The 141823-nt window shown below is 34.2% G+C and overlaps 16 protein-coding genes and 1 non-coding gene across 30 annotated transcripts in view; 10 read left to right on the top strand and 7 right to left on the bottom strand.

Annotated features, from left to right (window-relative positions):
* The window catches only part of PCNA2 (proliferating cell nuclear antigen 2), a 2358-nt gene extending 514 nt beyond the window's left edge, over positions 1-1844 (bottom strand). The window contains exons 1-3 of the mRNA XM_011091106.3: positions 1329-1844; positions 291-443; positions 109-206 (exon numbers count right to left, since the gene is read on the bottom strand). Of these exons, the coding sequence (XP_011089408.1) occupies positions 109-206; positions 291-443; positions 1329-1647 (570 nt within the window). The 5' untranslated portion in view covers positions 1648-1844. The remainder of the gene's footprint in view (positions 1-108; positions 207-290; positions 444-1328) is intronic.
* Positions 1845-15203: 13359 nt separating this feature from the next.
* LOC105170368 (3-ketoacyl-CoA synthase 12) lies at positions 15204-17112 on the top strand. Its single transcript, XM_011091105.3, has one exon. It carries the CDS (start codon positions 15379-15381, stop codon positions 16789-16791), a length of 1413 nt encoding a protein of 470 aa, XP_011089407.1. The 5' UTR covers positions 15204-15378; the 3' UTR covers positions 16792-17112.
* Positions 17113-23522: 6410 nt separating this feature from the next.
* Positions 23523-29882, top strand: NUDT9 (nudix hydrolase homolog 9). Of its 5 annotated transcripts, none has more exons than XM_020696961.2 (10): positions 23523-23763; positions 23893-23967; positions 24142-24198; positions 24593-24675; positions 25185-25243; positions 26999-27090; positions 27375-27515; positions 28494-28652; positions 28766-28837; positions 28919-29385. In XM_020696961.2, the coding sequence occupies exons 1-10, from the start codon at positions 23665-23667 to the stop codon at positions 28994-28996; spliced, it is 915 nt and encodes a 304-aa protein (XP_020552620.2). In that variant the 5' UTR covers positions 23523-23664; the 3' UTR covers positions 28997-29385. The 5 variants fall into 5 exon arrangements, with proteins under 5 accessions (XP_020552620.2, XP_088741419.1, XP_011089405.1 ...); XM_088885293.1 differs by having other exon boundaries at positions 26942-27090; XM_011091103.3 differs by lacking the exons at positions 28766-28837; positions 28919-29385 and adding an exon at positions 29392-29882 and having other exon boundaries at positions 26942-27090.
* Positions 29883-31282: 1400 nt separating this feature from the next.
* LOC105170366 (ankyrin repeat-containing protein At5g02620) lies at positions 31283-34774 on the top strand. 2 transcript variants are annotated; one of them, XM_088884557.1, is made up of 5 exons: positions 31283-32385; positions 32530-33000; positions 33076-33485; positions 33782-34211; positions 34326-34774. In XM_088884557.1, the coding sequence occupies exons 2-5, from the start codon at positions 32661-32663 to the stop codon at positions 34655-34657; spliced, it is 1512 nt and encodes a 503-aa protein (XP_088740683.1). In that variant the 5' UTR covers positions 31283-32385; positions 32530-32660; the 3' UTR covers positions 34658-34774. The 2 variants fall into 2 exon arrangements, with proteins under 2 accessions (XP_088740683.1, XP_011089404.1); XM_011091102.3 differs by having other exon boundaries at positions 31284-32385; positions 33782-34772.
* Positions 34775-35848: 1074 nt separating this feature from the next.
* Positions 35849-45013, top strand: LOC105170365 (E3 UFM1-protein ligase-like protein). Its single transcript, XM_011091100.3, has 20 exons — positions 35849-36142; positions 36241-36552; positions 36636-36902; positions 37185-37232; positions 37719-37784; positions 37943-38046; positions 39375-39468; positions 39551-39607; positions 40860-41304; positions 41383-41537; positions 41839-41904; positions 41987-42055; positions 42144-42236; positions 42321-42386; positions 42462-42508; positions 42586-42649; positions 43617-43694; positions 43787-43849; positions 44526-44618; positions 44740-45013. Exons 1-20 carry the CDS (start codon positions 35969-35971, stop codon positions 44836-44838), a joined length of 2460 nt encoding a protein of 819 aa, XP_011089402.1. The 5' UTR covers positions 35849-35968; the 3' UTR covers positions 44839-45013.
* A 2963-nt stretch (positions 45014-47976) lies between these two features.
* On the bottom strand, positions 47977-56108 carry LOC105170364 (putative NOT transcription complex subunit VIP2). Of its 2 annotated transcripts, XM_011091098.3 has the most exons (14): positions 55821-56108; positions 54741-54881; positions 53419-53527; positions 53167-53345; positions 52552-52933; positions 51568-51777; positions 51364-51459; positions 50242-50330; positions 49975-50160; positions 49022-49447; positions 48887-48939; positions 48760-48801; positions 48430-48574; positions 47977-48325 (listed from the first exon to the last, which is right to left on the bottom strand). In XM_011091098.3, the coding sequence occupies exons 2-14, from the start codon at positions 54756-54758 to the stop codon at positions 48266-48268; spliced, it is 1995 nt and encodes a 664-aa protein (XP_011089400.1). In that variant the 5' UTR covers positions 54759-54881; positions 55821-56108; the 3' UTR covers positions 47977-48265. The 2 variants fall into 2 exon arrangements, with proteins under 2 accessions (XP_011089400.1, XP_020552189.1); XM_020696530.2 differs by lacking the exons at positions 53419-53527; positions 54741-54881; positions 55821-56108 and having other exon boundaries at positions 52552-52902; positions 53167-53303.
* On the top strand, positions 53419-53499 carry LOC148786820 (small nucleolar RNA snoR35). Its single transcript, XR_016067617.1, has one exon. It is a non-coding gene; the product is annotated as a small nucleolar RNA snoR35 (small nucleolar RNA).
* A 2980-nt stretch (positions 56109-59088) lies between the features above and the next one.
* On the top strand, positions 59089-62440 carry HERK1 (hercules receptor kinase 1). Its single transcript, XM_011091096.3, has one exon. It carries the CDS (start codon positions 59625-59627, stop codon positions 62130-62132), a length of 2508 nt encoding a protein of 835 aa, XP_011089398.1. The 5' UTR covers positions 59089-59624; the 3' UTR covers positions 62133-62440.
* A 1708-nt stretch (positions 62441-64148) lies between these two features.
* LOC105170830 (uncharacterized) lies at positions 64149-64511 on the bottom strand. Its single transcript, XM_011091751.1, has one exon. It carries the CDS (start codon positions 64509-64511, stop codon positions 64149-64151), a length of 363 nt encoding a protein of 120 aa, XP_011090053.1.
* Positions 64512-70028: 5517 nt separating this feature from the next.
* Positions 70029-76140, top strand: LOC105170362 (calcium-transporting ATPase 4, endoplasmic reticulum-type). Of its 2 annotated transcripts, none has more exons than XM_020696809.2 (9): positions 70029-70277; positions 70487-71967; positions 72332-72404; positions 72491-72612; positions 72945-73226; positions 73327-73710; positions 73836-73945; positions 74962-75190; positions 75280-76140. In XM_020696809.2, the coding sequence occupies exons 2-9, from the start codon at positions 70537-70539 to the stop codon at positions 75859-75861; spliced, it is 3213 nt and encodes a 1070-aa protein (XP_020552468.1). In that variant the 5' UTR covers positions 70029-70277; positions 70487-70536; the 3' UTR covers positions 75862-76140. The 2 variants fall into 2 exon arrangements, with proteins under 2 accessions (XP_020552468.1, XP_011089397.1); XM_011091095.3 differs by having other exon boundaries at positions 70029-70280.
* A 1989-nt stretch (positions 76141-78129) lies between these two features.
* On the top strand, positions 78130-84666 carry LOC105170360 (calcium-transporting ATPase 4, endoplasmic reticulum-type). Of its 2 annotated transcripts, none has more exons than XM_011091094.3 (9): positions 78130-78343; positions 78573-80008; positions 80845-80917; positions 81005-81126; positions 81507-81788; positions 81894-82277; positions 82556-82665; positions 83323-83551; positions 83638-84666. In XM_011091094.3, the coding sequence occupies exons 2-9, from the start codon at positions 78581-78583 to the stop codon at positions 84217-84219; spliced, it is 3210 nt and encodes a 1069-aa protein (XP_011089396.1). In that variant the 5' UTR covers positions 78130-78343; positions 78573-78580; the 3' UTR covers positions 84220-84666. The 2 variants fall into 2 exon arrangements, with proteins under 2 accessions (XP_011089396.1, XP_011089395.1); XM_011091093.3 differs by having other exon boundaries at positions 78131-78343; positions 78531-80008.
* Positions 84667-84833: 167 nt separating this feature from the next.
* LOC105170359 (histone H4) lies at positions 84834-85724 on the bottom strand. The gene has a single exon (XM_011091092.3). It carries the CDS (start codon positions 85396-85398, stop codon positions 85087-85089), a length of 312 nt encoding a protein of 103 aa, XP_011089394.1. The 5' UTR covers positions 85399-85724; the 3' UTR covers positions 84834-85086.
* An 822-nt stretch (positions 85725-86546) lies between these two features.
* GAF1 (Polymerase/histidinol phosphatase-like protein) lies at positions 86547-92139 on the top strand. Of its 3 annotated transcripts, XM_011091090.3 has the most exons (7): positions 86547-87154; positions 87229-87306; positions 89497-89577; positions 90011-90165; positions 90256-91355; positions 91440-91532; positions 91782-92139. In XM_011091090.3, the coding sequence occupies exons 1-7, from the start codon at positions 86723-86725 to the stop codon at positions 91880-91882; spliced, it is 2040 nt and encodes a 679-aa protein (XP_011089392.1). In that variant the 5' UTR covers positions 86547-86722; the 3' UTR covers positions 91883-92139. The 3 variants fall into 3 exon arrangements, with proteins under 3 accessions (XP_011089392.1, XP_011089391.1, XP_088740802.1); XM_011091089.3 differs by having other exon boundaries at positions 86548-87154; positions 90256-91532; XM_088884676.1 differs by having other exon boundaries at positions 87014-87154; positions 87233-87306; positions 90256-91532.
* Positions 92140-95206: 3067 nt separating this feature from the next.
* LOC105170829 (uncharacterized) lies at positions 95207-96743 on the bottom strand. Its single transcript, XM_011091750.3, has 3 exons — positions 96116-96743; positions 95854-96024; positions 95207-95532 (listed from the first exon to the last, which is right to left on the bottom strand). Exons 1-3 carry the CDS (start codon positions 96521-96523, stop codon positions 95347-95349), a joined length of 765 nt encoding a protein of 254 aa, XP_011090052.1. The 5' UTR covers positions 96524-96743; the 3' UTR covers positions 95207-95346.
* Positions 96744-116564: 19821 nt separating this feature from the next.
* LOC105170356 (kinesin-like protein KIN-5D) lies at positions 116565-123570 on the top strand. The gene is made up of 23 exons (XM_011091087.3): positions 116565-116760; positions 117093-117356; positions 117472-117601; positions 117887-118042; positions 118143-118619; positions 118797-118894; positions 118978-119134; positions 119227-119296; positions 119440-119516; positions 119617-119670; positions 119761-119841; positions 119935-120046; positions 120270-120356; positions 120454-120629; positions 120708-120869; positions 120950-121057; positions 121164-121322; positions 121404-121487; positions 122262-122467; positions 122555-122656; positions 122738-122847; positions 122927-123078; positions 123149-123570. Exons 2-23 carry the CDS (start codon positions 117187-117189, stop codon positions 123353-123355), a joined length of 3135 nt encoding a protein of 1044 aa, XP_011089389.1. The 5' UTR covers positions 116565-116760; positions 117093-117186; the 3' UTR covers positions 123356-123570.
* A 240-nt stretch (positions 123571-123810) lies between these two features.
* LOC105170357 (nuclear factor kappa-B-binding-like protein) lies at positions 123811-129606 on the bottom strand. Of its 4 annotated transcripts, none has more exons than XM_088884608.1 (4): positions 129394-129606; positions 128987-129041; positions 124801-128871; positions 123811-124078 (listed from the first exon to the last, which is right to left on the bottom strand). In XM_088884608.1, the coding sequence occupies exon 3, from the start codon at positions 128856-128858 to the stop codon at positions 124827-124829; it is 4032 nt and encodes a 1343-aa protein (XP_088740734.1). In that variant the 5' UTR covers positions 128859-128871; positions 128987-129041; positions 129394-129606; the 3' UTR covers positions 123811-124078; positions 124801-124826. The 4 variants fall into 4 exon arrangements, with proteins under 4 accessions (XP_088740734.1, XP_088740736.1, XP_088740735.1 ...); XM_088884610.1 differs by having other exon boundaries at positions 124801-128909; positions 129394-129605; XM_088884609.1 differs by having other exon boundaries at positions 124801-128905; positions 129394-129605.
* Positions 129607-134939: 5333 nt separating this feature from the next.
* LOC105170355 (WUSCHEL-related homeobox 3) lies at positions 134940-137158 on the bottom strand. The gene is made up of 2 exons (XM_011091086.2): positions 136602-137158; positions 134940-135427 (listed from the first exon to the last, which is right to left on the bottom strand). Exons 1-2 carry the CDS (start codon positions 136998-137000, stop codon positions 135203-135205), a joined length of 624 nt encoding a protein of 207 aa, XP_011089388.1. The 5' UTR covers positions 137001-137158; the 3' UTR covers positions 134940-135202.
* Between the last annotated feature and the right edge of the window lie 4665 nt (positions 137159-141823).

Genomic DNA, 141823 nt, shown 5'->3' with positions numbered 1-141823 from the left:
ATCTGTGATCTACCAAAAAGGGAAATCATACTTTTGTACTTGTCATTGGATAGAATAGAATGATCGAGAATTGACATAATATGCTTGATAGAGGCCAGAAGAATGAACCTTGTCAACAGTGGTATTTTGCCTGCAAACAACATTTGCAGTTCCAATATCTCCTCTTGTTGAGAATTTTACACCCTCCTTAGTAACAGAGATCACAACTGCAAGCACCAATTACTCATCATTACACTAAGTAAAAATCTTATATAATGCACAAAGTATATTACAAGTATTTATAATTTCACCTGTATCACCAATGCTGCTAAGATCTTTACAAATTCTTGCAAACTCTGAAGATGGCATCCTAACTATAGCATGGTACTCAGCTTCTGGAATTCCAAGATGCTCACTGTCAATATCCATCAGCTTCATTTCAAAATCTGCAATCTTATCTTGAGCTGCAATAAATAAACAAATAATTCAGCATGTACATATGGATTAGAACATAAACTTGGAACATGTATTTAACTATATACTGAATAAAAGAGTTAAGACATACATCACATAAGAACCATGTTACAAACTGAATCTTGCCAGACAACCCTTCCCAATTTTCAGGTACACTGGACATTTGATATGTCATTTTATCAAATACCTAGGTGTAAGTATGTGTGGCCAAACGCTTTTCACGAAAAAATACCAATTCAAGTATGAAAATGTAAAGGAAATCTTGAACAATATTTGCTCATTTTGTTAAACGCTCTTTCATCTCTTAAACTCTTAAAAAGTTTGCAATGCACAAATTCAAGGTATAATTAATCAAACTTGGTGTTGGAGGTCTTCAAGGAATGTCCTCCAGCATGTAGCATTTACCGTACCCAGATTCTAAGCTATCAACATTTAACATATTATTTCTCTTAGACTCCTCTACCATATCAACATTCTATCAATTTTCGCACTATGTTCATCTTCATTGAGAAACAAAGATTTCTTGTATGTAAATAGGAGATAATTTACCACACAATTAAAAGAGTAAAATAACAAACAAAATGAACTTTCAGCAGATTTGCAAAAAATCATATAGGAAGAATTCGACATTCTTCACATATATGCTCAAACTTTTTTCCGCACAACAGAGTTCAAAGAACTTCTTAGCACAAAAGATATGTCAGGAAAGTGTAAGAGATAATGAAAACAGTAAGAGCAAACAGATACTTTTCACAATAATAATAGACAACATAACCCCAAACATAAACTATAGACAAAATCAGCTGCAAAATAAATAAATAATAATAATGATGATAATCAGAAAAATCATAAGCACAGAGAATAAACGAACATACTCGGGCTCTCGAACATGAAGGTGACAGTATCGCTGCCATCATCAGCCTTGAGTGTGATAATGTCATCATTCCCGGCGCACTTCAGCATCTTGGCCATGTTATTGAGGTTCATCCCCATGGAAATGTTGCGGTCGCAGCGGTAGTGCTCGAAGCCTTCCGATCTAAGCAGCAGGGCCACCAGCGCCACGTGACTCGAATCCATGGCCTGCAGGGAGAATCCTGTGGCGGAGCAATCAAAATTAGCATCATTCACCAGATCTTTAACCGCTTCCAACACCTTCTTCAGAAGGCTCCCCTGCACCAACCTCAGCTCCAACATCTTCACTCAATCAAAAATCAAATGCCCTCTGTTTCCCCGCCGTGCTGGAAACAATCCAAAAGCACGGAATGGACTTTTGGAGGGAAATATAGGCGCGGGATTTGAAAATTCGAGGGTGAGTGGGGGGAAGAGTGCCGGGAAATCTAGATTAGGGTTTTATATAGAAGGCAGGTGAAGAGTACTGGGAAATCTAGGGCTGTTGATTGGCGGGAGCTGGGGTCAAAGAAATACCTTTCAATTCCCGCCACAATTTTGGAATAAAATAGGGTACTGGACTTGGCCCAATTGAATTGAAGCCCAATGGATCCAAACATTCTTAAAATCACAGTTATAATTAAGAGAAAATGGGCTTATCCCATTCAATTGGTCCTCATGCTGAGAGAAGCCCAGTATTTTAGTTGAAAACTTGAAATTCAAATTGGAGTATGGGCCTCTTTTTTCAGCAATATTTATATTATTATATTTATATATTAGTAAATTCCTAATATACATGTTTGTTAACAATAATAAATACGTTATAGAATCACGACGTGTTTGGTATTATTTATAAATTTCGTTACTTGGAAAATCTAGAGGGTGTGTTGCTGAGTTTATTCGGAAGACTGTATAAATGTATATACTTTATACGATGTTAAATCCTACTTTTAAATACTTAAATAAAATAATAGTTTGAAATTTCTAACATAATAATTTTTGAAGTATAATTAACATGACACAAAATAAAGAAACATACTACATCATATAAATAAGTTTCAAGCTCCTTGCTTTTTCTCGAATGAATTTACAAGGTCCTGATATTTTTCTCGAAAGAGTTTACAATATTTATAAACTTTCATATATTTTAAAAAATTTATAAGCTCATTCTAATACTCGAAAGTTTAAAAGAGAATCTGAAAACACATCCCGAATTGACTTCGATAAGTATTTTTGTAAGAGTATCATATACCGTGTTGTTAATTTTAATTGAACTTTTCAAAATACACTATATTTTCACAAGTCCATTTTCAAGAATTGACTATAATTTCTAAAGCATGTAAATTGCATTTCCCACCAAATGCACGAACATTTATTAAAAGAAATGTGATTTTTTATTATGACTATTCTTAGTGAATAATAATTAAGCATGATCTCTCATTGGCTACCGCTCGTTATTTCAAAACAAAAGGCAAAAAAGATTAGTCGTAAATAAAAAGCATGGTTTAAACTTATGTTTTCATATTAATTTATTTATTTATAGTTGAAAACATCAATTTATCATAATTTTTGAGTCACTATCATTTGTAATGTAAAAATGTTTTATTTTCCTACGGTGATGTTTGCAAAAATCAGTGACATCAATTGTTTATTTGGTTGACATCCTTCTTGTTAATTTTTATATATTAACAATAGGTTTATGATTTACATCTTTACATTGAAAATTTAGACAAAATATTTTCCTACAAATGAAAATAATAAAATTTAAAAAACGTGTTCATCAGTGTTTGGCAGCAATTTATGTAACCCTAGACTCATAGACGTGGTACCGGTACAAGAACAATGTGCTGCTCTGAATGGTCTGTCTATAGAGTGTCGCACATTTATTTTATTTTGGAGGTGAGAACTGGCACAAATATACCCAATAAAAATCTCCTTGCACAATTTTAGAGAATGGATATATAAATGACAGTGATCGTACATAGTATTATGAAAATTCCTTCCAACTATGGAAAGCAAAAGTAACTGGGGTTTTAATATATATATATATATATATATTATTTGTGGATATTATGGTTAATTATAATAGCATTTTTGTTATTGATATAATTCATCATCCCGTTCAATGCTATTCAAACATCAAAAATTAAAAATCCAACAACCGATAATCATTACACAGTCATAGTATGTTACTATTATCATAATTTTTTATCTTTAAATGATAATTAACTAGTACAAAAAAATTATATTTTCTTCTAGAGTATATTTATAATTCAAATCGAAGAATACATTTAAATAAAATAAATTAGTATAATAATAGACGTACGATCACATTCACTCAAGGGTCTTTTCAGCCTTTTTCATATTTGGACCCTCATCTTAGATTATTTGGCAGAAATATATGAACTGCTAGTTTATACAATAAATTAGTCAGTTTGTACTAGAACGTTCATATCATTTAATTTAATTCGGTAGTTAAAGTGTTTGTATCGTTTTATTATTTGTATTCATAAATCTGAAACTTAGATGGTGCGTTCAGAATAGGTAAAATTATGTTTTTAGTCTCATAGAATATGATCAACACTTTTGATCATATGCTTTACGAAAATTTTAAAATAGTTCCAAAATTAAAATAAAAATTTGACATATTTAATCATCTATTTTATGGGATTTATGATACTAATGTGTCCATTCATTCCATTATTAGGGTCATTTTTTCAAATTATGTAAAGTATAGGACTAAATGTGTCGAGTTTTTCTAATTTTTTTATCCATTTCAAAAATTTCCTAAAGTAGAAAACTAAAAATGTTGAACCCTCTATTCTATAGTAGTAAACGTGTAATTTCACATTTGATATATATATATATATCAACGCCATCTAGAAATAAATAAATAAAATAAAGCTGTTAGTTAAACTCCGTAGATAACCCATACAATTGTATGTATTATTACAACGAAACAAATATGATTTTTGTTTTTTCCTTTAAAAAAGATAAAAAATATTCAAAAAGATTATTAAAGTAGTTACATAATTACTATTAAAATAGAAATATATATATTAATAAAAGTTAAACTCATAAATTTATAATTTACGAGAGGTCTTCTTCATCAACTAAGTTACGCATCGTCTCGTTCATTAATATACGGAAATGTTGATCAGTTGAAAAAGACAAGCATGCATGCGTAGCCACAGTAATGTGGTTGTGAATTGTGATAAAGATCGTCGTATTTATGAGAATGCCCATATTTTCCTATTATTTATATTTTAAGCCCACTTGGGATTAATTTTTTCTCCTGTTATTAAATGCGAACCTTGACAATTTGCTCCTTCCACGAGTTGTTAATTGCTTCCAGATTTTGTGGATATTTTTCTTTTGGCAGATGCCATCAATCATCCCATCAAATAAATCAATATATAACATATTAAAAATTAATTTAATACACCAATAAATTCGAAAAGATATAAAGAATGGCAACAAACGTACATTGACTAAAAAATTACCAAAAAGATAAAAAAAAAGTATCTACATTATATAGAACCCGAACTCAAACTCAATACCTTCTATCAAAATAAAGAGTAAAATTATATTTTTAGTCCCATAAAATAAGATGTTCAACATTTTTAATCCTCTATTTTATGAGATTTTTAAAATGATTCCAAAAGTTAAAAAAATAATCAGCACATTTAATTCTCTACTTTATGAAATTTTTAAAATAGTCCCAGAATTTAGAAAATCAACACATTCATTCCTCTACTTTATGCAATTTATGGAACTAAATCTGTCGATTTTTTTTTTATTTATTTTGACAATATTTTAAAATTTCTATAAAGCATATGACTAAACGTGTCGAATTTTTTAACTATGGGATTATTTAAAAATCTCATAAGCAAATAACCAAAAAAGAATTGGGGATCCTACATCCTGACAGCTCTATGATTAATCTAAACAATGAAATTAATTATTTGCATAAATTGAAAATATTTATTCCGAATCAAGTTTTATTCGACTTGAACTAATTGTATTAATTAATTAAAAATATATCATATTTATTATAAGCATAATTTAAAAAAAATAATCAATTACAGATATATGAATTATGTGATTAGTGTTGTATGCCAAACTTGATTTGAATAACATTTTTCTCTTAATTTGGTTGTCATTAGTTTAGTTCGGCACCATCTCTTTGCTCTTGGCTGTATCAACCCCAATACAACTATACAAGTAGTATTAATTATAAAATAATTCGCAACTAAGATAAATAAATTAAATTAAAAATTAATCCAGATTCGAGATCGTTCCGACTATAAGGATGGTCCAGTCCAAATAAGCATTCACACATGAGAAAATAAATATATGTTAAATTTGTTTGGAGGTTCCTAATTAATACTTTTCAATTCTTAAGTTCGTTCGAGTCCGAGATCGAGAAAAGAAAAAAATAAAGATATTATCCCAATCAATGGCATATCTTGATTCAAAATAGTTTTGGAGTATTTACAAAGTCAAATGTTCGTACTCGTATAAATTCACATATGAGGTCTTCTCTTTTCTAGTATGAAATGATCGAAATAATAATAATGAGTTGTCGAATAAAAATAAGTGGATTTTTAATTCTATTTAGATATTTAAAATCCTATTAAGGGTATTTCATCTTTTAAATAGGATATTTGCTAGGCGCCATGCAAAACAAAGATAAATTTAAATTAAATTGGCAAGAGGCGACGCAATGATGCTCAATGACGAACAATTTGAAAGCTGCGGATTATGCTTTGATTATATATATATATATATAATGAAGTAGAGAGCGGACGACATAAACACGCATTAATTTGGGAGGAGCAAATTAAAGTTGTATACATTACTAAAATACTTATAGCCGGAAACCCCATGAATAATTGCCGCCGTTGACTTTTCTAATTAATTCTCCAACCACTTTTTCACTCAATTATATAACTTAAGAGTGCCTATTTAGGCTTAAATTTATCTAATATATATGTCTTACAAATTAAATGATTGCTAGAGCTATATTAGTGTGAGTACTTAAATATTACATCAACACAGTTTTCACATCGGCAAAGAAAGTTGAACTTACAACATTCAATTATAAGTGGTTTTTTCTTACTAATTGACCCGACTAATACTGACTGAACAAGACTTAATTTCAAAAGTTTATAAGATGACATGTTGTTAAAAAGAAAAAATAAATGGTTGAATTCCTTGGAATATTTAAAAATTTTTGAGACATCACATAGGATATTTTATTCTTGAAGGTTGTAGCTGGGTACAGAGTCTATGTTTTATTCTTGAAGGTTGTAGCTGGGTACAGGCTATGCATATAGCTAGGGTTCTAAGCAAAACAGGAAAACCCCCAACTGACTTCTGTGTTTTGTAAAATAATGAGATCCCATTGGGTTTGCATCAATCATTTTGAACTACCACTGTACGCATTTCATAAATATGGGGGCGCCCCACTTCAAAACGCGATTCATAAAAGTTGCTGTCAGGGGTCATAAGTAACGGAGATACATTGTCATGTGTTGTACGCACAGCCCTCCTTCTCTAACAAATATGTGACTGCAAATTATGTTGCCACTGCTGCTGTCTAAGAACAGATGTGACGAAGAAAGAAAACGGTTCACGTTGTTTACTGGAAATAAATAATGAAATTGACAAAATACGTAAAAGATATATAAGACAGCGTGTGATAGGCCAATTTTCTTTTATTCAAATTTGGTGTAAAATACATTTAATCCTATTGTATGATGGATTTTTATACAACCTCACGATTAGTACTTTTCAGAACAGTTCATTTATCCAATGGATAATATACAACAGATGCAAACTCAATCAACAATTATACATGTATATATATATATATGTATATTTTGAATAAGAATGATAAATTAATATTAATTAAAATAAATTAATTATAGTTATTCATGTCGGATATTAAAATCTAACAAACTTTTACAATAGTTATACTATAATCAATAATATCAGATAACTAGATCAAATAAACGCCTACTATTATAGCAGAAACACCACAATTCAATAGAAACATTACACCTACTATTCAATAAAAACATCTCACGTATAAAGCGGATTATACATGTATATTAATATGTATATCCACAGATATTCTTAATATTAGATAATAGAGATACAGACCTAATTATTTACATGGTTTGTTGGGTGGTAATCAGACGCTCCTATCTCAACTATTACAAGCGATTGGAGTACGAAACTCCTTAATAAATTACAGACCGAATATTACAGAGTAATAGTAGAAGTAAGAACAGAAATCAACAGTGAAGTAACAAAGCAAAATGATAGAGATAATCGGCTCAGAATAACCTGATCCAACAAATAAGGGGTAATCGGACACTGAAGTTCCGTACCCGAGAGAGACCGACCCACGGTAACACCAAGGAACCACTCACGACCCGACCACAGCACCCACAATCACTCGGTGTCTCTATCTCACAGTCACGAAGACGTTCAAGCCTTTTCTGTTCTCACAAAGGGACAAGCACACCACTCCTTTTTCCGGTATTTTTCTGTTCGGTGAAGAAGGAGAGGAGACGGCGTCTCATTTATAGGGTCGGACGTGATGGAGGAGAAGGAAGGCTTCGGTCACCTTCCTAAAACCATCACGTTGGTTAAGGAAGGGAGCCATGAATCGCGGCGAGTAGAAGGAAACAGTATCACAGAGAAAAGGGAGGAAGAAGACGACAGTCGGCGCAAGTGAGAGAGAGAGAAAGACAAGAGTGATTAGGGTTTCAGCCGAAAACCTTTAAGTAGTGGGTTCGTGGGTCGGGTTCTTGGGTCGGGTTCTTGGGCTGGGTTCTTGGGCTGCCGAAGTGGGCCGGCTCTGTTACTTGGGCCACCGAGGATTACTTACACACTCCACCTTGGACCAAGTCTTATTCCAAGAACGAGGTCAGGAGTTTGTTGGATCGGTTTTGTCATCATAGCCTTTTGGGGGTCCACCCCCTTGTACCTGCGAGAAAGGTAAAACAGATTAGTCTGGGGCTAAGTTTAAAATTTTTAAGCATTTAACAAATTTCTCAGCAGGAAGACTTTTAGTACCCATATCAGCTGGGTTTTCTTCAGATTTTACCTTTTCCAATTTAATGATATCCTTACTCACGATATCTCGAATAAAATGGAATCTGACATCGATGTGTTTGGTCCTATCATGAAAAACTGGGTTTTTGCAAAGTTGTATAGAGGATTGACTATCGGAAAAAACAGTAAGCCGGTTTTTAAGAAACCAATTTCCTTTACAAGACCCTCGAGCCAAATAGCTTCTTTGAAAGCTTCGGTAGTAGCAATGTATTCGGCTTCAGTGGTAGAAAGTGCTACAATGTGTTGGAGTTGGGATTTCCAACTAATGCATGATCCACACAAAGTAAAAATGTAGGAGGTTGTGGACTTTCTACTATCCCTCTCATTTGCATAATTTGAGTCCACATATCCAATAAGATCAACAGAATCAGAAAATTTTGAGAAGTTAATACCTATGTCATCGGTACCACGTAGATACCTTAGAAGCCATTTTAAGGCTTCCCAATGAGAGGGTCCCGGATTTGACATGTACCTGCTCAAACAACTTATAGCATATGCAATATCGGGTCTAGTACATACCATGAGAAACATTATAGAACCAATCACATTTGAGTAAGGAACCTTACTCATTTTGTCTTTTTCGAAAGTGGTTTTAGGACACTGATCTTTGGAAAGTTGAAAATGGGCGGCTAGGGGAACTGAAGTGGGCTTTGAATTTTTCATAGAAAATCTTTCCAAAACAGAATGGATGTAAGATTTCTGATTCAAGAGGATAATAAAACGTTTTCTATTCCTATGAATATCCATGCCAAGAATTTTCTTTGCATCACCAAGATTTTTCATTTCAAAGTTTTTGGAAAGGTCTCTTTGCAGGGATTCGATGAGTTTTATGCAAGGACTCGTAATGAGCATGTCATCGACGTATAGCACAAGAAAAATAGGCATTTCATCAGAAAACTTAAAATACAGGCAATGGTCGTATTCACTCCTTTTAAACTTAAGTGAGAGCATGAACATATCAAACTTCTTATTCCATTGTCTCGGAGATTGTTTCAAACCATATAAAGATTTCTTTAAAAGGCAAACATGATCAGGTTTGTTTTTCTCAATAAATCCAACAGGTTGTCGCATGTATATGCATTCATCAAGATCACCATGCAAGAAAACAGTTTTAACATCCATTTGTTTCAATTCCCAATCAAAATGAGCAGTAAGGGCAAGAATAATACGAACAGTAGTGTATTTCACAACAGGCGAAAATATTTCATTGTAATCTATCCCTTCTTTTTGAGTAAACCCTTTAGCTACTAGTCTGGCTTTATATTTCAAAGGGTTTTCTTGTTTTATTTTAAAGATCCATTTGCAATCAACTAGGGAGCAGTTTTTAGGCTTAGGTACTAGATCCCAAATATGGTTGTCTTTAAGAGACTTCATTTCCTCATTCATGGCACTAAGCCATTCTTTTGATTTCAGTGCTTCATCTACGCTCGAGGGTTCTATGTTTTCTATGTTCAAAGCTACTTGGAAATCATTTAACCTACTAGGGATCTTCCGTTCTCGCCTACTCCTATCTCGGGCTAGTTGATAGTTTTCTAGGGGGTTTCTTAAGGGATCTTCTTCAAGTTCTAAGTTTTGTTCATCATTGTTGGTCTCAACTATATTCTCTCCCCCTTCTTGGTTATCCTCCACCTTATTAAAGGTCAGGTTTTCTGGTTCTACTTCAGTTTTAAATAGGCAGGGCATCTCATTTTCATTGAACGTTACATCTCTACTAATGATGACTTTAAAACCTGGTTTGCTTCTAACCCACAGCCTATACCCTTTGACCCCATTAGGATAACCAATAAAGACACATTTCAAGGAGCGAGGTTCAAGTTTATCAGTAGTTTGATGAACAAAAGCAGAACAGCCAAAAGTGCGCAATAAAGAAATATCAGGCTTCTTACCACTCCAAACAGTTTCAGGTGACTTCCCAAGTAAAGGCACAGATGGAGATAAATTTATCAAATACGCAGCAGTTAGCACAGCTTCACCCCAAAACATTTTTTGTAAACCTGAACTAATTAGCAAGCATCTTACTTTTTCAAGTAAAGTTCGATTCATTCGTTCAGCAACACCATTTTGCTGTGGGGTGTAGGGAGTTGTTTTGTGCCTCTTAATACCAAACTTTTCACAAAGATCATCAAATTGTTTGTTACAAAACTCAAGGCCGTTATCGGTACGAAGAGATTTAAGATTTTTTCCAGTTTGATTTTCAACAAGGGTTTTCCAATTCTCAAACTTTTCAAAAACCTCAGATTTGTGTTTAAGCAAGAAAACAAATACTTTTCGGGAAAAGTTATCAACAATAGACAGAAAGTATCGATTTCCCCCATGGGTAGGTTCTTTAGAAGGACCCCACACATCAGCATGAACATAATCAAGAATGCAAGATGACATAGAAGGGTTTGGGGATGGTGTAGCAGGAAAGTGTACACGATGTTGTTTTCCCATAACACAATCATCACAAAATGGCAGTTTATCAATATTATCACTCAAAATGCCTTCTTTGTTTAAAAACTCAAGTCCTTTTTGGCTGATATGCCCAAAACGTTTATGCCAAAGAACAGTTTTGTCATGCATGGTCACAGAGGCAGCCAAGGAATCATATGTCACAGAGCACAAGTATAAATTTCGTCTTTTTTCAGCTTTAAAAACGACAAGGGAGCCTTTCATGATTTTTATAATGCCCTTTCCCCATCTACCCTCTAGCCCATCATCTTCTAAAGCAGCACAAGAGATAAGATTATGACTGAGTTCAGGAACATATCTAACATGCTTGAGAGTCATTCTATAGCCATTTTCAAAAACCAAGAAAATGTCACCAATGCCTTTAATATCACAGCGTTTTTCGTTTGCCATAGACACAGAGCCAAATTCACCAAGTTTAAGATTAGAAAAGATGCTTTCAAAAGGACTTATATGGAAAGTACAGCCAGAGTCAACAAGCCATTCATGCATACTTAAAGGGAGCACGGAGTTCACATCAGAAACCACAAAGACTTCTCCAGTTTCATCAACAACATTGTTCACAAGTTCTTTTTCTTCTCCATTGTTATCCCTATTGTCCCGTCTAGGTTTTCTACAGTCCTTGATATAGTGACCTTTCAAGCCGCAGTTATAGCATCTTCTCTCTCTAAGTTTATCATCTTTATTAGAATAATTTCTGTTCCTGGATTTACTCCTATTTTTATTCCGACTCTTGCTCCTATTATTGTACTTGTTGTTCCTAAAATTAGACCTACCTCTTACCGAGTTCACTTCATGATGATTATTACTAGGCCTATTTGTTTTTAGATCGATTTCTTTGCTTTTTAGGCCATTAACAACAATATCAAGACTAACGCTATCCCTACCATATTTAATAGCGGCTTTCACATCAGCATAGGTATCAGGTATGGCATTCAAGAGCACAATGGGAGAATACTCATCAATATTTTTATCACCAGTCAACTTTATATCTTGCACTAACTTAGTGAAATCATCAAGGTTTTCATCAATGGTTTTGGATAAATCGAGTTTGTATTTGAAAAACTTTTCAAGCAAGAACAATTTACTCGGAAGCGAAACATCAGTGAACAGATCTTCAAGTTTTTTCCATAAATCCCTAGCTGAGTCTTGTTTACCAACTTTTCTTAACACATTATCAGACAAGTTCAGAATTATAGAAGAATACGCATATTCGTCATTTTCTAGAGCCTTTTCTTCAGAAATGGAATCAGAGTACTTACCATCAATGGACTTAAAAACCTTTTGTTGAATGAGAATTCCCTTCATTTTTTGTTGCCAAATTGAAAAATCACTTTTACCATCAAATGGTTGCAAATTGTATCCGGCCATTTGAGAAAAGATATTTTCAGAAAAAATGGATTAAAGAAAAGGTTTTTCAAAAAATTTTGCAGCGGTTTGTGAACAGGCAACACAGCAACAGTCCAAGCAGATATGGATAGCACAGATTTCACAGATTATAAAAAAAAAAAAAAAAAAAAAAAACCCCAAAGTATTTAGTCTCAGAAAATAGGAACAGAGTATAGAAAGCAAGAGTCAACAGTGAGTCAAGGCACGAGGCAGAAGTAATATAATTTCACAATGTGTAGAGAATTACAGTTCACCAAGAACAGGCACACAGCAGTAGTTCAAACCCGAGATCAAGAAATTCACAGAAATTCCAGCACCAAGCAGAAATAACCAATATCAAGATTTCACAAAGCAGTAAATAATAATGAGATAAACGCAGCAGTTAATATTGAAAGCAAAAATAGAAACCGAGGCCTCTCCAGCCTGACACCCAGTCCAGATACCCGACGACCTCAGGGGTCCGGCCAGGAGGGTAATCAGGGGGAACAAGCACCTCGTATACGGATAATAAGAGAGACAGTATAACAGAAAAATAAAAATTGCGGAAACTAAAAAAGGAGGGGTTTCAGCAAGTTTACCACCACCGGAGCGTTTGACGGATCGGAAGAGTGGCTCTGATACCACTGTTGGGTGGTAATCAGACGCTCCTATCTCAACTATTACAAGCGATTGGAGTACGAAACTCCTTAATAAATTACAGACCGAATATTACAGAGTAATAGTAGAAGTAAGAACAGAAATCAACAGTGAAATAACAAAGCAAAATGATAGAGATAATCGGCTCAGAATAACCTGATCCAACAAATAAGGGGTAATCGGACACTGAAGTTCCGTACCCGAGAGAGACCGACCCACGGTAACACCAAGGAACCACTCACGACCCGACCACAGCACCCACAATCACTCGGTGTCTCTATCTCACAGTCACGAAGACGTTCAAGCCTTTTCTGTTCTCACAAAGGGACAAGCACACCACTCCTTTTTCCGGTATTTTTCTGTTCGGTGAAGAAGGAGAGGAGACGGCGTCTCATTTATAGGGTCGGACGTGATGGAGGAGAAGGAAGGCTTCGGTCACCTTCCTAAAACCATCACGTTGGTTAAGGAAGGGAGCCATGAATCGCGGCGAGTAGAAGGAAACAGTATCACAGAGAAAAGGGAGGAAGAAGACGACAGTCGGCGCAAGTGAGAGAGAGAGAAAGACAAGAGTGATTAGGGTTTCAGCCGAAAACCTTTAAGTAGTGGGTTCGTGGGTCGGGTTCTTGGGTCGGGTTCTTGGGCTGGGTTCTTGGGCTGTCGAAGTGGGCCGGCTCTGTTACTTGGGCCACCGAGGATTACTTACATGGTTTTTCTTTTTTACATAGTTTAAGTAGATTTAATGTTGTTGTAAGAATTACAAAAGGAGAATATAGTGATCATGGTTTCATCGAAGTGTATTCCAAAATTATTCCCTGAAAGATATACGGAGATTTTTAATTTACATAGCCAAAGGACATAAATTATTCTCTCTCTCTCTCTCTCTCTCTCTCTATATATATATATATATATATATAGACTACAAAATCAGTAAAGGTCGATAACATTAACATTTATTTTAAATTCTGTTACATTTTTTTATTTCATTTAACTTACATTATCTTTTCTATTTAGAAATTTTTTCTATACACATTATATATATCATAAATAAGAAAATATAATATAATTCAAACTAAAAAATTTAGAATCAACTCCACCTGACTTTCTCTGCTTTATGTTGGTTGATTAATCAAATTACCAATTTTATGAATTTAATTCTTTATATACCAGTAATTAAGCTTAGTTCAGTTGGTGAAATTGAGGATCTATGATCTTAGAGGTCATGGTGTGAACCATATCAGAATATTAATATCAACAAGAATGATTGTACCTATAATTAATTTATTGTAATTAATAAAAATTCATCGCTTTTTTCTTTAAGAGAAATCCTTACATACCACTTACGTGGTCCCGAAATTGTAACGGGGCACTCATTGTCCTGATTCAATTCTCTTAAACAATATGAGAACACATACATTAGAGTAGCTGAGAACGACTCTAAATTAGTCAATGAGTTGCAAAGTAAGATTACAAAAAAATAAGATAAATATGACTTAAAATATACTAGAGTTAATTATCCCATCATATATATGGTCATCTCCTAAAGCTTTTGGAATCATGCTGCCTGTCCTCAATCCATGGTGAGGGTTTTGGGTTGCCGAGTCGGTCATGTTGGATTGACCCCAATCCAACCACGAAAACATGTGAATGCTAGGGTTTTCTAGACACCCTTAATTCATAGTGAGGGTTTCGGGCTAGCGAGTGGATTAGGTCGGATCGACTCCAATCCAAAAACAAAAACACACGAATTCAAGAATTTTTCAAGTATTTTGTGCCACTTCTGGGGGGCTTTATAGCCATTTCATATTAGCCCTTATCTCATACATATGTTGACTTAGTGCATTAATGCTATGAAGTAATCGAACAAAGGACGAAATGTTCTCTTAAGCGATAAGACTTTAGATGATTTGACATGCAACTATATTGTTTGACTTTATTTGGACAAAAAAAATTTAATATAATGCAAGAACATTAACATTCATGACATACTTATAAATTAAACGACATGTAAATAAAATATTCTATTAAGATTAACTAAAAAATGAAGATCCCGTGTGATGTAATGGATCTAAAAATTATTGATAGGAGGGATTAATGGTGTTTGTGGGGTTTGTCCTCGAACTCAGACAGCTAAAGTCGTGGATGCGTCTTTGTTTGATAGTATATTAAAGACTGTTAGGAAAAGTCACGAACCAATCAGTTGGTGGGAGTTGAGAGATGACAATTAGTTGTTTTAAAGACCATATATATGGTCACATGTGGCAACTTGCCCAACTCCCTGAATTATAATACCATCTCTCTGGTTTAAATTTCTCGTCCATCAATCACCAAAATCGCATATTGCTTGAGAGAACAATACCCTATTTTCTACTCTCGTTTCTCTCCCTCTTTCTTCCTTTACCCATATCAAAAGAAAAAAAAAAAAAAAAGGAGGAGGGGATGGATCTCTTTCTCATGTTTTTCTACTGTCTTCCTTTGCTTCCTCTAGTTTACATGGCATGGAGAGTTCTTGATCAGAGGAGGCATCAAAATTGTTACATATTGGACTATGAATGCTATATGCCGACCGACGATAGGAAGCTGAGCACGAAATTTTGTGGCGAAGTGATTAGGAGGAACAAGCATCTTGGCTTGAATGAGTACAAGTTCCTCTTGAAGGCCATAGTCAGCTCGGGCATTGGCGAGGAGACGTACGCTCCGAGGATGGTGTTCGATGGGCGGGAAGCGTCGCCTACTCTCGCTGACGGGCTCCTGGAAATGGACGAGTTTTTCTTGGACTCCATCAACAGGCTGTTCAAGAGAACTGGCATCTCTCCTTCAGAAATCGATGTCCTGGTCGTGAACATATCCATGCTCGCCACGCTTCCTTCATTGTCGTCCAGGATAATCAACTTCTACAAAATGAGAGAGGATGTCAAGGTCTATAACCTGACGGGGATGGGCTGCAGCGCCAGCTTAGTCTCCATCAACATCGTCCAGAGCATATTCAAGAGTGAAAAGAACTTGCAGGCACTTGTGGTGACGTCCGAGTCACTCAGCTTGGGTTGGTACTCGGGCAACAACAGATCCATGATACTCGCGAACTGCCTGTTCAGAGCAGGAGGGTGCGCTATGATTGTCACGAACAAACCATCCTTGAAAGACAGAGCAATGTTCAAGCTGAAAACCCTGGTGAGAACCCACCACGGCGCCAAGGATGAGTCCTACGAGTGCTGCATACAGAAAGAAGACGAGAAAGGGTTCGTCGGGTTCCACCTGGGGAAGAACCTGCCTAAGGCTGCCACACGAGCATTCGTCGACAATCTGAAGGAAATAGCGCCCAAGATCCTCCCCGTGCGCGAGCTTCTCCGCTTCTCCGCGCTGCTTTTCGTCCGAAAACTACGACAGAAGTGGAGCAAAGCAGCAGCCGGGGCGACTGCCAGACCGATGATCAACTTCAGCACTGGAGTGGATCATTTCTGCCTGCACACGGGAGGGAAAGCGGTGATCGATGCTATAGCACAGAATCTGGGTCTGAGTGAGTACGACGTGGAACCAGCACGCATGACGCTGCACCGATTCGGGAACACGTCGGCTGCCAGTCTCTGGTACGTGCTGGCGTACATGGAGGCGAAGAAGAGGCTGAAGAAAGGTGATAAAGTGTTCATGATCAGCTTCGGGGCAGGATTCAAGTGCAACAGCTGCTTGTGGGAGGTGATGAGAGATTTGGATGGGAAGAATGTGTGGGCAGACTTCATCGACAGCTACCCGCCGAAGAATTTGGCGAACCCTTTCCTGGAGAAGTATGGATGGATTCAGAACGAGGATCCAGATACATTCTATGTTCCTGATGATTACGAGATACCCGATTAAATATTTTTTTAATTTTATTTTTTGGGAAAATACTTTGGGTTCAAATGATGTTTTTACTGTGTGTTTGATTTTTTATTTTATTATTTTCCAAATCTTTTTCTTTTCTTTTTTGGTTTGGTGTAAGATTAAAATATAGGTCTTACTATTGATGATCCATACAGGTGATTGATTCATACCAAGTTAAAGGTGGAGGATACATTGGTTTAAGGACCTAAAGTTTATTAATCAATTAGTTTGAATTTTCTGTTGTAATTTTGTGTTTTATTTTGTATCTTACTTTAACATTGAAAGTTAAAGTATATAAAAATATTTTTTTAAATATATGTTATAAATTCATTTAGGTCGACGTAGATATTTTATTGTATTTTTGTGACATCACACCATCAATTAATTGACACATATTTTTTGTATTTTTAATTAAAACATATATAATTCATTTATATTATAACCCGATGCAATATGAAATATCTTTTATCCACTTAATCTTCTAGATTCGTTTACACACATGCATTACGGTGCATGGTTACTAGTACTCAAGTAGGATCCAATAATCATTTCTTTCTATCACGAATCCAACATTTTTTTAATTTAATATATATATATATATGCACAATAAAAAATTTAAGCCGTGTATACATTAAAGTGGAACATATTGCAATAAAATTTTAAATTAAAACTTCTAATCTACTAAAAAAATCGTCTATAATATCATATATAGTTAAAGCAAACAAATTAACACGCACACAGACAGAGACAGAAAAAACGCGTAATTCAATTAAGACATGAGAGATGATGAGTGTGTATGGTAGTAAATTGAGAAGTACGTACGTAGCATAGTAATAATGAAGTGGTTAAAGATTCTCCCGTGAAGTTGTTGGGTCGTAGCCATGGAAAATGAATGCAGGAAAATTAGAGGACGGGCCGGGGCCAACTGTTGAAGCAGTGGAGCCATAGCTGCCTCACCCCTCTTTGCCTATGTATGTGTATATGCAGCAATTGCTCCATGTGAACACTTTAAGTATCAGAAAACGACCTCCTTTATTCAAAATAGCAATATACAATATATGTTTTTTTTTTTTTTTTGTCTTCATAATATCGTCTACATGTTCTTCTGCATTAATCACAATATATTGTATTGAAATAATTATAATATTGAATTAAATAAAATGAGTTGTCAAAATGTTATGAGTTTGAATCTCATCATCACCCGTTTATGAAAGGGAGGTTCAAGCGTTAGGTTTTGCGTGTACGTACATTGGATGAATTAATTGGATATATGCATGTGTAGCTCTCTCATTTACTTTATACGATGACTAAGAGGGTGTTAGCTTCTCTTGTTATGACGATGAGAATAAGTTGTAGAGTAAAGTTTAAGTTTAGCTGAAAGTTGAAATATTTTTTACTTGAACCAAGATTTGCGGTATTTGAAAATAAAAGTGAAAAATAAAAACAAAAACAAAAAAAGGAGCTAAAGTTGTAGTTTTAGTCTCATTTGATAGGAGGTTCGTCACTTTTAGTCATTTACTTATAAAACTTTAAAAAAAGATTTCAAAATTGAAAAAATTATACACATTTAATCTTATACTTTATGAAATTTTCAAAATAGTCCCAAATTTTGAAAAACTCAATACATCTACTCTTACAAATTATGTAAATCAGACAATTAAATATGTTGATTTCTCAATTTTGTGACTATTTAAAAAATACCGTAAAGCATAAGACTAAATATGTCTAATTTCTCAATTTTAAGACCATTTTGAAAATTTCATAAAATATATATAAGACTAAATGTGTTGAATCGCATATCTTATGGGACTTAAAACTATAATTTTACACAGAACCTGTGAATTAAATTAACCTAAATTTAAACAGTCGAAACATATAAACAGTAAATCTAAAACACTCTTTCCAACTTTTTCTAAAAAAACAAAAATGATACACACTTAAGCTATAGGACAAGAAGTCCCTTAACTGCTTTGTAGGCCTGCGCTCGCGCCCAATAAATGTATGACAGACATGTTTCGCCTTCCACATGACAACAATAACTGATCATTAGGTGTAGCCAGCTAAAATTCCACCTCCAATAAATATGTGCAAAACACACACACACACATATATATATAATTTTAGTCCAATGATCGGACTCAATCGATGATATATTTATTATGTGATTATTTACTTTATTTAAAATATACACCAATGACATGACACTAATATTATTCTTATTATATAACTAATTTAAGTTAATTTGACAGTCAATTCAGTTTAAGCTAGAAATTTCCTTTATATTCAAATATAACTTTCAGCGCATGTATGTATTAACCAAAAGTTGTTAACTATACTGATAAGTATACATGGAAATATAGGAGAAATGCCTATAATAACCTTAATGAAGGGCATTTCAGTCTTTTTGCCCTTGGATCCGCATCCCTTCTACCGGACGGGTCGGAGCAGGCTTGTCCCGGACCCCCCTAACTACTTGAAAACCCAAACAACGACAACCGTCCGATCATGAACGTAAGCTAGTCGGATAAGGCCACGTGACCTATTCAACGGTATCCAGCTAAGCTCTATAAATATCTAAAGACGCTACATTTCGAGGTAATGAATACTGAGCCTTTTCGATCTACACCCTTAATCGCATACTTTTATCTCGATCAACTTAATTTGAGCGTCGGAAGGTTGTTGTCGGGACGTGTCCGAGCTCACTGTACTTGTCTTATTCTCAGGAATCCAACACTAGGTCTTGGTGGAGTTTGCTAACTGTGAGGAGGTCGCTCATCCATGTCGCTGAATTCGAACAAAATCATATACTAAAAAAATTAATGATCCGAGTGTTTCAACCTTAATTAGATTAATTAATCTTGTGCCTAATAGTGTACCTGAGTAACGATTTTAGCTTCATGTCCGCATCAAGTGGTAGAGAATTGAGAAGCAGATTATGGTTGAGAGAGCGGGTACGGTACGTAAGTGTATATAGTATATATAATTAAATAAGATGGCAATAAATGTTAATTAATTATATTAAACCCGACCGTACATAAATTAATTAATTTATTGGACCTTTTTTTTTTTTTTTTTTAAACACGAGATATTAGTTTTGAAGTAAAAAATATGAAAGAATTTACATAAATTAATAAAGAGGGTGTCCGAGTAAGCTTATTCGAAATATTTTATAAGTTTCTACATCTTATAAGATATTTTAAAAGTTTTAAAATATTAAGACTTATTTTAAAATAGGGTAAATTACAAGGACCTCCCCTGAGATTTGACATAATTATGAATACCCCCTCGTTGTTTGAAAAATTACCAATACCCCTATGATTTTAACGGTCGTCTAACAATCCCAATCCATTACTTTTCCATCTATTTTTATGGTGAACTGACCAAAATGCTCTTGTGGATTAAAATTATAATTTTTGTTTTTTTTTTATGGATTAAGTGGATAATTTTTTAAATTTTTTCATCCATCTCGTTCGATTTCTTTTATAAGTTTTTAATTTTTTTAAAAAATAAATAAAATATAATAAGAGTAAAGTTGACAATTTCATATCTCCATCCAAGGATTACATAATTTCATCAAATATTATGGGATATTTGTAATAAAAAGGTACTCGTAATTATGTCAAACCTCATGAGAAATCATTCAAATTTACCCTTTAAAATATATACTTGTAATATGTTTAGATAAAATAAGATATTAGAACCACTATGAAAAATGATATTGAAAGCAACAGCATATATTTTTTTGTAAAATAGTGGAATTCGCTTTTAAATCTATATTAACAGTGAATTCAATAAAAATTTTATTTATTAATTAACTCGAAGTTAATCTTAATATCAATTTTTTTTGTAGATTTTGGACCATTTTCTGGTAGTGAACTTACACAATTCTAAAGTGTTTAGCATAATAAACTTTTTATATTGTAATAATGACCAAAATAAAGCCATTATATTGTCGGAATTTAGTATCGTGTGACAAATATTTTTATTTGGAAAAAAAAAAGAATTATATGAAGGATAAAAAGTGAATACTAATAAATAAATGAGGGTGTTTTGATCTTGTTAAGACTTAAAATTAAATAACTTAAAAAAATCTTATTTAAAAATATGGGTTGAAATTATTAATAAATGGATTTATATGTTAATAATAATGAATTGAAGATTATTATTTTAAGTAGTTAAGCTTAAAATATTAATATAAAAAAGAAATGCACTATACACTTATAAATAATGATTACTAACGTCATACCATTTTTTTTTAATTTGACAATTATACCCTTAATTACATAGTTATTATAATAATTTTTTTTATATAAAACTAATCCACGTCATTTCAATATTACTATACTAATTCTATTGTTATGTCGATAATATTTTAATTTTTTTTAAATATGATATGTTGGTTTATATACTTTATTTTTATTTATAATATATTTTAAAATATAAAATATTATTTACTATATACATGTAAAAATAACTTATTATGACAACTAATTTTTTAAAAAAAAAACCCAGGTTATTTGCATTTACCTCTCACGAGGTATAGAATTTTGACATCCACCTTTTTGAAGTTTGAATTTTTTGCAAGAGCTCCCTTCTACCATTATGTTGTCGTAATTCAAATAAAATCTTCTTTAGAAACAATAATACCCCTCTCCCTATATTTTTGAGAAAATCCAAATACTTTGAAAAAACTAATGAATAGTTATTTATTACAATGCACAATTTTTGGGAACAAAAAATGAATTAATAAGGTACACAAAGCGAAATTAATTTTAAAAGTAGTTCTTACTTTTATATATAATTATATATGGTTTATATAAAAACATATTTTTTGAAATTACGGACCCTCAGCTTAGTTACAAACTTCATCTGTAATATGTACGATCTATATATACGTTATTAAATTTCATAATTTTTTTTAAAGTCACATATTTTCTTCAATCTATGCGTTTTAATGTTCGTGGAATTATAAGATGTTTATTGCATTTTGATAAATACAACTTACACTTTTGAGGAAGAAAAGAAAAACATTTTATATGAATAATTAAGTTGTTTAAAGAAGTATTGCCCATATAAACTTAGTATATTTATATTTTTATAAATAAGTTAAATGCAATTTGCCCCTCTATGATATGTGAAAAAAAGTAAAAAAGTTCCTGTAAAAAAAGAATCAACAAATTACCGTATGTGTTTTGCAAAATGAACCAAATTACCTCTTAATTTATAAAAATATTTTAAAATCTATAAAACTCAGTAGGTTATGAGTTTTGGTAACATTTTATTGTAAGATATTCGAGTTCACAATATTTTTTAAATACGTTGGGGCAAACACCCTCGTGATCATAAAATCCATTTACACAAACGTAATTTTCAAACATGCGACTTCTATATTCTCTGACTTAGAATTGGCAGCCACGGCCATAGTTGAAGACATTTGAGTCGTTGAACATAATGAGCAAGCTAGCTAGAACGACTAATGATGTATATATGAAATGGAGGACAGGTTGTAGGCAGATTGAGCTTTCATGCATTAAGATGGTGGTTCCGACAAGACGACAACTTCAACGCCCTGCAATAAAAGCTAACGCTGTGAGGTCTCAATCTACAGGGATGCATGCAGAATATATGCATTCTCCATCAGAACAAGATTGATTGTTTGTGTATGTGTGTGTGTGTGTTGAATTTCCCTAAATCCTGAGTTGCCGGTTTCAATTTCAAGTGATGATTCAAATGTCACAATGTATGGGTGTAGTGATAGAGACAAAGCACTAATTGAATTTTCGTTACAATGTGAAGTCTGTTCAAATATTATCTTCAAATTCAGCAATTACGAATTTAACTCCGTGCTGAGTTGGTGAAAGTTGAATGGACTGGTCCCTGAATCTTTTTTCCCTTTCTTGGATATAACTATAATTTTACGATATTCTATAAGTAGCCTAATACAAATAGTTGATGCACGACATTTATTATAATTCACCTGAAATAGTCATAGTGAAGCTAATTTGGAGTAACTATGGTCGTAGATCTTTTATCCAAACTAAGTAAATTTTGGATCTTACAATTATTTTTATTTTCATATCTTCTGCAAACGCTCCCACCAGTCAATACTTTATATTGATATTTTGCTATCGCATTTCTTTTTTCAAAATTATGATACTAAATTATTTATCTATAGGAGTTACATAATAAGCAGTGTTTTAAAGAAAAATATAAATATACGATGATTGTGACGTTGACAATATCAATAGTGGTATAAAAATGTGTTTTGTTTACAACTTATATTTCTGAACCATTTAAATTAAACTCACATTTCCCTGTCAAGTTTTCAATTAATTTGTACAATTGTGTATATTAATTGTTTTCACGAAATACTCCAACTCCAATATTTTTCCCCTTTTACTTTGTGATTTTTGGTATAGTTAGAATTACATGTATTTTTAAAATTTATTTTTACTATAAAAGTAAAAGTTATTGTAGCTACATATTTAATGCACTAAAAAAAGGAGAAAAAGGAATTTTGAATCAAGTTCTTATGTTGCTAATGATTGGGCCAAGGCCCAATTTTCGGAGTTGGAAGCCTTTAAGTATGATTGCCGCTCTCGGCCCATTTTAAGATTTCGGGAACAGTGTCCTGCTTGTAATTATGGCCCATGGTATCTCTGTATGGGCCCATCAATTATTCTGTGCTTAATAATTAAGCGAAAAGGTATCGGCATTTTGATGCCAATAACACTACACAGCATCACTTCTTCCTCTGACGGGATTCTGTTCGCCAAAAATCTTCGCTTGTGAATATCATACCCCATCTCACCTGCGAGGCCGTGATTTCGTCGAGCAGTTGGCGCCCGCTCAAGTGTTTCAGCAGTAATGGAAACGACGGACCGCCTTTCTGAGATCGCAGTTGGCCACGATCATCCCGCATTTAAACTTCTTCTCTCGTGTCCCTCTGGCCTTTCTCCTTCTGAGGTTCTATCTTTACCTGAATGCTTCTTTGTACAGGCAACTGTTGGTTTTGGTCTGTTCTTCGCTTTTTCGACTTGATTACCTACTTAACGCGGGAAATTGTAGAATTTTAAATGCTGTTTGTGGAATCAGGTGTCGGCGGTGTTTGATCAGACATATGATAGGATTCCTCATCCGGATGTCACTTTGGAGAATTCTATTTCGGAGGTTTATTTCTACTTTCTGGATTTATTTTTCTTGGTTAGTTTTGGGGTTCTGTGGACGTTGAAATTGGAATTCGTGGAACTTGTGATTGAACGAAAGGACGAGTTTCGGTTATGTAATTGCAGTTCGTTTATTTTGAAAGCTAATGTGTGATTGAAGTTTTTGTTTACTTGTTAGATATGGGACAAGCGAGTTCAAAAAAATCCATCTTTATACAATGGACTAAAGTTCAGGGTATGTTGATGCTTTTCTCAAGGCCTTACTTTATATGTGTTCAATTAATTTAGGTATGGTGGCATTTATGTTTCATTGTTTGAATATATTGCTATATCTGCGAGTCTTATTTGGATTGGGAAAAATCTTTTGCTTCTGGCGCTTTCCAGCATCCGAGGCTCTTCCATTTCAGCAATATGTCTCGCTTGTGGGCTGAATCTTGTTTTCTAAGTGGAGTTTGTAGCTGTTGCATTAAAACAATTGTACTAGATAATAGTTTCGTCGTTTTTAAGTCTCTGTTGGAAAGGCCAAAAGCATGGTTTATGGAAGTTTCCATAAATTCATGGATACTAGAAACTATCTTGTGCAATTGATAAATAATGTTTCTGTTATTTATTAGTTGATAACTTGACAGTACGGTGGGCACACTTTGAGTGGCAGGGCTGATTCCTTTCGGAAGACTGATGTTTGCCTTCACCTTGGCTTGACAGATTATAGGTTCGTCCCCCCTCCCCCTTCTTTTACCTGAACAAAGCAGCTAGCTTCCGTTAAAATTACACCTTGCCCCAGTGATTTGTCTTATGGTCAGCCCCTGACCAACATCCAAACTGTTAAAGCAATCCCAATACCACCTGCAACTCTTTTCACACGTGGATTAAACTAGAAGCTAGTCTTTACATTATGTTTTACCTTCTGGACATTGAAGAGCATCTTTGCTTTCTATGCATTTCTCCTTTTTCTTTTTTTTCGTTATTTCTGATTTACACTTTTTGGAATTTATTTTCTCTATCGTATTTCTGTTTAGAACTTTTGGAGTATATTTAGTTTATGAATGAATGGTGATCAAATTAAATGAAAATACTCTTGTTATATGTGGAAACAATTTCACCTGCATAAACTGCAAATGAACTTCTCTGTTCTCATTGTGGCCTTAATACTAGTTGCTAGCTTTTAGTGCCACAACAATAGAGTGTGCATGCTTCAACTTTGTTCTTATTCTTGCTCAGGACATTTGTGGGAACAAACTTGAATCCTCTGTGGGAAAGATTCCTTATTCCATCTGAAGGTAAATTTACTTAATTATAATGTCACATAGAGGTGAAACAGTCTAAAAGACTAAAACTTAATTAATAAGATTTAACGTCATGTATGCACGTCATATAGAGGTGAAACAAAAAGGTAGTGAAAATATTGACATTTCGAAATTTTAAACGTTGGGTAAAACAAAATCCACAATCATTTCATTTTTGGTGATCCGTTTCTTCTTTTTTTTTTTGGGCTAACGAAGAAGGGGCAACTAAATCTTTTCCCTCTTCCCAGCTGCTTTTTGAGTGACAGGGCCCCTTTCAGTATGATTATTCAAAGACAAGGTGGTTTCTGTATTTGACCATTGTGCAGGGGTTGTCAAATGTAACTATCCCCATTCCTAAGCAATGCACTCCTCATGGTTGATCAGTATACTTTGTGAAGGTTGTCCATAACCTCCACTACTTGAACCTGTTGTCATGTTTTTATTTCTTGAACCAGAACATTAAATGCAGCTCTTCAGATTTCTTATATGGTTAGTCACTTCCCAGAATCATGCTCTCCACACTTTGAAAGTGCATGTAGTGGGATCCTGTAGCAATGAGTCAACATATTCCGCAAAGTGAAGATTAATATCAACCAGCTTCATGCTGAGCTCATTGCATCTGAGTCTCACTTGTGGGCCTATTCTGTGTGGAATAGAGCATAATGTAAGGGTACTGGAAGCAACCTGAGGATACTATCGGACCGCAAGGCCTGACTGGATGTGTATTGGAAGCTATTTTGGATTGTGGAAGGAACACGTCACCTGTCCAATGGGGGTCCTTTTTGTAGTGACGAATCTTGTATGTGTTCTTAAGAAAAGGAATTTGTCCATTTTTCGGGGTCTCAAAGGGGCGTGGAAACACATAAGAACTCTTGAATGGAAATGGAAAAGGGATGTAACTCCAGTTCCTTTGGAATCGCTAGTCAATCCTATTTCCGATAGGGGCAGTTGACAATTGAATCCGATTTTGACCATTATTTTCGTATCCGTAATAGTGCGAAAAGAAGACCCGACTCTAAGTTGTTCAAGAATAGTGGCGTTGAGTCTCTCGACCCTTTGACTTAGGATTAGTCAGTTCTATTTCTCGATGATTGTAATATATATCATCGAACGGAGGAAGTTTGAAATGATTTATGAGGTGGTATAATAGGCTCCAGCAATTTGGGTTAACCATTTTTACTGAATAAGGACAAGTGCACAGTTTCACTGCCGCAAAATCTCATTTGCAGGCCTCCACCCTGAAGGCTTTCACAATATCAAAAGATCAGACATGATCGATAGTTAATTAATTTATACAACCATCTAACCTCAGATGGAAGATTCTTTATCTTGATTAAGTATTCTTCTTGTTTTTGGACTCTATTCAGCCAAATATTTGAAAAATGTGTTTGTGCAAATGTTTTTTGCTGTTAGCAAAAAGTGCTGCAAACACCTGCCTTCTTTTCCTTTTAATTATCTAAGACCATAAAATTTGCTTTAGAATTTAATCATGTGTATGAGGACTGAAATGACGTACTTGGCCAGTTTAATTGTCTATTTTTAGTTCAATTTCCTCTAAGAAAGATTGCAACAACACTTGGTACAAGAAAGAGAGTAGTGAAGTAGGAGTATAAGTGATGATAGTGCTATCTGAAATTTGAAATTGCTACTTAATGAACTACCATGAGAATTATTATGAAATTTTACTTGCAGATGATTGGAGAAGGTGCCAACATACCTCTAATCCTCTTGGCAATGGTGCAATTGTAGAGACATCTGACCAAGAAATTGTGGTGCTCCAAAGAAGTACCAATGTTGGCGAATTTCCTCGACACTTTGTTTTCCCTGGAGGGCATCCCGAGGTACCAATTAAATGAAGCCCTTTCCTCTTTCTAACCATATTGTTGTATTTTAATGGGCATCCTCTTGCTGTTTATGTGAAATGCAATTTTGTTACTCTAATGTACCTAAGAGGCAGTTGAATATGCCTTTCAATGTGACAGCATGCAAGTTCTATTCACTTTAGTCATATATAACACTATCAGTATAATGTGTTTTTAATGGTTTGTCATTTAATTTTAAGGTCAGTACTTGCTCTCATCCTCCCTAAAAAGGAATACCTACTGTGTGCTTTAACTTTTGATAGCCCCAAGAAGTTGGCATAACAAGCCATCACACTAGTGGAGAATTAACCCATCAGATGGTCAACAGAAAGGTTTCTCAGGAAATGTTTGACAGTATTATTCGTGAAGTAGTTGAAGAAATTGGAGTTCCTGCTACTGCCCTAGTAAGTGTAATCCATTTAGTTTATATGTTGGTAGAAAGTGTTTGAAACTGAGCTGAATTTTCACATCAAATTATTCAAATTGATGTTGTCTCTAGGTTTCCGTTGTCATTTCAACTCTATCATAGCTACTTTTCACTTTATGGTTTTATTTCTTTATTAAATTGTTCCATGCAAATTGTTATTCTTCTCATGGCTGCTTGTGGTAGATCTAAATATTTATCCTCCATAATAGGCTGAGATATCTTCCTGCAATTTATGCGTTTTGTCCTAAATCCTACTTAAGTCGTTTACTTTTGCATATTTTTCGGCAGCACAATCATGCTGAAAGGGTTTGAAGGATGGGTTGAAATGTGTTTCTATGCTTTGAGTAGACTGGATGTCTGCTCGTTAACATTTAACCAACTAATCAACACATTTATTGAGAAAATTGGGTGTTGTCTCAGTTCAGTTTGATGGTTGATGGAGATAAAACGGTGCAGCCTTTTTTATTAACGGAGATGCTTTGGATACTTCAGATACAAACTAATCTGCAAATTGCTCACTACATAAAGGGATAATTTCTTGTGCGAGTTGTGTTGTTTCATACTCTAGTCATCCAACAAGATGTTTTCTGTTTTGGCGACGGCCGGCAGGAAACCCCGTCAAGCTAAAAGAAAATTGGAACTGATACAAATGCATGATTGCAAATAGAGTGATATTTAAATGTGCAGCGACTGGTGATTAGTATCCCAGCTCTTGTTCCTTCCATCCCCACCCCTATCACGATTCTGATGCCGACTGTCTTTACTGAAGCTTGCTTCTGAAGTAGTTGTATACCATGTGGAACCAAGCATGCCACAAGACAAACTAGGACAAACTTAAGTTCTAGATATTGGTCATTTGTTGTTAATGTTGAATTTGGTCTCATCAAAGGTTATAATGACAGTGTTCTGTGATACAATAAGACGGATTCTTTTGACATTTGTTGTTAAAACGCAGAGCAAGCCCGTCTTTATTGGTATATCCCAGAGGGTGTTGAATGTTAGGCCAACAGCGTTCTTCTTCATCAAATGCAGTCTTCAGTCAAAGGAGATCCAACAGCTCTATGGCAGTGCTCAAGATGGCTATGAATCAACCCAGCTTTATACTATGTCAATGGTCAGTTATATATATATATATATACATATGTATGTACATTCATATGCGTGGTGTACTTTTGAGAGCAGCTATTTATTTAAAAATCGGTGAAACATTTCAACGTTCCATTAAAGGTGTGCGTGCAGATTACAGTAGATCTGATAAATTGGGTAAAGAAAAGCAACTCAGGCCAACTCCTGATCCGGGTAAAAGCTTTGAGTTGCTGAGATTTTAAGTTTAGCATTTTATTTAAATAACAGGACTCCTGACTACCTGCCATTGCATAGTGTTTGGCCCTGGAACTCCTTTTGCTGGAAATCACCATCTTTCAAGGTCAGAACCAGGAGCTTTACCTTAGGGACTAAACCAAAAGCCCAATCCATAATATATTTGCTATCTAAAAAGTGTTTAATGGATTCAAGCATCATATATGAGATATAATACCACCATGATTAAGATGCACAGGATTACAGGAAGAGAAGATCTCTTGCATAATTATTGTTATCTAGAAATCAAGAGCTACAGAGAAAAAAGAAAGGACTTCAAAATGTTCTTTAGGTCTACTCAACACCTCATTAAGTAAAAAATATCCGTGAAAGAACTTAACACTAATTATTTCTACATTTCTGTTTCATTCGTCGCTCCTTTGGAAAAGGTGAGTTTCGCCCAGCTTTCACAGTATTCGGTGGAATTGCTTTTATGCTGTCGCCTTTGGACCATTTGCCGAATTAATTGTTACTTCCCAATGGTTTATTATCAGAGTGACGTGGCTGTGGCTACATCTAAAATGCCTGGATGTCACCAAGGAGGATTTGCACTCTATAAGTTGATGGTAGACGCTATGAATGAAGACTGAGATAGACGCTATGAATGAAGACTGAGAGATTCAGCGCTGCCAAATCAAGATTCCTGCACTTTGTTTTGGGCACGGTTGGTTCAGTTTCTTCCACATTGTGCCAGGTAATGACAATGTTTTTCACATTAATGAAGAAGCTGACTACTCATGTTGGATTCACCTGCTTGGCCCTACTATTGCCTTTTTAACATCCTTACATCGACCTATTAAGGTATTGCGTGGCTGTAAGTGACAATTTGAGGTACTTCCCTTTTTCTGGGTTGTATTAGTCATATAATCAGCTATTCTTAATTTCTCAAAATTAAGGACTGTATTAACTCTGGCTGGCTGTTAGTGAGTAAAAGTGAGGCCTTTGATGTTCAATCCAAGGGCTCAGATTCGTTTATTTCCTCAAATGATTTTGTGTGGGGGTATCAGATTTTAATACCCAACATCATAATCCTCATTTTAATCTCATATTACTTCATATCTTCATAATCATTCTGAAAATACATTCCAAATAAAAAGCTGTTAGTTTTCGAGGGAAAAATGATACCTATTAATTTGATTTTGTCTTTTAAGAAATAAATTTATTTTAAAGAATTTTAAGGTTTTCGAAGAAAAAGTGAAATAACTTTAGGAAAAATTGTTTAACAATGCCAAACAAACGCAGGTTTTTTCACAATTTGATAAAACCAACATGCCATCCAAATTGCAGTTTATGGTTATAATTAAGAGAGAGAAAGAAGGAACACAAAGATATTATCTTTTTATGGTTATAATTAAGGGAGAGTTGAAAAACCACCCAATTCTTTATTCAATAAATATTTTGATATATATGCAGTATAGGTTTAAGATTGTTGTACCCAAAAACTTTATTTATATTTATATTCGCATCCGGAAATCGTACAATCTGACCACACAATTATTACTAATATTATTCAAATACACAATAATTACATGACGTGAAATAACATGGTCCATTATCTCTTTTTTCAACTTTGAATATATTTTCCCTAATATCTTTTATTTAAAATTATATTGATATGCGATAACTTATTTATAATAATGATTTTCCCACTAACCTCATATTTGTTCATATTAGCATTGTGGATCCGGCGAGCATATAAAAAAAATTAATGTGATATGATAAGAAAAAAATTATGAAAAAATATATTATAATTATAAACTATAATAAATGTTGAAAAAGTTAAAGTGCAAAAAAAATATGAAATAGTGGGTGGTTAAGAGAAAAAAAATATAATGTGAAATTATTAAAAAATATTATATTAATTTGATCAAAATTTTTTAGAGAAAAAAATAAAAAATAAATTTGATATTTAAAAATTGGTACGATAAAATATTTTCTTTTATAATAATAAATGCGCGTAATACGAGGATTAAACTGCACATATTATTTAATCGTCCGTGCAAAAGAAAGAAATAATATTAGTCATAAAATATTAAATAATAATTTTGACATTATCATTAAAGTATATTTTAAGTGACAACATTGTGCCTTAAACTGTCACAATAGATAATTGTTGACAAACTTATAATGATAATTTTACCCACATTGCCACCTTAAACTATTAATACATAAATTTTTAATTTTATCCTTTTTTAATATTTTCAAATAATAATTTTGTGCTTACAAAGGAATAAATATAATAATATTAATAATATTTTATTTATATATATTATATGTATCCATTTATTAGTATAAAATGTACATAAAATATTAAATTATGGGCAAACCTAAAATTTTATGTAACTTCCCCCCCCCCCCCCCCCTTACGTCATCATATCTTAATGAAAGCGGGTCAAGTATAAACAAAGAACTTTTGAAGGCGGTCTAAGCCTAATTTTAAATTTTTTGGAGCAAAATGTGATTTCATAATTTTAAAGGGGGTCTATATATAATTAACTAAAAAAATTCAGAATCTTGATAGTATTTATTTTTTTTATGAAATTCATTAAAATAAACCGTCAAACCATATTAAATTGTTGTGTCCTTTAGACAGGACGCATTAAAATATCTCTGGAGAGTAGCACAGAATAAATTGAGATTCAGGAAAAATATAAGACGATAAACAGGAATTTTCTCCAAAAATTTTCAACTGCCGTCTCTAAAATAAAAAGAATAGCTTGTCGTAAATAAAATAAAAAAAAAATATTGCACGTAAAATTTTGATTTTAGGACCAGATAAATCAGGAGAGACATTCAGCAAGTGGAGGTCTGTTATTATAGTTGGTTTGTTCTTCGACCACCTCCACCCTCATATTCTTCCATCTTATTTATTTTTAAAGAAGTTTTAGATTAAATAAACTTTTCAAACATTTTCACCGCAACATGTCCTAATTACCATAATAAGAGAGAATACAACTCTAATAAAAGATGCAAAAATTGATGATATATATCAAATTTCCTCCAGTCTTTCAACACTAACCTTTTCTTTAAAAAAAACAGAAAGAAATAAAGAAATTACTCTGATTCTCAATTTCCTCATGATCATCATCATCACCACCTTTTAAAGGAGCCCATTTGTTGACTCCCAGTTTTCTCTTTCTATTTAAGAGCTCTGGATATGATTCAGAGTACATATATATATATATACATATATACATATGTACGCATATATATATATATATAGGTTCATTTGTTTATTTGTATATATATGAGATTGATGTGTATGCAAAGCTTTTGTTGCATACATGTGCCTTTGATGGCCCCATTATCTTAGACTCTACCTTTTTTAATTCATCCTGACTTTTTTCTCTTTTCCTTTGTTGAAAAAAGACTGCCTAAATTTCTGATTTTTCTTACATCTTCTTTTGTTACAAACTAGAGATTTATGGCCCTTTTGGTTTTAAAAATGGAGGGGGGAAAAAGGTGGCTGCTCTTCCTTCACAACCAAGGTATATTTGTCTGCATTTGATCAATCTTTCCCCTTTTCAACGAGGAAAAAGGGACACATTCTTGATTCTTGATGTTTGAATGTTAATGTGAATGTGATTCTTTCTTTTGTAATGAATATTGAATGATGATGTTGTTGTGGGCAGGGAGTTGAATTGGGATTCATTGATAAGAATGAGGAGTTTTGAAGATGATGAATAAGAAAGAGAAAGGCATGTTTGTTGTAGATTAGGATAGGTTGATGAGGTGAGATTTTGGGCTGTTTTCTGCAGTAAAAATGGAGGTTGCATCATCTGGGCCTACTCCGACGACACCCCGGAAGAAGATGACCAAGCAGTTGACGGGGAAACGGGACGACACCGAGCTGCACGCTGCAGCTCGTGCAGGGAACATTGTTGCGATAAGGGATGTCATTAATGGTGCTGGAGAGGAGGAATTGGTGGAACTGTTGGCTAAGCAGAACTCGGCAGGGGAAACACCCTTGTACGTGGCTGCGGAGTACGGGTACTATGAGGTTGTGAGGGAGATGATCCAGTACTATGATATGGCAGCTGCTGGAATCAAAGCCAGGAATGGTTTTGATGCACTTCACATTGCTGCCAAACAAGGCGATTTGGGTATGATCTCTCTTTGGAGATTGGTTTTCTGGTTTGGTTGGTTTGTGATTAAGTGTGTGTGTGTGTGTGTTGCAGAAGTGGTGAAGGTGCTGATGGAGGCTCATCCAGAGCTATCTATGACGGTTGACATGGCAAACACAACGGTGTTGCATACGGCTGCAGCACAAGGGCGCATGGAAGTTGTGAATTATTTCTTGGATGCAGAGAGCAGCCTGGCTGCTATAGCTAGAAGTAATGGGAAAACGGCGCTGCATTCTGCAGCAAGAAACGGACATGTAGAGGTTGTTAAGGCCCTTTTGAGTAAGGAGCGGGGGATGACTGCACGAACTGATAAGAAAGGGCAGACGGCTCTCCACATGGCCGTTAAGGGTCAGAACCTTGAGGTGGTGGAGGAGCTGATCAGAGCGGATCCTTTGACGCTTAATATGGTGGATACTAAGGGTAACACACCGTTGCACATAGCCTCTCGGAAAGGCAGGTCTCAGGTATAACTAGGCGGTAACATTTTGCTCTGCCATGCTGTTGATGTTCTGCTTTTAGCTGTTTTTGCAGATAGTTTGTGTTATCTCAAGCAGCATGCATGTTCTTGATGTAACAAAATAGGTTAAATCGTTGGCTGTTGTTCTTATAGTTTTAGAATTTTAAAGGTTCAAATACAGCATGCATTGCTGCAACTTGTTAAGCTAAGTGGGGATAAATTTGGCATTTTGATGGGGGATTAATCATAGCATCGATCATGAAAAAAATTTGCCGTTTACATGATTCTTGTTTGATTCTGCAGAACGTTGAAAAGCTGCTAAGCAATAAAGAAATTGATACGAGAGTTGTCAACAGGTCTAATGAAACAGCCATCGACACAGCAGAGAAAATGGGGAATTCTGATATCGCAGCCATTCTTAGGGGGCACGGCGTTCTGAGTGCCAGGGCGATCAGTCCGCAGTCGACCAATCCAGTACGAGAGCTGAAGCAAACGGTGAGCGACATAAAGCATGAAGTCCACAACCAGTTAGAACACACACGACAAACGAGAAAACGTGTGCAAGGCATCGCCAAACGCATCAACAAGATGCACGCAGAGGGGCTCAACAACGCAATCAACTCCACGACCGTTGTGGCTGTGCTCATAGCCACCGTTGCTTTTGCAGCTATTTTCACGATTCCTGGACAATACGTCGATGACGCCAGAAGCATCCCTGACGGACAGGTGCTAGGTGAGGCTCATATCGCACCAAAAGTACCGTTCATAATCTTCTTCATCTTTGACTCAATCGCGCTATTTATTTCCCTGGCCGTTGTCGTGGTGCAAACGTCAATTGTGGTTATAGAGAGCAAAGCCAAGAAGCAGATGATGGCAATCATAAACAAACTAATGTGGCTGGCCTGCGTGCTTGTCTCTGTGGCATACCTGGCCTTGTCGTTCGTCGTGGTAGGCAACCGCGAGAAGTGGCTAGCTATTGGAGTGACGATTATAGGAACGAGTATTCTGGTTACAACATTAAGTATAATGTGCTACTGGGTAGTTATGCATCGGATCGAGTCCAGCAGCATGAAGGGCCTCCGGAAGGATTCTCTGGGCAGCAGATCAAGATCCGGGTTGGCTTTGATACCATCGGAAACAGAGGCTTTGAACAGTGAGAAGAAAATGTATGCAATCTGAGAAACCTCCCTAACAAAAATGTCATCTTCTTTTGCATATTAATGGCAGTTGCTCTGTGTTGTGCAGTCATCTCTTTGTTGTTCTTTAGAGTAAAAACCCCAACCAAACAGACTCAACTCAAATCGCACCGCAACAACGTCTGACCGCATAATGATTATTATTAACAACAACAACAGCAGCAGAAGCAATAATATGCTACAATTTTTTACAAGTTTAATGATGCACAAATTAAATTAATAGACAATAATATACTATTGCAATAAGTTCTTATATAATGTAATTCAAAATAAAAGTAACATACCTTTAAGATTACTATTTTCCTGTATTTATTCTTATTATTGTTTAAATAAATACATAACTGTGCAAAGCTATGTATATAAGTGTTTATCCAATTCAATCAATATTTTCTACCTCTTTCCTAAGCATGTTCTTTCTAATCCAATATTAGATATATAATAAAACGTACTAAATTGCATATTTCTATCATTAAATCAAATATATTCAACATATTAAATAAATCATAGATAATTATTTCCATTAGCACCTTTCACATAAGAGTCGACTTTATATTCAAAAAGTAAAATGCGTTTTTTATCTACCAAACAATCAAACCACTACCTTAATATCGTCAATTTATTTGGTATGTAAATTTTGTTTTGTGTTCCTATAATACATTTTGATACTATATATATTATGTATTTGGAACAATTAAAACTTAAAATTTATTTAATTTTATAGGTGAAATGATTCTACGAACTATAAAGTATCAATACACTAAAGACGGCAAAACTCATTACGATCTAATTAGAATGTAATGTACGAATTTGATGATTTTCAGATTGGATTTGGGCTGCAATTTTTTAAGAATAGTAAATATTGAATTGTAAAAACAGTTTAAATTGGTCTAACACATACGTAAACTTATAAATTAATCTATTAATGTAATCACCTACAAAATAAAAATTAGTTCAAAAATTCTACAGTAAATTTTTATTGCATCTCGAATTGCATTATATATATACATAAAATGCACTTTCAATTAATTATAATTATTAATATCAAATATATATTTATAATAATTATAAAAATCATAAATATCTCATAATTATTAATTAAAAATAAAATAAAATAATAATTACAATTAAAATAGAATATCATCCGTATATTCACCGCCCTGAGTTTTTAACTGGATTTTATGCAATTTAGCCCAACAAAATCCCCAGTCAGGCAGTCACTGTTCTTCTGTTGTTATTTGCCTGGTAACGACGACGACCACCCAACCCCGATCCCAAAGCCGCCACCGCCGACGCCATGGATGAGGAACTGCTGGAACTGCAGAGGCAGTTCGAGTTCGCACAGCAGGCGAAATCAAGCATCCGTTTGTCCGAGCGAAACGTTGTCGAATTGGTGCAGAAACTGCAGGAACTTCAAATCATCGACTTCGATCTCCTCCACACCACCTCCGGAAAAGAATACATCACTCCGGTAACTGATTCACCTGATAAATTTAAAATACTTTTTAACCCATTTTTCTGTCAAAAGTTAATTTATTCTGTTGCTGCATGTTTGGGTTGTGTTGGTAGGAGCAATTGAGGAGTGAAATAGTTTCTGAAATAAACAAGAGAGGCCGAGTATCTTTGATTGATTTAGCGGACACAACAGCGGTCGATTTATACCATGTCGAGAAACAATCGCAGCGTGTTGTGTCCGATGATTCATCGCTTATGTTGATTAATGGCGAAATAATTTCGAATTCTTATTGGGACACCGTTTCTGAAGAAATTAATGAGAGGCTCCAGGAATGCAGCCAAATTTCGTTGGCAGAAATTGCGGCACAGCTGCAAGTTGGCTCTGAGTTAATAGTCTCCGTCCTAGAACCCCGTCTCGGGACTTTGGTATAGTGCTTTTTTGAACTTTTGATTTTTAGTTATTAGAAATGTTGGGATTTTGTTTGTGATTATTTTGGGTTTCTGAATAGGTGAAGGGTAGACTTGAAGGTGGGCAATTGTATACACCAGCATATGTTGCGCGTGTGAGTGCAATGGTTCGCGGTGCAGCAAGAGGAATTGCTGTTCCAATGAATTTGTCCGCACTGTGGAGCTCGTTGCAGGTTTTGTTGCAAGATATGGATGGGTTCAGTGGCGTGGCAGTTGAGAGTTCTTTTTTCCAGTCATTATTTAATGGATTGGTTAGAGGAGGCGAGATTCTTGGCTCGGTTCGTGCTGGAGTTCACTGGACGCCTTCTGTATGTGACATGACTCTTTTTTATGACAAGTTCCATTATTTTGTGATACTTTCGCTTCACATATTGAATGTGGTTTGTATACCAACTCGGCATAGAAAATCTATGCTCCTGCAATTGATATTGTGACGATGTTTATCTATTCTTCTGTCTTGGATGGAGTGTGTGTAGTGAAAGGTATTGACTATGTTCTTGTGTATAATACTTATGATTGATTTCCAGGTATTTATTGATATGTTCTATCCGTGGAACAAAGTCTAACTTATGATGTGTGCCATTTGACAGGTCTTTGCTGTGGCTCAAAGAGAGTGTGTGGATTCTTTTTTTTCGCAGGTGCAGAACTTCTCTTGTTTTCTTCTTCTATTTTTAGTACATGGATACCTTTATTATTGAACTTCAGTCTGTTTGTCCATATAAATAGTTTCACTAATTGTAGTTAATCTGAAGCAGATTCTTTTGCCTTTCTCTATATGTTTGGGAATTCAATAAGTAATTCTTGGGTATTCAAAACTTTTTCTTCTTCACCTTTTCGATTTACCCTTTTTGTTTTGACATCTGAGAATTTTTGCTCTTTCCAAGAAATTTCTAGTCTTTCCAGTATGCTAGATGAAGTCTCTGTAAAAATTCATGCGATTCATCTGGAATTTGAAATCTTCAGACCAAATGTGAGAGAAAGCTAGGCGGATATATAAGCAATCACTTTTCCTTATCCTTGAATGCTCCCAAACACAAAGTCTTGAGCTTATTAGTTGTCCTTAATTAATTATAAAAGTTGAACAATTGAGGAGTTTTTGACTTTTTTCTTCCCGGGTGCTGCAGAATTCCTTCATAAGTTATGATGCTCTCCACAAACTTGGAATTCCACAACCTATTCATTTTTTGCAGGTATCTTAATCTATTTGGGTTCTTTCCCTTTCTTCTCTAATTTTGAGTGACTTGAACAACTTAAGTTCATACACCACTTGCTGAGTCAAATTTACTCAAATGACCAAGTACATTTGGCAATTATCTAATTAATTCTTGCCTGTGAATTATCAATGTAGTCCAGATATCCTGATGGTAAACCACTTGCTACTATCTTTGCACATGGTTCACTAATTGAAATGTTGGATGCTGCCGTGGAGGATGCTATTGAACGTGGTAGCTGGTGAGTGTCAAATGCATGTTTCCTTTTCCATTGACTTGTTGCATAATCTCATTAATGTTGTCACAATGTGTTCAATGTATTGAACAAAAATTGTATTTACTGCTTGCATAAATGAGTCTAATCATGACTCATAGATTGAACATTGCATGTTGTATCGCTTTATATTGGCTCGAGTTGCATGGGGCTTGACAGAGATTAACTTATCGAAGCTCATTCTATAGTAACTCAGAGATGAAATGAACAGGCCGTAGTTCATCTCAAATGCTTGCGAAGATTGGTTTATTTAGTTAGAAATTTTAAATGCTTTGTACAACTACCAAGCTTCTGAAGCTCACCATGGCAATTAAGTACACTTGATTCTGGAACAATCTAAACCTCAGCTCCAAAAGACTTACTTATGTCACCATGAACATGCCTAAAGGTATAGCTTCAGTAACATATAACATCCTTATAGACTTGCTGCGGGGCACTTAGGATACTGTGGTGGTCTGTTAGACTGCCTAGAGACTAAATCAAGATGCTATGTACTACTGAAGATTTTAAAGTGCCAGAATATCTTCAGCTCTATAATCACTATGTCTAGCTGCTTATTGAACTATAGAAATGCGTAGAATTCATCTTCTTAGATCTGCTCGATGTGACTGGCTTTGTGTGAAGCAAAGCATCCACAGAGGCCTTCCAGAGATGCAACTAGTGCTGCTAAAGATTCAAATCTAGGATAAATAGAAGCAAAGTTCATATCAATATTTACCAGCATGGCACGCACATGTAACAGAAAATTCTTGATCTCAGTGAACACAAAATAACTATTGGCACCCAATATTCAGAAAATGGTAAAGGCTTGGGATAATGAGATGTGGTGCCAAAGTAGATAGAAAACTTTAGTGGTTTGGATTTGTGGTGGTTATCTCTACCTTTCATGGTCGAGATTTCGGCTAAAGGTTGGTTTTGTTCTACGATTATAGTTTGCAGCAAACAACATATTTGGTCAGGGGCTCTTATGAATGCCAATTGTTAGAATCCCGAGACTAATTTTTAAGATTCTATTAGCAATGCTGACGGTTAGAACTCTGAGACTACTGCAAATAAATCATGGAATAGATAAGCAATTTGAGTGTTGAATGCATATTTACTAGCAGTATGGATTGCTATAAAATCGTAAAACATTTGAACGAGTATCTTGAAATTTCCATCCTTTGGTATTCTTTTCCTTCAAGACTTGTGGTTATATTTCTACGTTTTGCACATCTGATGCTTGTTTGTACCTTGGGCTCCAGTATGCATTACATGCATGTTCAAAATATACTGCTTTTCTCTATTAAATGCAGGATAGATTCACTTACCATTTTACCAGCATCCTTTACACCCCAAGATGCTTCAAAGATTCTTTCACTGTGTCCATATGTTCAGAAAGCTCTAAAGGTGATTCATTCTTATTCTTTCACTATTTGCGGCTACTTATTGGCAGATGATTTTCTGTCTAATAACTTGTCTTCTGTTTCAGTCCAGTAAAGCACAGCTGCTGGGGGAATCCTACGTTTTTAGCGATGCCTTGGTGAAGGTAAGTATCTTAAAAATCTGATGAAGTAGTCAAAGATTGAATTCTTGAAGTTTTGAGAGGGAGGGATAGTTTTCATGGGGTTGTTATCTGATAGTTTTACGTGAATTACAGTGCGTATTTCTGCATAGGTATGTTATATGAAGTTCTAGCTCCTGAAGATGCTCAGGACTGTGAACAGGTTTCTCATTTGTCTTTATGACGACTTCTAGTTTGTGGCAGGCTTTTTCAGTTCTCTGTAGCTTGGGAATTGTATAAGTTTGTGCTAGGATCAGACAGGTTAGATATGCATCATAGGACACCTGATTGTGGTCCTACTTGCCATAAAAAATTAGGTTAGGCCGGTTAGTCCAGATGGTTTCAGTTCATCTGTCTTTGTCTTTTTTGTTTCCTATTATTTTGACTTTTTCTTTCTCTTTCAATTTTTGGGTAAGCTGGAGGAAGGTTTTATTTCATTGTTCACGGTAGAGATGTTTATTTGCCTGAAGATACATGACTTGATCTTGTAAGCATTATACCTATGAAGCAATATAGCATCATTGAGACAGATTGAGTCCTCTTGGTCCAGAGGTTCGAGAAACACTTCTGCTCCTACTATTAATGATTTTTAGAGTTGTCTGGGGATTCGATGTTTCTAGACTTGTATTTTACATCATTATAATATGATGAGGACTGACCTCATTAGTGAGGTGGAAGTTCTTCATTATATAGAACATCCGGTAGCATCTTTGGAAGTTTCTTGGTGGAGTATTTCTTATTAAGAAACTGTAATCGTGGATCCCCATCTTTTACTTGGCTATGAATTGAAGTCCTGATCCTGCTTAACGAGTCAAAACAATCTAGGATTTAAGTCACTCCTCGGAACTTATTTACTCAATCAATTGTTTCTGACCAAGTCCTACTTCATGCCTTCAACATGCAGCACCCGCGAAAGCTCTATCAACAAGAGCAGAGGATTAAATAAAACACAAGACAACATGCAATATGCCTGAAATCACCTATGGACACTCAGCTTATAAAGTCATTATAAGATAACCAGAAACATTAGCCTTTTTGGAAATGGTTCTAAATTTTCCCGTATGGATATTCTTTAAAATAGTATTATTGACATTTTCTGGATACTCAGTGATGCATGAAATTATTGAACAAAATGGTTAATGTAACATGTGGAATCTAATGAAGTTGGTAGTGCAACATTGCTTTTGGTAACCCACTGATGCTTATATATTTTATATTTTTCTCTAACATATTACAGAATTTATTTGACAATATTGAGAAAGAGCTGGAGAACTTAAATGTTTCTGGATTCAGTACTGCTGGGTTGTCTGAAGGTTCACATCCCAAAAAAAATGCCACGCACGGACATGATGATAGCAGCAGTCTAGCTGATCCAGGTGAATATGATAATCAAAATGTTATTAGTAAATCAGCTTCAGAGAAAGGATCTAAGAAGAAAAAAGGAAAAGCTACTGGAAATGCTAAGGCTGGGAGCGCTGAAAGTGTTCCAGAGTCCCAAGAACCCACTGGCACTAAATCTAAGAAGAAGATGAAAAAGGGAAAGGTTATCCCAGCTATGCAAGTTTCTGATTCAAAGTCAGGTGGTAAAAGAGATAATGAGAGAATGGATGACCCTGGCTTCCTATCTGAAGAATCACTAATTCAAAAAATAATGTCATTGATCCCGGACTTAGAAGAGCAAGGTGTGCTATGTCAACTTTTCTCCAGGTCTCTGTTCTTTCTATTTTCATCTGTTTCTGACAAAAACTCATGTTAAATAGGTATGGAGGATCCTGAGACAGTTCTTGCACCTCTGGCAAACTACTTGAAACCCATGCTGCTAAATTCATGGATGGAAAGAAGAAAGGCTGCTTTTACAGAGAATGCTCAGAAAATGAAACGTGTTTTTGACAATTTACAACGGAAGCTTGATGAGGTAATGACAGATATCTCATTTTGTTTCTTCAGATCCTTAACATGTTTTGCTATATTAAAGTATCCAAATTGAGGAAGATAATTGTCTATATCCAATGATAAGATGCAGCAGTATATTTCCAGGATTTACCATTGCTGCCTAAATGATATTGATGATCTGATGTAACCTTCTGCTCTTCACATAATCAGTAGTTATCCAATGTTATGTTCTCCCCTCATGTTTGATTTTGTTTTGCTGAAATTGTATATTCTTCTGAATAGAGATACAAATTGTTTTGAATTAATAACATCTTTTGATCCAGGGATTCTTCAATATTCAACTATATGAAAAGGCACTAGATTTATTTGAAGATGACCAGTCAACTGCAGTAAGTTTTGTACTGTAGTTTTGGTTTTAATGTGATTTTATGATAACATATACTTAAAGGAGCAGTTTGTTTGCCTTTATAGGTTCTTTTACACAAACATTTGTTACGAACTGCAGCGACCCCAATTGTGGATGCTCTCTTAGTTAATCTGGTAAGGATGCAGAGTACACACTGTCCTTTGGGCTTTTGAGCATGAAATGGTCGTCATTCTAGGTCTGATATTCAAGTGTTCTGTGCAGGACATACACAACAAATTGAGGAATGGAGTTCAAGTTGAGGAATCTCAAAATACTGAATCTGCATCAATGAGCTTGGCAGATAGAATTTCCTTGGTAAATCTTTTAATACAGAAGCTCCCGCCACCCTTTTTCTCATCCACACTCTGGATTTCTAATCTCATTTTTCTTTGTCTACAGGCAAAGGGTATTCCTGGACCTTTGTCAGTCAAAGCAGTCGGGCTAGTTGAAACCTTGGAGGGGAAGGTCAGTGCAATCCCTTGTATAAGCCATATACATGAGCCATTTGACAGGCTTGGTTTGCTAATTTTCTAATGGCAGAGGGTGGAATCATTTATGAATGCAGTAAGAGAATTTGCAGAGGAAAGGTAAAGAACGTGTCGTGATGTTAAGCAATTTCAAGCATTTACACATAAAACTTATTTTGTTTGCATTTTTTCTTCAGCGGGTTAATGCTCAAAAAACTTGATAAGAAGTTGGAGAGGACTCTTCTGCATTCATATCGTAAGGTATCATCATGCCTCTATTTTACTGATTGAAAGGGGTTTATTATCCCAAGTCAAACTTTTTTGACTTATTGAATTGTAAACTGACTGACTTACCCTTGTATTTATAAGATGGAAATATCTATTTTTTGTCATGCTTTTGTCTTTCCAAAAATATTGAATAATATAATTGAACATGCACATGTAGAATATATATTTATTAACCATGTTTTATTATTTCAAAATATGTGAAAAGATATTCTTTTGGTAACATTCATATATTTATTCAAAACAATTTAAATAAATTAAATGTAAATATAATATATAAACTTTAAGGTTTTATTTCATATAATGTCAGTGATAGAAACCTGACAAGGAAAATTTCAAATTATATGATACTACACGAACATATTAAACTCCAAGAAGCCGCTCGATTTCGTTCTCAGTATTTTCTACAGATAATTAAGTAGTATTACTCCAAATGATCATGAACCATGAAATAAAGTAATGAATTTGTTAACGCTTCTTTAAGGGTAAGATGGTCTCCAATTTATGATAAAATTGAGTTGGGTGTTACCTGCCATTTTCTTGAAAACAATCCTATGTGCCTGTTTGAGAATCACAAGGTTCATATGCCCCTTCTGCAGAAACATAGAGGGGTAAAATGCCATGTATCTGCATATGTGTATCTAAATTGTTAGATATTGGAAGTCTGCATCTCATGTTCTTGTTATATATGCATTCCCTGATTAAGATATTAAAATCATTGTCTATAGCTCTTGTGTCTCTCGTTGGGATCATGATGTATAAGTGATCTCCTAGAAGAAAGAGACTGTCAGATATTTTAGTCTCCTGGACTCCCCTGGATTCGTTCTCTTTCCGTAATTATTGGTCTAATACTTATGGTCGTCTGAATGTGTGAACAGATGATTGGGGATAATTTCTTGCTCTGTTGTATTTTGACATGATGCCTATATCTTCAATTTTTCAGGATTTGACGTCTCAAATTTCTGCTGAAACTGATCCTGTCTCCCTTCTGCCGAAAGTTGTTTCTTTATTATATGTCCAGGTTAGCTTTGTTCTTTTATATGTGTTTCAATGGATGAGAGCTCGGATCAGTTTCTAGGTCTGTCTCCTAAATTTGTTTATCTTTTCTTGCAGGTACATGGAAAAGCTCTTCAAGCTCCTGGCAGGGCTATTTCAGTTGCTGTTGCTAAGTTAAAGGTGCGAATTTTTATTTTTGATCCCCAAGAGAAAGAAAAGAACTACTGTTCTTTACTGCTCGTTAAATTAGTCATATGAAATTGAGATATGACAGACTGTATGGTTACACCTGTTGATTTAGGGTTTCATCTCAGGATATAGTATAAAACTCAGAGTTTCATTTGTCTAGTATTTATACCTTATTACAATTGTGAAGAGCACCTAAAGAGGTGGTGTCTCAAGTTTCTTTGGTGCATCACTTTTTTTAGAAAATTATTCCAGCAGTTTTCTTTTTCTTGTCTCAACCTCCATCTCTCTCTCTCTCCCTCTCAACTTCCATCTTTTTATTATGTTTTGTTTATTTAATTAAAATATATATTTCAAAGAAAGTAAGTTTTAAATTAATTGCACACAACTGGTGTGCCACACACATCAGTTGGATGATGACAATTCCATGCCATTAGTCTGGTGTTCTGACTCTGTTCCCATTTTACTGGCTCCCATTATTAGATGTTTTCCACCATGTGGTTGCCCAAATGGATTACTTTCGCTTTAAACCACTCTTTGATGAAGAGTTATATGTGAAGAAAGACTTGGGGGTGTCTTACTTGATTTGCTGTTCTGTGCAATTTTTCATCACGGTATTACTAAATCATAAGTGTTGAGATCTGGCCCCTCACATTGCTTCCATTTATAGGACAAATTGGATGATATAGCATTCAAGACTTTAGCCGATTATCAAAGTGCTGCAGTGACCCTACTGTCTCTAATATCTGCTGGAACTGGCAATGTGAGTTAACATTATGATATTTCTTTTCCTTTATTTGGCAAGTCCAGATCTTATTAATATTAGAAGTTGAGTGACGTTTTGATTCTGTCAGTAATATATTTGAACCCTGCATTTTCTTTAGGAAGAAGATTGTACATCAAATAGAATTTTGAGCAAGAGGGAGCTCCTCGAGAGTTCAATGCCAGCGTTGAAGAGCTTGGTGTTAGGTAGCAGCTCGTAATCTTGACTTGCATAGATCTAGTTCCCTCAGGTAGACTTTGATAGGTGGAAAGTACATACATTATTTATTCGTTTAGACTTCTAAAAAAATGTTAAAACATCTGATCCTTTGATGAAAAAATGTTTGACATCTTTTTGCTCTCTTGAGGAGCAAATCGCATGCCGTTTACAAGTAACATTTATTACCATCTTTCTGCAAATGGATAAACGAACGGAACTTCTGAATCACAAGAGACTCCAAGAAAACGGAAGCTTGTGCAATGATACTTTGAATTCCTCAATTCTTTTACTCAGAGCATTAGAAAGCATAAACTCTGCCACAGTTGTTTTCATTCATTAAATGTTTGTGAGGACGTTCTTTTAACACTCAGCTCAGTATACTGTTGTTTCGGTGTCTTAAGTTGATTTGATATATTGAGCCCCTGCAAACCTACATGCAGAATGAATTTTGTTAGTATGTTGCCGATTAAAATTCCGTTCTTGTTGGTTCCGTACCATAATCTTTTGTTGTCTTAGCAATCTTCATTTTAGGCTCTGAGACACAATCTGCATAGATGGTAGGTTGTTTGATGAAAATTTGTAAATGATTTGCCGTATAGTTACCAGCCATCTTGCTCTCTTTGTAATGTGCATGTAAATAGATCTCCTTTCCCGTGCTAATAGTAATATCTTGGCACTTTAATGTGGTAAAAGGTGGGATTGAATCACGAATTGTACCAAAGCGTGGTATGCACAACTATAGGGGTCTGATATTTGTGCGCACTTCGGATATAAGGTAGAATCTGTTAAGTGCTATGCCCTTTTACAGGTCAAGAGAGTTTGATATATTTCGGATTTTGGCCGGAAGTGGAACTGATACAGAAGGTATAAAGGAATGATTTAACTAGTTCAAACATCAGTACCAATTGAATAATTTAATAATTTGATATTGTTTTTCATCTCTAAGATTATTACATTTTATATAAATTGATTTTAGTAGTATAACAATATTTTAAATATTACAACTATTAGTATACTTTATGAACATAAAATCACCTTATCGCTTAGAGATGGAGAACTACAGTGACTCTTCAAAAAATCAATACTTAAAAAAAGTCATACACAAAATGCGAACTAAAACGATAATACAAAGGCGGAGTATTAAGTAAACCTAATCTATTTACTGTACTAATTCAACTAAGTAGACGAATTTGAGCATTGAGCTGAGTAAACAAATTTGAGTATACGAGTACATTCCTCTAATTCAACATGAAATAATAACAACATTTTTCATTAGCATTACATGGCGAGGACTGCTATTTCAGAAAACCGCATATATTGTACAAAGACTAAATGTATACTTGTCAGTCATACCACAGAAAAACTATCATTGGGAAGTGGATAGGAAAACAATGACGACTACTGCTGATGCTCAAAGGTTATGATGCCTGTTTATTTGGATCTTACCAACAACAGCTATTTGATTATGAACTGCACAAAGGAAACTGAACTAAAACTAAAGCCACTTGATAGCTAACGAAATCAGGAAGCAAGCAAAATGCACAAGATATGTCCCGGACGTTAGATGAAAAAGCTTTCCAGGCACTTCAAGAGTGCTCCTAAACTGTTTGAATTCATAAGCTATATTTGAAATATAAATTTCACAGAAACTAAACCAATTCTAATCTATACGCAAAGCCAATTAAATCAGAACAATGAGTAACCTAAACTAATAAGCACCAGGAGATCTACTGCCATAGCACACAAAAAAAATACAGATTAACCATAGATACAGCTCTTGATAACAGATGAGATCTTACCTTCTGAAACAATTGAGTCATGTTGTGATGGGTTATAGATATTATTTTGTCTCATTACAGAAAACTCATAAGACAAATCCTAAGGCATTCCCGGTATTTCAAGAACTTCAGAATTGCACATTTCCATCTCACAACAGATAAGTTCAAATGCAGAGCAACAAGCAACTTCTCAATAGAAAATGGTTCACAGATTCTGCAAGTCCTTGATGCATTATGCATAACCACTAGCACCAAATGTTCAACCACAGAAGCGTATGCATTTTATATTATGTTCTGCTTGCTGCTTTCTTAAGACAGCATTCCAGTATGAGATTGTTAGCCGATGACCAAATCAGTCATAGTATGCAGGGGCCTACATGTGGGCCCCGCATTATCAGCAGACCTGCTAAAACAAACCATCAAACCACTAAGAGAAGAAAAAACTTAAATCTGACAGAACGGAATCAGTACATGCAATCATCAGTAGGAGATAATTTGTTCTTTCTATCCCAAATCTTCAAAAAGTCAATTGGTGTCCGACTAACCAACTTCACTCATCAATACATGGAAAACGGCGTCATCTGTCCAAGTTTCATCAGTTCTTTTTTCTTAAAATTCAACATTTTGATCATTCCCCCCTTTGCACAGTGACTCATAAGTTCCTCAGGAAGCATATCAATCTTTTTTCTGAAACATATGACATAATTCTCACTTCAGAGAATTATGCAGTTTTGTACATAAGCAACATATAACATCTTTTATATCATACTGCTGTCACGTAGTTCGCACCAGGTAACTTTCTTTAGTGAAGTTCATACATGAGCACAAACACCAAGCATGCCAAAGAAAATAGTATTGTTATTGGCTATGATGTTATATTCAAATATTATCTTCATGATTATCATGACTTTCCATGCAGTGAGGTACTTATTGGGATATACAGACCTTTCTCTATATTTTTTCAAAGAAAAACTTCCATCTCACTGTCGTATGAGTACCAAAAAGATTTCATCTAAGATGGATTGAAACTGACAAAAGCAGATAATCTGCTTTTCTTGATTGAAAAAAAGAAATGCATAAACCATTCAATCCACAATTTGTACTCATAGTATCCCAGCACATTAATTTAAATCCATAGGCAACAATATACAAATTGCATTACAACATTCTAGGGGATGACAATGCTAGACACAATTTTCCAATCTATAGCCCCAATACTTATCAAGAACTGCAAATACTCTAGAACTCTTTTTCCTCAATTTGCAACTAGTGCTGCTACACATCATAACAGAAATCAGAAAATAGAGGCATTTGCTCCGGTAAATTTAGATAGGAAGAAGAGTAAAGCTTAAGATAATTAGTAAATCCAGGATAAAGATATCTAAATAGATTAATTCTAAAAAATTGAAATGCAATTTGTTCTGTAATTGATAAAAAACTATATAAGCAAAAGAAAGATACAACGAAACTGTCCTAATACGTATCGATAATTAATTCCATGCAAAAGATACAGAGAGACTACAACAGCTAATAACAAAGACAACATTGCTGCAATGATTGCTTACAATGGCCAAGCAGGAGAAGAATTAAACAGCCTGTTTCTGTCCTAAAGACGAGTTGAACCTGAAGATTTACAGAGTCAGCAGATCATCAATGTTGAGGCAGGGCCGGTCTCTTTTCCAACATGTCATAATGGACAACAAAATTATCCTGCATAAGTTTTATAGTTACTTTGCTGCCATCAATAAATTATTTAACTTAAACCCTGTCAGATTCCATAACTAATTGAATAACAGATCGATAAGGGAACAGACCTTGCGAATTGTCTCCCATGTGTTTGGATCAAAACATATGTAAGAACCTCTTTCGTATGCACTTGTCTTTACAAGAGGCTCCATGTTAGCAACTCTCATAAACCACAATCGATGCTCCCTATGATAGAACCAGCCTCTATTGTACCTGAAAACAGTATGTGCAACACGCTCAATAAAACTTCTGTTCTTTGCAGCAAAATCAAGAATCAACCATGAAGCTGTGTCGAGCAAAACTCAACAGGCATCACAAAGATATCAACATGAAACGTAAAACTCGCCCATGAATCGATTGTTGAAAAGTAATGAGTAATGGTAATGGAGGTAACATACAATTCATTTGCGGCATATAGTTGCGCTTCATCCTTCGGCATACTACATAAGATCAAAAAGAGAACAAACATGTCATATTTACAGGACGCGAGTGAAATTAGCTATGCCTGCATAACAAAAGGCTCACCTATAAAAAATATAGAACAGTGTGTCCAGTTGGAACTTTGAGAAGTATGCTTGCTGCAGACAAACAAACACATTTTAGCAAGAAAAAAGTAGCAAAAAGATAAAGCAGCCTATAACTGTGAAAGGGAGAGCTCACACTTAGTGGTGGCGGTTGTTTAGCATAATAACATTGGGGCACAGTGAATTCTGGATCTCCCTTGGCAGGTTCATCTGACCAGGGGGAACCAAATGTTTTGTGGAGATTTTCCGTAGAATTCAAGTTCAATCCTAGCGTAGTAAGGTCAATTCCAAGTGCAAGAGACGTCAAATCAGGATCGCTCATTCTTATCACACTCAACAAACCACGCAAACCAAATGGGTCTGAAGCTGCCTGGGCAGCCGGCATGGGCTTCATTCCTTGATCCCTGTAAGGTTGACCAACAGCAGACATTTGCTGAAGGCGAAACTGTGATTGATTCTGATGCTGTTGATATTGCTGTAGAACCTGGTCGTACGACCCTATACCAGACACTGAGCTCGGACTATTCAGCGGTCTCAATCCTAAACCTAGAGGTCCACTGCTCTGAATCATATCAAAAGACATGAATTAAGCATTAGGCATTACATTGTATTTAATACAACTATAGGAATCATATAAGAAAACGAGAATAATTTTTCCATCTCAAGCTCAACTCGTGTTCCACATTGTGCATGTCTAGACAAGCTTTATTTCGAATGTGATATGCATAAAACCACCCTAACTATAAAACTTAATGCACAACTGAAAAGCGAGGGGGTGTGGACACTTGAAACTTTTTATTAAGTTTAAAACCTCTTTCAGGTCTTAAACCAACTACACCTGGAAAGCAAACACTCCAAAGCTGGGTTATTAGCTCGCTCTCATAAGCAACAAAATTTTGTTATCCCCGTGTCTTATAGAAAAGGAACTGGGAAAATAGTACAGTTGCCCATGCACAAAATGAAAAATCATACATCAGAAAGCAAATGATGACAACAGAGATTATTTGTGGTTTACATATTCCAGTTAGCTTCAATGATCATAACAATGAGAAATTTTGAAGAATAATTTTGGAGTGGGTGTTAAGGCACCTGTGAGTGATAGTTTGAATGTGATGATGGAAACATCTCCGAACCATGTAAATGGAGTAGATCTTGGTTATTTAAGCTTGAAAAAGGCCCACCGCTGCCACTGACTGGTGGAGCATGTTGCTGTTGCTGCTGTGGCCGATGAGATGAGTATGTTGCCCCCAAATTGAACCCAGCAGACCGTCCCATCTGCAATTTCAAATCAAAAAGACTGAGAAAGATTGGAGAAGAAGTTGTCGATGCTTCAGCTTTCAACAATGAATCCCTTACAGAAAAATGTTGAGGCTGCATCATAGAAACAGAACTATCATGAAGTTGTTCCTTCTGGTGTAGGTCCATAGAGTAATCAGCATTGCCACCTGCAAAAGGATTAATACATTGTCAATGCCAAAACAGACTAAATGACAAATTGCAGCAACAAATAACACAGATAGCTTCACTAAACACATAAAAGTTTTCTCTAAACAAGGCAAGAATAATAGCCAAGATAAATCTTTACAAACATTTATCAACCTTTCCCAATTTCCTAATCTGAAAAAGGAAATATAAAGCCACATCCATCAAAACTAGCTATGTTCCATCACACGCAACAAACATGAGTCCGATTCCACCAAATTTAAAAACAAGCTTAATATGATGAAATCTGAATATAAGACAATCAACAGAAAGACAAGAATCTAAAACACCATCCATCAGATGATAAAGAAAAGTTGCGAAGACCGACCCAAAGCACGGACAACAGCCCCATTATCACAATCGGAGCAGTATATATCCACAATTTATCAACTAAGCTGCATAGTAATCCTAATGGGTTCTAGTTAGACAAAATGTGAGACATGCAAAGGATGTGAGATTGGTGCCTAGAGTAGAGTAAATAAATCATCTATACTGATTCAAGCAAAATCTTGTTTAGCCTAATTTCTCCATGATATGCTCCTTCCAGAAAACCATGTTTGACATAGAACTGGTGTACAAAAACTGAAAAACAGATGACCATAACTGGTGACGCAATATAGTATAATGCACACAAAGGCCCATACTTAGAAGATTGCCTTATCTAGGAGTAAAGAGATGATGGATTAGGAAAATTCTGTGGTTGCCAAGTTCAAGAAGAACCTAGCACAGAGGTAACAAGCAAACCTAGGAGAACATGTTGTATAAAACTAGAACAAACAATTTGCAGAAATTCATTATATTCTCTATTTATATATAAAAAGATATTTATCTTAGCAGATCCAAAGATGGTCATTTTGCGACATATTCTACATAATTGTTTTTTGGAAACTTTGAGAAACCTAGCTACTCTGACACCAAATTGTCAATTTAAATTACCAGATATTATTGGAAATGGCATAAAAAGCACAAAAATTAAATATAAACAGATAAAAGCACCTTTGAATCCAGGTAAGGCTGGAAAATCTTCATTTTGAATGCTGAACTCTTGATTTTGTTGAACAATAGGGCTAAGACCTTGTTTCCGCAATGAACCTGCATTATTTGGGGTATTATGCATCTCCTAGCGGTAACAGAGGGGCAAACAAAATTTGCACGAAGTGAACTGAAATGGAAAAAACGGAGGGCAGCCTAGTTAATTACCCAGTTGTCCTTGTGGGCCTCCAGAAGAACTGGGACGACTAGTCAGCTGAGGGAAATCATTAATATCAAAAGGGGCACCATCATTGGAATTCACATCATTCAAGATGCCCATACTAGAAAGGTTATTCACAGATTGAACATGGTTTTGTGATAAATGACCACCACCAGCAGGGAAGGAATTGCCTAACATTGATAATACCTGTGGAGAAGCTGAATAACAGAAACTGCCATATGATTATTGAACTTCAATCCTCAAGCAAGGACAATTACTAAGCATATGTCAATCATCTCATTGTGAAATATAATAGATGATCATAACAACAATCATAACATTAAAGCTAATAAAAAATCATACTTAGAATCAAACATGACTCAAGAATCAGATAAACTAAATATTTTGGTGAGAAATATATACATAAAGACTGGTGGGAGATTATTTCTTTGAGGGGCGGGGGGGAATGATCTTGGGATAACCTTCACATTTTATAGAACCTGTGTTAATGTCAACAATTGCAACCATTTTATTGCATGTGATTAAGAGAGATGCAAAAGGAAATCTATAACAAGCCAAAACAATTCTTTAACAATAAAGCTGAAAAATAGAAATAGCAATGGAAGATCCACTGTATAAAATACTGTGAAGTACAAATTGAACAAAACAAATGACGTCCACAAAGCAAAATGAAAGATCAAATCAGGAATGCAGATGTACCGGTGTGGGTATACATCTTAGTTAAGATGATACGAAGCTCCCATACTGGTAAACTTAATTATATATAAAAATCAAGATTGCGCATACAAAATCGGAAAGATATCTAAGGGTACAACAGTAATCTGAACAAAATGCGTACACATATTAAGCAAGACCAGTGGCCAGCTGAAGTAGCATTTATGACATTGAACAAGAAAAAGCTTTCTGATGAAACATTGTAAATGCTGTAGGCACTGATCAGCAGCAAAAGCTATAAATTCGTGGTAGGTTACCTTGTTGCAGTACACCGCCAATCAGCCTATTTTGTCCTTGCAGGTTTAGATTTCCAGAACCACTGTTGGCAGTTAAATTTAGGCGAGAAGCAAGTCCAGGGACTGATAGACCTCCACCAGAGCTAATATTTCTGCCAATGTTGCCCCCACCCACCATACTCCCCACCGAGCTTGTAATCCGGGGCCCTGTGTTTCCTAGAACAGGAGAGACGCCCAGACCTGGAACAGTTGTCCGATTGCCAATTCCAGCAGAGGTTGGGAGAATTCCAGGAATAGAACCACCCACTCCATTTGTACTACTACTATATCCTTGGTTTCCGACAACACCCATACCACCTCTACTCGTCATCCCTGAATGAACATGTGCACTGCTGTGAGATATCTGCAGACAATGTGTATCGGGTAGTTCAGAATTAGTAATAACTGTATAATCTATAACATCAACATTAACTACATCTTATAGAAGGTCAACATATCACAGAACTTTCTAGTTTCTCCACTACTGATATATAACTGATTTATTTATTTGTTTTCGATTTCTTTCTTCCAAAACTTTACTCATATCTGTTAACACATGGTAAATGTCATATGCATCATTATTGATGAAAAAATCACCTGAGAAAGACCAACTGGGATGTTACTTGATGCAAATCGTCCAGTAGAAAGGTTGCCAGCTCCTTGTTGCACCCCACTGGGAGGAACATTATTCATGGTTGTACTTCTTGATCCAAGTGCACCAGGCATGTTTGGGACATTGAAATTTCCATGCATATTATGCAGGCCCTGCATATTTCCTGTAAGAAAGGAACTCACTATTAAAGATATTTGAAAGAAAACAAACAGTGATCATTAGAAGAAACAACTCACCAGTGTGATGAAAAACAGGAGAACCAGCACCAGACTGAGCAGAAAAAGATGAAGAAAATGAGCGTCCTGTACTGTCCGGAAGACTTGAAGTTGATCCGTTTATTGATGACTGCAGTGAGAGTGAATGAATTAACAAATACCAATGGCAAATTGTACGAGTCATGAACTGTTTACCACCATCTATCATTAACAAGTTTGTACATGACAGCAGTTAGATACTGCAGCGAGATCAATGAAAGTTAAAGTTTCCAAGGCATCACCGAGTCTTCAGTACAGGAGTTAATCCTTCGAGTCTAACAACTAACAAGCAGAAATTATATGTCGATGGCATCTTAGCTATTGCAGCATTTTACACCCATTTACCTCAAAAAATAGTTTTTTTAAGACAACCCATAAGAGTACAGAAAAATGAAGATGACATTTTAAGATATCATATCACTCCTATAGACCCTTCAGGTCTTGTAGAACTAGCTATGGCCAACCAACAAAATTCAGGTAGATGCATCAATGTTAATTAAAGTATCTCTCTCCAATGTGTAATAGATATCATGCCTATCATAAATCGAAAAACTTCAGTACTAGACCAATCCTGAAATCCAATTAAACTATCGATCACAGGATTCCAATAAAGTACCAACTCTCACAAATTATCGTCAATGATCACTTTCAGTGAAAGTTTAAACATAATGCTCAACACCTTGAATAATAAAAGCAGTAATGCATGCCATAACTATTTGATGAAGTAAATCCTCCGGTCTCATCTTCTTATTAACACAAAAACGCATAGTCCGGCCTCCTTTACAGGAATAATTTCACAAAAGGATGAGTCTTAGTTGTTTTTTATCAAGAATAACCCACATGAGATAGATCACTGTATCTCTTTTACATATTCAATTACTTCAAAAATAACTCAAGCTTAATCAGTTCCAATACCTAGGATTCCACCACCAGAGAGCCTAACAAAAGACATCTTAGTTCCACATTCATACTATGATTCACACAATATCTATGGAGACACATGATATTGCATAACCTATTTGCCCAAAAGAATAATATCAGTAGAATTGCACAAGAGAATTTTATACTAAAAGCATCAAGATGCCATAAGCTTAATAGACCAATCAGTTATGTCAACCATAAGCAGTCAATCATAAACCAATTCATTACACAGTCAATTAATTAGATCTTACAACATGCATAACATGAAACAAACATGATATAAAAATTTTAACAGATTCAAATTCCAAGCAAAAAGCCAAAAGCAATGTTATCTCTTCAAGTCTACATGTAGCCGATTAATATTTCAACAGACAGGACAATACATTGAGCAACCCTGACATTGCAAAAATGTCAAAATGTCATCAAGAGAACTTTTCCTGCAGAAGCAGCTGCTTTCCTCTCTCTCCTTCAATTCACAAAGCTATTCTATAGGACTTGGAGCCTCCTTTGTGATTATGTAAAATCTGAAAAGGAAAGAACAAAACAATCAAATAAAAACTAATCAAAAACAATATGCAGGAAGATTGAAGAACACAGGAGAAGATAGACAAGCTAGATTTACTTCATTCTCATTGTATTTTGGAATTTCTTTTTCTATTAACCAAGCTTCTTTTATAGTAAATTGTGAAATTATTTAGGAACTATGGCAAATTAAGCATATATCTGTTGTCCAAACATTAACTCGAGTAAATCAACTCTCTTATAATAAAGCAAATAGCACCTTTAATGCTTTCTCCTCATTAAACCCACAGCACTTTTAGCATTACTAAAGTGCAAAATCCTCTACTATTTCTGCTTTACAAAGCTGACACACTTGAAAAGCCAACGGTAAGATATCACTACAAAATGATCCAATTCTCAATCATACGCAACCTAGATAACGAGGGGAAAAAAACTAAAACCTGTGATCTAGACCTAATCAAAGTCAATTCCAGAACTACCCACTAGTCAACAATGCAGCTTAATGACCGGAAGAGCACCAACAAAACCAAAAAAGGAAAGGCTTTTAAAGTGTAATCGTATCAACATGGTAGGAGCATAAAGGATTTTCATCTCTTTTGTTTTTTTTTTTAAATTAATGAAAGAGGTTTTCTTCTTCTCACGTAACTTCCAATTAACTACAGGCACAAGTCGGAGTCAAATTTAGTCTTCAGAATCAGCAACAGAAAGAAAAAACAAACTCAATTTAGAGAACAGCCTCAAGTATCCAGAGGGCACTTATCCATTACCATTCCAAAAATTCAAACAAAAAAGAAAAAATTTTCAAAAGCAAAGAAAGACAACAAATTGTGGAAACTAAACCCTTAACAATAATTTTTCACAGAACAAACAAACAGACAAGTAATTACATATATGTATGTGGATAGGCATGAGATGAAGAGAACATGAAGTATAGAAATTACCCCGAACAGGACACGGATCTATACGCGAAAAATCTAGACTTCTGGAGAGAGCGTCGGTTTGTCGCAGAGACGAGAGAGTAATAGTAATCGAAAAAAATGAAAAAGAAAATTGATTGATTGAACGGACTCAAACCCCTAGAAACTTTAACACTGCAAATTAGCGCACAGCTGCTGCAAATAGCAATTGCTACTATTAAATCCAAAAAAGCGTCCGAACAACCCCCAAATTGGAACTCAGGTGAAAGGATAAAGTCGCGGTTCTCGTAAAATCGCTATTCTGCTCTGCCGCGAGAAGAAGAAAACTGGCATAGGTTAAAATTATATTTTGTACCTCTCATATCGTCTACTAACCCTATCATTCATTTTTTTTTTAAAAAATTTGTATAATTTGTTTTGTGTTCATTTAATTATAGTAAAGATAACATTTATAATTTAGCAAATAAATTAGAAGTTCCTTATAACATTTAAGTTATATATAATAATTATTTACTACATGAAGGCCCGTTTTCGATAATAATAATTTTTATTTTTTAAGTTATCTTTAAGAAAAAAAAATATTCTATACTTTCATTAAAAGTAATAGTTGGTTTCCACCAACTGAAATTTATAAAACAGGAATTTTGCATACATTCTAAAGAGAAAGGCTCATTTGTGTTATTTGTCTTTTACTTGGCTTGTTTATGATCATATCAAGTTTTTGTTACTTCTCTTTGGTTTGTCCATGCTCAAATAAACTTTAAAATGTATTGATTTTGCTATACAAAAACAATAGATCTTGAGATTTTGTCATGCATACTTTTGTAGCTTATGTGGAACTTCATTTTCTTACTTGCAAGATTGTTGATTTATTGATATTTTTAGCATACTTGCAGTTGTAAATAAATGTGTGGCCCAAACGAAATGGTCTTGGCCCATTTCACTAGAAGACTACTTAGCCCACTCCATTTTGGGCTACCCAACCCATTAAATTTGACCCTATCTGATTTCTTTTAAATACACGTCTCTCTCTAACTTCTCTCATAACCCTAATCCTAATTTTCAGGCTCCAACAGTCGTCTTCTCTTTCTTTCTTTGTCTCTTTGGGTTTTTCCCGTCGTTTCCTCGAATCCCCTCCACCGCCTCTTTTTCCTGATTATCTTTGAATTAAATCATGGGATCTCAAATTTAATCACTAAATTAAGAAATCATTGGTTCCGTCCTGCCGATGATTTTGATAGGTGAAATTTTAGTCATTCAACAAATAGTTAAATCCTAAATGAGGCTTAGCTAATTAAATGGTGAAACTGAAATCACATGAATTATTCTCACTAAAGTATAAGTATTGGTTGGTTTTAATAACAATTATTAGTTAATTGTACATATTTAACATTAATAAGTAATATGTATTATTCGTTGATGATTGAAATTCATAATGTAATAAAGAGCCCTCAATAACATAATAAGAAGTGAACGGGGCTTAGCTCAATTAGAGAAATTAAGTCAATTAATAATAGTGCATTGATCATACCTAAAAATAAAAAATAAAAAACATAACAAGATGGTGGGATAGTGTATTTGAATGAATTTGACCCATTCCTCTTGATCATGTTGATCAATTTATTAGTAGTAATGTTATTACCCAATTCGCCACTACGACCTAACTTCAATTTCGTTTTATTTCATATATTAAGAAAAAGTTTGACAATTATTTCAATACAACAATTTGGCCGTCACTTTCGGAATTAAGTACTTCTTTATATGCTCATTGTCGTTTTCATCCAAAACTGGACAATTGGGATGTCTACAACACAGCTCAATAACGCCCACCTCATATCACTGATTAGAAAGAGAAATAGGGTGTGTATAAAATTACGCATAAGTCGTATTCAAATTTCAATTATTTGTTTGATATCTCCAACTATTTAATTACGTATCATACTCTCAACATAGAATTCACGCAAGACATATAAAAAAGTCCTAAGATATATATATATATATATATTTCTGAACTAGTGCTTATATATTACCTATTGTATATTAGGAGCTGGTTTATTGTATAGTAGGAGTTGTGATCTACTGTAATAATAAGTGTTATTCAGTAGGATATAATTATTGTAATAGTCTTTCTTAAATATTAATGTCTATAGAAATGATTGTACTTGTAATCGATTTATTTTTTGTTTATATCATGATTTTATATGATATTGGTATATTCTTAATTATTTAATTTCTGAAAATATTATATAAATATATAATTAACCGCTTTTTTTTTTAATTGTAGCAGCAGCAATAATAAATGATTAAAATAAAAAAATAATCGAGACACGAAACTGAGAAGTATAATTAATAGGTAGATGAAGAGTGAAATAAGACCATTTTTATGTGATTATTGTAGGTGCATACACCCTATTGGATGAGACAAAATATCATACACAACATTACTTAAACAAATTACATGGTGAAAACTGATTGATGCTCCACTCAACTAACCTCTCTTTCTCAATTATGTTTATTAGGGAAACTAAATCTTATTTAAATCCATGCTTTTCTTTTTTATTCAATTAGCTATTCCTTTCATTATTTGATACATTTAAATTTAAATATTAATAATTTAAATTAACGAATACATCAAATGAGAAAGAAAAAATAAGAAATTATTATAAAAATAGACGTGCATCTAAATTTATGGAATTAAAACTTACACTTTTACGATTGTGAGACATATTATAATTCAATTTGAAGTAACTACTGTATTTGCCCAAACTTACTTAGCCACCCCTCAATTAATTACTAATTTTGAATTTGTTGGTGAACTACTTTACTATTTATTTTTTTTAATCATAAAAAAGATATTGAATTAAATAATAAAAAGGAACAAACATAGCGTTTGGTAAAAGAGTACTTTATGGGGATAATTATAAACTCTCACTTAAAATTTGAGGTATTACACATAAACTCTAATAAATAGACTTCTTTGATGTCAAGAGCACTGTATATAAATTTTTGTTAGGGGTTTATGTGTAATTATATAAATTTTAGAGGACGTGTAATTATTCATATTTTATATTTTAGAATTATTTTAAACTACTAATCAATTTTCTTTTTCCTTTTTTTTTTCAAATTGACCAATCTTCTCAATTTTATTTATTTTTTTTATATATATATATATATATAATTACCTGAATTATTTACATTAATTGATTTTTTTTAGTTGGGGTTTTGTAATTAATACTCTCCTTTTTCCTCCTCCACATGCAATAATAACTCTTGAGAGTAAATGCTGTCTGTAACTTCCATACTTCCCCACTCTACCCCTCACTGTCAAACCAAACCCCTCGAGTCTTTGCTATCTCTTCTCCTCCATTTTTCAATTACCCTTTTCCATCACCTCTTCCCCCAGAAGAAGGTCAACACCTCTCCAACCTAATACGCGTGTGTGTGTGTGTTTGTGTGTGCCGTCTGACTTTCTTAATCTTGTTCCCAACTGTCGTTTGAGAGAAAGTGTATTTGCATCAGTGTGTATCTGGGGTGGATAAAATATTGCTCCTGCCAGGTTGTTGCTTTGCCAGATTTTCTTGGCTGTTCGGCACAAATTTTTGTTGTTTGGGTCTTTTTGTTGTTTTCGTCCAAGAATAGGAATTTTCCTGCCCAAGACAGATCTGGGTCTCTCTCATTTTCTCTCTCTTGGAGCTTGTTTGATCTCTAAGGTGCTAGATTTTCCCTCTATTTTCTCAGTTTTCTGTAATGAATGTGTTTTATTTTATGCAAATATACATATAGTCTTTTGTTGTTGTGCTGTTGTTTAAGCTCAAAGGTGCAATCTCTATGCGTTTTGTGATGATGGACTGTGGGGTTTTGAGGTTTTCAATCTGGGTGTTGTTGGTATTGAATCTGGCATGTTGTTCTAGAGGGTTTGATCCTGTTGATCAGTATTATATAAACTGTGGATCGTCCAGTGATGTTGTTGTGGGTAATGTTACTTATGTGGCTGATAAATCAGCTTCCAGATTACTTTCAACTCCACAAGACATTTTGGCCGATAGCAAATTGAATTCTATAACACCGTCTGAGAATTCCCAGCTGTTTAGTACTGCTAGAATTTTTACGGGGCCGTCTAGGTATACATTTTCTATTAAGCAGGGTGGGAGACATTGGATTCGCCTGTACTTTTATCCGTTTGTTTACCAGAGTTATGATATGAACTCTGCTAGTTTCTCTGTGTTCTCCCAGAAGACTACTCTGCTTAGCGATTTTAGCCCCAGAAATGCTTCTGTTAGAGAATATTCAGTGAATGTGGGGAGTGGAGACCTGGTGATCACATTTTCCCCTAAGGCTAATTCATTTGCATATGTTAATGCAATGGAAGTTGTCTCGGTACCAGATGCCCTGATAGATCATGATGCCCCTCTTTTCAATCCACCTGGGACTTTTAATGGATTGGTAACTCAGGCTCTAGAGACAGTTGCTAGGGTAAATATGGGTGGACCGTTGGTGTCGCCAGTGAACGATACTTTGGGTCGAACCTGGGTGTCTGATAGTAGTTTCTTGTTGCAATCAAACGTTGCAACTAATGCGTCCAACATTCCAGCTGTTCGGTATCCTCAAGGTGGTGCAACTTCAGATACTGCTCCACAAACAGTATACGGGACGTGCACGAGGATGAATTCTGCGGATGATCCCAATAGCAACTTTAATGTGACATGGGGATTTAAAGTGGAACCAGGCTTTCAGTACTTAATCCGGTTGCACTTCTGTGACATTGTGAGTACATCAGCTAATCAGCTCGTCTTTAATGTTTACATTGGTACATTTCTTGTTGCTCCAGATCTTGAACTTAGTGCAAAATTTTTCGGGCGTTTGGCTACTGCATATTATATGGATTTTGTTACCCCAACAATGGATAGAAATAACCTGACCGTAAGTATCGGTCCATCTCCTAGAAGTGCTTACCCTGATGCCATTCTCAATGGGTTGGAGATCATGAAAATGAACAATTCTAAGGACAGCCTAGCTGGGGAGTCAATCCTTCCTAGATTTCCACGCTCCAAGAAGAATGTCGGAATGATTGTGGGTATAAGTGTTGGGGTGTCGCTTGCTTTGATAGTGGTTGGAGTTCTATTTTTTGTGCACAGAAGAAGGAAACAAGAACAACTCGCCCATTCAAAAACCTGGATTCCTATATCCATTAATGGTGGAACCTCTCACACTATGGGCAGTAAATATTCAACTGCGACAACGGGTAGTATCAATTCTAACTTGAGCTATCGCATCCCGTTCGCAGCAGTTCAAGAAGCGACTAACAACTTTGATGAAAGTTGGGTAATTGGAATTGGTGGCTTTGGGAAGGTCTACAAGGGGGTTCTAAATGATGGTACAAAAGTAGCTGTTAAGAGAGGGAATCCTAAGTCCCAACAAGGCCTAGCAGAATTCAGAACTGAAATTGAAATGCTTTCGCAATTCCGTCATCGCCACTTGGTTTCTCTAATTGGCTACTGCGATGAAAAGAATGAGATGATTCTAGTTTACGAATACATGGAAAATGGCACCCTCAAGAGTCATCTCTACGGATCTAATCTTCCCAGTTTAGGTTGGAAGGAGAGACTCGAGATATGCATTGGAGCAGCAAGAGGACTGCACTATCTTCACACCGGCTACGCCAAAGCCGTTATTCATCGGGATGTGAAGTCAGCAAACATATTGCTCGATGAGAATCTTATGGCTAAGGTTGCTGATTTTGGTCTTTCCAAAACTGGCCCCGAGATTGATCAAACCCATGTTAGTACTGCCGTTAAAGGCAGTTTCGGTTACCTAGATCCAGAGTATTTCAGAAGGCAACAGCTGACAGAAAAATCAGATGTTTATTCATTTGGTGTCGTGTTGTTTGAAGTTCTTTGTGCCAGGCCTGTGATAGATCCATCTCTTCCTCGGGAAATGGTCAACTTAGCTGAATGGGCGATGAAGTGGCAGAAGAAGGGTCAGCTAGATCAAATCATAGATCCTAATCTTGCAGGAAAAATAAAACCCGATTCCCTCAGAAAGTATGGAGAAACAGCAGAGAAATGCTTGGCTGATTTTGGGGTTGATAGGCCCTCCATGGGAGACGTCTTGTGGAATCTCGAGTACGCGCTTCAACTTCAAGAAGCAGTGGTGCACAATGATCCTGAGGAAAACAGCACCAACGTCATCGGCCAGCTCTCTCCACAAGTCGGTGAGTTCAATAATGTCGACACAAGCAATTCTGTTGCTGGATTCGAAACATCAAGTGTGGATGATTTGTCGGGTGTTTCTATGAGTAGAGTCTTCTCACAACTGGTAAAATCCGAGGGTAGATGATTTCATGCACAAGCAGGTATATATACATATCATACTTTCTGGCTTTTCTTGCGTTGCTGCTATGTTTGATCATCAATCATATGAAGATTGAATTCTTTTTCTTGTAACTTGCTTTGTTTCCATAGCTTGCTGAGTTACTGTGGAGCTGTATTTCGACTTAGTTTCATTTCAAGTGATATACATCAATCCATGTAAGTTATTGTGTTGTATGGTTGTGATTCTGTGGTTGATCATCAATCATATATGGTAGATGCAGAATGGAAATTTTGTGTTGCATTGAATACTTTGATGAAATCTTTTTATTGCTATTTGAGTTTGGATTTTCTCATTAACAGCTAACAATCTTTTGTTTTCATCACTCTTCTAATATGTGTATCCGAAACGGCTGCTTTGAGGTATATGTTATGGGAGATGGTTACTCATTTAATATTAATATTTTAACACGATTTATTATATATAAATCCTTTATGTTATTTTTTTTTTAAATAAAGAAGGAACAATGATATTTGAACTCAAGATATTGTCTTTGGCCTATTTTTAATACTCTATTAAACGATCACCGCATCTAAAAATTTAAATTACTAAAGAAAAAAATATTTAATATTATTATTTTAAAGTAAACAATTGCCATTTGATTCTCAACTGGACTTGTAATGAGTAAGATTGATATTTTACCGTCACTCGCACACGATTGATCTCATTTTGGGGGAATTTAAGTTAAATAAAATATATTTGACATATAATTGATGTGTATTTTAAAAAGAGTAATTATCATATAATTTTATATGAATAAAAATTGCTCTCGTAGTATAAGTGAAAATATTTCTGCAGTGAAGCTAAATTAATTTGTCGTGATTTTATAATTATTTTCTGCTATATTTGAATGAAGAATTTGAAAAAAATATTTTAAATAACTTCGTATTAAATGTATTTAAAATCAATTATAGTGCTATAAAATATAATTAATTTTTTTTTTAAAGAATTTGAAATCATGTATGTTGCGAAATTATCGATCCACTATAAATTTATAGTATATTTGGATTGACGGATTTAAAAGTATGAATTGTAAATCTTTAATAATAAATCACTTGAATATATTTGGACTATAATTTTATATTACGAAGGAATTCAAATTCTTCAACTTTCATTTTGAATTTTGTTTTGTGGAAGACCAATGGATTTTAGATTTAATTATTTCTAAGAAAAAATCTATAATTTTTTCCCTCAAATCCAAATTCGTCAATAGATGAAATCTAAATAACTCCGTATTAAAAAAATCTGAAATATCATCAAATTGTATTAATTATATAAATTTAAAATTATTCACACAAATCTAAAAGAAATATTATTATGAATTTGAAAGTTATGGTTTTCAAATTTATTAATTCAAATATAATTTAAAAATAAAACTATTATTGTAGATTTAAAATCCCTAACTTCAAAATGCACCAATTTAAGTACAACCTTTTGGTGCACATTCCATTATTAGTAATCAATGAAAAAAAATCAATAATGAAGAGGTTTTATATAAATTCAAGTCCCACCACTCTATAGGTATTAATCTATTTAAATTATAATTATTTTAATTATATATCTATTAAGTAATTGGCATACATTAATTTTTTAAATTTAAAATTTGTATGTAATTATAATTAATTCATCAATAAATAAATAAATTTCTTATACCAAGAAAATATTGTATGTTAATATTCAAGCAGTTATCTCTATATTTCGATTAATAAATTCGGATTTGATGGAAAGATTAAAAAATAGAATTTTAAATAATTTTATATCGAAAAAATTTAAAATTTATTAACATTCAACAAAACATATGATTCAAAATTAAAGCTGAAATCTTAAATCTTTTAAATTTATAATTATTCAAACAGATTAAAACTTTATTATTAGAAATTTGATTTCATAATTTCAAATCAACTATTCAAATATATTCTAATTACATTATTATACTCCAATCTTTATACCCTATTTCCTACGTAACTCTGCAAAGCACTACCATCAATCAATAACATCTATCTTGCTGGTGCAAGAAAGCAGCCACCGGAAAACAAGCCCGCCGGACTTCCTCCCTCCGTCGACACCGCACTTTCTCTTTCTTTTCTCCGCCACCACCTTATCTTTAACCCTGCCGAAGCACTTCACGACCGCAGAATCCTCTTCTCGCGAGAAGACATAGCTTCTCAAGTACAACTGCCTGCATGCAAACCATTCCATCACCCTGCAGGGTTGGGCGTCGCCCTTGCCCACGTCACCGGAGGTCATGGACTGGATGAACTCGGCGTCGGATTCCGGCCACTTGTGGAGAATGGCGAAGGTGTATCTTGCCGGAAAAGGGGAGCCGTTCACGTAGTTAGAAGCCATATGTTTTCTTGAGACAAACTCAGTTCAGTTCAGATGTACGGATGTATATGTGTTTGTTTGTATATATATATATACACATAAAAGGTTATTGGTAATTGCCTGTTCCATGTAGGATTTGAGTCCACTTAGGATTTTGAAAGAATTATTGGTTGGTTTAGGTTTCGGGTTTGTTTTCTGAATTTGGTTCCAACATTTTGCTGGCAAAAATGCAAGCAATCGAGCTATATGATAATGTGAATGGGCAAATTATGCCGTATAAAATAATAATTAGTATTTTTATCTCCCTATATTTTTTAAAATACAGCAATTTATCAACTCTTTATGTTTTTTGTGAAATGGAACTCCTTAATCCAATTCCATTTAGTAGTTATATATTATTAGGTCATACTCTAAGGACTAAATAGTTAATATATGCTACAGAATGTAATTTATTTAATTAAATAAAAAATACATAATCAATCAAATTGATAAAATGTAATAATTTTGAATATGCACGTGCAGAAAAATAATTAAACAAATTGATTACAGAGATAATTATCTTGTTTCAAAGTTATATAGAGGTGTATCCAACAATACGTGTTTGTCAATTTATTATTAAAAATAAATTATATATATATATATATATCTTTTTTACAACTTTTACTTGTGAATACTTAGTTAAGCTGATTTCAATCAGGTTATAAGCAGCTTTGCACTAAAAAAAAATAAAATGGAATATTAGTTACAAAAGAATTCAATTCACGATTTTAATAATGTCGCTAATTAATTATATCTATTCAATGACAAAAATATGTATATTGTCGTGATAACAAATTAGTAACAAAAAAATGCACATAAAGTTATCGCTAAATATAATTTAGCGACGATCTAGTAATGAAATTTGTGACACGTGTATAGTGGTGACACATAGTTGTGTCATTAATTTTAGTGATAGTTTTAAAATTGTCCGTTAATATTTTATCACTAATATCAAATTTTCTTGTAGTGCTCTACCAACTGCTGCAACTTATAAATAACATCGTAGATATTAAATTATTTTCTCAAATATTTTGATATCAGCTCTTTTTTCACTTTCATTTTTATTTTTAACTCCCAACTTTCATTACGATCAAATTCACAATCTTTTTTATAATTTATTCACATCATAAAAATAAAAATTATTGCAAACATCCCAACAACATATTTCGCAACTTCAAATTATTTCCAGCATTATGATGAAGTGGTTTCAAATTGATCCGACTGCTTAATAAATTTTAATTCACAATTGGAATTTGACCTCTGAACAATCGTGACACGTGTATTAGGTTTGGCAGTTTCATCATAAGACGATGAAATTTGCGACGCAAATTGCTCAAAAGAGAGTGAAAATATTTCCCTCAAAATTGGGCAGCTAAAAGTTGCCAAAATTAGGAGCCTTTGAGTGGATTGAGTTAGCAAATGGTTAATAATTGAATTATTTTCCACATATTTTTCATTACGTAAATCGATTTTTGGTCGAATATAAGTCCGATTAAATATTATCAAAGGATCACTATTGAGATCATTATTATCGCGGTCTAATAGTTAAGATCGAACGTTACTACATTCATCCACGATGTGAGTTTGAATTCTTACTAAGGTGTTTGATAAGACTAAACGTACGCCCATATCTGTGTGTAGATGCAATCAATTCTGACGAATTTGTGAGCTGTCATCCTGAATTTTTTTATTTTTATAACAATATATATATGTGTGTGTGTGTGAAAGAATATTATCAAGAGGAATTGAGTTATGAATACGGACATAACAAAAAAAATCGGATTCTTTTGTCCTTCTTTGTTGGCTCATACCAATTTAAAGGTATACTGAAAAAGATAGAGATAATATTCCTACCAAAAATGGATTTGATTGAATTTCAAATAATAAATGAAAAAATAATGTGAAATATCGGTTTTATTGTGAATGGTCTAAGAGTTCAGAATTTATTCAAACACATACTTGCACTAATAAGAAATAAATTATTCCTTACAATATAAATAATTATGATTTAAAAATGGTAAAGACCTCCTCAAGGTATCAAAAATTGGCATCCACCGGGTCAACTACTAAAATATATAAGACTTTCTATGTGTGGTAAAGTTACAGTCACACCTCCTAAGGTTATAATTGTAATTATAATTATACCCCCTATTTAAATACAATACTTATACTAACAACCCTCAGACTGTGTAGCTATAACTTTGCAAAAGACACAGAGTATTTATATAATTCGACATAACCTTAAGAAATGTCAATATAATTTATCCTAAATACTAAACGCACTACCTATTTTACTCATAAAAGTTATTTTCTTATTTTATCTTTTTTCTCCTATGTTTTTTATCCTCTTATTCTCTTTAGGTTTTTTTAATATATATAAATAAAATAATGTATCTATACTATATAAAAAGAAAAGGTATTTTTCTCTCACAAATGGCGGTTATGATACAACAACACCGAGTTTATTATTATGCCAATAATACCCCTTATTTGATTTTTTTTTCTTTTTTTTAGAAATATAACGATGAAAAATTTATATTATTTCTTTTTATGATATATTTTACAACATAAAATGTTATTATTATATGCACGTAAAAATGGTGTGTCATGACAGCTAGTACAGTAAAACCTCTATAAATTAATACTCTATAAATTAATAAACTCTCTAAAATAATAAAATCCTCCGGTCCCGACTTGGGCCTTTGTAAAAAATCATCAAATTCGATAAGATAATAAAATAATAATTTTTCAGAAAATTCCTTTATAAATATTAGGTCCCATTAAAACTCTAAATTAATAATTCATAAATATTACAATTATAAATATTATGATAATTTACTAAAATATGAAATCTGTAATGCTTTACGCATTTGATCATTCATGGATAATTTTGCGATGCCTTTTAGATGAGAAGACATGGTTGGGTGTTATGAATTATTTTATTATCATATTGAGATTTATGTAGTATATGTTTCATTCATCATGTATGAATATATTTAATTGGTTATAATAGTTATTTAAGTGCAACGAATTGATGTAAACATGTATATTTAAGTAATTCCAATGAATTGATACATGTGTCTATGAATATAATAGTTAATTGTTGCTTGAATATAATCAATGAAACATATATGAATTTATTTATTTTCAATATATATGTACTAAATTTGCTGAAAATTTAAAAAATCTCTCTTTTAATTAATAAAATATTAATTTATCGATAAATTAATATCTCTCTAAATTAATAAAATTTCATGGTCCCAAGGTTATTAATTTATAGAGGTTTTACTGTATATATAATAAAAAGAATAGTGCACTAACTTGTAAGATCTTTTTTGGTTGGTTATCTAAAGTCAATGTTTTTATTTATGTTTTAATTTATAAATTCTATTAATTGTCCGCGGCTAGGTTTAAATTTTTAATAATACATACATGTAAGTGTGTTGAATATTATATATATATATAAAAATAATTTATACACCGCATTAAGTGCACTTCAATATAACTAATACTAGACGTCTGATACGTTGTTCCTGCTTGCACATAATGAATAATATTTCATATTTTAAAATATATTATGAATAAAAGTAAAGTATATAAACTAACACATAATATTACAAAAAATAAAAAGAAAGAAAAGAAAAGGAAACTAACTTAAGAGTGTTTTTGATACAACAAACAAAGTAGTATAGTGGTATCATAAACCACCATTTGTGAGTGAAAATATTTATTTCTTTTTCATATTAACTATTGTGGCACGTTGTTCTTACGTGCATACAATAAATAATCATACAATTTAAAATATATTATAAATAAGAGTAAATTATAAATCAATACATTACATTAATGTAAAGAAAGAAATAATAATAATGATAATTTATCAATTAATGTAATTTGAAAAGTTGAATAAGTTGGTTATCTTATCATGAATATTATTTTTGACTTTATAAATAATTGGTGCAGCGGTGTCATTAAATGTCGTTTGTGAAAGTAGATGGACTTTTCTTTTTATTTTAGTATAAATATATATAAAATAAAATTTTTGCTAGAAGAAATAGAATATAAAAATATAAATAATTAAAATAAAAAACAATCCTAACTGCACGAAGCCCAATGAGTAAAAAAATGAAAATGGAAAGAGCAAAAGAGAAGCAATGCATTGAAGAGAGAATATGCTTTGTATCCCGAAACGTCGCCGTTGCGGCTGTCCCATTTTCTTCGCCTCAAGGCAACCACCTCGAAACTTCCTCCCCCCCTATTTAATTCACCTCCTCAAGGTCAGTTGATCCCCTGTGCAACTGCTGTACCCCTTCGCCCACGTATCGACCAATTCCCTCTCGCCACGTATATCAGCTTAAGAGAGTTTCTACGTGGGGCTTTCCCGTTGGTTGAACTTATGTGGAACGTGATCCACACACGAAAAAGGTGCTTGATGTGAGCCGAACTCCGGGAAACAGAGAGATGTGCTGTCCCCACTCCCCAATTTGTGAGGCGCACGTCTTTGTTACTTTGTGGATACCTAATTTGCCCCTGGTATTTTGTATCTTTTCTACTAATTGCAACAAAAATATTATTAATTAAATTAATAATATTATTATTTAGTGACTTTTAATTATTGCAATATCACCTAACCCCATACATTCTTTTTATATGAAATATAGTTTAATGGAACTTATAAAATAAATTATTTATGAGAAAATGATGAAACTCTTTTTCGTACTTTCTAACATCTCTACATTACTACTATAATTCGAGTAGTAAAATAATTTTTAAAATCATAATGGTAAATGATTATTATACAATTACTACCATATACAAATTATGCAAACTTATTTTTAGTATAAACACACTTTGTATTTAATGTAGGCAAAGCGTCTCATATTGATTGCAGACGAGGAGTTTAAGTGGCTTATAAACCCCAAAACTTCCTATTCATGACGAGGAGCCTTTTTATGAAAAATTCGTAAAGCTTCTACAAAGTTAGAGCAGACAATATCTTGTATAACGAGACACTGATTGAGTCAAAATCGTATCAGTATTGCAATTAATATTTTTTTATAATTAGATAAGAAGCATAAGATTTTTATAATATTACAAGAACAATATTATAATTAGGACAATGGTATTACTTTACCAAAAAAAAAAAAAAAAGCATTCATAGATTGGTAACAATGGCAGTTATTTTTCTGAATTTCTTAGGAATACATTGTCTAATTATTTCTTAGGAATATTTAAGTGATATAACTGAAAGCACGAGGGTATAAAGTGAGATCACGAGAGTAGGGGGGGTAAAATGAAATTTACCCAAATATATTTATATATTAAAAAAATCCTAGAATTGGACTAAGGGAGCTGAGGGCAATTGTGTCATTTGTGAGGACATCGTGCGTTATTGAAATTTGTAGGAGGAGTGGAGATAGCAAGAATTTGAAAAAGAAAATAATAGTTATAAGGAAAGGTTTAGGGGAGAAGGTACGGAGAAGCTTAACGGAGGCCCTCTCACGCATTGCTGCTTGTACCTTGTCGTATTATAAGGAACACAGATCTCTGCTTTTTTCGATTCCCTCACACACCCAAACACTTCTCCAATAAATAACAAACCCTCTCTAGCGGTTTCTAGAGAGAGAAATTTCAACTCTTTTCACTTTCTAATCGACTTCTCCTCGGTTCTGGTAGAATTTTGGACCCGTAACGCAAGCGTTACGTACGGTGTTGGAGCAACTGGGGAGCCGCTGAGTTCAACTCGAGGTGGTGAGTGGGTGTTATCTTTGTGATTAGGGTTTTATTTTTTATTTTACTTTTTGAAGTTTGGTTTTTATGATGTGTAGTGATGATTTACCTGTAGATCGTGAAGTTGGAGAATTTTTTGTTTGGTTTAGGGCGGTTCTTATTGATTGATTGATTTTATTAAGTTTGTATTATGGTGTTTATGCATTGATTTTTTATTTTTTTTTCAGGTTGACTTGCGTCGGATTTGCTGACTTGGTGAGCTTTGGATTGACGATTGATGGGAAAAGGAGGGCAGAATTATGGTAGGAGTGAGGATTTGGGTGGGGCTGGGAAGGAGCCGAAAGGGGATTATTATGCGGCATGGTCGAAAGATGTGAGAGAGTGTGAGGAGAAGTATCAAGTAAGCAGGGACTATGGATTGTCAGGGGATGAGGTTGAAAAACGGAAGCAGATCTATGGATTAAATGAGTTGGATAAACATGACGGACCTTCAATTTTTAGGTTGATTCTGGATCAGTTTAATGATACACTAGTCAGGATTTTGTTGGTGGCAGCAGTGATTTCCTTTGTATTGGCATGGTATGATGGGGAGGAAGGCGGAGAGATGGAGATCACAGCATTTGTCGAGCCATTGGTTATATTTTTGATATTGATTGTGAATGCCATTGTGGGGGTTTGGCAGGAGAACAATGCAGAAAAAGCACTGGACGCATTGAAGGAAATCCAGTCGGAACATGCATCAGTTATTCGTGAGGGTAGAAGGATTTCTAATTTGCCTGCAAAGGAGCTAGTTCCTGGAGACATTGTGGAGTTGAGAGTGGGGGATAAAGTTCCAGCAGATATGAGAGTTATAAGCTTGATTAGCTCGACCCTTCGGGTTGAACAGGGGTCATTGACGGGAGAGAGTGAGGCGGTTAGCAAGAGTACTAAGGCTGTTGCAGAGGATGTTGATATTCAGGGGAAGAAGTGTATGGTGTTTGCTGGAACAACAGTGGTGAATGGGAATTGTATTTGTTTGGTAACTCAGACTGGAATGAGTACAGAGATAGGGAAGGTGCATTCACAGATTCATGAAGCATCGCAGAGCGACGATGATACGCCTTTGAAGAAGAAGTTGAATGAGTTTGGAGAGACTTTAACTGCTATCATTGGAGCTATCTGCACTTTGGTTTGGCTGATCAATGTGAAGTACTTCCTTTCGTGGGAGTTTGTTGATGGGTGGCCAAGGAATTTCAAGTTCTCATTTGAGAAGTGCACATATTACTTTGAGATTGCTGTAGCATTGGCAGTGGCTGCTATTCCTGAAGGTTTGCCTGCAGTTATCACAACTTGCTTGGCTCTTGGCACACGCAAGATGGCTGCTAAGAATGCACTGGTTCGCAAGTTGCCTAGTGTTGAAACCCTTGGTTGCACAACTGTGATTTGCTCTGATAAGACTGGTACTCTGACTACTAATCAGATGGCAGTGGCTAAGCTCGTTGCTATGGGTTCGAAGGCAAATGTTCTGCGATCCTTTAATGTGCAAGGAACTACCTATGATCCATTCGATGGGAAAATAGAAAACTGGCCTGCTGGTCAGTTAGATCCTAACCTTCAAATGATTGCTAAAATTGCTGCTATTTGTAATGATGCCGACATAGAAAAATCTGGCCATGATAAATCTGGACATTATGTGGCCAATGGGATGCCGACTGAGGCTGCACTTAAGGTATGTGTATCAGTCAATTCAGATGTTTTATGTAGTAAATTTTTGGAACACTATTTCCTTTGATATAGTAATAAGTAAAATGTTTTCAACTACCCTATTTGGGTTATTCAGTGGAGTTATGATGCATTATGACTGTGTCGTTTTGCTGGAAGTTTTGATGCTACTATCTTCCCAAGTTTGGCTGTGCCTGTAATTGCTGTTAGTTATTGGATTGTAGCAATTCTTTTCTCTGTATCATGTATTTTCGTTTTGCATAATTTTGTGAGATATATTAGTAGCTCTTTGTTATACCTTCTTGTTTCTGACTAGAACTGGATCGTCATATCTTCATGAAGGATATACACCTGACAGATTTAATTTTCAGGTTCTAGTTGAGAAAATGGGCCTTCCAGATGAATTGCATTTAGGCCCCTCCTCGGGCTATGATGGTGCTCTAAGTAAGTTTTCCTGCTTCCTTACTGAAACTGTTGTGTGATCTGTTGATTTTCCATGCTCATGTGCAATTTTCAATTGAATCATGTAGGGTGCTCGTACGCATGGAATAAAATTGACCAGCGGATTGCCACCCTTGAGTTTGATCGTGATAGAAAATCCATGGGAGTCATTGTGAATTCTGGCACTGGAAAAAAGTCGTTACTTGTAAAGGTAGGTTCTTGTTCCATTTGGCATTTGCTACTGCTCTGCTTCTCATATTTAGGATCTAACGGCTAGATAGGGATTACTAAAAAGAAGACTTCATTTGTTCTTCAATTTCATTATTACCTTCCTGGAACTTCTTTTTGGGTTACTTCTGGATTAGCCAATGGGTTGGAAATATTTGTTCTCTTCCTGTGAACAAGTTCATTTATTTGTATGTCACTGTATATAGAATATATTTAAACTGATTTACTTGGGTTCTGCAAACTTTTCATTCTCTTTTGTGTATTTCTGTTTCATCTTTGTTCAGTAATTCAGGAAGTCAGTGCTAAATTGTGCAGGGTGCAGTGGAGACATTGTTGGAAAGAAGCAAGTTTGTGCAATTTCTAGATGGCTCTATTGTAGAACTTGATCAAAGTCTAAGGGAAGCTATACTGAAAAGCCTTCAGGAAATGTCAACAAGTGCATTACGAGTTCTGGGTTTTGCATACAAGGATGATCTCCCAGAATTTGCTACATATAATGGTGAAGAAGACCATCCAGCTCACGAGCTCTTATTGAACCCTGCAAATTATTCCTCAATTGAGAGCAAATTAGTTTTTGTTGGCTTGGCTGGTTTAAGAGTGAGTTGGCTTTTTTTATTTATTCTTAATTCTTTTGTGAACTCATTGTTATGGTATGAAAATTCTAAGTGAATACTACGACATTCTTTAAATTGTCAAGGATCCTCCTCGGAAAGAAGTCCCTCAAGCACTCGAGGATTGCAGAACGGCCGGCATTCGTGTTATGGTAATTACAGGAGATAACAAAGATACAGCTGAAGCAATTTGTCGTGAAATAGGTGTTTTTGGGCGCCATGAAAATATCAGCTCAAAAAGCTTAACGGGAAGAGAGTTTATGGAGCTATCTAGACAAGACAAAGAAAGTCATCTTAATCAAAGTGGAGGGCTTCTTTTCTCAAGGGCTGAACCAAGGCATAAACAAGAAATAGTGAGGTTGCTCAAGGATTTTGGTGAAGTTGTTGCAATGACTGGGGATGGAGTGAATGACGCACCTGCCTTGAAATTGGCCGATATTGGGATTGCTATGGGCATTGCAGGGACAGAGGTATTTGTCTCAGTGTATTGCATAGACTTTTTGCTTTTCTAACGGAAACAATACGATATTTGGTGTTCAATCAGTAATTTATCCAATTCCTTTTTAATTTCTCGATCTCATCCTTTTCTCTACAGGTTGCAAAGGAAGCTTCTGATATGGTTTTAGCGGATGATAATTTCAGCACAATTGTTGCTGCTGTTGGCGAAGGCAGATCCATTTACAATAACATGAAGGCCTTCATCAGGTCATATTTTATACTAATCTTTTATTTTCCATCGTCTTCACTAGCTTATATGCTACAATATATTGACTCTTAGATTTTATGTTCTGAAGGATTGTGATTTACTTATCAGTTCTTTCTATTAATTGTTTGTGACATTTGTCGTTCAGAATATAGCTAGTTAGGGGATATAGTAAATCAGAGGTGAAAAGTTGACGGGGATCTACTTGAGGGCATATATTTGACCATCAGATTTTGTTTATTTGCATTTTGTCAAGTATATTTGGTAATAGGAGAGCAGCAGTTATTAGTATCGGAGCTAATTTCCTGTAATTGATATTGTCCAAATGTATCACGGTATTTAATTATTTTAAATGAACGACTTATACGTAATATTATGCAATTCCTAATTAGATTATGTGTCCGGAGGAACTTTAAAGGTGCTTTCTAACGTGGCATGGTTAATATGGCATCTTGTCAAATAGGTGTGCAATGTGAAATTCCGTGCTAATCTTTTTTATTTTTACACTTAGGTTAACTATGTTCGAGTATTTAGTTATAACCTTAATGACTAGCAATCAGAATTGATGGAAAGCAAACCACATTGGGGAAATGTGGTTTTCCAAGAGTGGTGCAGAGTGATGATGGACAATTCTCTATAGGCAAAACCACGAAGATTAGAATGAATTAACACCCAAATAACAATTGTTTTAAAAGTCCAGATGCCATTCCCATTGCAGTAATGATGGGGGTAAAAGAGGTGATATTAAAAATCGATTTGACTGTTGAGTAACATATGGATGACATTGTCAGAAATTGACATTTTAGAAGTTGATGGTGAAATGATTTTATGAGTAAAGCCGAGTTAGCCAGACCAGGCCTTGTAATGAATGCTACTTTAGTTTGTCCAGTTAAAGATGGGAAAAAGAAGGGAGAAGAATATTTTTCTTTTCAGCATGCCGTAAATAATGTTTGAAATAACACTTTAGTATTAATATTATACTTCCAACTGGATTTAACTCATCAATTCCTTGTTGCAGATACATGATCTCCTCAAACATAGGTGAGGTTGCCTCAATATTTCTGACAGCTGCTTTAGGCATTCCAGAAGGTCTGATACCTGTCCAGCTTCTGTGGGTCAACTTGGTCACTGATGGACCACCGGCTACTGCTTTGGGCTTTAATCCACCGGACAAGGATATCATGAAGAAGCCACCTAGAAGAAGTGATGACTCGCTGATCAGTCCATGGATTCTGTTCCGTTATTTGGTATGCTAATTATCTTCTCTTTCCTTTCAAACTTCAACAAGTCACATCTCTGTATAATGTTGACTTACGGTTCCTTTATATGAATGAAGGTTATTGGATCTTATGTCGGTATCGCGACTGTGGGAATATTCATTATATGGTATACTCGTTCATCTTTCCTTGGCATTGACCTTAGTGGGGACGGCCACAGCCTTGTCACATACTCCCAGCTTGCCAACTGGGGACAGTGCCAAACCTGGCAGAACTTTTCTGTCTCACCATTCACAGCTGGAACTCAGACATTCAAATTTGATGATCCATGTGACTACTTCCAAACAGGCAAAATCAAGGCTATGACTCTCTCCCTCTCTGTGCTCGTTGCAATAGAGATGTTTAATTCACTCAATGCTCTATCCGAAGATGGAAGCCTAATATCAATGCCTCCCTGGGTCAACCCGTGGCTCCTTTTGGCTATGTCTGTCTCATTCGGCCTGCACTTCCTGATCCTATACGTGCCTTTCCTTGCTCAGATATTTGGCATCGTACCATTGAGCCTAAATGAATGGTTGTTGGTATTGGCTGTGGCTTTTCCCGTCATATTAATTGATGAGGTACTCAAGTTTATTGGTAGATGTACGAGCGGAATCCGAACATCAAGTGGAAGAAGATCATCTAAGCAAAAGGCGGAATGAAGTCAAAAACTACAGAATTAAACTTGAGACTTTGTGAGCATGGTATATTTATGAGCTTGAAAAGGGGGGTCGAAACGGTGAATGCCAGTTTGTCCACCCTTGATATAGGTACAGAACCACGGGGTTTTGCTTATGGACCTTGGGATTTGATAGATTGGTTAGAAACTGTATTATTTTTCTGATGTTAACTAGTTTTGTTTAACCCAATGATGTCCCTGTAATTGTGGGCAGAACTCATTTATATCTGAGTGAGGCAAAGAAAAACCTTTTTCTGGAGAAGCTCTCTGATTTCATTCATCTTTATGTTGTAGGAGCATGGAATGGTGACATATTTGGCGCCAAATTGTCACATTCAACCAATTTTCTTATTTCTTTTTCATTTCTCATCACAGTCCTCGTTACATTTGTGTAAGTTGTAACGGTTTCCCAATTAGAGGGTACCAGAACTACCACGTGGGGCCTTCGCTTTGGTCCCTACTCATGTGGATTAGGTTTGTGTTTCTGACAAAAACTATAGGAAACGGAAATGTCTAGATTACCCCTGGACTAGGTATTTTTGTCTCACATTTTATGATTGATGACTACAGATATAATTATAATTTTTTAAAAAAATTACATTAATTATACAATTAATAATAATATATTTGTTATATAATTAATTTAAATTTTAATCGAATTTAATTTGAATTAGAATTTCCACTTGAAAGAGATGTATAGCGCTTTCCACTAATATTTATTGGTCTCTAATCTCTCACCATAGGTTTAAAGTTGTAAGCATCTAATGGTTGCTTTTTCCCGACGGATTAAATTGTCCCATTCTAACCGATTTCCAATTCAAGTTAAACTGACGTTACTGAATGATAAGGACACATAATGAATTCAGAGTTTGGATGTTTCTCTTTTAAATTATGTGGCACAAATATGTCTTTGTACTTAGTTTTTATGTTCCTAAAGAAAGCCATCAAAGCTTGAAAAAATACTAAGTTTGATGTGTGTGAGCTTACTAAGTCAATTGGGGTCTAATTTAGCTGAGAAAAGATGTAAATGTGCTTAGGTAAGTTTGAATCTTGAAAAAGTGAATTGCAATGTAATAAATTATGAATCACATTGGAACACCTGTGTGGTTGTAATTCACATTAAGAAATCATAAGATAGCAAAAATTGTACATGGGCATGAAGGGTTAGTATTTAGTTGAGTTGTACGATTTTATGTGAACTGTTGATCCAAAAATAATAAATAATTATCATGAGTTCATTATATGCTTAAATAAGGTCAGTATTACTTGAATGTAAAAAGTGCATATCTTGACATTTTTTTTTGTAATTCATAAAAGAAACGAAAATGTTATGTAAATTCTCAAAATCTGGAGGTAATCCGCGTCAAACTGTAAAAAGCTAATTAGCTAATCGATTGTATTATGGACGGATATTTGGATGATGAAAGTGTAGACTGTAAATCAAACTACTAAAACACTAGATACAAAGTAATGGAAATATATAATTTATAATATATGCTAGAGGTGTGTGGCACATGATTTGTATAAATATATTTTAAATAAAACTAGTATTTATGTTCTTTTTTATGTATTAATGAAGAAGAGTTCTATCATATATATATATAATACTTGAAATAATTAATAGAGAGAGAGAATTAAAAGAAAAGTTGGAATTTTGAAAAGAAAATAATTGAACAGCTATACTAATAACAAAATAAAATTGTCAGGCTCAATTTGGTTCATTGATGTCATAATTGATTATGAGATAATTAAATTAGATAAAATGATTATGACGTTTGGACGCATAATTGCTCATAAGTAGTCAAATTTCAAAATTAATCCCATTCTCAATGTTAATGAGGAAAAAATTATAATGAACATAATAAGTAATTAGATGAGAAATAATTACATTGGGATTAAAAATTACAATAATTTTTATTAATGCGTGAATCATAAAATTAAATATTGAAATAGGGACCAAACGATACGAAAAAAATGCATTTACCCTTAAAACATAGGTTCAATATATTCAATTGCAGGACTAAACGGGCACACAATTTATAAATAGTTATGTATATACATATTAAAAAAAAAAGAACCCCAGCTGTAGACCAGGGTGAGCTGAGGGCAGTTTTGTCATTTACCATTAACTTGGGTTGTTTGTTGAAGTGGAGATTGCATGAAACTGATGTTTGAGGGGGGGCAAGAGAAGCTAGGGAGTGCCTTTGCATGCTTTGATGTTTGTACCTTGTCCCATAACAACGACATCTCTGCTTTTCTGTTTGTACCTTGTCCTATAACAACGACATCTCTACTTTTGCTCTCCGATAAATAAACAAACCAAACAGTTCTGGAGAGAGAAATCTCAGACTTAGCACTATATATCGACCGCTTCTCAATTCTTGCTTGATTCTCGCACTCTTCATCTACAGGTTATGCATGCAGTGTTGAAGCAGTTAGGGAGCCCCTGAGTACGAGTCGAGGTGGTGAGTGGGTGTTAATCTTTGTCATCATAGTTTCCGTGGGTTTTTTTTTTTTTTGTTTAATGCTTAATGTAGTGATTCATTGTGGATCGTTCGTTGTAGATTTTAATTTTTGTGAAAAGATTTTTATTGTTTGATTGTTGTTAGATTTGTGTTGTCGTGTTTATGCGTTAAATTTTCGTTTTTTCAGGTGAATTTTGTTGGATTTGGTGACTTGTTGATTTGTTTTTAGGTTCGTTGATGGGAAAAGGTGGACAAGATTATGCTAAGAGTGAAAAGTCGGGTGTTGATAGTACGGGAGGAGGGGATTGTTACGCGGTGTGGTCCAAAGATGTGAGAGAGTGCGAGGAGAAGTATCAAGTGAGCAGGGAGAGAGGATTGTCAGAGGATGACGTCGAAAAACGGAGGCAGATCTATGGGTTAAATGAGTTGGAGAAACATGAGGGGCCTTCGATTTTTAGGTTGATTCTGGATCAGTTTAATGACACTCTAGTCAGGATTTTGTTGGTCGCGGCAGTGGTTTCTTTTGTATTGGCATGGTATGATGGGGAAGAAGGCGGAGAGATGGAGATCACAGCATTCGTGGAGCCTTTGGTGATATTTTTGATATTGATTGTGAATGCCATTGTGGGGGTTTGGCAGGAGAACAATGCAGAGAAAGCACTGGACGCATTGAAGGAAATCCAGTCGGAACATGCAACTGTTATTCGTGAGGGCAGAAGGATTTCTAATTTGCCTGCAAAGGATCTAGTTCCGGGAGACATTGTGGAGTTGAGAGTGGGGGATAAAGTTCCGGCAGATATGAGGGTTATAAGCTTGATCAGCTCAACCCTTCGGGTTGAACAGGGGTCGTTGACTGGTGAGAGTGAGGCAGTTAGCAAGACTATTAAGCCTGTTGCGGAGGATGTTGATATTCAGGGGAAGAAGTGTATGGTGTTTGCTGGAACAACAGTGGTGAATGGAAATTGTATTTGTTTGGTAACTCAGACTGGAATGAAAACAGAGATAGGGAAGGTGCATTCACAGATTCATGAAGCATCCCAGAGCGATGATGATACACCTTTAAAGAAGAAGTTGAATGAGTTTGGAGAGACTTTAACTGCAATCATCGGAGCAATCTGCACTTTGGTTTGGCTGATCAACCTGAAATACTTCCTTTCATGGGACTTTGTTGACGGGCGGCCAAAGAATTTCAAGTTCTCATTTGAGAAGTGCACTTATTACTTTGAGATTGCTGTAGCATTGGCAGTTGCTGCTATTCCAGAAGGTTTACCTGCAGTTATCACAACTTGCTTGGCACTTGGCACACGCAAGATGGCTGCTAAGAATGCACTGGTTCGCAAGTTGCCTAGTGTTGAAACCCTTGGTTGCACTACTGTGATTTGCTCTGATAAGACTGGTACTCTGACTACCAATCAGATGGCAGTGACTGAGCTTGTTGCTATGGGTTCCAAGGCAAATGTTCTTCGATCTTTTACTGTGCGAGGAACTACCTATGATCCATTTGATGGGGAAATTGAAAACTGGCCTACAGGTCGGTTGGATTCTAACCTTCAAATGATTGCAAAGATTGCTGCTATTTGCAATGACGCTGATGTGGGAAAAGCTGGCCATGATACATCTGGACACTATGTGGCCAATGGAATGCCAACTGAGGCTGCACTTAAGGTACTAATTGACGTATTCAGTACACATTTTATGAGGTAAAACTATACAATACTGATTGCCATTTTAATAATTAGTTAACTATTCTTTGTGCATTCATGTAGTGGGAAGATGTGCTCAATTGTAATTTCTTGTCATATTCCTCAAAGTTTTACTGCTTTGATGTCCATTCTAATTAGGCTGTCTCAGTAGTTGATGGGACTTATAGTACCAGGTACACTAGCAAGTTCTTCAATGTGTCGTGTATTTTTCCATTACATAATTTTTGGAGATATTAGTAGTACTTTTCAGGCTATGTTTGGATCTTTCTTGGTGGTTTTGGAAATGGAGTTTTGAGAAAATGATTGCGGAATCTAATGTATGTCAGTTTTGTTTTTGTGAAAGGCATTTTCTAATGCAGATTTTTTCATTCATGCAAGTCTTTTCCTAGTTAGTCATGTTACAATAAGCTTTTATATTGTTATATATTCATATTATGTTAGTTTAATGATTGAAAGATGTAGGTATATATTTACATATTCATATATATATTTTCGTTGGTGTTATGATTTAAATATGTATCAGGATATATATCAGAAAGATATAATAGTTATAAGACATGTATAAGTGTATAGAGAGGCACAAACCAAATACACTTCCAATTTTTCAACCCCCAAAGATCAGAAAACCCAAATCTCTATACGCACTCACTATATATATATATATATAGAGAGAGAGAGAGAGAGAGAGAGAGACATGTGTGTTTAAATATTAACAAAACCAGACATAGCAAACTGCCTAAGAAGTAACTAGAGATTTGTATCTTCATGAAGCATCTGCTTGACATGATTATTCTTCAGGTTCTGGTTGAGAAAATGGGCCTTCCAAATGAATTAACTGCTGGCCCTTCTTCTGGACATGATGGTGTTTTAAGTAAGTTGTCATTCTACCATACTGAAATTCTTGTGTAAGCAGTTGATTTTCTATACTGATGTGCATGTTTCAATTGGATCACCTAAGGGTGTACCCGCAAATGGAATGAAATTGAACCTCGGATTGCCACCCTTGAGTTTGATCGTGATAGAAAATCCATGGGAGTCATCGTGAATTCTCGAACTGGGAAAAAATCACTACTTGTAAAGGTAGTTTTGCTTTTCTCTTTGCTGCTGTTCAGTTGTAGGTTCTAAGTTTTGATTAATTATTGCAGATAGTAGTATATCTATTGCTGTTTAATTTTGATAATACCTATCACGAGGACTGTCTTTCGATGTTATTTATGAATTAGCCAACTGATGGAATCTCCATGTTCTATTTCCTTGCACGAGTTCATCTATGTGAATTTTGCAAGGAGATATGTCCCAGTTACCATGTGATTATTTTCTGAGACAATATCCAGAGTGGATAACACTATAAATGGGCATCAAGTTAGTGTGTGTTGGTTTCCGCAATTAATTTCCATCTCTTTCACTTTTTCTTTTCATCTTTGTTCAGTAACTCAGGTGGTAACTGCTTCATTATGCAGGGTGCAGTCGAGACATTGTTGGCAAGGAGCTCCTTTGTGCAATTGCTTGATGGCTCTATTAGAGAACTAGATGAAAGTTCAAGGAATGCCATATTAAAAAGCCTTCATGAAATGTCGACTAGTGCATTACGAGTTCTGGGTTTTGCATACAGGGATGATCTCCTGGAATTTGCTACATATAATGGTGACGAAGACCATCCAGCCCATGAGCTCCTATTGAACCCTGGGAATTATTCCTCAATTGAGAACAAATTAATTTTTGTCGGCTTGGCTGGTTTAAGAGTAAGTTGGCTTTTTATTAATTTTTAAATTCTTCTTCCAATGCCATATTTGTTATGACATAATGGAATTGTGAATGAACTGTATGACCTTTTTTAATTTCTTAAGGACCCTCCTCGGAAAGAAGTCCCTCAGGCAATCGAGGATTGCAGAACAGCTGGTATTCGTGTTATGGTAATTACAGGAGACAACAAAGATACAGCTGAAGCAATTTGTCGTGATATTGGTGTTTTCGGACGCCATGAAAATATCAGTTCTAGGAGCTTAACAGGAAAAGATTTTATGGAGCTCACTAGTCACGACAAAGAAATGCATTTAAATCAAAGTGGAGGCCTTCTTTTCTCAAGGGCTGAACCAAGGCATAAACAAGAAATAGTGAGGTTGCTCAAGGATCTTGGTGAAGTAGTCGCAATGACTGGTGATGGAGTGAATGATGCACCTGCTCTAAAATTGGCTGATATTGGGATTGCAATGGGAATTACTGGGACTGAGGTGATTGCTTTAGAAATAAAAGTCCTGACTGAGCCATGCTATTCAATGTTAGATTTTACTATAAATCTATCTGCACTTCGCATATTGTGCAATAAACTGCTCAATGCTGCATTTCTGGTGATATAGAACTATCTTGTCACATTCTTGCTTATGTGATTATACTTGTATGAGCTCCGTATGGCAAAAGAAATGTCTTACTCTAAGCAGTATGATGCTTGTTACTCAAGGAATACACTATGCAGCTCTTTTTTGTGCTCTCACCTTGTCTCTCCTTCTAGGTTGCTAAGGAGGCTTCTGACATGGTTTTAGCAGATGATAACTTCAGCACAATCGTTGCTGCTGTTGGTGAAGGCAGATCCATTTACAATAACATGAAAGCCTTCATCAGGTCATATTTTATGCTGCCCTCTTTTTACCAATCTTTTTCATTACTTCATATATTGGAATATATAGATCCTCAGACTTTTTGCTAATGAATTCAGATTAACTTGTCAACTGTTTTACTAGATGTATGAGCCATTTTTTCTTAATTATTGGTAATTAGGAGCTATAGAAAATCATGAGGTTAAAAGTTGAACAGGTGAATGTAGTTTAAGGTAGTTTGTAATGCTGTAATTGTTATGTTAAAAGATCACACTGATGGGTTGCCCATCTTCATAATGATTTGCATTGGATCTCTGATGAGTGAGGTAATGAATTAAATAATTTGCTAGATAATGAATTCAACATATTCAAGGGGTTAGAGTTCTTATTAATGTGTTACAGTAATGATGGGGCTGAACCAAGTGAAATTGAACACTGAATTGGCTTTGATTATTGGTTTATGGATGACATTTTATGAGTTTATGGTTAGACATTGACACCTTACAGGTTAATGGTGAAAGAATTTATCAATTGACTGAATTAGCTGGACCTGACCTAGTAATTGTTGCCTGGAAAAGGCTGGGAGAAGAGTTGTTTTACCTTTCAGCTACTTCCATAATTGATATTTCATGTAATGCTTTAGTGTCAAGCTGCTAAGTAAATTGTACTTGCATTGCTGCAGATACATGATCTCCTCAAACATAGGTGAGGTCGCTTCAATATTTCTGACAGCTGCTTTAGGTATTCCAGAGGGCCTGATACCAGTGCAGCTTCTGTGGGTGAACTTGGTCACCGATGGACCACCAGCTACTGCTTTGGGCTTTAATCCACCAGACAAGGATATAATGAAGAAACCACCTAGAAGGAGTGATGACTCACTCATCAGTCCCTGGATTCTATTCCGTTATTTGGTATACCCATTATCTTCATTTCCTTTCTAATGCCACCGTCTCTCATCTCAGATTACATTTACTTATCATTGCATATATTAATGAAGGTTATTGGATCCTATGTTGGTCTAGCAACTGTTGGAGTGTTCATTATCTGGTACACTCAATCGTCTTTCCTTGGCATTGACCTTAGCGAAGATGGCCACAGCCTTGTCAAATATTCCCAGCTTGCCAAATGGGGACAATGCCAAACCTGGCAGAATTTTTCCGCTTCACCTTTCACAGCTGGGGATCAAGTGTTCAAGTTCGACAATCCATGTGACTACTTCCAGACGGGAAAAATCAAGGCTATGACGCTCTCCCTCTCTGTGCTTGTCGCCATTGAGATGTTCAATTCACTCAATGCTTTATCTGAGGATGGAAGCCTCTTATCAATGCCCCCCTGGGCAAACCTGTGGCTTCTTTTGGCAATGTCAGTATCATTTGGCTTGCATTTCTTGATCCTGTACGTGCCTTTCCTTGCTCAAATATTTGGCATTGTACCTCTAAGCCTAAATGAGTGGTTGTTGGTGTTGGCTGTGGCTTTTCCGGTAATTTTAATTGATGAGGTACTCAAGTTTGTGGGTAGATGTACAAGTGGGGTTAAAACATCAAGTGCAAGAAGATCTACAAAGCAAAAGGCAGAGTAAGGATAAAATCACCGATTTTAGCTGAGACTTTATGCATAGCTTATTTATATATTCAGGGGTTCTGGACTAGTAGAACCACTTTGGCTCTCAACACTCTTGGTTAGACATATTAGGATTTCAGGTATAGTGTTTGATAGGATGTCAGCTACTTTTGTTTTCCTATCCAGTGTTTGCCTGAAAATTGTGGGGAAAACTCATTACATTAGAGGGAAAGGGAGCAATTTTAGAGAAAACTTTCTAAATTAATTTGCTCCCTTGTAGTGTTACCTGAAATTTAGGAATATGAAATAAAACTACAGCCCTAGTCTCATCATAACCAGTAATTCAATTCGAGTCTCTAGCTTATGTTTTAACACCAGAGATAGTCATTGATCTCTCTATATTGAACTTCTGTCAATTCTTTGTTTATTAGTTGCCTTTTGGCACTTAATAATATTATTACATGAATTCTGCTTTCTGGCTTTTGGATTCTATGCATATAAATTTTCTCTCACAATAGAAGTAATAATAGGGGTCCAGTGTTGACAGGCATGGATAAGATTGTAACTATAATTATGCCAAACTCTAAATTATCTTTGTATGTACATAAGCACATACCAGTTATCAGTCATTGATGATAAGAAGAGCAACGTTCTTGCTAGGTAGGACTAATCATAACATTTAAGAAATCATCAAATCATCAGCTACAAGTTTTCTACTCAAAAAGTTGAACCGGTAATTGAACTAAAAAATAAAACAGTAATTACACTAAAACAAGAAACACAAATCCATCCATCTTTATCCCTTTTTTTTCATTTGTTTTTTCTTGACAGCAAGACTTCTGTTTCCCCAACCAAAACACAAAATTCAAAAACAATAAACCTCAAACTAACCACCAAACCCGTAAAGAGTCCTTCCCTGCCTCTTCAGAGCGTAAACTACATCCATAGCAGTTACAGTCTTCCTCCTGGCATGCTCGGTGTAGGTAACAGCATCACGTATAACGTTCTCAAGGAAGATCTTGAGAACCCCGCGCGTCTCCTCATAGATCAGCCCAGAAATCCGCTTCACGCCACCTCTCCTAGCTAGACGGCGGATGGCGGGCTTGGTGATCCCCTGAATGTTATCGCGGAGGACCTTCCTGTGCCTCTTGGCTCCTCCCTTGCCCAGCCCCTTTCCGCCTTTGCCTCGCCCAGACATTGTCTAGTGGAAATCCTAGTAAATTCACGAAATGGAACTTTCACAAACAGTTGGTGGAGATGAATTTTGAACTTCAAGCAATGGAGGCAATATTGACTACTGAGAATACGGGTGTGGGTTCATACTTTATAGGGGAAAGGGGTTTGGGGTGGATCCGGAGAATGGTGGTGAAATGAGTTTCGTAGCGTTGATTTGTTTCCGCGGACGGTGGAGATAACTCGTTCATTGCTACTGGGATCCGTGTCGTAGCTTTTGATTTTGAAGTTTGTGCCTCTTTAGGCTCTCAATAGAAGTTTTGAAATTTTCGCCTCTGTTGCTTTTGGGGTTGGTGGGAACTAAACAAGCAGAAAAAAGATGAAACTTCAAATAAAGATAGGAGTCCAATTACACTACACTTGAGATGACAATGAGTTGGGTTTGGGACGAGTTTGATAAAATTCTTCACCTGTTTAATATTTTTTAATTTAAAAATATTTGGTATCAATAAAATATTATGGGCTAACTGACAGAGGACCCAAGCCCCAAGGAGCCCACAAGAAGATATAATTGGAGAAGCCCAATGAGTAGAATTGTGGAAAGAGCGAGGAAGTCAAACCCAAGAAAGGGCCTAGCCAGGAGGTCACCCTTGTGGAGGCTAAGGGAGTGCTTACAATAATTTTTATGGAAAAAAGTTGAAAGTTATAGCAAAATCGAAAGTAAATAATATTTATAATAAAAAGTAAAAAGTAATTAAAAGTTAAATTTAGAGAGTGCTTAGCTAAATTTTTTTTAAAACTTCTCATAAGATCTTACATTTTATAAGATATATTTATGTGTTTATAAGACGTTGGATCTTAATATAAAAAGAAGCTCTGAAAATATTTGAATAAAATAAGATGTAAAAACATTTTATAATATGTTAAAACGTTTAGCATAAGTTGAAGGGCATTATTATTCCTAAAGCAATTACATGTCCGAAGACGAAGGAGTCCTACCCGCCTCACCGCAAACTAAATCCTGAAATTTTGCCTTATTCAGTTTTATAATCAAATAGACATCGGAAATCGAATATCAGTATTTTGTAAAAGATAAATATTAAAGAGTAATCAATTTGATCATTCCATAAAAAGGTTCTTTAACTAAGTTTATTTATAAAAGTGCAAATCAACTATAGTTGAGAGGCAAAAGTGTAATTACACAAAGTTACAGCCTCTAGACATCTTCCTCCCAGTGAAAACCAAAGATGAAAATATACCCCCTGATCCCTGCCGTTTTTAGTCCCTAGTCCAACATCCCGCCGCCGCCACCACCGCCACCGCCACCGCCACCGCCACCGTACCTTCCGATGGGTTACTTCGACTTGAACATACCTTACCACGAATCTGACCGCCATGCCACCGATAAATCCTCCCTAAAAGGCCGCCGCTTGAAGCTCGTTCTCAAGGCCATGGAGCTCGGCTACACTGGAGTCGCCTACAACCGCACTCTCAAAGGAGTCATGTCTGAGTCCGACCGTTGCTCCACTCCTCTCTTCCCTCTCTCTAAACTTACCCCCTCCTCAGCTGCTTTCTTCGCTGCCGTCAAGTTCCATCGCGAGCGTCTGAACGTCGCCGTTTCCTCCTATTTCCGCCAGAAAACCCGTCTCACTGTGGTCGTAGATATTTCCTCTCAAGCGTCGGCTCTCAATGCGGGGAACCCTATTCTTAGAAGCTATGATATTGTTGCTGTCAGGCCCATGAACCAGAGCGCCTTCGATCAGGCTTGTCAAGTATCAGAGGTTGGTATCTTTTGGCGAATGAGTTTATTGTTGTAATGTCCCATTGATGTTTGTTTTTGGTGTTGTACGTTTAGGTAGATATGATCACCATTGATTTCTCGGAGAAGTTGCCATTCAGGTTGAAGCAACCGATGGTTAAAGCCGCTCTTGAGGTTCCTTCTTTCTTCCGATATCTTTATCTCCTGTTATTTCAAATGTTCGGGAATTGTAGCAAGTTTATAATTCAAAGCGTACTGATGCAAATTTTGCAATATCTTCAGTTAGTTTCAGGTTGGGTTTGATTACTAATGACTTCAACTATATATCTGCTAATGCAGAATAAATTTTAATCAGTTGAATCTGGTGTGCACTTGTGACCATGATTGGGAGGGGGTTGACTCCTGGACTTTATTTTGGAGAAATAAATTCTGGAATCTATAAATTGTAATTGCAGGAAGGGTTTGAGATAAAATCATAGGGTAATTTATTTTTGATGTGAAGACATTACATTGTGTAGTAAGGCTGATGAATCCATACCTTTGCTGCGAGAATGTTGCACCATTACCTGTTCCACCTGAGTGAGCCACTCAATAAGTATTTTGTTTAACATAGATCTGGACGGTACTTGTTCAGGATAGAAAGACAAACAGAAAAAAGGATGTAAGAATGAGTGTAGACATGAACCCACCCAAATATGCCAATAGAGCACTAGAATACGAGATATTGAACTTTTGTCACTCAGAATACTCAAGGAATTGTTACAAGTGAAATTTCTTATCGTCCTTTTGGCATGGTGGATGTGATCAAGTGTCGTGGCAGGATAGCTGTGTTTGCAAACAATTAGTTGGTGAAGCTGGAAAACCACTTTCTCTTTTTCCATAGGTTGCAGAATTCTATATATGCGTACCAATTATATTCCTAAAAAACATAAAACTATAAATGAACTATCAAACATTATACATGTCTGGAGAGTCTCTTATTTGATTTATTGTTTTTAAGCGGACACATTTTTGGAAACCAACTACTCCATGTTCTCCTCATTTCCTCATCAATTCATACAAGATTTTAAACCATTTCTGGTTATAGACTTATTTTCAAGTTTTCTTTCAATCTTATAATTGCTTTCTTACATCAGATTGTCATTCTTTTATTTGTGGTTTGCCGTGTGCAAAGGTGGTCATGAAGACAAACTAATTAAGATGAAGTTTATCTCTTATCTTATGTCATTCTAGATGCAACATCACTTGATAAAAATGGGATAAAGAAATATAAGAGACAGTGACGGAACCTTCTCTGTAATTAAGGAAAAACAGGTCAATCAACATTCAACAATAGCATAAGACATCAATTTAATTTACAATAGATAAATTGGTGAAAAATCCTTCATCTTTTAATCCTTAAATATATAGTTTCATCAATGGTGTTTTCATTTGATTATAATAGCTAAGAAGATTGTGATTCTGAAAATGTGAATGAGGCACCAGGTTTTTTGAGAATTTATATTTATGGTTTCGAAGTATTTGGAGCAGCATAAGTACTAGTTTCCAAACTTCCTACCAAGGTAACATGAACCTGTCATTAATAAAGTCACAGGTGTAAGGTGCTAACCAACAGTACCTTAACTTGTTGATATTTGAAGAGTGGTTGTGAAAGATTCAAAAAGAGAATCATATTTTAAATGAAATCTCTCAGCCAGCCAAAAAATGGGACGTTTCTGCTAAATTGGACACTTCTATTTCCTTCTCTGCATTGTTGATAAACAATGGCCTATCTCCTAAATGACATTCTTTTTAGAAAAAAAACTTACCCTCTTAGAATAATGATTTAACAGTAAGTTCGAACTACTAATTTTTAAGCACAAGAGGAAAAGTAATGCAAATTTTCACCTTTTCAACTGATTGAAATCTTCATATCCATTAGAAATGAGACATCTGAACTGCGGCGATTAAGTAGATAACTACTGTTGGAAAATAGGCTAAAGAAATGTAATTTGCTCTAAGAGTAAAATGTGGTCTAAAGAAGTGGTAGGATAGTAAGCGAGGATCTTTAGTAGGGAGAAAAAAAGAAAAAAAGTGAAGGTCTTTAGTAGCTATAAAGGTCTCCATGCCAATGAGTCGCCATCATCTTTTCATAATCTGCATGAGCGTCTTTAATTTTTTTTGTTTTTTTCATAGATTTGGTGATCTTATTTACTTGACCAAACAAAATTATCTACTCAAAGTAATACAATTTTCCTTAGTGTTTGGAGGTTATATTTATGGTTGAAGCTCATGGGCAGGATTAACCCAAGTAGTTTAGTTAGGAATTTCTCTCCCATCCTATTTGATGATTTTGATTATTATTTATGCATTTTTTATGTGCAGCGTGGGGTGTACTTTGAGATCACATACTCTGGTCTTATTTCTGATACACAATCGAGAAGACAGTTGATCTCCAATTGCAAGGTGAGTATATAATCCACATTTTGCAACTTTTCTGTACAAGCAAAGGCTTGTGCATCTCTATTGTAGCTTGACTAGAATCATGTATTTGTTGAACTGCTACAACTGAAAATTCAAATGTCTTCTTGCAGTGACATGCTATAGTAGTATGTTGTATCCACAAGATTCTAGTTTGTAGACTGGTTTATAGTCGAATCTACAATGATTTCTTGTCAGGTTGTATTAGAATGTTAAATGTGGGCTTAATATGGTGCTGCATTGAGCTATAATTCTAGTATAAGTTCTAATTTCCAAATTTCCGAGACCATACAGTAGTTGCTTAGTATTCTGTTTCCCTCTGTTTGCTTTGTTAATGACGAAACATGTTTGTCTGCTTATTATTGGTGGAAAACTTCTATTTCACTGGGTAAATAATGCTAACTGCTTAAACTTTCAGCTACTTGTTGATTGGACGCGAGGGAAAAATCTAATTTTCTGCAGTGCTGCCTCTTCTGCCACTGAACTTAGAGGGCCTCAAGATGTCGCAAATTTGTTCTCTCTGCTTGGGCTCCCCATGGAACGTGCTAAAGCAGCTATTTCCAAAAATTGTAGGTATGCAAACTCGCTAATGTTATTATCTTTCAACCTTGTTTATTATTTCTGACGATTACCAGTTAACTGATCTATTTGCTTTCTGGTCAGATCTCTCCTAGCTAATGCATTAAGGAAAAAGCAATTTTACAAGGAGGCTGTTAAGGTTGAAGAAATACCATCAGGTAGACATGTTACAGCACAATCTGCATTTGATGAATGGCTCAAATGGGATCCTATTTCTAGTGGTGAGGGAGATCTGCTATTAGATGACATGGAGAAGTCTTTTGCCATTACCAACACTCTAACAAAAACTGTGAGAACTGTCAACTTTACCTCAAATATGAACGGCTTGCCTGTGCATGGCTTGCAGATCAAAGATCTATTATCTGTGGATAAGGCAGCTTTCGAGCTGCCAGATACTGATGACTTTGTGCCTGATGCCATGGAGATTGAGGAAGCTGCTGCAGTTGAAAATCCTGAAGAGCAGGATGGTGTTAATCCTTTGCATGAAGAGCAAAGCAACCTACCTGAAAATCATGGCAGCCTCAGTACTTTGCGTAAAGAGCAAGGGGGAGATATTGTATTGCCTGAAGGTCAAACTTCATCATCTAGTGAGACAAATATATATATGCCCTCTGGCTGTCAAGAATCTAAAGTTTCATCAGATTATGTTCCTGAAGAGGCAGTTGCTTTTCCGCCTCTTCAAGAAGAGGGTAAAGTTTCTTTCACTAATGCCAAGATTGACTATCAGGCTCCTAGTTCTGATGATTCTGCAATGTTGTCTTTGCCCACTTATAAGGGTACCTATGCTAATTCCGAAGAACCTGTATCAATTTCAAGTAAGAAATTGAATTACTCGGATAACTTGGAAGCAAATCATGTAGCACCTGAAATCCAATTACAAGATACCCCATCTCAAATGTATGGAGGAAATGCTTTACCTGACGGTGGACGAATTCATAATACCAAATTTGGAATGCCTATCGCTAATGATCATGCTTCTAAAGAACTTTCTAATCTCTTAAATAAATCTAGGTCCTCTGCCTTTGAAGTAGAAGACTCTACTGTGGAAAATCAATGTGATGAAGGTGTATCTGCACAGGAAGGGGTTGCACTGGACAACATTCCTGACAAAATTGACACTGGGAACAAACAAGGGTCATTCTTGGCATCATCTGATGCCTCTGCACAAGGTGTCTATGTGGAAGGTGAACAATATAGCAAAATGACCTATGGTTCTGTTAACATAGATGATATGTTGCCTGTTGAGAGATTTTTATATCCGACAACAGATTTTAATAGGCCAGTTCCAGAGGATGTGAAAGGAGAGCGGGAGCAGATAGATATTTTCACTAATTATCAAGGCCTTGGTAAACCTCGGGCAGGTATGATTTTGTTCTGTCTCTTATTCGTCTAGCATTAAAACCAACTTCCAGTAAAGTTTTATAATCATTCCGCTGCAAACCTAAAAGCCTCACTTCATCTCTGCTGAGATCTTTTCTTTTGCCTTTTATCTATTATGTGATTCTGTATGATCTGAGTTTCTATCATAATAATGTAACTAAATCCTTTAGAAATGAAATGATGTAGAAACTTTTTGGTAGTACAGACTTCGTGTTTTTCATGTATTGCAGGAAGAGAGAGAAAAAGACAAAATTCACATCGTCAACATTTCTTGTCTCCTTTCAAGCGTCTTTTGAATCCTAGGTCTTTTAAGAGGAAGTCGCGGAAGTAAAAAGCGACTAACTAGTGCGTAAGATTATCTCTGATATTTTTCTAGTATTTACTATAATTTGTGCCACAACTGAGATGTAGATCTGGTTCAGCTTCTTGATGTTCATAATTAATAGTTGCAGTATTGAATCCTTGTAGATAGGGTTCAATTATGTTTTTGAGATTTGGTACATTTCTGTGAAAAGTGTAAATCATGAGTTTTGCAAGCGCTGCTATTTCTTTTGGGACTATGAATAAAATTCCTAATGCTTACAGTTTTCCCCCTTTCATAAATGCATAACAGCTGAATGCTGCTGGTGTTGGTTGTGTATCAATGTTGATTGTGGATCTAATGTTTCTTGTACTTCTTTGTATGTATATCTTTCCTGACACTAATGTAGAATTTTTAATACTTCCTCTTAATTGGAGCTGGTTTCAAATGAATGCACAAATAATGAGACACCTACATAAATCTCCTTGAGTTTTTAATTGATACCATTTCCTTTGATTCTGAAGAAGCATCCTCTACTTGGGATGAAAAGGTCAATGCCTTCTTTGTCCCCCACATTGCCCTCTGCTGTGTGTTCTGTGAAGAAAATATCATCTTGGCAAAATGATTGAACGATATGGCAGAATGATTCAGTTGGAACACAGTTCACCTTAGATATCTTCCAGGATGAATCATCTCTCCTTATACTAGAATATGGACAATCAAGCGCAACTCTTGTTGATATATATATATATGTATGTATGTATATATAGAGAAAATAAAGAACTAAAAGGTGCAACTCTTGTTTACCAATTGATTAATTGTAATTTTTTCTCAATCTTCATCTGCCTATATATCCTGCAGAAGCACAAGGGCTCTTAATTTGAGCAGGGATGAAAATGCTTCGCCAAGGTTCTTAATTTACATGGACAGTATAAATATTCTGGGTCGCTATGTTCCCCTATATTTACTGATTTTGAGATATTTTTGTTATACTTGAGAGTTGAGTCTGCAATAAGAGAGGGATGAGATGAAGATACTCTAGTTTCAGTTAAATATTAGAATTTTACTTTGCGTTGTGTATGGCTCTTGGAAAGGCCTAAGGGAGCGGTAGGATTCATGCTATGGTCTCATCAGGTAGGAATGTGCCCAGCAACTATTCAGTGCAACTTGCGTGATGATTCTGAAGGTTTACTCATGATGAGGCCACCCTGACAGTCCTTTAATTGTTAAATATCCTAGACTTGCTGGTGAGAGCTAATGCTTTGCATGTGCCTGGGCATTTTTCTCAGGGGAAACTATATTGGTACTTTTTCTATTTCAAATGGTTACAGTGCTTGTATGTCTATTACCTGCCTCAGACATTGCCTTTTCCAACATAATAGGGATTCGTTACCATCAGGCCTTTAGTCATGAATTATGTTGCTTAGTACCCCATTGAGTTGGATCCAACTTAGTGCCTAGTCTTATTGGACCCTCTAAAATGACTATTCTTTTATTAAATAAATCTTCTCCCAGCCACTAGATGTGATTGTTTGCTGAAACCTTTGGTAGAGGGACTTTGCTTCGTCTCTTGCCGATAGCCTCTACTAGTTGTAGAAACATGGGAGTTGGGCTTTGTATTTTTCTTTTGATTTCTGATTTATTTCACAATATTGTCTAATTATCCAAATAGCATGAATATAAATTTCTCCAAATAGCATGAATATAAGAAGTTTCATAAAGCTCTTTTTCAGGGTCTGGGCAATCTCCAACTCTACTTCCTGTTAAAGTTCCTTGCTGAGTTTTTCCTTGTGGTTTCTCAACTGAACCCTCTTTTAAATCTTTTGCCAGATAGAAAGAAAGATGATTCTGTCACTAATCTCATTTGACGAAGATAATTAGTTAACAAAAATAAAGTATTATGTACGTGATATTATGCAATAGTTTATCAGTAGGAGTAATTTAGTAGCATGATAATTTGAAGTAGAATTAGTGGGAAATCCACTGCCGGCCGACAAGAACCAGCAGGCCGATCTCCCCACTTCTAGGGGCCTGTTGGTATTAGCCTTTGCTTAAATAAAGAACAAATTCAGATTCTAAGTCAAACAGTTAGCCATGACCGGAGCCGATTTCACATTATTGTATGCTGAAATCAATGATTCAGTAACATGAGAAACCAAATGATTAGTGAAAAGAGACTGGGCAATTTGTTGCTTTTACAATATAATATATGTATTATGGCTCTTAAAGCCAAACATGCTCTTTCTCATTTAGTAACATGGTTAGAAAGTCAGTAGGATGCATTTAGTAGCTAAGCTTTATGTATTAATTATTAATACAGATAATTATGATGAGATAGTCTTTTCCCTGTTTGTGGGGGCAATACCTCTGAGCTTTGTCTATTAGATCAAGCCCTTGTCCTTAAAGGAAGATGGAGAGATGGATGGTTGTGTTATATCATTTTCTTTTATAGAAGAAATATTTTTATTATAATATAAGCGCTCTTTTAAAGTTCAGTATCGTATTGAATTTTCAGTTTTGTACTGGTTTCTTTGTGCTGATACACATGAATTCTTGTGGAGAGGAGCTTTCATGGCATCCATTTTGTACTAACCATGCGGGTGTGTGAACCATAGGTCTTTATCTGTTTGATAGAAGATCATCTAGTATAATTTTAACAGTTTACAGCTTCACTTAATTAGCAAACAAATGGTTATTCAATTCTTGTTGACAGTAAGATGACCACTTCGTACTATCCAAAAGGCGTTTTTGCTATTGTATGTGTATATATGATCATGTTATAAAATAAAATACTGATATTAACAACCCACCGTTTTACTAGTGCTCTAGTGAGGGACATTTTATGATTCAAATTGAGTTAATCAAGACTTTATGCACTTAAAAGATTAAAAGTTGTATGTATTTTCTTTCCAACTACAACAAGGTAAAGACGCGAAAAGGGCAATCTTGTAAATTTCTTCTCTGGAGACTACTAACTCAGAACCATCTAATCATATTAGACGGCTGCCAATCATAATTTTCTCATTCATCTCCACTCATTCTCACCATCAATGCTATGGACGTTCAATCACTAGGCTTTAGATCTTCCTTTCACTACAAAAGCACCACTAATCCTTTCCCCAGGTCTTCTAGAGCCATCAGTTTTCTTACACAGTGATTAGTTACTGTAGGAACTCATTATATTTGCTTGTTTTAGAGTGCTTCATTACTGTCCACATTGACCTCTGTTATCTAAGCCACTACTTGAACGAAAAAAGTGCCTTAAGTGGACTAGGAATTACTGACTTTTGTGGCTGTGGGATTTTGGCACAATGGTACTAATTAGAAGCTGACATTTCATGCACTTGGAGTGAATATCCTAATTCATAAGATGGTAATATTTTCTTTAGTAATAATTCTTGAATAAGTAGTTATACAAAGCAATCATCGAACAAGAGCTCCTAACACATGTAAAAATATCTGCGGAGCCCTTTTAGGATCGATTAATAAGATAATTAAGGCATCAGATTTGCTGAGAATGCATCAAGAAAATTGATCCAGTTATCGTCCTCCTCCTCATCTTCCTCCACGCCTGTATGATGATCCCATTGACTTTGAGGCATCTTCTCTATCTCATCGTTCCTCGCGAACCTTCCTCTGATGCGTGGTCTGCTGTCTGCTAAAGTCTTCCGACATTCATACTGCTCGACAAGTAACATGAAAAGAGTTAGGAACACCAGTAACGGAAAGGGACATGACAGATGTGCGAGTAGCAGACACGTGCAAGATATGTGCACATTGAGTGCTATGCAATCCGATGATATGTGGTGCACGTTACATGTGACTTTGACATCTTCTAGGTGAAGTAGTGATAATATACTCTCACTATTCTTTCTCATTTTCTCCATTTGTATCTTAGGTGAATTGTTTCGTTACCGCCTGAAATTCATGTTTGTTCTGCATTTTGTTCTTGTCACTGAGAGGAAGTAACAAAGGAAATATTGCAAGTGGTTTGGATTAACCTTGATCTTCTTATTGAAATTCCTGAGGTTTCTCTTGCTTCTATATCTCTCTATCCTTTCTTTCTTCTCCTCAGGACTGTACGGGCTGGCTCTGTTCATGCTCTCTATTATACTGCTCTCGTTCCCTAACGGGCTGTTTGCCCGTTGACTGTGTTGGCCGAGGTTTACTCCCTGTCACGCCAATATTTGCAAATTATATATCCTCATGACAAAAACTGCATGAAAAAACTAGTAGATTTCCACTGAATGCATGAAAAGTTACCTGTAAATCACCGGTGCTCAGAGCCTTCCTGACGGAGCTCGTCTCTGCTTCAAAGTATCCTGGTGGCGATGCATTCATTGGGGAATAGACTTCTGAATTCTTCTGAAGGGAGTGGCTGCTGACGCTCCTCTGGATTAAAGTTGGACTGCATGTTCCATAGCTAGTTATTGAACTGGGAGAGCCACCATAGCTGCTGCACCCGCTGCTCGTGTGGCCGAGCTCTGACCTCAATGCCGACAGGGAGTCGAGCTCAGCGGGGATGGCGAGAGGGGGGAGGTATAGTGGAGGTGATGGGAATGTTGGGTGGGTGGTGATGGTTGTGGTGTCTGGGAATGGGAACTGGCCTTGGAACTCTGAGGAGTAGTGGTCATAAGGATAGGGAAGTCCATTGCTGTTGTGTCCAAACATGCTTTGTGTCTCAGGGGTTTTGCCAAGGTTTTGGTTGAGAGAGAGACAGAGAGAGGAATAAAGGGAAGATGAAATGGAAAGGAAGGGGTTGATTTGATAAAAACCAATAAACACATGAGCACTCTACTTAAAGCGGGAGGGTAAGCTGGGGGATGACGTGGACGATGACGTCATAGTTCTGGAGGGAGTTGACCTCCAAATGTCTCTTGTCACCCGGGAGGATACGTTGGCCTACCTGCACTACACTACACTACTAATCCCATGGAGTACTTCTTGATGTGGGTGGGGTTGGGGGGTAGGGAGAGATAATCAGCACTTTTGCACCAAGAATTGGAGAGTTGCTAATCAAGGACAACGACTCTTGACAGAAGGGACTCATTTTTCATGCATGCCCATGCCCTTCATCTCTCCTACAGTAGCAGCATTCTCTAACATGATCTCTTTCTTTCTTGGGAACAATCCTATCTAGTGAAGAACCATATAGCCCTGTTAAGAGTAATTACAGGAGTCGCAATCCCCCAAGCGTGTGAAGGGGGACTTCCCACACTTAAATTGTGTTTGACTAAATTTATTTTTATAATATTTTACATCATCATTACGATCATCAAACTATTAGGAAGTCCTAAGTTTCACAATTTCAACCTACAAACAACAGTTCAATCAGAACGATTCGTTACTTTCAATAATTTAAGGATGTTAGTGTTTGAAAATATTTATCACAGTATTTATTGAAACAAACAAAAATTGTTACAGTTGCGTCAAAACAAAAGTATTACACTAGCTAACTTGTGAAGATAAAGATGCTCAAAAGAAACTGCTATGCTCATCTCCCATCTTGATTCTATAAACTATATACAATGATGATGGAAAATTCTATTCTTTCTATTTTCATCTATTACTCCATTTGATTTTCTATCTTTTTTCCTTGGTTTATGTGGTAGAGTTAGTTCATTTATGCATGCTATATATATAAATATACACACATTGCATGTGTCTTTGTCTTGGTTCTTTTAAAAATCTAAAGCTATTAAATCTTGGAGATTTTCAAAGAGCAATTATGAAATGTGTCTATATGTGTGTGTGTTTATATATATAAATAAATTAAATCAGTCAAGAATGTGCTATTGAAGAAAGCACTATGAATATTGAATGCTGGTGCTATGACCTCTTTCTCTAATTTGCGCTTTTTATGTGTGCATAATAATAATTTTTTATTTTAATTACATCTGACTGAATCAAATCCATCACATTAAAAAATTATTATATTTATTATTTGTTTAATGAATTTTTTAAAATTTATATTACATATAATAAATATATTGTATTTATTATATAATTAATTTTAAATTTGATTTGAGTTAGAATTTTTGGTATATAATAATCAGAAAGTGCCTCGATGGGATCCATATGCCTAACTTGCAACTTGTCAACAATATTATAAGATGTCCCCACCACTTATATAGTTTAGAAAAATAAAAAAATGTACATGTAATGAATACCCCATGTGGGAGGCACATTAACATACATATATACCATAATACTCAATCATTTATCATAGGTTTTAGGCCACTAATCATTATTAGAGTGACATAATAAGACTGATTAATAGTATCTTAATTAATTTTAAGATAAAATATACTTTGCTTCGTCACGTAACAATTACCATCTAAATTAATAAATGTAACACTTACCCCACAATTAAATTTTTAATACATTGCCCTTATATTTTATATATATATATATATATATATTTAGTTCCAAAAAATTATTTTTTTAGTAATTTTGTATTTTAAATTTAATTAATTTTTTTAATTGAAAAAATATTTTTATTTATAATAAAGTAAAATATAATTAGTGAGTTAAATAGTTTGAATTTATCATTTACAGACTCAAAAAGTCAACTAATGAATGAATACAATAAATAAACAAAAAATTTCATGAAAAGATTTTATTCATTTTGTAATAAAATTAAGTTATTAACTATTTATTTTTTTAGATAAAAATAAATATTTAAATATTGGTTTTTTTAACATATTTTTTGAAAAATATGATAAAATATATTTATTTATTTATTTTAAAAATACTTAACTTTTAGTTAAGTATATATATATATATATATATATTTGTCAATTTCTTTTAAGAAGCATAAATGAGTTGTTGGTTATATTATATTTATTGTATATCTACTATATATATTAATTTATACTCCACTGTTAATGTAAATTCTTTACTTATTAAAAAAATTAATTTAGTTATAATTTAATATGCAAAAAACTAAAATATTATATTGAAAATAATAAATCTGTTCAAGGTATGAGGGGCATTTTGGCCAACCAAGGGGAGAAGTGTTATATTTATTAATTTAGAGGGATAAATATTACATGACGAATAGTTAGAGGCAAAGTGTATTTTACCCTTAATTTTAAGTATAAATATTGTTAGTGATGTCATTTAATTTGTAGACGTTAATATTGTCTGATTGTTGACTACTTTAATTATATCGTTATATGTCTAATTCAAGACAAGTCCATATCATGGTATATGCTCTTTTACATGACTCCACACCACTAATGAATTGTACTAGTGTTCTTCATTACATTGCTTTGTGGGTCCCCCCCTATTATTATAGTTTGGTCGAAGAAAAATTAAGTGATAATTTCAATATTTTTAATTAATGACAAGAATTTTTTATTTTACTAGTGCCAATTGTTTCATAAAATTTTGTCACTATGGGAAGAATTAATGACAATTTTTGTTTTAATAAAGTTATCACTAAAAAGTTCAAAACAATTATGGCATAGTGATAACCTATTATTCCTTGTTACGCTATTTATGTTGTTATTATAAATGTATCATTAATTATTTATAGTGATAATATATATGTTGGAATAAGATCAAAATTATTGTTTAATATGCATTTTTAGTCGCAATTTTAAAATTATTAATTAATATTTATCACCATTTTATATTTTGCTGTAGTGCTTGGCTATAGTTGATATATTAAACAATCATTTCATCTAAAAATTTAAATTACATGTGAAACATTTACTTCATAAATAGGTGACAATGAGATTCAAATTCAAAATTTTATTTGGTCTGATTTTGATATCATGTTAAACAATCATCTCATTTAAAAGCTTAAATTGATATTAATATCTCAGTAAAGCACACTCTCAAACAATGTCTAAACACAATTGAGATGTCAATTATGCTTATGATTGATGCAAGAAAAAATAGTGCTCGGCTTCAATTGAGGTACAAAATAATGAAATAATTCAAGAGAGTACAAATGAGTGAAATGGAATGTGGAATTACTAGTTTTTTGTGCACAAATGAGGAATTGCAGTTGAAGTATAAAGTGTGAACTTCAAGTAAAAAATGACATTGTTATCCTAGCTAAAAGTTGTAGTATTATAGGTGAAACTTGTCGTATGAATAAAAGCTTGTCATCTCTTGTTGTGGGGCTCCCAATTTAAAGGAACTTTTCAAATGGTTGGATAAAATTGAATCCCTTATGGATTTGGTGGAGGATTACCATAAATTTAGTGGATTAAAATGGTTAGATAAAATTGAATTTCTATGAATTCGGTGGAGGATTATCTCCGGGTAGTTGGAGACTTGCAATTCTCAAGGACGGTTCGAGTCTGTTGCAGATGAGGGTATATTCTGGGGATAAAGATGCTAGGTCGTTGTGTAGACGCCTTCCCCATCTAGAGTAGCTTTTGGGTTTAGAGGTTACTTTTGGCTGGAAGCGCCACATGTCTCCATGAGGTGGTTGGTTCTTAATTGATTCTATAGAGTGTGTCTTCAGAGGTTCGTGGATGCCATCTAACTCATCCATGGACACCACGTGGTATGGACTTCTACTTGGACTAGGGGATACTAGGCCCTAAAACTTCTTTGTCAGCCTATGAGGCCCTCTTGAATTTGAGCCTTCTCGAATCTATATCGCTTGGACCACTTTAGGTTGATTTACTTTCTAGGAGCACTTGACTCTTATATCTTTTTGAGCTTCAGCGATTTTTTTTGGAATTAATTGAGCATATTTGAATCACTCTATTTTTATAGTTATAAATGATAATAATTCATTAACATTACCTAAATATTTAAAAAGTCAACTTAGAAAAATAAAGGAAAAAAGAATTAGTCATTTTACGTAGCATTAGCGCAGGGGCACCTTTAGAGCATTGCAAAAACATAGTGCCAAAATTTAGTAAAAGCACTACATAGTAATGTCGGATCGACAGAATATTTCTAGTGTTAATTTGTAATATGCAAATGACACATGTTGAAAGATAATTAATAATTAATTACACTTGTTTCAATAATATCCATCGACATTTATTTCAGTAATTTTGCGGCATCTCTCTTTTCATCATGATGAGTATTTTGAATGCGTGTAAGAATGCACCATATAATATATTACGTGTAGTCTCTATCACAAAAGGGACCCCAACTCCACCCCCACCTCTTATGTCCAATTTTGAAATTTTTTTAAGTTAATTACGTTGATATTATTTGCGATTAGGTCCCGTATCTTTAATTATATTAATATTCTTAGCTTTTTGCAAAATTATATATACATCTTTTAAAGGGTTTTTTTTGTAAGTTTTTGCTTTTTGAAGTAAATTAGAACGATAACCTTAAAAGTTGTACTTATCATTTTTCAAATGATTGTGAATGTTTATACAAGAGTAAGTCACAACGAGCTCCTTTTGAAATTTGACATAATTATAAATACCTCATAATGTTTGATATAATCTTATATAATGCGGGTATGAAAATGTCAACTTTGTCCTTGCTAGTAATTTTTTTTTAAAAGCTGATGAGGTGAAATCTCTTTTTTGGCCTTATACTTCATAAAAAAAATTTAGAAATAAATAAAACTATTTTATAGTTTACAAAGGCGTTTTGACTAGTTCACTATAAAAAAAATGGAAGAAAACCTAATGAGACTAATAAAATGGCTAGTTGTTAGCCGAACGTTAAAATCTGATGGAGCATTGATAATTTTTCAAACAATTCAAAAGTATTTGTATATGTCAAATTTTAGAGAAACTCGTTAAATTTACCCTTTATATAATAATGTGACCAAAAATTTTATATACATAGAATGTGAAAATTGTCAAAATTTAAAAATTAAGTTATCATTTAGAGGGTTATTGGATGAGCTTATAAGCTCTATTATAAAATATTTCATAAGATGTTCTAAAGCCTATAAACTCTTTAAGAGCTATTAGAAACTTATAAAGATGAAGTAAGCACATTAGGCCCTTATTTTTCTCATATGACCTTTTAAGCTCATCAATGTTTTACATTTAGAAGATATAAATATCTTGGTCTTTTGTTAGTATTTCACTTTGACATTTTCTCTTTCAAGGAGAAATATTTATTTAATAATTTTATACATAACCAACTATATTAATTATGTACAATTACCAATAAATTGTTGATTTAGGTGAGTTGGATCTTAAGGCAGATTTTTATCAACGAGAACGTTTCGAAATCTCTGAATGATGCTTGTTGGAAGTGGTTTAACTCATGAGGACATATGCGTGAAAACAATAATAATAATGTATAATTATAATATCGATAAAAAAAATTAATTTTCTCTCTAAATTAAAATATTTTCCAACTTTAATCACAAAATATAAATATATAAAACGGATATCACCCAATTACATCTATACTATATATATATATATATGTGTGTGTGTGTGTGTGATAAAGAAAAAATGTGTTATCGATCCGAAGTGGGAGTTTTGCCACTGCTGCACTAATTTTTATGGTTCCAAAAATGCGTTTCAGCTACTTATTCAACTTTTTAAATTTTACATTAAATTAACTGTTCAATTAATATTTTTTATTTTTATTATTATATAACGCAAAAATAACAAAAAATTTGAACTAGCACTGATCTGGAGAAGGGGGTCCTCAAGAATCCTCGAGATCACTTGAAAAGTGTTATATATATATATATATATATATATATATGCATGCATGCATTGGGTGTGTAAATTAATAAAATGATGGGGGTTGTGACTTGTGAAGAAAGTAAAAGTAAGAAATGAAGGGAGTGTGGATCGACGTTTCGTTCGGGGGTTGGTTAAGTACCGATTCTGAGTCCAAGAATTGCAACAGTTTCTGGGTGCAATTACGATTTCCACCAACACCCATTTCGATTCTGTTCTGTACTGGAAAAGCAGTGCGCAGATACTTGTGTCCATCGGTCGCCCCTCTCCCCTTGCCCCTTGGAATCAACATTCCTATATATACATATATAAATTGGTTTTGCATGTACTATGAATATATATGCAACATGAATTGTCAACTCATGTTGCTATATTCTTTCTATTTAAGGGAAAAAGGTGAGCGGGGGGAGTGGCTTTCTGGAGACGACGTTTCGTTTCTTCATTGGTTGATGATCCATATAGATATATGTGTTGCATGTGTTTTACGTGTTCGTATCACTTATCGTTTGAGGTTGAATGTTGTTATATTCATGATGTGGGTTTGAATTTTTGTTGAAGCGTCTAATGGAACTGAACGTACTTTCTGACTTGTCTCTTGATTCTTATACGGTTAGATTCCGATTTTTTGGAACCGTAAAATTAGTTATAAGGAACTCTAAGCTAACAACGCACAAAGTGTGAGTTGCTGCTTCTACTTTCCCATTAGTGTAACAAAAAAAAAATTAAAAAAAATAGCATTAAATGATATTTTTATTGTGATTTATTAATTATTTTTTAAATAATACCATGGGAATAAATCATTATTTTTTTAATCACTTTTTGTTTAAACTTAGATGAAATTCACAAGTCAAGTTTACATATGGATATGACATTATCCTTAAGACCTCAATAAAGGATTAAGGTGGGATAGATTAAACTGAGGATATGTAGTGATATGATAAAATTATATTAAGTTTATTCAAAAATTTGTACACAAATCAGGTTAGGCTAAACTTAATCAATCGAATAGCAAGTGTATGATAGGTCATTTTTTCCGAACTATACGTTAATCACATGAAAAATATATTGCACTTGCTCTATAATTGATTTAAATTCGATAAAACCTGATTTGGGCAATTTATTTTGTTGGACCAAACATTAGACTAATTTGTAATTGTTTTCTCTCATGTCATGTTAAATTTAGGACAAAAATTGAGGATATGTAGTGATATAGTTAGGACGATTGTTTTTGTCTTGTTTGGATCATGTGACAAAATTGTTCTCCATACTAGCCTTTGAAAAAATATTAAATCTAGGAAAAAAAAAATACTGGAACACCCTTAAAAAGTACATTTTTATATCTGAAAAACCCACAAAAATATTATTTAATCCAGAAAACACCCACACCCCTCTATTTCGCATTCCAAAGAACCTAACAATTAATTTTTACTCTGTTTTTTTGACAAAATTACCTTGACACCTTCTTTTTTCTTTTACGTTATTTATTTGTAATTAAAACTTTTTACAAAATTTGATTAAAAAACTGAATTTTTTTAATTTTTTTTGTTTGGTTAATTTATTCATAAATTAAAAAAAAAAGATTATCTCTACTATTTTAATCTTTTCTCCAAAATATTAAAAAAGAGAAAAAAGTATGACCATCGATTGTTTTCCGCTTTGCATAATGAAATTGATGACCTGATGTTAGAGCCGTTGATTTTTTTTAAAAAATTGAAGTAAGTTAAAGGGCACGAATTTATGTGTGTGTGTGTATATATATATATGTATGTATTGGGGTTCTAATTTTGTTCTTTGCAGAAAAAAGGAAGGGAGTAAAACTAAAGTTGGAAGGATCCGATGCGTTCTAATGATATATAGGTAGAAGGAATTAACATTACATATATATAGTCAAAGACAATATGAATTTTTGATAAGGGTTAATTACATTTAAATTCTCTCTTAATATATGAAATTATGCTTTCTCCTAAAAAAATTCTAAAATTATACTTACATCCCCTCTAAAAAATCACTATTTATAATTGGGCCCTTTAAATTAAGATTTGGACGAAAAATACTGATATTAGCAAAAAAAAATTACATAATTTTTCAATTGAAACCCCTCATTCTGTACTTATAAGAAAATCATGTGATACTAACATTACTCCATATATACATATATATATGTAGGAAAAATAGCATCATAAATTAGGCCCATGACACTTTTGGTCCCATTCATTATGAGATTAATACTTTTAGTCCAGTAACTTACAAAAATTAGCATTTTTGATCCTCATGCACTTTTTCGTCTATAATTTAACGATGTATGTCACATGCCTAGTATGTTGCCGTTAAGTATTTCAGTTGGACAAAAAATTGGCCCTTTTTCCAATAGTAGCATACGAGTGCTTCATTAGGCCACTTGTGGAAAACATAATTTTGTGTTGCTTCTACTTGATTTCAACTTATAGAAATATGAAAATGATATGACTCAATTTTTGTGAGTGAAGAGAGAAATCGCCATGTTTTTTGCCCTAATTTTCTTTAAAGTTTATTTTTTTTTCCCTCAAATGCAGTTATATTTTTTTTCTCAAAAGTGGTCCCAAGCTGAAAAACAAACTAATTTTCTCTCTATTCAAAAATACTTAACGATCATATACTGGGCAAGTAAGGAACATCGTTCAATTATAGACAAAAGTGTGGATGAGGATAAAAAAAGTGCTATTTTTTTTTAAGTTATGGGCTTAAAAGTGCTAATCACGTAATGAATGAGGCCAAAAGTTAAAGGAGCCTAACTTATGGGACCAAAAATATTATTTTTCCTATATATGTATTATATTTATCCTTTTATAAGTATAAAAATGTCCATTGAAGTGTTATGAGGGGCAAAATCAAAATTTTATGTAATTTTATTTTGCTTATGTTAGCATTTTTTATTTAAATTTTAACAAAGGGGGTCAGATATAAATAAAACTTTTTAAAAGAAATATAAGTATGATTTTAAATTTTTTTGGAAAAAATATAATTTTATATTTTTAAAGTATTTAAATATAATAACCCTTTTTCATAATGGAGCAGGAAGGTGGGCTGAGTGGAACATGGAACTACAGAGGAATGAGAGTGACTGTGACTGCAAGTTGGAGGACAAAATTTCTAGTTAACTTAGCGGGTGTTTGGCTAAATTTTTTTAAAATATCTTATAAAACTCGTATATTTTATAAGATATTTTAGAAATTTATAAGATATTAGATCTTATTTTAAAAATATATTTTTTTTAAAGTATTTGGATAAAATAAGATGTTGAAACTTATAAGATGTGAAAACATCTTATAATATGTTAGGGTGTTTGGTATAATATCTTTTATTGATAAAATGATTAAAATGAGCATGATACTATTAGAATCAAAAAAATTATTATTTCTTGACATATTTTGCTTTAAAAAATTTTAAAACGCTTTCATAGATAGTACACATTAGTTTAATTTTAAATAAAAATTTAATAGATAATCTTTTTACAATAAAAAGAATGATGAATTATTACCTAAATTTTTGAATAAAAATAATATATATGTACATTCATGCCGGTCAAATATTAATATAGATATATGATTTATATTTTCTTTGTTAATGCAATGATTAATTCTAGTCGTATAATTTATAATGTCTTGAATTTATATGTATCAGTAAATATAATATCAATAATTTAGTATTTTCTCTTGATTAATTTAGATATCAATAATTTAACTATAATAATTTATTATTAAATAATTTAGTATTTTCTCTTGATTGAATGTTAAAAAAATTAAATAGTAATTTTTTTAATTCTAGAGAAAGAGGAGAGTGTGTGTGTGAGGGATAGAGTGTATGAGTGTATAAATGAGGATATTTTTGTGTTATGATGTATTAATTTTACATAACTTATAAGATCTTATAGAAAAAGTTAAGAAAGTTAACTTTTTTTTAAACACTTTGTTAGAGCTTATAAGCTCTCTAACATTTTATAAGATGTTTTTAGGAATTTATAAGTTTAGACAAATACCCGCTTAATCCAAAGGGCCAATGCCCGAAACCCCTCAACAGTTTCACCACTACACACTTGGCGCTCTCCTCAGTTGACTCTAGGGTTTATATAAATTCAGCTCGAATTCGAGTCAATTAAATTTAAATTAATTATATAATAAGAATATTATAATTATTACGTGGTTAGTATATAATTTAATAAAATATAAAATGATACTTGTAATATGATGGGATGAAAATGACAAAATATGATACGAGTAAGAATTTTGTAATTGAAACAGTTATACTAAATTCTCAATATATATATTTACAGAAGTAATATTAAATTGACCACATTATTTTCAAAATTTAAACCGTAAAAAACGAGAATTATTTAATATTAATATCCTAACATGCGCCCCTCACATGCAAACCATAGACATAAAACCTTTTGTTTTATAAATGGGCGCATGGTAATGAGATTCGATCTTAAGACCTCGTATTTGGCCTGACTTTGATACAAATATTAAATAACCATCTCATATAAAAGTTTGAACTGTTAAAGAGAATAATTATTTAATAATGTATCTTAACAAGTAAATTTTTTGAATCTTTTTATGGATTAAGTGGACAATTTTTTTCTACATTTTTTCAAAATTCTTCATCCACCTCATTCAATTTTCTTATAATATTTTATTGTAAAAAGAAAAAATGCAATAAGAGCAAAGTTAACAATTCCAAACATCCATAAAAAAATTATATAATTTAATCAAACATCATGGATATAAGTAATTTTTTAAACAGTGATGGAATATTCATGATCATGCCAAATTTCACAAAAATTCATTGTAATTTATCCAGAAAAATCTCATTTGTACGTTAGGCCTTGATCAATTTTGATCACATTCATTATAAAAAAAAGTCTCAATTTCAGGACAACATCTTACGATTTGTTTCAATTTTAGTCTCAACATCAAATAATTGACGGAAAATATTAATTGCCCGTTGATCTTAAGTCCTCATATTTAGCCAAACTCTGCTCAATTTGATATGAATCTGAAGACTAAAATCTAGACAAAAATATTTATGCTAATTGCATTAATATACTATTCCGGACGTTTTTCATGCTTAATTACCAGCCAAAATATATATTTTTTCTATGATGAATAGTAATTAACTGTAATTGCACAATGACTAATTACCGTTGTGTTACTAAGTGACTCCAAGAAATTAGTCATAAGTGAAAATCGTGCGCATTGATCGATAATAATAATTTATTATTATTTTTAAGTCGTACTCAATTAGAATTATGCAGAGAATAGTCCCTCTTTTTGTGAGAACAAGAGTGGTACTACTACCCATATTTTTCATTCAAATCCAGACGGAAGGATGTCAAATGTAAATGAAGAATTTTTGAAGAAAAATTTCAAAAAAATTTTGGGACATTGTAATTTTACATTTTTAGGGATTTAAATGTAATTAACCCATTTCTTTTTACCTATAATGCAGAGGGGCGGGGGGTGCGTTTTGTGGGTGATATGACCTTATATGGGTCCGAAATGAATGAATGTGGTAGAGGTAGTAGGAGCTATATATATAGTTTCAAGTTGCCGAAAGTGAAAAGCAACTACTTCCGATTCATCTCTTCATGCTCATCATCATAATCATCCCTCTCTCTCTCTCAAGCATTTGACTAATTCATCTATTATACATATCATGTACTTATATATAGCTGGGGACCGAATCTTGACTCTCTTGCAGTATCAAAATCACTGTTGTACCCGAATCTCCACAATTTCACACATACACATGTGTGTTTGTGTGTGTGTGTAGTATTTATGTATTCTGAAGGAAAGTACGTAGAGAGAGAGATTTGCTAGCTAGTGTTGATGTCTGGCATCATGTGGTCAATGTGTGTGTTATTTTTAGTCTTGTTTGTGTGGAATTAGGGCCGGGCCCAAACCCAAAAAAAAAGAGGTATGATGTTTGCTTTAGTAGTGTAGGGGGCAAATTTGTAATTAAAAATATTTTATAGACATTGTTATACTTTTTCAATTAATATTCTGTTTGGTACATACGTGGAGAGTAGTAGTTGTATTTGGTTATTTGTCCATGACAAGAGATACAAATTACAGACATCAAATCTTGACTCACAAGTGGGATTTCAACATCAGATTGACAGCATTTTGGTTTGGTTTGCAGTTTAGGGGAATTTTTGTACAAGGATGAGTGTTGAAATAGAAGATAAGGGAATTCCAGCACTATCTATAGTCACTTTCATCCGCTCTTCTCTTCTCCTCTCCTACGAACACCTAAAACAACACCAATATTGCAGCTAAATAATAGGCTTTTTGGTTTAAAGTCAACAAATGTCCTGTCTATGCCGCTTTCCTCCACCCTAACTCCCACTACACTACTTGGTTAGGTTTTATATTTGGATCTTTTGTTTTCTAAATTTGTGTTTTTTTTAATGTGTTTTTATATTGTATATATGAATTAAGTGTGATCCAGCTCGAGCTTTAATGGGTCTTGTTGGATGTTGCCGATCTCGATCAAATTCGCAATGAGAAAACAAAGATGTTAAGGCACGTTTAGAATTTTTCAACAAAGATTCTTCAATTTTTAATTAGTCGATCAAGTATGAGTTTGGGTAAGAGTCTGAAAATTTAGAATGCATTGATTAAGCGTAATATTATACCTTCGTTATGACAATTTGGATTTATAATAAAGTTATGTTGATTTCGTACTTGTATGAATTCATATGGTAAAACTTCATTGTCCGTATGTCCGGTAATCGACAGCTCTCCAAATGGATCATAAGTTCGGTCGAATATCCACGTGGTAGAACTAGAACCCCAATTGTTCTAGTGTGCTCAAGGATCGACAACTTTTCAAATGGGTCAAGGGATTGGGATGAATCGAGCTTGGGACTCGATAATTTCCGCTTGTTTAATCCCAATTTCTGAGAGATAATATGATCAAAACGGATAAAATTCAAAAATGAAATATATTCATCGTAAATGAGAAGTCTCACTCCTCGCTCAATCATAAAAAAATAATTGACTATAATAAATAGTATTGAATATTAATCTACCATTATAAGAAATAATCTATTTTTTGGTAGCGTGGACAATGTTTGAATAATTGAATTAGCTCAAACCATAATTCAGTCCAATCCAATTGGGCTCTTTGTGCGGGCGCACACGCGTGTCTTAAAAGCATGCAGAATTTTGTTATAATTTAATGTTTAAAAATATATTGAATTATGAATTAAAATATTTGAAATATTATAAACATGATAAATATGGTGTATCTGGTCCAGCCCATTAAAGAACAGAGACTCAACATCTAGCCCAAGACCAAACAAGATGTAAATTTTAGTTTGATTCAGCTGGAGCCCAAAATCGGAATAAACATTTTTGTATCCCTTCTCTTTGGTAATAAAACTTTTAGGATGAGAGTATGATGAGTGGAGATTGTGTACTTTACAGCAGTAGCAGCACGTGGTTGCTAGAGATACAATGACATGTTACCTTGAGGGCAAGGCGTTTTCTAACTTTTAGTAAACAAAAATGACAAGTTATTGTGACAGAGATCGGAACCTTCTCGTGTGTTTTGCATTTTGATGATGATGCATTGCACAAGTAACGCAGAATATGTACAAAGGAGTACTGCCCAAGTAACGCACACCCCCCCTCCTACTCTTTCATATTGTCGGTGGAGATTCAGAGCTTTATGCACACAGCCTCACATGTGGGTGTCTCTCTGTATTTTCTTCTTTTCTCTTTTACTGGGCACTAAATTTTACAAATTACAGGATGTTGCTGGAAAATAGAAAAGCTTGAAAATAGTGTTTTTTATTTACAGATTCTGATTTTAAATTATTTATTTAAGTCCAAATTAAGTTCTGAGCAACTCACTGCCAATTTATTGAGAATATTGTAAAATTCGACATATGTTTTTCAAATACTCAAAATTTTTAACTTTTCTCTACTTTTTACTTTTGTTTTCAAATACTCACAACTTTACATCATATATTGTTTACAACCAGGGATTATTAATTAATTGTCAATCGGAATATATATATATATTCTTTTTATATAATATATTATTACAACTTAAAAATCATGATAAATTAATTTAATTTTACCTTGATTGAATGAACAAATACGAAAATTTAAGTTTTGATCATTGTTAATCAATATTTTTCATAATTTTAATTATTACTAGAATATTTGCTATGGTCTGTAACTGTGTGATCAAAACATTTGTTATGATTTTTAACTATAATTACTATCTTCACTTCCACAGTAAAAACAACAATTAATAGCTATTGCACAATTATTACTAATTAGTATTCGTTGTGCTTTTCCATATTAACCTATACGATATGGTTATGATTTTAATGAAAGGATGGAACGAGAATATAAAGTTTATTTGTATTTTTGAGATATAAAAAAAAATCATTTTATAAGAAGTTTTGGGTTTGAGTTTCGTTTATATGCGGGTATTTGCTTAATTTTGTATTAGCTTTTGCTTTTATTATCTTTGAATATATGTTTTGGTATAAAACTATTTATTTACTTAATTAAATTTAATTTGATCACTTTAAAAAAAAAATATATCCAGTTTGGCTTTTTATATCCTTTCTAGTACCAGAGGTCCAGATTGAATTTCTATTTCAAATTATTTAATTTTTTTTGCTAAATTCAGCATTTTCATTCAAAATTCATCAGGTATAAATCATAAATTTTCAAAAAGACTGTAAGTATAATTCCAAATTTTTATTTAAAAAATATAATTTTATATTTTTAAAGAGAATTTAGATATAATTATTTTATACAGGTGAAATATTTTATACATGTGATAGTAGACTAAAATGTGGGTACATACACTTATTTCAAGAACTTTAATTTCCAAATTTTGGAACTTGTAGAGGGATGCAAATTACTAAGATAAAGTTCATGCAATTAAAATGGCAGTGTTTTCGTCTGCAATTACAATTTCCAGCTCTTCCACCTAATTTTATTCATATATCAACTATATTGTATTTATTTAGTATACCCCATTTTAAATAAAAGAAAGTATTTAGTAAAAAATAAAGCCCTCTTGACTTGGGGATGTCAATGAGGCGGATAGAGCAAATTTGGTCAAAATTGGAAGGGTTCAACTCTAAATTATGGGTTTTAGATTTGGATGGATTTTGAACTTTTGCAATCGAACAAGTATGAGGTGGGTCTTGGGTCTTGTTAATTAACACCCATCCTAAATAATATTTATAAATATACTTTACTTATTCCAACTTTTTTATCTTTTATTTAGCCTATATATAAATTATTAGGTAATTTTTAATAATAATATTAAATATTTTTAAAAATTATATTGATTAGCTTTATGGATTGAACCCATTTGGCGTCGACCTGTGTGCGGGGGATGGGGACAGGTTTGAAGGCAGATATAGGATCCAATTAGAGAGGGGTAAGTTGAATCCAAAGTCAAATTGGGATGGATTTTGGGTCCCACAGAACTTAAGTCTGACCAATCTCGAATTTTGCAAAACATATTTGAAACATATTTCACTGTTATTCCTTTTGAACGGGATTTATTAATTAAAAAAATAATTAATTACATAATGTATGCCGAACACTTTGTCAAATTATGTTGTGGTATTTTACCTTACATCCAAAAACCATACCTCTAAAAAACAATTTATTGCAAAATTGATGGGTTTTTGATTTTCCACAAACATGCAACAAGAGATTCATACCTAATTCAGGGTCCCTTGAAATAAGCCAATTTTTATGATATGTCTCTACACTCTACTCATATATAGTAGGCCTACAACATTATTTTATGCAAAATTGTATTTTCAGATGATAATTAAGAGAGCTTTTTAGTAGGACCATTTATGAATTCCTTATCGATTAATAATTCAATAGAGTTTCAGATAATTACATGTTTTTTTGAAAAAAAACAATTATTTTACTTATTAATTGGCGTTAGAACAAATTAGGGTGAATTAGAGTGATATCCCTTTTTGAGATTCAATCTAACTATGTCAATTTTTCTATTTTTTTTTTGGTAAAATTATAAATATATCCTATGAGGGGTCTTGATATAATCTATCCTAAAAGAGTATTTGTAAATTTTGCCTATAAATAAGGAATGCATTTGTAAATACAATTACATTATAATTTTAGAGTGTGTACTTGTAATTTTACAAATGATAGAGAACCATTACATAATTAAACCTAATTCAGGGAGTGTTGATATAATTTACCCCTGAAAGCTCTGTAATGAAATTCGTTTTAAATTTTGGTTGATTAGAAAATGTAACTATACTTTACTAAGTATTGCCAATTGCAATACTAGTGGCATAAGAGTGGATTATTTTAACTTTGGTCCTATATTTTATGAGATTTTATTTTTTGCCCAAGTTCTTGTTAGAATTTGCAATATTAGTAAAACTAGCGACAACCTATGTGGTTCGGCTTTTTACTTCATTTTTGTGAGGGTCATGTGGTGATTTTCCTCTAAGAAAATCACTGGTTAATGGATACATGAGATCACGTGAATTGTGCTATTAGTTTCTAATGGTGAAGTGAAAAAGGACTAAATTTGCAATATTCCTGGACTAACAATGCAAATTTTAAGAAACTTGGGATCAAAATTAAATTCTGCTGGATCAAAGTTGAAATGGCCAAATTTTAGGGATCAATATTGTAATTTTGCCTTACTAAATATGCTTATCATTGTTAATATTACATCAATGCTTAAAACACGATATTGGTTGATATTTAAAGGAGCAATTTCCATTCCCTCAAATCTGGAAACTAGATTGTAAGCGACAGGATTGCCACTTTGCCTATTATGACAGTACGATAAGTACTAGAGGACAACTACTCTGTTTCTTTGTCGTGGGGATATCGCCATGAATCAGAAATGCAAGAAATAAAATAAAAAATTATTAAATTTTCTTACTTCTTTTTTTTTTTTTTTTGGTAAAAAAATAATTTCAAGATAACACGAGAAGGGATGGCAGAGAGGGATTGGCTTAATTTATTGAGATAATTACATTTAATTATAAGGAATAATTAAACTTCATTCCCATTAGGTTTGCTGTAATTATATATAAACTTTCTGTGATTTGAAAAACTATATCTACCAGTGAGGTTTGCTTTCCTCTAACAAATAAGTCCATATATTAGTCAAAATTAACTGAATTTGCTAATATTAACAAAAAAAGTGAATAAAAATTGATATTTACTTTGATTGACTAGTTTTCTGACTCATTGCAGGTCAAATTCGGTTGAAGGTGAAGATATACCTTCTCAAATTCATTAACACGTGAAGACGTATGAGAGTTAATTTGATTATAAAAGGATTTATTTAACCTGCAATAAGTCAATTAGGGGTTAATATAGATTTTTTTTCTGATTCTTTTGTTAATATCAACAAATTGGTGAATTGTTAACTAACAAATGGACTTATTTGTTAGACGAAAGCAAATTTTAAAAATATTAGATGTAATTTTCCAAACAATAGAGGATTCACGTAAAATTACACCAAATCTCAAGGGAGGAGTGTAACTATCCCTAACTATAATCTATTTATATAAATTAAGGTAAATTACAACAATCTCCCTTGAATTCGGTATAATTACGAATATCCCCCAATTTTAACCGTCGTCTAATAATTAGCCCAACACGTTAGGCTTTCATCTATAGTTGGATTAAAAATTATAGTTTTATTTATTTTTTAAAATTTTTAATTGTTTTATGGACTAAGTGGATAATTTCTTTTATCCAAAATTTTTCTATCCACCACGTTCAATTTATTTTATAAATTTTTATTTTTTTTAATAAAATATAATAAAAAAAAGTTGATAATTTCATACCTTCATCCAAAGATTAGATAATTTCATCAAACATCAGTAGGGGTATTTGATTTTTCAAACAATGAGGGGGTATTTGTAATTATGTTAAACCTCAAGGGATGTCGTTGTAACTTACCCTATAAATTATCACCATATTTTGAAAAATTACAATAACATAATTAAAAATATCAATATTATTTACACAAATATTCATATCTTTTAAAAAATTATATATACACCTTCTTATAAGCAAGAAATATATAAGTTAGTGTAAATTAATAATGGAGAGTCTCTCTCTCTCTCTCTCTCTCTCACTCTCTCTCTCTCTCTCTCTCTCTCTCTCTCACTCTCTCTCTCTCTCTCTCTCTCTCACACACACACACACACACGCGTGCGCGTAAAATATCTTTAAAAAAATCCTCTGTGGTACTTGATTTTGCAGAAAATCTCTATCGGATTAGTAAATATATTGTTTTTTAATCCCACTTGACAGAGGAGGGCTTCACTAGAATCAGGTTTCATAGGACTCGTCCTTCTCACCCTGTTCGAGATCTCTACAACCGGCATGCATCCCTCTCATGGGGTGGTTGTATTCATTTTAGTTAGGACACCTCGTATTCTTTTCAACAATGATACTTCGTATGCTATCCAGTTGAGTCATTTCGTAATCTCTTCAGCTGGAAAGCCTTGCCTCGTGTCTATCTGGTTGAGATTCCTCGTATTTTTCAAATAGGAGGCCTTTTATCCTTCTCAACAAGAATACCTCGTATGCTATCTAACTGAGTCACCTTGTATTATCACAAGCTAAGAAGCCTCATATATTTTCTGAACAAGGGTACCTCGTATGTTGTCTTTCGAGATTGCATCTCAGGCCTTCTTCACCCATATCACCTCAAAAATATTAACATCATTGCATAAAGTACGCTTATTTTTTGATTGTTAGGAGTAGTTTTTGTAATTATGCAAAAAATAAGAGTAACTTATGCAATGATGTCATTTTTTAAAAATAATCTTATATATTTTTTTAAAAATAAAAATTACAACAAAGACAAAATTGATAATTATATAATTTAATTTAAGAAACACCAAACTATATTGATAATTTTTTCAATAATAAGAGAGTACTCATAATTATAAATTTTTTAAAGAAAAGTCATTGTAATTTATTCAATAAATAAAAATTAAACGCTGACAAAAGTATCTATAAGATATCACAAAAGAATTTGAACAAACATTCATATAGCTTAAAAAAATAATAATATAAAAAAAATAGCAAATAAATAATATAGTAATGTGTCCCCACCTAGCCAGCCATATAAACAAATCCACTTGAATTCAAAATCATCCCAACACTAATAATAATATGTTTGAATGGTAGCAATCAAGTAGCAACAATATATCTTGTGAAAGACACCCACACTCCACTTCATCTGCCCCCACTAATACCATCTCCTTCTCCTGCCTCATTGGAAATCATCCACCTAACTTTTCCCCTTCTCCCTTATTTTCAATTAAATTATTCACAAACTTATATGTCTACCTGATTCCACCATTGATTCCATGAGATGTTCTGTGGTATAAATTAATTTAATAACTATCATTTTTTTGAAAATAAAGTTTATTCAAATTAAAAATTATAAGCTTGTCTCCATAAACATTTGCAACTTATTACTAAATTTTTACAAATTAAACTTTTTTCACTAAAAACTCAAACTTTTTTTTTTTTTCTCATTCCCATTTGGTTTTAGCCGTTCCCGACTTTTATTACACCTAAACTGAATTTTTTTTTACAGTTCATTTTCACAATAATAATAAAAACTATTGCATACAGTTCTTATTATGTCGATTTAATTTTAGTAAATTGTACTTAAATTTAAATATTATTTTGCTCTACAAAATAAAATTCATTTGATCCATTCTATGGAATATTAACTACTGAAAAAGTTAAATTAATTTTTTCAGTTTATTTAATAATAGAAAGTGATTATTATTAACTAATTAGAAAGCATTAACCGTAAGATTGGAATAATTCCACCAAAACTTTTGAAAAAATTTAACCCTGGAAGGTACATATGAATAACGGTCAAAAATTTGGCTCGTACAAACGGCCAAATATTAACACCGTCATCGCCCCATCATGAAATTTTCTTCACATTAAATTCAAACGCGACGCTCCGTAACGGCCATATTTTTTAAGTTTCTTTTCCACCTCCACCCCACCCCACCCCACCTCCTCTCTCTCAGCTGTTCTTTTTTAATACTATTGACCTCAGAAGGAATATCCACAACTTTTACACAGACACAGAGAGAGAGAGAGACAGACAGTCTCTGGTCACTATATTGTCTCTAAAGCATCGCCATTTGTACTCACATTCTTCATCTGCATTTCAAGATTGCCGGCCTCCATTCCCGCTGTAAGTATTCATAATTCATTCGTATGTACGTGAATGTATGTACACAGAGGTGAGTTGCACCAGTGCGTTTCTGTATCGTATCACGACAGAGGTTTTGATTGTTGATTTGCTTTGTCATTTTATGGATATCTATCGGCAGTATTTGTTCTGTTTGTCTTGCATTAATTCGTTTTGTTTTTTCCAGCTTTTGACCTAATAGGAAAAGAACGAGGAAAATGGGTTCCACGTTGTGTTTTCTCCTCTGATGGATTTGTTTTGTGCGATGGAAATGCTTATTTTTGGTTTATTTTTTTGAGATTTGGATGAAATGTGCGTTTGGTTGACTTGTTCAGATGATTCGATTTGTGGCGCAGTACGAAAGAAGAAAAGCATAAGTAGATTGATTAAGAGTTTTGAGATTTGGACCGAGTGAGATTTTGTAAAGGAATGGAGGCCTCGCATAGAAGAGGAGGTGGAGGTGGTGGAACACCGAAATCGCCACACACGCCGCGGTCGACCGATAAGGTGGTGAGAGATCTGCGATCGGGGGAGGGGAGTTTAAGCGGAAAACACGATAAGGATAAAGGTGTTAATGTGCAAGTCATTGTGCGATGCAGGTAACCAATGTTACCTAGTTTCATGCTTTTTCCCCTTTTCTTCACTTTGCTTTTGGTTTGCCTGATTCTGTCTTAATGATTTTCCTGGGTGGTTTTTCATTTGTGTTCTCCATAGGCCATTGAGTGTGGATGAGACGAGATTGCATACACCTGTGGTGATTTCTTGCCATGAGAACAGAAGAGAAGTTTGTGCGGTTCAAAATATTGCTAATAAGCAGATTGATAGGACTTTCCACTTTGACAAGGTTTGCTATTTGTTACCTACTATATGATTCTGGAATAATGCATGGGTTACGGAAATAAATTTGAGGAGGAGCCTAAGAATTCCATTTCGTGATCTCAAAATTTGTTGCTGTTAACTAGAAAGTGCTTTGGTTGATGGTAATTAGTGCAATAATAATATAGAAGCACAAATTGTTTTTCCTCTGCTTAAAGTTCAGATTCTTCTCTTTCCATTACCTTTTCCTTTTCATTTTTAACATTTTTAATATGCGGAGAGTAGAGCATAACTTGCGGTTTTTGTGTTATAGGTTTTTGGTCCATCGTCCCAGCAAAAGGATTTATATGATCAGGCAGTCTGGCCCATAGTATTCGAAGTTCTAGAAGGGTACAATTGCACCATCTTTGCCTATGGGCAAACTGGAACCGGAAAGACTTACACTATGGAGGGTGGGGCAAGGAAAAAGGTTTGATTTGTTTCCAATAATGGAAAACTCCTACTAAAATGCTTTTGTATTTCGACGTTTGTCACTCCATTTTGGTGATTTGACTCTTCTTCCTTTTAAGAATGGTGAAATCCCAAGTGATGCTGGTGTTATTCCCAGAGCTGTTAAACAAATCTTTGATATCTTAGAGGCTCAAAATGCTGAGTATAGCTTGAAGGTTACATTCTTAGAGCTATACAACGAGGAAATAACAGATCTTTTGGCACCAGAAGAATATCCAAAATTCCTAGAAGACAAGTCAAAGAAACCAATAGCCCTCATGGAGGATGGTAAAGGGGGAGTTCTTGTGAGGGGATTGGAGGAGGAGATTGTGACAACTGCAAATGAAATATATAAAATATTAGAGAAAGGTTCTGCCAAGAGGAGAACAGCAGAGACCCTTCTTAATAAACAAAGTAGCCGTTCTCACTCTGTATTTTCTATAACTATTCACATGAAGGAGGGCACTCCAGAAGGAGAGGAGATGATCAAATGTGGGAAGCTGAACTTAGTTGACCTTGCTGGCTCAGAGAATATTTCGCGTTCTGGTGCAAGAGAGGTGAGAATATTCAGGCATTATTCTTACCAAATTCAGTTAACAATTTGTGCAATACTGAATTTTTGTGTAGGTGTAGAGACAATTATGCATTTTACAGGCATTACTCGACAATATTCTTCACAATGTGATCTGAAAAATCTCTGTTTGTTTTGAGCAAGTTTTTGTTTACTTTTGCAGGGCAGAGCAAGGGAAGCAGGTGAGATCAACAAAAGCTTGCTAACACTTGGTCGAGTCATAAATGCTCTGGTTGAGCATTCGGGTCATGTACCCTACAGGTAAAAAGACAAGCCAATTTTTTTATGTATGGTGGCCAGGTCTGCCTTAGAAAGATCAACATGTACGTCTACCAAAATCTCAGGGATAGCAAGTTAACAAGGTTGCTGAGGGATTCTCTTGGAGGGAAAACCAAGACATGTATAATTGCAACTATATCACCTTCTATCCACTGTTTGGAAGAGACACTCAACACTTTAGATTACGCTCACCGTGCCAAAAACATAAAGAACAAACCAGAGGTTAGTAGTCATAAAATACTGAATCCACATACTGCCTTTTCTTCATTTCTTTAGACTGGCAGATGAGTAATTTAGTTTTACTGTAATTACAGATCAATCAGAAGATGATGAAATCTGCTCTAATCAAGGATTTGTATTTTGAAATTGATCGACTAAAGCAAGGTTGTTGATTGCTCTCACTCTCTGTACCCATATGTGAGAAATTCATTTATGGCCATCTGCTAATGCAAAGCCAATCTGGATTCTTATCACTATGCATTTTCTGATAATTCGTTATTGGCTCACAACAACTGTATGTCATTTAGAGGTGTATGCTGCAAGAGAGAAGAATGGAATCTACATACCAAAAGATCGTTATCTCCAGAACGAGGCAGAGAAAAAGGTTTGATGGCATTCAGGGTGTTGATGTAACAAAATTATTTAAGATGCTACTTGGGACTTCCTCCTGATCTTGGTGGTACTTCGAATGCGTGATGTTGCAGGCAATGTCAGAAAAGATAGAGCAGATGGAAATTGATTTAGAATCCAAGGATAAGGTAGATTCGGCCAAAAAAATTCTCAGTGGATTTCTAGGGTTGTTGCTATAAACAAATATAATACATTATAGACTTATGCTTTGCAAGCAGCGAGTAGTGGAGCTCCAGGAATTATATAATTCTCAGCAGCAGTTGACCGTTGAACTAAGTGATAAACTTGAAAAGACTGAGGTAATATCCAAACCCCTGCAGTTTGCAAAATGATAGTCCTTCCCACTGAGATTTGGCTGTCGTGGATTAACCGGACATTTTTCTTATAATCAGAAAAAACTACAGGAAACAGAACATTCATTGATTGATCTTGAAGAAAGACATAGGCAGGCAAATGCAACAATAAAGGAAAAGGAATACTTGATATCCAATCTTCTGAACTCTGGTAGGTGTCCTCTTTAGCATACTTCCTGTCAAGTTAATTTTGCATTAGTTGTTCTCCTTCTTCAGTTCATTGTTCCTTTTCCTCCACCCTCTGCCAACAGAAAATGGCACTGTCCTGTTCCCATGGTTACCAAAATTCAAGCTTTATTATGTTATATTGGGAAAAACTAAATGTTTCATCTTGTAACTACCTTATGATGTTTTATGTGATTATTCTCTACCAGAGAAATCACTGGTTGAGCGTGCACTTGAGCTTCGATCAGAACTGGAGAGTGCTGCATCAGATGTCTCTAATCTGTTCAACAAGATTGGTCTGCATCTATATTGGAAAACTCTCTACTATTTTTTTCATATGAAATAAATTTTTCATATGATCCTCCACTAATCTCGAGTATATTAATGTTCCAGAACGCAAGGACAAAATTGAAGATGACAACAGAGTTCTTATACAGAAATTCCAATCCCAATTGACTCAGCAGCTTGAAGTCTTGCATAAAGCTGTAGCATCATCCACCACACAGCAAGAACAACAACTAAAAGAGATGGAAGAAGACATGCATTCATTTGTATCCACAAAGACTCAGGTATGATTCCTTTATGTGGTGAGCATGTGCAGTGAAGTGCTGAGTGAACGCATACTTTTCCATCTGTTGCACTTATAGGCTACAGAAGAGCTTCGAGGTCATTTAGAAAAATTGAAAACCATGTACGGCTCTGGAATCAAGGCTTTAGACAATTTAGCTGGAGAACTTGACGGTAACACCCAGTCAACATTTGGTCACCTGAATTCTGAAGTTTCCAAACATTCCTCAGCCTTACAAGAGGTTGATTTCATTATATTGCTTTGAAGAATTACAAAACCATTTTATTCAGCTTGAATTTGATATCAGTTCATTTACTGCAGCTTTTTGAAGGAATTACTTCTGAGGCTAATACTTTACTTCATGATCTTCAAGACAGTCTACATAGTCATGAGAATAAATTAACTGCATATGCACAACAGCAACGTGAGGTTGGCTTCTAATTAAAATGAAAATCATTGGTGATGCCCATCGGCTTCTTCTTTTCATGCTATTCAGTGTGAGAGGTATTATTATTGACAGTTTTGACATTTCTAGGCTCATACGAGAGCTATTGAAACAACAAGATCAATATCGCAAACTACAGAAAACTTCTTCAAGACTTTAGATGGGCATGCTTCAAAGTTAGGCCATATCGTCAAAGAAGCCCAGACAATTAATGATGAGAAGTTATCTGAATTTGAAAAGAAGTTTGAGGTAATTAAATCTGCATGCGTAACACCATTTGTCTGAACGAATTTACAAGTAAACTTTGCCTCAAGTCTCATTTCATTGTAGGAGTGTGCGGCCCTTGAAGAAAGACAACTACTAACTCAAGTGGCAGAGTTGCTTGCAGATTCAAATGCTAGGAAGAAGAAACTGGTATGCACTTGAAATTTTCGCTCTGTGTTCCAGGGGTCCATGCAGACAACTAACAGATGTTTGAACTTTTCATCTGGAATAAACAGGAGGGATCAAACTTGGCCTTTTCCTTTGATGTGTTTTCCTTTCCACTACTTTGATAGTGTCTAAGTGCTGAGAAGTGTTTGCAAACATTTTTGGATTAGAATATTGTTCCAGATACACAAAGGAACTGGTGCCAACATAGAATAACCTAGTTGTTAATCAGGCTTCGTGCCCCTGTTATTTCTCTGCTAATCCTTCAAGCATATATAGCAGGCTGCTGATGCTAAGTTTTAATGATAAAAATTAGTGTATGGCTTGAATCACTGGCATTTTCTTTATTCAAGATGTATGAGAAAAGGGTAAAAAATGAGTAATATTTGTTTTTGAGTCTTCAAGATGGAGTTCAAATGTCAATTAAGTGGAACTTGTTGACAATGAGAACCATTTTTTTTGCTTACTAGATTTTTTCAGGATTTTCATATAATAGCATAGGAGGTTTCATATATATGCTGCTTTATGGATATCTTCTGCAATCTCATGCCTCCTGGCATTCTGTTTTATATTTCTCTTATTCATACTTCTTCGAGATGGATTTCAAATTTTGTTTTATCATAATTTCTGGACTAATGTTTTCCAAGCACAACAACCACATGCACCAACAACGCTCTAAAAGAATTTACAAATTGATGATCTTTCATGACTCAGTTTCTTGCAACTATTTTCCATTTCTTATCTGTTTCTTGCTTCTAGGTTCAATTTGCAGTTGGTGAACTTCGGGATAATGCAGCCGGTAGAACCAACAAATTACAGCAAGAGATGTCAATTATGCAAGATACCACTTCTTCAATCAAAGCAGAATGGACAAACTACACCAAGAGAGCTGAATCCCATTATCTTGAGGATACATCTAAGGTGGAAAATGGGAAAGAAGATATGGAAGATGTTCTTCGTAAATGGTCAATATCATATTTACTGTATGTCTTTTCACATGTGTGCATAAAAATGCTTGATTAACTCTGAACTGGAGAAAAAAATATGCACAGCTTGGAATACGCAAAACGGGGTGCACAACAATGGAACAATGCTCAAGGGTCAGTGCTTGGTCTAGAGAAGAGGAATATTGCTTCAGTTGATGAAATCGTTAGGTTAGTTATAAAATTCCGGATTCTGAACTTTAAGTTAAGCTAGCATATCTGCCTCATTTATGTGAATGTTTTGTACTTCAGGAAAGGAATGGGTACTGTTCAAGTATTGCGTGAACGAGTCTCTTCTGCTGTGAATTCTGCTCTGGAAAATGCAGAATTTGGAAGCAAGAATATGCTCTCGTCCATCGACCGTAAGTTTTGCAGTTTTACATCTATTTCACAATATACTTCAAAACCATGTATTGAACTAAACTGAAACATCCTTTGCAGGTTCATTACAACTTGACCACGAGGCATGTGGGAATATCGATTCCCTTATTGGCCCTTGTTGTGGAGACTTGAGGGAATTGAACAGTGGGCATCACCACAAGATGGTGGAGATCACAGAACATGCTGGAAAATGCCTCCTACAAGATTACATGGTAGTTGAAAACGTACCCCCCTTTGAATCCATGGTCTTCCTGCCATATTTAATTTATGATTTATTTTCAGGTGGATCAACCATCTTGCACAACGCCGAGAAAGCGGCCAATTAATCTTCCGAGCATTGGTTCCATTGAGGAACTCAGAACCCCATCCTTTGAGGAACTGCTTAAGTCATTTTGGGATGCAAAATCATCCAAGCAGGCAAATGGAGACACAAAGCATTTTTCAGAAGCTTTCAGAGACCCCCGGCTTCCCCTCACTGCTATCAATTAGAAGGTAGTGAGATTCTGGAGTAGTGTATATGCATATATAGAAGCATATTGGTATTGCAATTGAGATTGTACAGAGTATTGGATTGAACAGAGAATGATTTATTATAGTGAAATCCGTATATATAAAGCAAGAAAGAAATATTCATCCGTGATTGTTTTGTATTTTGGTCGTTGTATTCTGTAATGGAGATAATAGGTAGGTGTTTCCGGATCAAATTAAGATTTTTGTTAGCTGATTCTGAATTTTGTTTAACCTGAGTTGGGATTATTTATAGTTATACCCTCTGACGATGATGTCCACCCAATATCCAATCGTAAATAATTCTAAAATGGACCCTCCATTTCATCCAAGATTCCCGAGAGTTGAATGCAGTAGTGTTATCAGTTTGAAATTGATTTGCTATGAGCGTAAAAGAATTGAGTTCCCAGAACAACAAAAATGTTGCTGCACAGCGCTAAACTCAATTAAGTACGGTAAAATTTTAATTTGGTGTCAGATAATAATAATACAAGCTTCAGCAATTGAGAGCAGAAGAAATGGAGTTCTAAGGTCGAAAACATATATACATCCACCTTTACTCAGTAGCACTTTGAATGGATTAAACAATTGCACTATCCCATATTTTATTCAAACTAACAAATTCACATGCTCTGGTGCTTCTGTCAACTAAAAGACATCCATCGTGCCCTCGCCACGGAATTTGGTGGACCTCTGCCTCCACGCCTGCAAAACATGCAATCTCTAGGATCTTATTATTTTATTAACAATAAGTTGATGTATTCAGATGTTCAATGTGGCTTATCATGATTCGCTTTGCTGGGAAACAAAGAAAATAAATGTAGAAAAGTAGGTTTGCGGGGAAACTAATCGCAAGTCCAGCTCACTATAACTACTTATCTCAGGTGGAAGGCAGACGAGTATGATTGGAAAATTCTTACTGTGCAAAAAACAGTTTAGCTAAAAATTGGGGGCAAGCTTGCAGAGTTGGTGTTTCTAAAAGCAGCGAGTAAATGACTAGCACACAAGTTCTAGTTATCTAATGAGTTCTAAGACGTGTGCAACATGCACACACATACAAAAGTTTCCAATGGCTGAAAAGTATTTTCACCACTTCAACGACTGCAACAAATTAGAAGAATACTGATTAAAGCCAAAGAGTTAGGGGCAAAAAAGGAAATGAAAGATAGCTACAGCTTCAGCAATTTACAAGTGCATATCAAAGTCACCGCACAGTGCTCAAGACGTCTTATCATAGAAATGAAACAACAATTTTTGGGTCCCTTGCTAGAAGTCCATTCAACTGATTATGAATTTATTAAACTGTAGATGCTTACATGCTCAATACGAGTCAAGTATCCTATATCCCAGAGAAAGGAAAGGAAGTAAGAGGAGGAGGTCTTTACTAACCAAAAAGCATTAAGCATTCTAAAATTATACAAAGTTACCTTATAGGAGAGGTTTTGTTTTACAATCAAGCTGGAGGCTCTCCACCAAATGCATCCTCATCAAAATCTTCATTGGTAGAGTTCTCTTGGCAGAACAACTTATTTTCTCCTGCAGATTTCAATCCAAGAGCATTCCATACCACTGGAGTATGACCAGGATGCATACCGTGATCAGAACCATGACTGGTTTCAGCAATGTCCTCCATCTGATCATTACCATTCTGATAATCAGGCTCTGATCTCTTATCATCATCTGCACATGATGCCTCAACATTGAGATCAGATACCAAATCTGATTGTCCCACAGGTCCAGGGTAAGCAACAGTTACATCTCCGTGCTCAGATGCTTCAGTAGCTTCTTTCTTTTGTCGTCTCCATTTCTTTGTGGATGAAGTTCCATCATCCTCAAAATCTTCTTCTTCCCTTTCTCTATGCAAGTAAACCCACAGTTTTCTCTCTCCATCAAATTGGACACAAGGATCACGCTCATAATGCAACCGATCCAATGCCCCACTAACTACTTGATTGACCTGTGCATCAGAGACATCTTCAACAATATACTGTGAATCTCTAATTAATGTACATACATCTGCCCGAGTGCCAATACTTCCAGGCAATCTTGCCGCTGCATCTCTGACAAGACAAAGGATTGTAACATGCGGTGGTCGATCACGTTTTAGCATAAAATGGTCTCTAGCCTTTGACGTTGGCTTGCCACCACATCTCCTCAAAGGAGCAACAATTGATTTTTTACCATCAGCAGCAGTATAAGAAAAAGCCCTGTCTGGTATCAGATACCTAAGGACTTCTTCTTTCCTGAAGTAAGCTTTTACTTCTTCAGAGCTTGGGCTGATGGTACTCAGACTCTTTTGAGCTCGCAGGTCCTTGAACCTTTCTTTCTCATCCAAATTGAATTGCATCAGTGTCAAAGGTGGGTCAGGAAGACTTCCTATTTGCTGAAGTGTTTCCTGACTATTTTTCAGCCAATTAGCAAATGAGTCAACTAACTTGACAAGCATTTTATGAGGAAGACCCCATGCATCTGGAGATGTCACCTCTTCAACAGCCTCAGAATCAGATAAGTTATGAGATACAGGACCAATCCATGACCAACTTTTTGTAGATTTTTCATACACAACAAGTGGTTTCCACCCTTTTGCTCCAAGGGGTGCAGTTCTGGATGAAAATATTTTAAGAACACCTCTGATCAAATCCTGAAGTGGTTCCTGTGTTTCAAGAATACAAGGATCACCAGGATTTGATCTGACACGATTAACAATTTCCTGAATAGTGAGAGAAGGTACATTTGCTTGAGCAGAGGGCACAGAAGAGTTAGCATTCATGTTTGAATTTGAATTAACAACATTGGTCTCTTCCTGCTTGCTGTCTCCCTCCTTGACCCCCTGTTCAGCATTATTCTTATCGAGATGATTTCCAGCCTCTGAGTAATCCTCTGGAAGCAGAGTAATCATTGCCATGCGGACAGCTGAAAGAAGATGAATGATGGAGAATGAGAAGCCACTATGAACTGTAGGTGTAATCAAAGGAAATGACTTTTTGTGTCGTTTAGTTTCTATCTCAACATCTTCCATCTCCATTTCCGTAACAGGCGGCTGAGAAACTCCATTCTCCAGAACATCAGAAGCTTCCCCTAACTTGTTCTTTCCGCGTTTCCTCAAAGAACTCATATCATCTGGTTGCAGCTCGGTATCCACATGAAGGTAATCATTATCATCTTGCAGGTCCATGTATGTCAAGTCATCCTTTATTTTCCGCTTCTTTGAGAAAGTGTTGCACCCCATCAATGGTACATCAGATCTTTCAGGATGATGGCCAGCAGACAGCTCAACCATCTGACCTTTCTTCCCCATCTTGAAAGGAACTCCATTATTTGTTGCCAATGTTTGTGACCAGAACAAGTCATCTTCAAAATTTTTGTCATGTACCTCATTAGACTGAGGAAGACCAAAATCACGGCGAACTTCACCTTTCCGCCTTCTCCCTAGGGTGAGGGAGGATTTCAGTGATGGCATATGGTAACTGTCACCATGGTTCCCTTCTACATGGCCATTTCTTCCCAATGGGTAGAATTGTTGTCGCTCATCAGCACCCACCATCACATTGCCTGATCCAGGAAAGTAGCTTTTATCCAAACCTTTAGCGGGCAAAGTATTGAAGTAGCCAATGTCATGCATCTTACCCTTGTGTGCTGAATTCATCAACTCCACATTCTCGCTATAATTCTCCATCTTCCGGGAAGAGTGTGAAGATCCATCAAGGGTCAAGTAACTGTCTTTCTTATCTCTCTTAGAAAGTTCAGCCTTCTTCATATCTGGGGCATATTTCAGATCTGGCACACCACTAGGGTAAGCCCACTTGCTCCTCATCAAAGGATTGTCATCCTCATCCTCATCCATATGTTCTGATGAATCTGATTCTGTGTCTTCACTTCTGGCAAATATCCGAATACCTCCATTTCCTGCCCCATCTTTTTTTCCATTCTGCATGTAACTTCCCTGAACCTTATCCTGTAAAGACTTAGCTCTATACTCGGCATGCAATAATTTATCATTAGCATTAAGATCAACAGGATCCCTGCTCATCTTCCACTTCTTGTTTTTGCCACTCAAATTACTAGGTTTACTTGATAAATCAGTAGGGAAAAGCCCACCATGTGCACTAAGCCATGTTGGATCATTTGCACCTAAAAGCTCTATCTGACTTCCTTTCAAGGATAAATTTGACTTCCTCTCGGTAAATTGCTGACTATTCTCAGTGTACTTCACTTTTTTCCCTCCATCATATATGTTTCTCGCACTAGATGGCTTCGCAGTTAGCACCTTGATGTCAGCCAACTTATTGATGGCCTTGTTCCTGCCAAGAGCATGCAGATTGTTCCTTGCTGAGATGGGGATTCCCATGAAACTATCTACGTTCTCTTCAGCTCTTGGGCCCTCATGTTTCTTCCATTTGGAAGCCGCAGGCTTATCGTTTGCTCCCACTCGAGGGAAATACCGATCTCGGTGTACAGCCACTTCATACATCGTTTCTGCCTCGTCATCATCCTCTAATCTCTGCTCATCCATCCTCACTGCTTCAGAAGAATCATAGCCCAAATCTTTGCTGAACCGAGAAACAGGCAGTCCCGGACCATAGCGCCCTGGCTTCATGTCAACTCCAGGGTGATTTGAAGGAAAGGGCTCAACTAGCTCTTTCATTGAAGTGGCTTTAGATCCAACCAACTTCAGAGTTCCTTTAGGATTCCGTTTTGCATGTTTTGCTGACTCCATGGTGGTTTTCCGGCCATGAGAAGCAATATCTGAGGCTGGACCATACCCAGAATACTGACCTGTCTTCTGAACTGACTTCCTATCCTTTGGCTTTTTGCCCCACAACCCATCAGGAGACTCCTCTCTGTCAGAGGACTCACTTCCAAACTCTTCCATGTTCTCATTCATCAAACTCTTTTGACTCTTCATAATGTTCAATACACGAAGCTTCTCCTCAATACTGTACCCCTTGCAATTCAGCCACGCATCCCTTATCTGACAAAGGTTGTTGACCAGAGCATTCTGATGCTTTCTCAAGTTATGATAATGCTGTCTTCTCCGGAAGAAATTCAAGCCCTGCCTATAAAGTGCCACCCTTGGCTCACACAACCCTCCCTTCAACATCTCAAACAACTTATCAACAGGGCTCCCAAAATGCAAGTTATCACCAGAGAAAAGCTCTTTCAGTGTTCGCACGAAATTCTCTTGGTCCATATCAGGTAAATACTTGGAAAGACCAAATCTTTCCTCTTCGGTTAGAACCTCATTCCACACTTCCATAGACAGCACATCCTTTAACCCTGGAAGGTCATACAATTCATATGGAATGCTGCAGGTTTGATCACCAACCTGGCAAAACTCCTCACCAGTTTCGCCTAACTCCAACAAATCAAAGTCATCGGAACCCGCACCAGAATCACAGTCATCAAAGTCATCATCATCATCATCAGATTCAACAGCAGAGGTAGAGTTTCGCCGCTGAAAATCTTCATCATCATCGCTAGACATAAGTGTATCCCTACTGGTGGGCGAATGAAACTCCGCGTCAAAACGAGCTACCTTAAAGCTATTCTTTTCAATCGCCATTCAACAGTAACATAACCACGAACAACCGACAAATACAAATCACAGCTTACCAGGATATCAGAAAACCCGGATTCCAGAAATAGCTTTTCACTCCAATTCAAAACCCTAGAATAAGAAAACCAAATCCACATCAAATCCCCAGAAAACAAAAGGAAAAAACCTGAATCTTTCAACAAATATAAATGTTAAACAAGCCGCAGCAACTCGTAGGACTTAAAAAAAGGCACCGAGAGAAAGAGAGAAAAAAAATCGAGCATCCTATCAAAACCTCAGTCTCAACATTCTATCAACCAATTCAAACACCTAACCAAATAGAAGGTACCCCAGATTAGGAAGCACGGCCAGACAGAAAACAAAACCAAAACAAAAAAGAGATGAAACAAATTAGAAATCCAAAAGCAGTCTGAAAAATGCTTCATTAAAAAGCCCAAGAGTGAGGATGGGATCAAAAACTCACCTCAAATTTGTTGGATGGGAGAAACACGAAAGCGGCGGAAGCCGAACAGGAATTTCAAGAGCGATCGCGAGTATATTTTCTCCTGCGTCGAAACCCTAGGTGTTATAGATATACGAAGGGGGGAAAAGTTAACCAGGCGGTTATATTGTGTGTGTGTGTGTGAGAGAGAGAGAGAGAGAGGGTGTGTGGGTGTGTGTGAGAGTACACTTGGACTTGGGTGAAAGAAGAAGAAGAAGAAGACGACGAGTGTGAGCCGTCCGATTGAGAGGGTTGACGAAATGACCAAATTGGACATGAGAATGGAGAAACGATATGCTGTCTTAGGGGGGATTTACCGTTTACGCCTTAACGGGCTCTCCACTCCACTCTCTTCTCCCGGTTTCAACTTTCACTCTCCTATTTATTTATATATTTTTAAAATTCAACACTTGTGATTGGTCCGTTCCATTTTACAAAAATTAAATAGACACTCTTGATATTAAATCTAGTCACACAAATACTTTTTTATTTTTTTTTAAATTACAACTACACCCTTTAAAAATATTAGTGCAATATATTTAAGGGTGTTTTGTGTAAAAAGTTTCACCCATAAATAAATGCTGTATTTGTAATTAAAAAATATATATAAAGTGTTTATGCAATTATACATAATTTTAAGGGGTGTCATTGTAATTTTTTTTTGTTGTGATTGGATTATGGAATTAAATTTCATTTATTTTTGTGTTTGTAGGTTAATTTCATTCAAATACACAACACTAATAAAAGTAGAAAAACTTATTGTAATTGTAGTTTAAAAGGTAATAACTTTAAAAAATATATACATAAAGAATTGGGGTGACACACTTGTATATACGGAGTGTTTGCAAAAACTAAAAATAAATATATATCAATTTTATTAAAAAGAAAATAAAAAATATTTTTAATTTACAATTCTATTTTTAAATTGATTTAAATTAAAAATTATAAGTAATTGCATACTAACTTGAATAGTACAAGTTCCCGCGCAACTCTCTTGTGATTGAGAGCATTTGTTTCATGTGTAATCTTCAAGACTCCACCTCCAGATAAACAATCATCATTGCATTTGAAATCAAACTATCACAAGAAAAAGTAGAGACACATCTCCATCTTCATTGTATGCAACTACGGTCGTAGTTTCCTTGCATTTCCCACTTTGGGCATGCTCATCAGAGCGTGCATTGTTCTGTAACTTGATCGTATTCAACGAAATTTTTGACACGTATTGAACATCGAATTAAAATTTCAATTTGATATTCCTTATGTCATTTTGGCATAACAAAATTACTGCACCTTGATCTTAATAAATAAAATATCATTCTTTCAATGGTAAACAAGTGACTTTGATACCATTTTTGGGGAAACGACACAAGTAGATAGGAACAGATTAAGTTTTAACTTATTAGGAGTTTTCGATTATTTTAACAAATTAATTACAAAAGATGATATCCGAAAGAATATGAGTATCCTTACGAATATGTACATGTTATTCTTTAGATAAATTAAAAAATATATATATTTTTCGTCAATCATATTTCACAAGTTACATAATTAGTCTCCCAAGTTGTCAAATTTAAATACAATCAGTCCTTAATGTTAAGTGCGGGTCACAAATTAAATAACGAAATTTTGTCATGTGCTCCTCACATAGAGCACTATAAAAGAAAAAAATTACAATCAAGTTTTTGTGATTGTCTCTTTATTTATTTATTTTTTCTCTAAAGATATAATTTTCTCTTTCTCTCTCTAACTAACTTTATCATTTAAAACCTTTTTAACCATGTTTTTCATTGAATTAATCCAAAAATATTTTTATATAGGGCAAATTATATTTAGACTCCCTCTAAAATATAAAATTATACTTTCACCCAAAGTATTTTCAAAATTATATTTACACCCTTTTCAAAAGTTCACTGCATACGCTTGACCCTCGTTCGTTAAGCTTTGGATGAAAATTGCTTCATTAGCAAAAAAATTATATAAATTTTTTATCTTATCCCTCATTTAATATTTTTACATAATAATTTTGTACTGATTATACGAAAAACTTTGTAATGATGTTAACCTTATTCCACATATATATATTGCATTTATCTCTTTATAAGTATAAATATATATATATATATATATGAATATATTAAATGAGAGACAAAATTAAAAATTTTACGTAATTTTTCTTTGTTTAGCATTTTTCATTTAAAACCTAACAAAAGAGTGTCAAGTGTAAAGCAAGAATTTTTGGAAATAGTATAAGTGTAATTTCAAAATTTTTGTAAAGGAAAATATAACGTTGCATTTTCAAAGGGAGTTTAAGTATAATTAATCTTCTCATAAAAAATATGAAAATTCTGTATGGAATAGATGCAAACACACACACATCTAGTGTGTGACTGTTGCTAGTAATATGATGATATGATCGCATTTTGTGCTTATTTTATGTGATATTTTGACATCTTTTGTGATAAAAAATGCTCCTAATTAAATATGATTTTACAGCATTAGTCTACTAAGAAAAAATGAAACGAAAAATGAATAAAAGAACCAAAATTAAAATTTGAACAAGATTCAAACTCGGTTTCTGGCAAGAATTTGGAGCTGCTTGTACTACCTTTTGATAAATGAGGAGTTTAACTAGGATAATAAGTTTATTTTCATTAGTCTTTTAGTTCAATTAGCAATCCACCTTTTAATCATAGTAGAATTAAGTATCTAGTTAATATATATATGTGATGTAATTTACTTTAAGATTAACTTTTGAACTCTTGAGAATGTCAGACATTGAATTCTCGTCTCTCTATTTTTCTGAGCCAACGAGTCATGAGCCGACTCGATTATGAACTCGAGCTCCAGCTCGCGAGCTTTTATATATATATATATATATTTAAATTTTTTATATTTAATTTTATATTTAATACTTTATCAATTTTATACTCAAGATTGACCCTATATTATAATTATTAATCAATTTCATACATTTTATATTGAATAATAATAAATAATGGTATTTTTATTTGTACATTTAATCTTTATACAAAAATAACTTTAATCCACAACTTAGTAAATTATAATATTTTTATAATTAAAATTATTATTTAATATGACACATAAATTTTATGTCATATTTTAATATATATTTGTATTGTATTATACTTTTTTTAATTGACAGGTAATTCACTTATGATTTTTTTATCAATATATGAGTTTTATATTTATATCAAAATATATACTATACATTATGCAATCTATTTTATTACTTCTAAATTTATGTCGAAATTTAGTGATTCCTATGAATTAATCTAAAAATAATGATAATAATAATAATAATGATGGTTGAACAATTTTAATTATTTTATTATATATAATGAGATAAAAAAGTTTAAACAATATTTACGATATCTTAAATCCGGGCACTCGATTCATATTAAATTTAAATATATATAAGATTGGGTCCATTAGATCATATAAGACGATATGATTTAAAATCACATGGTCTGATTCAACGACACACTGTCTTGAATGATTGCTTTTATATTCCGAGTACGATATCTCGACATCCGTATATCCAATAAGTCTAAAACTTTACCAAATATATTTTTCTGTAAGTTTGATCATATCTAACGTTTGATCTGAATTTTGATGACCCGATTAATCCATGTTGTTCAACAATGTATGATTATAGTTACATCAATGTAATACTAACATTTATAAATATATAAGTTTATTGTAAATTGTGAACATATATTAATCTCAACTATAAAATATTTTTATGCATTTTGATTGTATTATTTCAAAAAATGGATACTTTTCTACAAATTTTAAATTGTTCAGTATGAATTTTTTGGTATATTTTACTAATTATATTACTACTAAACTAATTAGTAGTTTATATTTATAATAATAAATTAAAATTTTATACTATATTTTGGTGTATTTATAACATAGTATACATTATGCAATCTATTTTATTACTTATAAATCTATGTAAAAATTTGGTGATTCGATCCCATGATTTAATCTAATAATAATAATAAATAAATAAATAAATAAATAAAATTACCAAGCTCGAGCTCGAGCTCGCCAAAAAAAATCGAGCTCGACTCGTTGCCACCCCTATAAAAAACCTTCTATTAGTGATCGAGTGTCTCGATCCCACAATAAATCCCTAATACCTAAGTAACTTTTTTGAATTTACATTATGTAAACCTTATTAATTTTTTTCATAAACATATTTTCTTTCTTTCCAATAAAAAGCCACCTTATGTAAACTGTCTTTTAGGATTCTATTGCAATACTTTTATTTCATTATGGTTAGAACATAAAGCAGTAACAACATTAAAAACACTAACTACCATATTTAATGATTAGCCATGGATCGGATTGTAGATAACCTGTTCCACAAAAAGAAAAAAGAAGTGAAGTGGGTTTTCTAGTTCATGTAATATATATATACAAATATTATGTTTACTTAATTTATTTAAAATTTTTTTTTATACATATACCATAAATATATTATATGCAATAAAATTTAAAATAAAAAAATTATTAAAAGAATAAGGGATGAAGATGTATCGTGCAAAACAACATTTCTCATTTTGAGGTAAATTACTACATCTTTTGAGGTCAGATCTAATCATACAAGAATGAAAAATGTTTGTGCATATAGTAAAATAGATTAAATGTACATAATTTTCATTCTCCAGCAATATGTTTTTTTTCCAACAACATTTGTGATTAAAGGAACAGCATTCTTAAAGATTAAAAAATTACAATACTTATTTAATATCCTAAAAAGATAAAATACTTAAATTACAAAAACCACAAGATCAAAATTTACTTTGATACAGGTAGAATGACCGACGTGACACCAACTTTTTTTTAGATAATATTTACAAAATTCGATGAACGAAGAACTAAAATTATAAAATTTATATGTTATCTTAAGAAAATAGAGGACGAAAATAGATTTTAAAGCCTGGATTCATCGTTTTCTGCAACTATTTCCTGTTTTGTCCTGAGTGGAAAGTCAAGGATGGAATCATCCCAGAACCATGGAAAAGAAAAATCTTTGAAACCGTCACATCCGACGCTGCAATTTGTCAAACCCAAACCCCAAACCCTACCTAGCCAGCTACCGTGTAATCAGTAGAGTACTCTGCTTTTCGAAACTGTTGACCTCTTTTGTGCCCCAGCAGTTAAAGTTTTTGTAGTAATGTATTTAGATGACGTGTGATGCATGCATGCATGCATGCATCTTTCACATCCACGACTTGTCTCCTAAATTTAGAGGGAGAGATGGAGAAACCCATCAACTCCTTCAGACTGATGAGATGAGTTTGTCTCAGGCCCATGCAGACAAGTACACAAACATTATTAATGTTGCAGCCTTTGTGTTTGGAAAAACTCATCAGTAAAAAAAATGGTAAAAAGGTTTCTGCACCCAATTCTGATACAGATTCTGATACACAGTGGTAAAAGAGTTGGGACTACAGAGATTGGGCAAACCGTAAAAAATTCGAGTAGGGCAGCAGTGAGAGTACGTGCTTGCCGAAACTATTAGACAATTCAGCATATTTCGGAGGCCTACAGACACGTAACAGAAATAATACCAACACAGACAGCCAACATATACGTAGATAGATACAAAAGCTTTCTTGTGTTCTAAATTCTACTTTAGAGAGAGAGAGAGAGAGAGAGTCTAGAGAGAGAGACAGATAACTGCGGGATTTATTTTATTCGATAAGCACAACTGCATCATCCAAATAACTGGAGGGTAGTGGGGGGGGGGGGGGGGTCAAGAAGCGGGTTCTTTAGCATTTGCAGTGGGGGATCTGAGGGGAAAGAGTTCTAGAGTTTCAAGGGGCCTGGGACTGGGCCTGCAGCAAGGGAAGGTGGGACCCACGTCCATAATCATCACTGGATCATGGCCATACGTTCTCATCAAGAAATCTTTTGGAAGATCTGCCTTCCATGTCTGCCTCATCACTTCTTCTGGGACCTCCTCACAAACTCCACCACCCTATCGATCACCACACATACAACTCAATTAATTCAGGAGAGCAGATGAGTTCTTGAGTTGTGTTTTTTATTTGTTCTGTTGAGATTCTCAAAAATAATACTCAAGATCTTGAATAAGCATTCACAAATATCTACATGCAGGATATAGAAAATTTTAGCTCAGATCTGATCTAATCACATGACAAAAAATATATTATTGATTAGTGTATAGTTGAAAAAGAGTGAATTACAATTATCATGTCACAAATCTAATCTATCTCTATATGCAGTTTATGTGAAGTTTCATGTAACCAAGTGGATAAATATATATATATATATAGACACACATATAAGTGCGTGCGCCGAGGTAGATATGATTGTGTAATGAAATAAACCAATACATGTAATAAATAATAACCTAAAATTGCAGTACCTATATAAATGACATTTCAATAGTTGCCAGTTCCCAAGCAAAATGAACAAGTACCCTAAGACATGCAATCTCTCAGTCAATAGAAGATACCCTAAAACTGCAGCGACACATCTTGTAAGAAGTCGACATTCTTGGACAATACTAGTCAGCAAAGACCCTTGGATTAAGAGAAGGGATAACATTGGATTAAGAAGGAATGAAGGCTCGAACTCGTATACCATGAGTAAGGACAATTATTATTTAATATTTAATATGTCATAATTAGTTTAACAAGGTAGGAGTTTGGTGGGTAGTTTTCAAAAGCACATCAAAGGCTAAGTACGACCCAACATGGAATAAAGCACGTGTCATGCATCTCCCTGGTGGAATCCTGCATGGATTAGTAAGGTATCTAACGCTTATTGAATGACGTGTACGAGACCTGATTTTTGCAATGAATTTTGTTTCGTACTGCTTTACATTACTGTTTTCTTGGTAAACTGTTTTTTTCCTGATTTACTTGACAAAAGGTGTAGGTAACTGGTCCTCTTCACACAGAATCATTAGGCACTTGTTGCTTTTTCCAGCACGGAAGCAGAATATACTCGTCGGTCGAACGACCACGTCATCTAAAAATTTAAATTATTAAATAAAAATTCTTTTTCGTATCGAATATTATCCCGTTGAACGACCACCTCATCTGAAAAGAGCATCCCAGCTACTCTAAGTAATTACAGAGAAAGAAAAAGAATGATGAGTATGTATCATGTATGTATGTATGTACCTGTGCATGAAGATTTTGTGCGGAGTAGCAAATACTGGAGTAGTGATGAAAGGGTGAATTGGGTGACTGGAAATCAAGAATTGTATGAGTGTTATACTGCGTTTGGGGGTGAAGTTGTTGCTGTTGGTGGTGGTGGTAAAGTTGCTGCTGTTGGAGCAGGTGGTGTTGGTGCAGTTGCTTGGCGAGTTTCTTCCTCAGCTTTTGCCTATCTCTGGCCTTGTGATTCTGGAACCAGTAAAACACGTTTTTGCCTTGAATCTTGCCATAAAAGGAGAGATGGGCAGTGATCTTCTGTATCTGGGAGGCTTTGGGTGTCCTCAACCCTCTTCTGTACAGTTCCTCCAGTATCATGAGCTGCTCAGGGGTGGGACACCATCGAGTCGAAGGAGAAGGGGACATGTTTGGTAGTGAGGTTTTTTTGTCAATCTAAGATTATCTTTAGTTAATCGGCCAACTCTGTAGTGAGCGGTGGGATGGCATTTTAGATAGAGGAACGGGGGGTATAAATAGAGGGGCTATCATGAACAAGAATCTAGAGAGAGATAGGGGGGGGCAGTAGGGTTTTGATGAGAGAGAAAATGTGTGTACCGAACAAAGTGTCATGCTGATGTCTTCTCCCAGCCGGGGCCATTTACTGCATTTACTGAGCCTTTCAGTTCACATACGAAAGGCGATCGAGGCCACGTTCTTGCATAAATCGGCCGTAAACACATTCAATTCACTTTTATTTTAATATAGAGATAATTATACCCTTCTATATTTATTTAATTACATATAAATTTTTTATAATTTTTTTAAAAAAAATATTTAATATATTTTCCACTAACAAATAAAATTATGTGTTTGTCAAAATTCACACAAATATGTTAATATTAAGAAAAAAATTAAATAAAAATCGGTATTTGCTCTTTATTGACTTATTCCAACTCAAATATTTTTTTTTCACCAAATAAATTAATAATAAGTCAATCGAGAGTCAGTATCACTTTTTATTTAATTTTTTGTTAATACCAGCAAACTTTGTGAATTTTGACTAATGAAAAGACTTATTTATCAGATAAGAACAAACTTTAGAGGTGCTAAATATAATTTTTTAAATTAAATAAAAATTAGATATAATTACATCAAATTTTAAAAAAGATATAATTATTCCTTTAATACATATATTGTGTTATATATACACATATTTTGTGCATACATACATACATATATATATATATATATTGCACGGGGGGTGGGGGCAAGGGTACTTAAAGGTGAGATAAATTTTGTACCAAACAAGGTGTCATGCTGATGTCTTCTCGTGGAGCTGGGCATTCAGTGCACACCTTCAGTTCACACACACGAGGAGAGAGAATGTGATCTCTTCATCATCATCATCACCATCACCATAACTCATACCAAAATAGCTCATAACACATAACTCATAATTTACTATTAGTTATAATTATTTTTTACTATGAATTAAAATTTTAGTAAATAATTATTATTAATCATGATCAAATAAAAATAGATATAAAAAATTAAATTATTCATTACAAAAATCATTTTTGCCATGACTATGGCTTTTAGACTTAATAAATATTTTCAACGCACTCGCAAAAATCACGACCAATAATTATGCATAGCCGTGGTCAATGACTATCTACTACGATTATTTATTGTTAACTATAATAATTAATCATAGTTAAATATTAATTTTTTTCTAGTCTAGGTCTGATAATTATCTTTGTTTATTTATTAAATTTTATTAAAAAAATATATATATGATAGGTGACTAAAATAAAATAATAACTATTTCCTACATTACAAAGTAATACGATTTAAATTAAAATTATAATAAATTAATATATTAATCACAATCAAACAAACCAGCATAAAAATTTAAATTTTGACTACAATTTATTACTACTTATCATAATTTAAATTATGAATGGGAAAAATCCATCATCACACATAGTATTGATCAAAAGAAATACAATTAATATTGTTTGGTGAAAAGCTGTAAAAATTTACATAGTTATGAATTAATGTTGTCGTATAATTAGAAGGGGTGAATAATTTGAGGTCATTACATTTATTTTGTCTTTATTACTGCGACAACTTTTACTGATTTCAGAAAAAGTAATTAATTAGACGAAATATTGAATAGCCCATTAAATAATTAAATACATTAACAACCATATATATATATATATATATACATAAAGAACAATCTTCAGTACAATTTCAAATCTTACTACCTAAAATTACTGTCTTTAAATTCAGAATAATTATTCACGTAATTAATCAGTTCTGCACCAATTTGAACCGTTGCATATTAATTAATTTTTTATTTTGGGTAAAAGATTTGACGTATTAATTATTTTTATTAAATTATTTTATTGGTAGAAGGTGTCAGGCTATGTGTTTTGATTAACATGACGTTTCATATATACACAGAACTAAGATGCGGTATCTGAGTAGATTCACTTAGAAACCTCGCGAATCTTAAGATTATTCTGCCTCAAATTACACATTGGACCCCTGGGGAATAGGTTAAAGTGCCCCTTTGTAGAAAGGGACATTTACGCTCTCATTTCTCAAAATTTGGTCTAATTTTATATGAATTCTCTATAATTTAAATTTTGGTGTAATTATATATGAATTATTTATAATTTAAAGTTTGGTGTAATGACACATAAATTCTCTGTAGTTTAGAAGATTTAATTTTTTGTTTCAAAAGTTTGCTTTCGTCTAACAAATAGTCCATTCATTAATAAAAATTCACTAAATTTGTTGATATTACTAAGAAATTAAATAAAAAACTGATATTTATCTTTAATTGATTTATTATTACTAACTTATTGTAGGCCAAATAATTTTTTTTTGACTGAACTGCCCTTATAACGATAAAGATATACCTCCTGCACATGCATTAACATGTGAAGATTTATAAGGGTAATTTGATCACAAAAAAATTTATTAGATATGCAATAAATTAGTAATGAGTCAATAGGGGGTGATTTTTATCCTTTCTTTTGTTTAAATTCATTGAATTTTGACTAACAAAAGAACTTATTTGTTATATTGAAACAAACCTCAAGGGCACTAACTGTAATTTTTCAAACCGCAAGAGGTTTATGTGTAATTACACCAAATTTTAAGGGAGGCGAGTATAATTATCGCTTGTATAAATGATATATGTGCAACAGATGCACGCTGCTGTATTAATTGATCACGACTGCACACGTTAATCAGTTCTAGTTTTTACAGTGAGGTCAGAGCATTAATCATAGGTTAAAACTACACCATATGGTTTGAATGTAATAAATAGTATTAATTTGTTATAATATTTTAGCCATAGTTGTGTATAATTCAGGGATAGTCCATCTTTCGTCCTTTCATTTTTTCATCGGACTTCATTCTTCTTTCCAAAAAAATGCATATACATCTAACATGACTTTTTAAAATTGATACTACTGTTTCTAGCGGTTTATTTTTTTCAGTATTTTTATGTTTTAACTTTACATGGTAGTATTTTAGTTCTACTAGCTTTTTAATTTTTGCAATTTCAATTATTTTTTCCACTGAAGTTCATCTTTCTCGCCAGTGGGGGTAAACTTCATCAAAAGAACAGATTTTAAAACATGTAGGACCAAAACGTTACTCTAAAAAATTAACGTACTGAAACACCAAATGATTACACTGTAATAGTACCCCTAACTCTACTTATTGTTATTTTTAAGAGCAAAAGTACAAATTAGATTAACATAAACGTTCACCTTTTCAGTTCTAATATAAAACGTCTGTGCTGATCAAAACAGGAACACAAAGAAGGGACAGAGGAAGTTATAGATAATTTATTCCCTTAAATTATTACCCCTACGGATATTGAATTATTACATCCTCATTCTCAATAGAAATTTCGGATAAAAATTATGTACAAATCAAGACCAAAATTACGAACCACCACATTTTAGATGACGCGTTTGGCTAAGCTTATTAAAATATTTATTTTATATGATTATTTTTGTTATGTTTTACTTTAAAAAATAAATTCACGAACAATTCAAATAAAAAAAAAAGTATAAAACTTATAAGGTATTAATAATTATAATTTTGTATATAGAATCGAAACAGCTCTAAAGGAGCTAACTTATAAGTTTCCAAAATTTTATAATTTTTGGATATTATAATTAGTGCCTTTCTGAAAAAATTATCGAACACTTTAAAATCTTATAATCTCTTAATTAAACATTTTATACGGATATAAGCTATTAGATTTTTTTTTCCGGGAGGAAGGGAGAATGATATATATATATATAACATAAAAATACGGAGTCGTTCTACTCGGAGAAATACGTAATATAGATATAGTTGGATTATTTCATAAATGCAGGCAAAAATATTTATAAGACTTGCTGTCTTTCTTAAAATCCAGAGATGCATTTTGTTATTGCATCATTAACACAGCATGCAAGAAATAACTGACAGTACCTATCCAAATTAAATGTTCTATTCTTTATGTAATGAATTTGGCTCCTTTAAAGCCGCTGTTTTCATCAATTATTTTCCTACATAAAATAACATTTGTGCATCGAAAATAACTAATATAGTGCATGCCCCAAATTGCATTATTGTCTTCTCATTGACAACGTACGTAATTTCGTGGAACACCCAAGAAAATGACATAATGCTGCCCAGAATTAATAAATAGATAAGAAAATTAATGTAATTAAAAAGCTCTCACCCAAGTTATTATTAGTGTTTGTGACATACCAAAGTTTCTTAGGATGCCAAAAGATTCTTTTTCAATAATAATAGAGTACAGATATTAATGACAATTATAGATTTATATATATTTAGAATAGTATGAAAATGGAAGAATATTTGGTGGCACAAAAAAAAAAAAAAAAGCAGGCTAAACTTGCCAAGCCCTCGTTATAATGGTTGGAATTCCTAATTTAATTGGGTTATGTGCAATTTACAAGTAAATCAATCAAATTGGTGGAAAAATGACAAAAATAATAAAAAATTTAAAATTACATGACTAAATTGAGAAAATTAATTCGTATATGATTAAATATGTTAGCCTTTAAATAGGTCACGTGCCTGACACGTTGTCCGTAAATATTTTTGGTTGGAGGAAAAATCGATAATTTTTTTCAATAGTAGTATATAATTATAAAAAAAATACAAACATTTGGTGGGAAGTAGTTATATATAATTTATAAAAAAAA

Source organism: Sesamum indicum, linkage group LG9 (genome assembly GCF_026168435.1).
Source record: "Sesamum indicum cultivar Baizhima isolate 11 linkage group LG9, ASM2616843v1, whole genome shotgun sequence".
NCBI classification, from domain to species: domain Eukaryota; kingdom Viridiplantae; phylum Streptophyta; class Magnoliopsida; order Lamiales; family Pedaliaceae; genus Sesamum; species Sesamum indicum.
The sequence above is the reverse complement of the archived record's forward strand: the minus strand, read 5'-3'. Positions and strand labels throughout refer to the sequence as shown.

Coding starts and splice junctions, on each gene's coding strand:
- LOC105170368 (XM_011091105.3), top strand. CDS start 15,379: ATGGATCTCTTTCTCATGTTTTTCTACTGTCTTCCTTTGCTTCCTCTA.
- NUDT9 (XM_088885293.1), top strand. CDS start 23,665: ATGGAAACGACGGACCGCCTTTCTGAGATCGCAGTTGGCCACGATCAT. Junction 23,764..23,892: donor CTGGCCTTTCTCCTTCTGAG/GTTCTATCTTTA, acceptor TTGTGGAATCAG/GTGTCGGCGGTGTTTGATCA. Junction 27,091..27,374: donor TCCCTGGAGGGCATCCCGAG/GTACCAATTAAA, acceptor AACTTTTGATAG/CCCCAAGAAGTTGGCATAAC.
- LOC105170366 (XM_011091102.3), top strand. CDS start 32,661: ATGGAGGTTGCATCATCTGGGCCTACTCCGACGACACCCCGGAAGAAG. Junction 33,001..33,075: donor TGCCAAACAAGGCGATTTGG/GTATGATCTCTC, acceptor TGTGTGTTGCAG/AAGTGGTGAAGGTGCTGATG. Junction 33,486..33,781: donor CTCGGAAAGGCAGGTCTCAG/GTATAACTAGGC, acceptor TTGATTCTGCAG/AACGTTGAAAAGCTGCTAAG.
- LOC105170365 (XM_011091100.3), top strand. CDS start 35,969: ATGGATGAGGAACTGCTGGAACTGCAGAGGCAGTTCGAGTTCGCACAG. Junction 36,553..36,635: donor AACCCCGTCTCGGGACTTTG/GTATAGTGCTTT, acceptor GTTTCTGAATAG/GTGAAGGGTAGACTTGAAGG. Junction 43,695..43,786: donor TTTCTTTATTATATGTCCAG/GTTAGCTTTGTT, acceptor CTTTTCTTGCAG/GTACATGGAAAAGCTCTTCA.
- LOC105170364 (XM_011091098.3), bottom strand. Junction 53,346..53,418: donor TCCTGTTTTTCATCACACTG/GTGAGTTGTTTC, acceptor CCTTTCTTACAG/GAAATATGCAGGGCCTGCAT. Junction 48,326..48,429: donor CATGGGAGACAATTCGCAAG/GTCTGTTCCCTT, acceptor AAACTTATGCAG/GATAATTTTGTTGTCCATTA.
- HERK1 (XM_011091096.3), top strand. CDS start 59,625: ATGCGTTTTGTGATGATGGACTGTGGGGTTTTGAGGTTTTCAATCTGG.
- LOC105170830 (XM_011091751.1), bottom strand. CDS start 64,511: ATGGCTTCTAACTACGTGAACGGCTCCCCTTTTCCGGCAAGATACACC.
- LOC105170362 (XM_020696809.2), top strand. CDS start 70,537: ATGGGAAAAGGAGGGCAGAATTATGGTAGGAGTGAGGATTTGGGTGGG. Junction 71,968..72,331: donor CGACTGAGGCTGCACTTAAG/GTATGTGTATCA, acceptor TTTAATTTTCAG/GTTCTAGTTGAGAAAATGGG. Junction 73,711..73,835: donor TGGGCATTGCAGGGACAGAG/GTATTTGTCTCA, acceptor TTTTCTCTACAG/GTTGCAAAGGAAGCTTCTGA.
- LOC105170360 (XM_011091094.3), top strand. CDS start 78,581: ATGGGAAAAGGTGGACAAGATTATGCTAAGAGTGAAAAGTCGGGTGTT. Junction 80,009..80,844: donor CAACTGAGGCTGCACTTAAG/GTACTAATTGAC, acceptor ATTATTCTTCAG/GTTCTGGTTGAGAAAATGGG. Junction 82,666..83,322: donor AACATGAAAGCCTTCATCAG/GTCATATTTTAT, acceptor GCATTGCTGCAG/ATACATGATCTCCTCAAACA.
- LOC105170359 (XM_011091092.3), bottom strand. CDS start 85,398: ATGTCTGGGCGAGGCAAAGGCGGAAAGGGGCTGGGCAAGGGAGGAGCC.
- GAF1 (XM_011091089.3), top strand. CDS start 86,723: ATGGGTTACTTCGACTTGAACATACCTTACCACGAATCTGACCGCCAT. Junction 89,578..90,010: donor AGTTGATCTCCAATTGCAAG/GTGAGTATATAA, acceptor TTAAACTTTCAG/CTACTTGTTGATTGGACGCG. Junction 91,533..91,781: donor CCTTGGTAAACCTCGGGCAG/GTATGATTTTGT, acceptor CATGTATTGCAG/GAAGAGAGAGAAAAAGACAA.
- LOC105170829 (XM_011091750.3), bottom strand. CDS start 96,523: ATGTTTGGACACAACAGCAATGGACTTCCCTATCCTTATGACCACTAC. Junction 96,025..96,115: donor TGAGCACCGGTGATTTACAG/GTAACTTTTCAT, acceptor TTGGCGTGACAG/GGAGTAAACCTCGGCCAACA. Junction 95,533..95,853: donor ATTTCAATAAGAAGATCAAG/GTTAATCCAAAC, acceptor CTTGTCGAGCAG/TATGAATGTCGGAAGACTTT.
- LOC105170356 (XM_011091087.3), top strand. CDS start 117,187: ATGGAGGCCTCGCATAGAAGAGGAGGTGGAGGTGGTGGAACACCGAAA. Junction 120,870..120,949: donor ATTCCTCAGCCTTACAAGAG/GTTGATTTCATT, acceptor CATTTACTGCAG/CTTTTTGAAGGAATTACTTC. Junction 122,848..122,926: donor TATGCTCTCGTCCATCGACC/GTAAGTTTTGCA, acceptor CATCCTTTGCAG/GTTCATTACAACTTGACCAC.
- LOC105170357 (XM_011091088.3), bottom strand. CDS start 128,936: ATGGCGATTGAAAAGAATAGCTTTAAGGTAGCTCGTTTTGACGCGGAG.
- LOC105170355 (XM_011091086.2), bottom strand. CDS start 137,000: ATGTCCCCTTCTCCTTCGACTCGATGGTGTCCCACCCCTGAGCAGCTC. Junction 135,428..136,601: donor CACAAAATCTTCATGCACAG/GTACATACATAC, acceptor GGTGATCGATAG/GGTGGTGGAGTTTGTGAGGA.